General features: G+C 36.8%; 1 protein-coding gene across 5 annotated transcripts; it reads right to left on the bottom strand.

Annotated features, from left to right (window-relative positions):
- Positions 1–490: 490 nt before the first annotated feature.
- On the bottom strand, positions 491–74,898 carry Stk38l (serine/threonine kinase 38 like). Of its 5 annotated transcripts, XM_078015023.1 has the most exons (16): positions 74,751–74,870; positions 73,439–73,538; positions 46,485–46,554; positions 26,859–27,003; positions 22,760–22,811; positions 18,553–18,675; positions 18,056–18,139; positions 12,794–12,917; positions 10,694–10,848; positions 10,192–10,294; positions 9,940–10,001; positions 7,101–7,218; positions 6,560–6,683; positions 5,635–5,730; positions 4,298–4,389; positions 491–4,199 (listed from the first exon to the last, which is right to left on the bottom strand). In XM_078015023.1, exons 4-16 carry the CDS (start codon positions 26,990–26,992, stop codon positions 4,072–4,074), a joined length of 1,395 nt encoding a protein of 464 aa, XP_077871149.1. In that variant the 5' UTR covers positions 26,993–27,003; positions 46,485–46,554; positions 73,439–73,538; positions 74,751–74,870; the 3' UTR covers positions 491–4,071. The 5 variants fall into 5 exon arrangements, with proteins under 5 accessions (XP_077871149.1, XP_021584468.1, XP_077871150.1 ...); XM_021728793.3 differs by lacking the exon at positions 46,485–46,554; XM_078015024.1 differs by lacking the exon at positions 73,439–73,538 and having other exon boundaries at positions 74,751–74,848.
- Between the last annotated feature and the right edge of the window lie 69,281 nt (positions 74,899–144,179).

The following is a 144,179-nucleotide window of genomic DNA, read 5'->3' on the forward strand; positions in this document are numbered from 1 at the left end:
CAGTAGAACAGATCATGATTGACTGTCTGTCAGTGTCTTCCACAGGACAGAATGTAGTGGTATCTGAGCCACTTATATCTTTCTCCTCCATGTTATTTTGAGACATTTTCAATATACTGCTTGCTAATTGGTTTTGATTTAGTGGGGTATATAAACTATATGCCCAGCAAGTGCCTAAAAGTAGAATTTATAATTTGTGCAGTTATGTTTTTAGCTACAGATTTGAACAATTTCAAACATGAACTTGTCTGATTTTGTTGTTCTTGTTGTTTGTGAAGCAGGTAAGTGCTCTACTGCTGAGCTACACTTGGAACTCTCTTGACAGTTTAAATGGAATATAAATGAAACTTCAAATGTTTGTTTTGTTCTTGATGTGATCCTTAAGTATAGTAGTTGTTCTGCAATTTACATTCACAAAACAGTCTTTCCTGAGTTTTGGATAATATCTCAAAACTCAAAAATAAAACCAAAAACACCTCACCAACAGAAATTTTGTAAACATAGTTTTTATTTTTGTCTTACCTTCAGTGAAAAAGCCCTCATGCCACCAAAACATTTTTTTTTTGAAACACTGAACTCAATAGCCTGATGACTATTTTTCTAGACAATTGCTGGATTGTATTGCTTTTAAAAAAATAACTAAGATATATTTTTTATTACTTTATTCCTTTTTAAAGCAGCAATATCCCCTCACATTGTCATAAAAATCTAAAATATCTCTAATAGTCCCAAATGTCTTGTTTTTATATTTGTTTTAAGTGTTTGTTTCATTAAGATTTTTCAGAAATAAGTGCACTTCTAAAGAGAAAATAAATTTTAAATAAAGAAAACAGGAAATAATCATGGATGCAGCAAAACAGTCATTTTGAATGTTCTGAATTTTTACAATTCAAAGAATGTTTCTAGTAGCTCAGGATCTTTACTGATTAAAACCTCAATTAATTTATTTGCAGACCATCAAAAGATATTTGTTTCTCCTACAGTTGAGACTAATTGTCTAAAGCTTTTCTACACTAAAACATCAAAAATAAATGTACTTAAAATATTTTAAAACTTCGATTTACATAAAGATATGCAGGTGTTTTCAAAAAAAAACACAAAACACTGAAGTATGATGCTATTATGGAAATAAGTGAAACCCCATCTGAAGCCTTAGCGAAGAACATTTTATATAGTCCACATTTGGTACTTTCCATTAAGCTAACTAGCTTCTTAGATCAATTATATATTCCATTTTAGAAGTGGCTGATTTGAAAGTGGATTCCTTATTTTCAGACAACACAATGCTTTAATACAGTTAAAGAATTAAAGCCATGTTAATATAATAAATTTGTAAAAGAAAAATATCATAATTTGATTTAATACAAAGGTTTAATAAAAAAGTCAATGTCTACATTAAATCAGGAAACCAAAAAATCTGAATTATACAAGCTTTCTATATACTTAAAAAACCAAAAGCACACAATTTATAATAAAATTATTTTAATTCAAAATAGAGTCTAATTTAAAGAAAATGTCATTATGCGCAGTTGATTAGATAGGGTTCTGTTATTTAAATTAAATGATTCACCTGAAGTTTGGGAAATGTATAATAGAGAAAATTCAATCTCAAGGGTACTTTGCAAATTATCTAGCTAATTTGCATCATGAATCAAATTCATAGCTTCCAGAGGGCAGACACAATCTTTAATTGCTTTGAGAGAGGCACTTATGAAACGCTTCTGATGAGGAGAAATCCCTAAAGATGTGAACCACTCTATTAACTCCAGCAAAGAATGAGGCTCTAAACAAAGCAAACTTTCCAAAATGTCCCTTCTAATGCCAAGAAATTGTAACTATTTCTAAGTTGTTTCTGATAATAATGAAGGAAATAAAACTAAAATGCTCTGTTCTTATATGCTCCTTATATTGATTGTAGTCTCTCAGTCAACTTGAATTAGTGGTATTCTTTCTGTTCTAGCATAGTTATGATACTTAAACTACAGACTATTGCAGTTTCTTTGTGTCTTAACTATTCATTAGCACACTAGCAAAACAGTCCTTTTTAAAAAGAAAATGTGAAATTTAAATAAAGAAAACAGGAAATAATCATGGTTGCAGCAAATTGTCACTGTAAATGTTCTAAATTTTAACAATTCAGAGAGAGAATATGTCAAGTAGCTAGGGATCTTTGCTGATTAAAATCCCTTTTAAAAGGGAGTGTGTTGGAGAGAGAAAATCTCACGAACCCCAGCAAGAGTTAAAGAATTTGTTTTCTTTTTTAAATTAAAGGCAGTTAGAAAAATCAGTTAAATTGAGATAACTCCAGAGTTTTCACAATTTTCTCTCCTAAATATTCAGTCACATGATCTAACTAGAAAAATGGAGATGAACTACTAGATGAACACATAAAAAGTACACAACAAATGCTTAAAGATAGAGAAACAAACCAAAGGAGGGGGACACATCAGGATGGCCTTACTGAAACATTGGGAGTTACTTAGCAACAGTCATCAGTTTTTGTAGATTTGTATAATGCTCCTATGTAATTCTTTCCCTTTAGGAAAGACATCCTACAAATAAATCATCACTTTAGATTTTGATCACAGATCATTCATTTATAATTCTAAAAGTTATGATAAACATTAGGCCATTCTTTAATAAAGTATTATCTTCAACTAGTACATATGAAACCAAAACCTTGGGATAGTCATTTTAGAACTAAAATGTTGAGCAAGAAAAGATTATTTAATTCTTAGAGAAATACCCAAAGAATTTGATGCTGACATTTGCTCCCTTCCTCTAATAACAATCTCTTGGCCTGCATTTACTTCCTTATTTCTATTGGTATTAACCAGAGTGGTGCAGCTCAACCCAAATAGTGCTGCCCTCAAATAAGCTGACCTCCATCAGAGAGAGATCTTTCATGTCTGAATACAGCATTCCCATAGGAAAGTAAAATTCTATTCCGCTGTGAGCATCCACTCTGTTTAGGATCTTTGGTACATTTGGAGCATAAGAAAATAATGGCACAATAATACAAGTACTATCAAAGGAAAAAATTTGATCAAAAGAAATAAAAGGTAACTAGCCATGATATGTAACAACTTTCTATAAAACCAAAGTAAATTGCTCTTTGTTCTTTATAAGTCCATTTACATAATCAGAAGTCTGACATTTAAAAAAATAGTTTAATAAAAATACGCTAGGTTCTACAAGCAGCCTTTACAGTCATTTCTGAAATTCAACTCACCATAATCAAATTAAAATAATGCCATGTCTTCTTGTTAAAAAAAGAAGTCCTCTTGTCACAAAAAAAGCAACTTTACATTTTGTATAATACAGTACATCTCCCTATGAATATACAGACTACGTATATAAAGGTCATCAGTATTTCTGACCACAAAGTAAATATCTTAGTGGAGTTCTTGAGTGAAAGTATTAAAACTTCCTTTTCCTTATTAGAAACTTGTCACTCCCTACAGTGGAGTTTGTGTAATAACTTGATGATAAAATTCTATTTTTAAAGAACCAGTGTATCTGTTTTTAAATTTCTTAAAACCATTATAGAAATTGTCTTCATATATATTCTACAGATGTCCAAACCAATAGGGCAAATGTTCTAACTATGGAAGATGGCTTTTACTGATTTTCTAGACCCATAAGATTTGCAGTGAGTCAGCAATACTGCAGTGTTACCTACAGGTTAGCCTATGCTGCTTTAAATGATATGTATTTCTCCTGAATTGATTAGAGGTGTTACAGTTCAAAGCCAAAGCACACACAGGCAGAATGGACCTTAATACGCACGTAGGCAGTGCAGTTAGAAAGGGATGTACGTTCCTTTTATTCCAGTACCTTCGTATAATAAAGTTAACAAAATCAATAAAATATTAAAAAAAAAAAAAGCCAGCTGGCACTGCCAACCAATTCCTGTAGTAGTCTTAGAAATCCTAATCCTGTAGAATTTCCTCTTGTAGTCAATAAGCACCACCGTCTTCAGGGTATTTCAGTGTCTTGTTACCTATGCCAAGCAAGCCTGGTGATGCAGCTACCTGAGTTCTCTTGGTTATGGGTGACTGTGATCTTCATTCATAATTTCCCAGCTTTCATGTAGGTGGGGATAGAGCCACGCTGAGTCAACCCTTCAAACCTTTTGTAGGTATAATTGAGAAAGACCCAGTCTTTGGATTTATAGTCTGGTTCTGTGGTATTTGGCACTAAAAAGATAGAAAAATTAACCAAGAATATAGAAATTGCATTAGTAAAATGTCATCTTCATAGACTTTTAATAGCATGAGTTATAAGATTATCTTACCTGGTTGTAAGATATCAGATTCAGGGAAGTCATCAAAATTTGAAGTGTCATCAATGCTCTTGATTTCTATAGGGATTGCTGCTGGCCTTTCCCTGTAAAATAAGGTACTGAGTAATCATGGGAAATTTTCCTGAATTCTTTATTTTCCAACAAATAATTCTTACAAATCTTGTGTGTTATTTTCTAATTAAAAAGGTCAATGACATTTATTGTGGATATGAGAATACTTCAGTGGATTTCAAAATAGTTGAGTATAAATTTTTACAAAAATGTTTTCATTTACTTAGAATTTTAAAATTCTTGTACCAAGCCTTTTTCATGCTATTTTTAAGTAGAAAAAGAGTGAGTGATTTTACAGTTATATAAAATAGGATATTGTGAGGACTGGATCCTACTTAAGTAATTAAGGACTAGAATTCTTCTAGTAGAAGATCCAAAAATTCAAAGTTATTTGTGAAAACAAGGTACTACATATTTGTGATGAAATGTGAATGCAAATACTTCTTAGTTGTATGAATTTCAAGAGAATCAAGAATATTAGGTTTTTTTAAAAAAAATAGTCTTGAATATGCCTTTCTTTTTTTGCCTTCTTTTTTTTAAAATATTTTTTTTTAGTCGTAGATGGACATATATCTTTATTTATGTATGTATGTATGTATTTATTTATTTATTTGGTAGCCGAGGCTTGAACCCAATGCCTTACACATGTAAGGCAAGTGCTCAACCACTGAGCTACAACCCCAGACCCTGAAAGTGTCTTCTTATCATGTTAAAAATATTTGGCTATAAAAATCATTAAAAGAAACTATCAGTTTTTATTGTATATTTTTTAGAAGTTGGGATACTGTGGATTGACCTCAGGAGCCACATCCCCATGCCTGTTTTGTATTTTATTTAGAGACAGGGTCTCACTGAGTTGGTCAGCACCTCATTTTTGTGGAGGCTGGCTTTGAATTCAAGATCCTCCTACCTCCCAAGCCGCTCGTATTACCGGTGTATGCCACCACACCTGGCTTACATTAAGGAATTTTCAACAATATTTTAATGAATACATTGGGTGTTAAGTTTACCAGATTATGTAAAAGGTACTAAGATATTAAGTAGAAGGTTCTAAAAAGCAAAATGTGTTTTTTTCCTTTACAGTGGACATTAGCCTATGATAAGTCATTTAGCTATATAGCCAGTATAGTCTCACTTATATAACCCAGAAAACATTGACTTGATAACATTATGGTACTTCTTCTGCTAGGGGTAATCTAGCAGAATTGAAGGTAAATTAATCACCAAATCTAGAAACTCATAGTACTCAGACTTCTCCCCAAAGTCCAGCAACATACCTTATATGCCCCCAGTCTACGCCTTCAAAAAAGGGGTGACTTTTTATTTCTTCTACTCCACTATTCCCAATTCTATTTTCAGAATCAGTACAAAATCTATAACAGAAAACAAATTATATTCAAATTATATCTAAAGTACTCAGTGTTATTTTTTAATTTTTTTTAAAGCATTACAAAATTTTTTTTGAAGTTTACTATGTTTATTGTGGAAAATGTGGGAGAAAATAAAAATCACCCATAATTGTAGTATTTAGGGATAACTATTATAAATTACAATGTATGTAGCCAGTCTGCTGTTGTTGAACATTTAGATGGTTTCCAATTTTTCATGACTAAAACAATATCAAGATAAACATACTTAAATGTTTATATACATCAAATTATTTGCATAAACAAAACTCTAAAAGCAGAGTCGCTAGGTCTAAGGTCATATATAGTTTAAAGATTTTTTAATGACAGGCTGTTCTCACAGGTTGTTCCATTTATAATCCTTTCAGCTCTTCACAGCAGTACCAAAATACATCTTAGTTGTAGAACAGAATAGAATCTTTTGCTTAGATGATTTCATATAAAGACTTTCATAAAAAGGAGTTCCTACCACTAACAAATTTCCTTTCCCTCTTCTCTTTAATAGGATTAGGTCACTGCATTCTAACAGGAGTGACATATTGCTTTTAATGTGTATCAGTCTCTGAAACAATACAAGACTCTTCTTGACTCCTACTTTTTTCCATTGCAAACTTCCTTTTAAGAGTTTACATTTAAAAAAAAAAACAAAAAAACCCCAAAACCCTTTTCTGTATTGACTTCTTTGGCTATGTAGATTAGTGGTATCCTCTCTTGACACACAAAAGTAAAACAGATCTTTTGGGTACCTGTAAAGTGTTAAGACACCCTGAACTCCTCTAGGGGTTTAAACACTAACCTGAGAATTAAATCCTTGGCTTTCTCAGAGATAGGTACTTCTGGAGGAAATACTAGAGTTTCTTTCCAATTCATCACTTTTCTGTATGTTTCTTGAGGCGTTTCGGAGCAGAAAGGTGGATAGCCTACATGTCACAAAGAAAAACAAAAGCTTTGTCAGCTTTTGTGATTAATTAAATTGTACCTACTAAATATGTGCCACAAGAAACAATGCTGAATGCTGTATCTAATTTAAAAAATACCACTATTCATCAATTTACAATAATATTGCCAATAGAGTCAATAAAGGATTTAAAGTACCCCTCTTCCTTATTTTACCTGAAAAGTCATGCAGATACATGAATGTCCAGGTAAATACCTGCCTTCCTTCAATAGGATCCCTAAAGAGTCCTTTGGTATTTGGTAGTATTTAACATTGCAGAAGGTTAGAAATAGGTTTAAAGTAGTTAAACTACTTTAGCCCATGATATCTGTAACATGTTCAAACAATAGCACTCAAGGTAATGCACATATCACGTATATAAGTTAATGACAGAACATACCTATTAACATTTCATACATAATCACTCCCAAAGACCACCAGTCACACAACTTGTTGTAACCAGTCTGCATGAAGACTTCTGGAGCAATGTAATCTGGTGTCCCAACTGTGGAATATGCCTGCAAAGGAGCAGCTTATCAAACCAACATTCAGAACATTTAAAAAACAAAAAACAATAAAACAAAAAAAAATCCCAACCACCTGAGTATGATTTACTACTGAAAAAAGTAAAGTTTAAAGAAGTTAATTTTCCCTTTAATAACTCATTCCATATGTTTATCATATGCAAGGTGAGTCAGATTCTATGTTACAGAATACATGATTTCTGCTTCCTAAGATGCTCAACTAAGTCATTATATGTGTAGCCCTAAGTCCATCTCAAAACAGAATGAAAAGGTTGAACCCTGGCTGCCCTGTCACTACAATTGTGTTCTTGGGCAAGTTATTTAAGCTCTCAGAGCCTCAGCTTCTGCTTACAAAAATCTGTGGTAATAAAACCTGCCACAACAGAATTGATAAAACAAGAAAAGGAATGTACTTTGTAAACTAAAAACTACTATAAGCATCTGGTATTTTTATTGTAATTCCACAATGTTCTTATCCATTCAGGAGGCTATGTAGTTTTACCACTGAGCCTCACCCCCAAGTCCATTTTATTTTTTATTTTGAGATAGGGTCTTGCTAAGTTGCTTAGGGTCTCGATTAATTGCTGAGGCTGGCTTTGAACTTTTGATCCTCCTGCCTCCATCTCTGGGATTACAGGCATGCTTCACTGCACCTGGCTTCATTCTAGTAAATTGTTTTTAAGGAGTAGCTCTCAATGAGAGCTAGGTGCTATTTCTGATGTAACAAGCAGATTTTGTCATCTCAACAATCTAGGAGGGGCTGGGGATGTGGCTCAAGCAGTAGCGCGCTCGCCTGGCATGCGTGCGGACCGGGTTCGATCCTCAGCACCACATACCAACAAAGATGTTGTGTCCACCGAAAACTAAAAAATAAATGTTGAAAATTCTCTCTCTCTCTCTCCTCTCTCACTCTCTCTTTAAAAAAAAAAACAAAAAAACAATCTAGGAGAAGACATGATTGGCAGTTAGTGGGCAGAGGAAATTTCCTGTCCTAAATAGTAATAAAGTACTTTTTCACTTCTTCCTTGGGAAACCCTGATACAACACAGGATAACTATTGGCCATGAGAACATTAACCTATGATTGATTACCTTTGAAAACTCTGTAAATAGGAGGTAAAGAATTCTCCTATGATATTTTTAGCCAGTATTCATTATTTTCCTTTAAAAGTAGGCAATACTGCAATTCTTTTCTCAGCTGTAAAATATGACCTAAAAGTGACACATTGAAAAGCAGAATGGAGTTTTCCTCAATGCATAGCTCAATACATTTAAAAAACACTGAACTGTTTTTACAAGAGTTTTCAATTACTTGGTCTAATAAGAGAATAAGTTAAATCATGCAAAGGTTGTTTATTTGGTTTTAGAGGGTGTCAAACTATTATTTTTCAGTCTATTTACTTCCCTAAAGGAATGGTGAGTTAGAATCCCCATTCATTACTTGGTTGAAGTGAACAAATATTTATAGAGTATCTACATGTATGAGAAGGTGGACAAACAAAGTCAAAAGGCACATTCTTCATCTTACGAATGTTCATGGTTCTGGATAAAGGGAAAGAGGAAAAGGGGGAAACAATTCTTATAAATTTTCTAAGTAACAGAGGAGAAATAGTATGGGGTTAAAAGTAGTGTAATTCCACATTAATGGAATAATGAAGTTTACCTATGGCAAATTTTTTTGGGGGGTGGGAGGGTTGGTTACTGGGGATATAATCCAGGGGCATTTTATCGCTGAGCTACATCCCAAGCCCTTTTTTACTTCTTCTTCTTCTTCTTTTTTTTTGTACTGGGGATTGATACTCAACTACTGAGCCACATCCCCAGCCCTATTTTGTATTTTATTTAGAGACAGGGTCTCACTGAGTTAGTCAGCACCTCACTTTTGCAGAGGCTGGCTTTGAGCTCAAGATCTTCCTACCTCAGCCTCCTGAGCTGCTGGGATTACAGGTATGAACCACTTTTTACTTTTTTTTTTTTTTTAAAAACAAAGGTGGTGTTATTTTATTTGGACCTTTATTTTGTACATTTATATGCAATGCTGAGAATCAAACCCAGTGCCTCACACATGCTAGACAAAGTGTTCTACCACTGAGCCACAACCCCAGCCCATTACATTTTATTTTGAGAAAAGATCTCACTAAGTTGCTGAGAGTCTCAATAAATTTTGGAGGCTGGCCTCAAACCTGTGATCCTGCTGTTGAAGCCTCTCAAGATGCTGGGATTACAGGCATGCACCACCATACCCAGCTTGAGGCAGTTTTGTATCTATTCTATCATAACACTGTTGAAATCCCAAATTTCCTATTTACTTGATCTCTAAAGAAGTTCATAGAAAAGGGCAACCACTTTTTTACAATTGTTATTTGCTATATCAGGATTTATATCACAGCACAGAAAACGAGGAAATGGAAATCCCATGCCATTCACACACTCAGTATGTTTTATTTACAGTGCTAATTACTATTAAACAGATGAATTACTTATTCATATTAATTCTCAATAAAGTACTCTAAAATTAAATCATAAAGTAGATTTTTCTAGTTTGCTTTATAGGCAAGGAAATCATAAAAAGAAACAGAAAACTATGTGAGCCCAGAACAAGCACCATCATTGAAGGGAGTACTAATCACTGTGAAGACAAAACAATTAAGTAGAAAACAGATGAGATTTTAGGACCAGCACACAGAATTCTCTCTTGAAAATGTGGTTAACTCACCAGTTGTCTCCTGTTTTTCTTCCATGTTTCCGCTTTCCTCTTTGAGTTCATGTTCTGAAATGCTAATTTCAACAAGACAGAATTATAATCATGAGGGGAAAACTGTTAGCAAAAGACAAATCACATATAAACATCTAAAACACAAGGTAAATTCAGTTGAGTGGGGAGAGGAAGGGAGAAAATTATCATTTCTTAACAGTACTGTATTTAACCAGCTATAATATCTTAATCAAAATAAAAAAGCAAACTTACAGAAGTCACTTGGTGGGTTGTGTGTAAGATTCCTGTAGAATTCAGTCCTGTGAGCTTTCTTTAACCCCGTGCACAAACCAAAATCAGATAATTTTACATGTCCCTAAAAAAAATTTCAGTAAAACCAGATTATATCAACTTTGAAAAAAAGGCCTTATTATACACTCCTCTTTTAAATGCAATTATTATTAAAATCTTTGGCTTAAAATTCATACAGATAAAAATGTAAACTTAGAAATATTGGAGGAGGATGATTTTTTTAAAGCATAAAATGGAAGGAGATTAAAAAAAAAAACATGGATTTATCCCCAGTACTGCAAAAAAAAAAAAAAAATCATATCCCCATGATACATTCCACTCCAGAGGCCTCTCCTATTGTGCTGTTCTGAAATAATGTATTTTAGTAATAATTCAAATTACAGTTGTATATTTTTAATCATAAAACCAGCTTTCCTCTATAAACTAATCAGCAACCTCATAATTCACCAGTTTATGCACATGCCTTGGCATCCAATAAAAGGTTGTCTGGCTTGATATCCCGATGGATGAAGCCCAACTGGTGGATTGCATCTATTGCCAGAACAGTCTCTGAAATGTAGAACTGTGTTTCCTCTTCTGTCAAGGTATCCTTCTTCATTAACAATGTCATCATGTCACCTAAGAAAAGGGAAGCATCATGTTACTGAAAATGCTTCAAAATGGGAGGAAATACCCTACAAAAGCTTTCTTTGTATTTTTACAATGTATGTCTGATTTGGCATTTTGTGATCCACCCAGTACACCTCTAACCATCTCTGGAGCTAAACAAAAGTCACGTTGCATAAGCAAATTTTGATGACATGCAATGGTTTTAGAGTAGAGAGTTTTTTGAAACCAAATCAGAACACAGCTGATAGAAGCTGATGAAGAAATATAACTCCATTCAGAATAAGTTGCTGAAGAAAATAAGTCAAACTGCAAAAAGAATCAGAATAAACACAGCAGGAAAACAGACATACTCTTTAAAGTTTCAAAAATAGCCTGAGGGCTGGGGATGTGGCCTGGCATGCGTGCGGCCTGGGTTCGATCCTCAGCACCACATACCAACAAAGATGTTGTGTCCGCCGAGAACTAAAAAATAAATATTAAAAATTCTCTCTCTCTCTCTCTCCTCTCTCACTCTCTCTTAAAAAAAAAAAATAGCCTGAGCTCCTTAGTCCAAAGAAAATAGAACATTAGCTCACTTTAAGAAATCACTTCTAGGCAGTCTTTTATTTTCAAGAAAAATTTTCCTTTTAAAAAGGGCAAATAATAAGTAGTTTTTAGTACTGTAAGAACTAGTGCATTTGCAACACAGAATTGATAACTGATAATATTTTCTCATATCTGCTTTGAGTCTTTTTTAAAAAAGACTATATAGAAGTATTCTTTGTCCTCCACTCCCATTCTATTTCCCATTCCATCTTAGCTGAGTAACAATGGATAGATTTGGTTTGGTGTGTATCCTTACGGCTTATTTATAAAATATGGTTTCACATATGTATGTATTAATGTAGAAATTTATAGTTTTGGGTTTTTAAAATTTTACCCAAATGCTATCAAATTATGTGTAATTTCACAGCTTATTTTTATTTCATTCCACTGTTTCTGAATTTTACTGTGGAATCAGATAGAGTTTATGACTTTTAATTACAGTTAAAAAATTTCCATCACATAATTTGGACAGATTTTATTGTTCTATATTTCTAATGACAGGCATTTGTCTTGAATGTAGTTTTTCACTATTATGCTGATGCTGCCATAAGCATTCTTTTGCATATTTCTTGTGCACATGTAGGGAGAATCTCCAGGGAGAACAGCTGGTTGTGAAAGTACTGGATCATAGGCCACATGCATTTTCAGATTCACTGAAGATCTCTAAATTGCTCTCCATCAAAGTTAGAGATCTACTTACAGGAGGAGGTCAGTATCTTCTACAGTCTTATTAATATTCATTATTATCAGACTTGAAGGCTTTTGATAATCTGATGAGTGTGAAATGATATATATTCCTATTTACATTGCATTTCACTGGGGCTGGGGATATAGCTCAGTTGGTAGAGTGTTTACCTTGTATGCACAAGACCCTGGGTTCAATCCCCAGCAACACACATACACTCACACACACAAAAAAAAAAAAAAAAAAAAGAAAGAAAGAAAAAGAAAAAAAGAAAGAAAGAAAAAAAAATAGCATTTCCCTGAATATAGGTAAAGGTGAACATTTTCCTATATAAAGCAGCCAGAGTTTCTTTTCTGTACACTGTCAGTCATTTTCCTGCTGGTTATTTGTGTTTTTATTTTATTGGCTTTTTGTTTTAACTCTACACTTATAACAATCTAAGGGTTGCAGTGAACCCAGAATGGTAGTATTTAAAATGTACCAATCTAATCATTCCTTCAAAATTTGATTTGATTTGACCTGATTTGTGGTCAAAATGAATATTATTAAACAAGGAAATTCTGAAAAACTGTGAGTATATAAGCCCCATAACTAGAACTATAAAAGTAAACCTAATCAACAAAGTTATTATTACATATAAAGATATGCTTGGTCAGCTTGTCATTGCTATAATGTTTTCTTTACCTCCAGGAAGAAATTCCATGATGAGATAAAGGTTCCTCTTATCCTGAAAACTATAAAACATCTTCACCACCCAGGCACCATCTGCTTCCACCAAAATATCTCTTTCTGCTCGGATATGTGCCACCTAGAGGAATATATTTTAAAAGAATAATTGTAACACATTACACATTTTTCAAGTTTCCCTCTTAAAATTATGCATCCATAATTGTCATGAAGGAAAACTGGAATTTGAAAAAAGATTTCAAACATAATGCATGTTCAAATTCTCATTAAATACGGAGACTCTCATGAAATAGTTTGTTTTAGCTAATATCTTTAGGGTTGAAAAGATGAGATCAAAAGGTATATTATAGAAAGCTGAGGCCTTTGAGATAGGGTAATGACTAGTCCACAATCTTCCCAACTAAAACCTCTCAACCAGGGCAAGAATCCTGGCTTTGTTATATAAATTCAGGACATTAGTTTGATTTTGTTAAAAGTAGTAAACAATGTCATGTAGATTAGTATCACAAAGCCAAGGTTTACTAAGACTACTTTTAGCCATAAAAAAAAGGGCCCAGTTTGATCTTTATTTGTTAGTTTTTATACGGAGGAACATTTGTAATAATTTTATATTATATTAAGTTATTGTTAGAAAAATCTCTAATCATTAGTTACAGCAAATTAGTATAAGTTTTTGAGGTTTTCCTACTGATTTGTCAGACACATAATTACCTGGGATACCATTATGTAAAAAAATTTTATAGACTAGAAATTTCATAAACTGAATAATTTATGAGGTTGGTATAACTTCAGTTTCCAGATGCTTTTGCATTAGTATGTTTACATGTTCTTTGTTCAAGGATTTATCAACAAGATTTGATTTTATACTTTTGATATTTTCACTGTGTACCACTAAGAAATCTGGTCCAAAGCACACTGAAAGCACATATTTGAAAGCCTTTTAAGGATAATAAAATCTGATCGGCTTAAGAAGTCATTTTGGGAATTACTGTTATTGCCTGGTTCAATAAATGCTGAGAGCATAGCACAAGAGTAAAGAACAAAGAACCTGCTTTCTGGCATCAAAAAACTATTTTCTCTCTGGATTTGGCTCAATAAGGAAAAAAATGATAATAAAAATCTGTACCAATTTCTTTTTACAAAGCATTTTAAGGCAGTAAAGGAAAAGCCCTGAACTTTTGGAGCTACATGTGATGTTGTCAGGAAAAAGAACTCTATCATAAACTTGGCTTGATTATTTTAAAATATCTTACAGCTAGATTCCATGGTATGTTTCCCAAATGGGACCAGAAGATTTGAAAGGATGATGTACGGTGATGTGGCAGCACAAGGCCTGCGATTTGATTTTGGGGGTGTTTAGCACTACAGTATCTGTGACAAACCTTGAAATACAGAGTAGAATTGGAAAACTTTCCTAAAATGAAATTCAGAAGGGAGGGAAGAGGAGGGATGTGGGGATAGGGAGGACAGTAGAATGAGACATTATTACTTTATGTATATACGTGACTGTAAAATAAATGTGATTCTCAATATGTATACTCAGAAAAATGAGAAATCAGATCCCGTCTATGTATAATATATCAAAGTATATAAATGCATTCTACTGTCACATATAACTAATTAAAACAAATTAAAAAAATAAAAAATAAAATGAAATTCAGTGGTAAAAGAATGCAGATTAATTTATGAGGTAGGAAGTGGGGGACAATTCCAAAATGCAAAAAACTGACTGTATGCAAAGCTGGTAAGACTTCCTCTGTAAAGAATAATAATTCTTCTTCTGTAAAGAAAGAATAATAGTCCAGAGGCTCCTCAACTTCTAGCAAAATATTTGAGACCATGCTGTCCAATACAAATATAACATAAGCCACACATGTAATTTTAAATTTTCCAGTAGCTACATTAAAGCAAAAAAAAAAAAAAAAGAAAAAAGCTAGGTGAAATTAATTTTAGTAATAGTTTGTATAATCTGATATTCCTAAATTAAATATTTAATTGATATAAAATTGTTGAGATATTTTATATTTTCGACCCTGAGTCTTCATTTAGTGTGCAGTTTACATTTATAGTACATCTCAATTCAGAGTGGCTACATTTCTAGTGCTCAGTAGCCACATGACTGGCAGCTTGACTATAGCTTCAATTAATTGCTACCTTTTGTCCTTCCTCTAAAACTATATCTAGGATTTATCCTATTATGGCTAAGTTAGATTCCTATGTACTTCTTAGTCTCTGAAGCTATCATCTTTACCCAAACTTACATTCCAATCATTATCTATAATTCTCTGCTCTAGCTTGACAGCTCCATCTTTCTTGCCTTCCAAACCTCTTCCCTCTGGAATCATAGATTGTCATCAACAAAGTCCCCTAAAACCTCTCCTCTGGATGGTTCCTTTCACCCTGTCACTTCAGCTGAAACTAGGGTGAAAAGCACCCAACTACTAACTGGTTTCACCATAAATTCATGAATACAAATCTCAGTGGGCATTTGCCATAGCAAGTATCCTTTCCCACACTTCCAGATAACTATTTTGCACTTTTCTTTCTTTTGACTTCCAACAAGCTGCACCTCCTTTACTCCAAGCCAGTGACTGCTTCTTTGTACTCAGGCAGAAACCTGGAACTTCCCAATGCCAGAACAACCACTCTATCTTCCCATTTCTCTGCTTTTCTTCTGTTTTACTAGATGGGTTTCTGGTCCTGTCCTCCAGCATACTGCTGCAGTTATCTCTCCTTTCTTTCCTGCATCTTCAATTTTTTCCTTTCTAATGAATTCTTCCAACTATGACATTTCTTGTCCTAAAACAAAAACAAAAAAATCCCTTTCAGCCCTAACTCTCACTTTACTAATCTATTCATTAATCTGCTTCACATGAAGAATTTACCACTACTCACTTCTCCACTTTTTGCTTCCCATTCTCTTTTCTGCTATTCCAGTTAGACTTCTCCTTGCCAAGATACTCCGTCTCCTTTGTGGTTTCCTCCTCTGTGTGGTGCTGGGATCCAGGCCCTCTTCTCTATCTACACTCGTTCCCTAGGCAATTTCATCTTGTCCCATTACTTTGTCCTTCTTTCTTCCCTTCCTCTCACAATTCTGCCCATCCTCTCATTCTGCAATAATCCATCAGAGCAAAATCTGCTAACTCTTCCTGCAAACACACACACACTTAATCTATTTTAATTTTTATTCAACTTTACTATTGTAACCAAAGTGTAAGCCACAACTACATCCTGGATGGAAATGATATACTCTCCCAGGTGGTCTCTGTGCTTCAAATCATGCTTTGCCTATAAGCAAGCAAAAAGATGAATTCATTGTTGTTAAAAAAAAAAAAACCACACTACTGCCCAGCTTAAACAGGGGGAAAAAATAAAACAAACAATATCATCCCATTGTACTCAGAATAAAACCCAAATTCTAGATTATGGCTTTCAAAGTCCCATATGATCTGGCTACTGCCTACCTTTTCCACTTCATTTCTAATCACTTTTCCCTCACTTAATTCTAGTCACATGGTTTCCTTCTCTCTGAGCAGACTAAAGTTATTCCTGCCTCAGGTCTCTGGATTTGCTCCCGAGACCTTTATTCTAATGATGTCATTCTTTCTCATCATTCAGTCTCTCACCAAATATTCCTTCCTAAGAGAAACTTCCCCTGACTGAATTCTTCCTCTTTAATCCAGATCATATATATCACTGATCCTTTTAAAGAAATTTTCGCATAATATTTATCAATCATGACAATTTGATATAGCTGTCTGTGCGGTCTCTCCACTGTTTCAAAAGAACAAGGATCAGATTTGTTAACTATTGTATCCCAGGGTGGGGTGGTAGCTCAGGAGTAAAGCACATGCCTAGCATTCAGAAGGCCCTCACCACTGCTGAATACACACACACACACACACACACACACACACACACACAGTATTCCTGAACCTACAATGAATGGTATTTGGTATACTGTAGATACTCAATAACTGAATAAATGCTATGGAAGAAAGAACAATGCAGTGAAAATCCAAGTGTGTCATAGTGAAATAAAAATCAATATTTTACTGCTGCAATGACAAAGTAAGAATGGGGGGGGGACAAACAAACAAAATCTAAGAGGCCATCTCTCCTTATGCTCCTATTGTTGAGTCATTCACCAGAATATGTATTCAATTTAGAGTTTTACAGGGTGTCCATCCAAGCTGGGAATACAGAACACCTATGAAATGGAAACATATCAGTGTTTTCAGACATTATGGCCACCTCACAGAACTGCATTAAGTCCCAGGAAACAGAGTGAACCAAGGAATAGAAAAAGAGCAGTGAACAGGTATTGGAAATAGGTAAAACCAGTAAATTCTCAGGAAACTAGTTCTGCTAATTTGATGTGCAACAGGATTAAGAGTGTTGGGAACTATTCTTTGTTTCCACCAAAATCAGAAAAGGGGGTATTTCAGAAGGAATTCTGTTATGAACTGAATGAATCACCCAAAATTGTAATAGTAAAGTCCTAACACCCCAGTGTGACTATATTTGGAGATAGGACCTCTAGGCCCTCTAAAAAAGGTTTAATGAGGATGAAGGGTGAAGTTAGTGTCCTTATAAGAAGAGTTCTCATGTGAGTATTTGTGTTCATTCTCCGAGGCCCTCCACCACCCATCTTCCCTTCATTCACCAAGGAAAGGCCATGTGAATACTTAGTGAAAAGTAGCCTTCTGCAAGTCAGGAGAAGCGGCCCCACCAGAAACTAAATACTATAAGAACTTTGATCTTGGGACATTCAGCATCCAGAACTACAGGAAAATAAGCCCCCCAGCTTGTAGTGTTTTTGCCATAGCAGCTCAAGAAAACTAATACATAGATAATTATAAACTTGAAGACATTTTAAATATTAGAATTGAGCTGGGCATGGTAGTGTGTACCTATAATCCCAGCAACTCAGGAGGTTGAGGCAGTAGGATCTTAAGTTCAAGGTCAGTCTCAAAAACTTGGCAAAATACTCAGTAATTTAGTAAGACCCTGTTTCCAAAGAGAACAAATAAAAAGTATTGAAAATGTATCTCAGTGGTAGAGTCCCCTGGGTTTTAGCCCCAATACCACCAAAATATAAATAAATAAATAAATAATTGGAAAACACTATAACAGGCTATCAAAAATTAATCAATTATATATTAAGACAGATTTATTTTAAAAACTCCAATATAAACACTACCCTACCATCTTAGACATGGATATTTCTTTGCAATGCATGTATGAAAGAATCCATACCTGTTCTTTTTCAAGCATATCAGCCTTTCTCAATATCTTCATTGCATAGATATGTCCTGTATCTTTTTTTTGGACCAGCCGTACCTATAATATAAAAATACATATTATAGCCAAACATGTTGATGCATGCCTGTAATCCCAGTTACTCAGAAGGCTGAGGCAGGAGGATTATAAGTTGAGGCCAGTCTGGGCAACTTATTTTGAGATCCTGTCTCAAAATAAAAAATAACAAGGGCTGGGAATGTGGTTCCATGGTAGAGTGTTCCTAGATTCAATCCTCAGTAAAAATAAATACACACACACACACACACACACACACACACACGCACACGCACACACACGTCACTACTTTTAATTCAAGAGTGAAGAGCAGGTTCTTTTGAAGAAAGCTGATATTTGCCATTGGTGGTAATTTAGGAATAATATGTTTGATTAAATATTTTAAACTATCTTAGGACATATATTTCATCAGTGGTGGCTTCAATAGAGCAGCTCACCTCTCCAAAAGCTCCTCTTCCTATAACTTTCAGAGACTCAAAGTCATCCAAGCCAAGCCTGGTCCTCTTGAGCCGTAAAAACTCTGTTTCCTTGCGAGCATGTTGTGATCGGCGTAATTTTTTCTATTGAAAAAAGATAATTTAAAAGGATAATTTATAATCAGGTTGTTTCAAAGGTGCTTACAATATTAAAAGATGATAAACATAAAAACAGGGATAAGGTATCACTCATCTTTAACTGAACCCTGCCTAGTTTTTAGTCGTTCAGCTAAGAAGGAAAGACAGATCAAAATGACCAGAAATATTACTCCTAAATAAAAAAAACTACTGAAGTATCTCTTCCTGATCCTGTATATATGTTTTAAAGAACTAGGTTAACAATTAATTAGAAATATGTAAATGTGTATCATCAATATAATGGAATTCTGATACCTCTTAAAGTTAAGATAAACAGATGAGGGGGTTGGGGAGATAGCTCAGTGGTAAAGCACCTGCCTAGCATGCATGAGGCCCTGAGTTCAATCCCCATCACCACATAAAAAATAAACAACAACAATAAAAAATGATATTAAAAAAGATAAGTAGAAGAGATTATGTCTTCAATCCAGACAGCTGAATGAAGTTACCCAGACACAACAATGTAGAAATTATGACACTGTGAAAATAAGTCAAATGTAAAAATTGAAAAGCTTTTCTTAGTGTCCTTTTTCACATCAAATACTTATTACAAAATCCAGTGATACTATGGAAAATAAGTAGGCAACAATGAAGGAGAATTTTTTCTTTCGATAAGAAGTCATAATATAAGAGAAATTAAATTACTAACACAAAGATACAATAATCATTCTTTGTTTACCAAAAAGGTATCCAAACCTAGTACCTATGTATTAATTTGAATTAATCATGCAGGGTGATTTTAATCTTTTAGAAGTCAGTTTAATGCATCTTAAAATGACATTTATATAATTGTGAAAACACAAGTGGATCCTAGAGCAACAGTGAAGACTATTTTTGCTTCCTTTTACATGCAATGTCAGTAACCTTTTTTGAATATAGTAGGTGTTCAAAAATACCTTTTGAATAATTTTAAAAGCCTGAATTACTGGTAAAAGACAACTCTTCAAATTAGCTTGTTTTAAATTTTAAGACTATAGCTTTTTAAAGGCCACTTGGTGGCACTATAGCATTATGTCCTTAAAAGTAATAAGGCGAGTTTAAAAAAATTTTAGTCGCATAAATGAATACCTCTTAAGAATTCTGAAAGATAATCCTGAATCTTTCCCTTTATACCTCATGAAACAGGGTACATTTAGGCATAGTTACAGAAACTTGTCTAATCTGAATGCAGAAGATGACCTGATTGTACCATTTCATTAAAAGTGCCTATAGACTAGTTAAAAAAAAAAAAATTCACTGAATATCTAATAGGTTAAATTGTATTTGACATACAGATGTATTTAATTTGGATGGCAAGTTGTTTTAAAACATTCTAATATTTGCCAAAAAATTTTAAAAGTAGAGGTGATTTTACATAAAAATCCAAATGTCTAGTTCTTTTTGAAAAACAGGAAATTGGCCACACTCTAATGACAATCCTCTTTAGCTGGACAATAATTCCCTAATTTGTCACAGTTTCTACCACTGATGACAGTCACCAGGGGAGAAGTCTACTTGGACTGGAGCTCTTAGTTTCTCATACAGTAAAGTAAAGAGTGATAGGTAAGTCTTTATTAACAGACAAACTAGAAGATTATTTAGAAAGAGGGAAAAAAAGAATCTCTTTGTGGAACTAAACAAAAAATGTCCTTATGAGATGGACATGCAAACAAAGTATGTCTAGATGCCCAGCACTGCAAAAATAATAAATAAGGAAAGATAAGCTGGGTCTTATTTGTTTCTCTCTGGATTGGAATATAAACTTAAATTATTACCATTCTCACTAAAATTAAAAGAGCATAAATGATATGAGCTTTTAAAATATTTATCACAGTAATTTTATATACATAATAATTTAAAATGTAAAAATATTTGAGTTTTCTAGATGGAATCAAGTGATTAACAAAGTAACCATCTTTTGTATAAATCAAGATATTACACACAGAGGGAAAGGTGCAGGTAAGATTAGATAATGAGTTGATTTCAAATCATCATTTGGTAGTTTACTCTTTAAATATAGAGACACTTTTCTGATTATCAACTGCTAATTAATCTAAGTTATGATTCATTCCCTACCACCCAGGAAATAAAGTATACCTTTCTTAGTAAACTATTCTAAACCTTACTTTCCACTGGTGCTGTCAACTTAGCTTGCTATTTTCTTCATGCACCCTTTAGAGTGCAAATGTTCTTACTCATTATTCTGCATACATATTCATTATTTTGTATATACCTCGTCTGAAGAGTAAATTCTATTTTTCTTTCTTTATTTATTTTAATTAGGTATATATGACAGTTGAATGCATTTTGATTCATTGTACACAATTGCAGCACAACTTTTCATTTCTCTGGTTGTACAAGATATAGCATCACACCATATGTGCAGTCATACATGTACCTAGGGTAATGATGTCCATCTTGTTCCATCATCTTTCCTGCCCCCATACTCCCTCTCCTCTTCTCTCCCCTTTGCCTAATCACAGTTCCTCCATTTTTCCCACCCACCCCCATATGGATCAGCATCAACTTATGAGAGAGAACATTCAGCCTTTGGTTTTTTGAGATTGGCTTACTTCGCTTAGCATGACATTCTCCAACTCCATCCATTTACCTGCAAATGCTATGATTTTATTTTCTTTTAATGTTGAGTAATATTCTATTGTATATATATACTACAGTTTCTTTATCCATTCATCTATTGAGGGGCATCTAGGTTGGTTACACAGTTTGGCTATTGTGAAAAATAAAGAGACCCAGAATAGCCAAAATTCTACTCATTCTTTAAGCTTCAAAACTTCTCTGGCCCCCTAACTAGGAGAAAGAAGTCGTCTCTGTATTTTCAAAGTGTATCTATTTTTCTTTTCTTTTTTTTTGGCAGAATTGGAGATCCAATTTAGGGCCTCATGCATGCTAGGCATGTGCTCTACTACTGAGGTACACCTCTGGCTCTATAATGTACACATATTTTGAATATATACACAAACACATACATAATCTCTCCTGATGTGAAAACTCCTTGAAGGCAAGACCCATTGTTCATTTATTTTCTCAAATACTTACTGTAGCCCTGCCAGCTCTGAAGGCATAATGCTAAATAAGACATTATAGAGTCTTTGCTCTCTGGAAAGATAGTATTTTGAGGGTACCACAACAACAGAAATAGTGCTGTGACAGAAGGTAGGATGATGCCTTGTAGAAGTGATGCATAAAGTGAGACCTAAAAACTCCTTGAAGGGTAAAGGGAGTTGTGGAGGAATAACCAAGAGTTCCAAGTGGCAGAAATAGTAAGTGACAAGGACCAAGATGAGAGAGGGAAAATTATAATGATTCAATGATGGTTGGTATGGGGGTAGGGAGGCAGGCATGAGGCTAGAGAAGGGGCAGAAGCCAACTTGTAAAGTCTTATACACCAACGTTACAGAGTTTTCCCAAGAGTGCAATGAAGAGTATTAGGCAAAACAGTGATATAATCAAATCTATTTTCAAACAAATCACTCTGGATACAGTGTGCAGAAACACTGCAAGTAGGAGGTACTGAAACCACTTCAAGACAGGTATTACTGAGGTGAAACATACAGTAGCTTAAATTACGAGTAGCAGTGTTAGGCTAGAGAAGTAAATGGTTTTTAAAAAATTTAGAGGATTGGGATTGTGACTTAGTGGTAAGAGTGCTCGCCTAGCACATATGAGGTACTGGTTTTGATCCTCAGCACCACATACAAATAAATAAAATAAAATAATTGTGTCTATCTACAACTAAAAAAAATTATTAAAAACTTTTTTAAAAATTTAGAAAAAACATTGAGTCAAGCAATTAAGTGACTCCTCTTTGAGAACTGACTTCCTCATTTCATACATCTAGAATATTATAGATAAAGTATGTTTTTGGAATTTTTAAAAAGAGCTGCCTCTTTCTAAAGACAGCTGAGATTGCAACAAAGAAAGTTTATATTCAAATGATGAAACCTAAAAATCAACTAATATTGATAAAAGAGAAAAAAATCAATGGGGTTACTTTTATATAGTAATTACAGGTAATAAAATACATTACCTCTTCATCTGCTAATCCTTCTTCTTCCATGGCCACTTCTAATTTCTTCTGCCTTTTCAAAAGAAAAAAATAATTAGAATTTTAAGTATGTTCCTAACTATAAGAAAAGCATTTACTTATTCAAGTTAACTGCTTCAGATTGCCATGCTAAGAAAATCTTTCAAGTTGGATCAAAATAATCACTAAGAATAATTTTCTTTCTCAAAATATTAATTTAGATTTAGCTTCTTATATTGGACAAAGTATTACTTCTTTTTTTCAGTGCTGGGGACTGAACCTCATGCATGATAGGCAAGTGCTACCACCGAGTCACATTCCCCAGCTGTAAACTCTACTTTTATAGTTTACTTCACTTTCCTGCCTAAATGACTGTTGGCAAAGGTGATTATTGTACTATTGAAACACTCTGTTATCTAATGTACAATGTACCTAAATCAGTAATATTTCTCAGTGTTTATAATAAAAGAATAAAAAGGCAACAATGCTAAAAAGTATAAAAATTTAAGATGGATATCTCTGTGTTTGAATCCTGGTTCTAACACTTTTCAGCAAAATGAGCTTGTTAGTCCCTCATTTTAAACTCAATTTTCCTAATCAAGAAGAGATGTCCAAAAGTATGATGTGCATACGTATGGAAATGTACATATGTATGGAAATGTTGAAGTGAAATTCATTAATCTATACAATTAGTATGAGTTAATAGTTACAACAAAAAGATGTTCAGTACAACTGTATATCTTATTCTATTAAAATTCTTTGGAAACTGGAAAGCCATATGTATATATGTAATGATCTACTTTCAGAATATTTTCTTCTCTAGAAATTGCCAGTTCAGTTACTCATTTTTTTAAAAACGGCACCCCTAAAGTCAGTTAAGACAAGCATTTGTGATGTGGGAAAATATGTGGATAAAGTAACTAGAGAGATGATTATCGGATACATCTTGCAATTCATTTCCAAGTAAACAATTTCATTTCTATTGTATTGGTTTTTCCTAAATATAAATCTGGGAAGACTTGTCCTAATAAGTTTTGGAGTATTCCTAAATAAGACTAACGTTTCAGAATTTGCTCAAATGAATCTAAGAGTTGATTGAAAACTATCAGAAACATTTTTCTTATTTTTGGTATTTATTATTCATGATAATATATTCAAAAGTAAACACTTTCTTAAACCATCATTAAAATAAATTCTTTTTACCTATGGAAAATTTATAACAGAAGTACCTAAAGCCTGTTGGTAAATCACAGATGAGAAGATGAGACCTAACAACATATTCTCCACTTACATGCTTTCCCCAACTTGCCATAGGCACCTACTGAAGTGCCCATTACAATGATTTTTTTCCCCAGGGCCCATTCCTTAGAACGGACTAAGCCCCTAACATCAAATTCTGTGCCTGCCATTAAGCAAGGCACTTCAGAGTTGCTTGGTGAATGATTTTCAGTTTTCTCTATAGAAAAGAGTAATAGAACCATTATTCTGGGAAAGACTATCAATATACAAGCAACTTTATTCTAAGTCAAATCACCACTACCTCACTTCCCCTAGATTCCGGCCAAGACTTACATTTCATGAAATCCTTCCTTATTCTAGGAAGAGATAACAGTAACTTATCCATTTCCACCATATCTAAACAGAAAGCCATGACCTCTCTGGTACCTCTTTTAAAATAACTTTCCTTCTAAAACACTCTTATACTTTGCTCTGATAAATAATTTATTAGACTTATGCATTTATCCAATTAGGTCTCAAAAATACATCACATGTTTTCTTAAAATATATGCTTTTAAAAACATGAGCTGACTAGCTAATTTGTCTTCCATAGCATGAAGTTAAACCTACTTTTTTTTTTTTTTAAATAAAGCATATTTTGGTCTCTCTCTCCTATAGATGGCCTTTGTCAGCTCTGACAAATAAACTCTCATGTGTATCTCTGAAAACAAACAAACAAATAAATAAAGCATATATTTTTATTCTTTCCTTTGGGAATAGAATCACTTTAAGTTTTCAGCAAAAAAAAAAAAAAAGACAATGACCTTTTAAAATTATGAAGAATAACCTTAAGTGTCTGTTTTTTAAAAATACATAGGTCTTTCTTTTCTTGTATCCTTTTTACTTTATTCACTCTCCCATGATGACCCAATCACTTCTAGCAATTTTAATTACATTTACTGATATATTTGGATTTCCTAACCTATTATGTCCTTTCTGTTTTGGCATTTCAGGGGTTTTTGTTTGTTTGTTTGTTTTTAGTAATTCAGTTTTTTGAGTCCTTTTGAATTGATGTTTTATCTCATGTCATTTTTTTCCTTCTACTAGTTTGGAAACTACAAACTATTTTTATTCATTTAGTGGTTACCCAAGAAATTCCAACATACCTACTTAATTTGTCAAAGTTTGAAGTTAATCTTTATTCCCTTTCTACAAAGATCTTTAATTTCAATTATTTCTCTTTGACTTATATTCTGTCACTAGAAAATATTTTAATTATTAAACACAGAAGACATTATTGTCATTTTTTGTGGTTTTATATAGTTGCTTTCGAGTTTTGATATAGCTACATCTCAATAAACCCTTCATAAGTTGAAAATATCATCAGCTAAAAATGCATTTAATGCACTTGCATACTGAACATCATGGCAACATAGTACACTACAGAGTACTGGTTGTTTTACCTTGTGATAGTGTGGATGACTATAGCTGTACCCAGCATCAAGAAGGAGTATTGGAAAAGATCAAAATACAAAATCCAGAGTCTAATTTCTATTGAATGTATGTCACTTTCACACAATCATAAAGCTGAAAAATCATAAGTCAAACCATCACTAAGTAGGGAAGCATCTGTACAATAGTTGTTGAGATTTATCCAGGCATTAGCCATTTAGATGTTCTATTTGTAATCACTTTCCTTCTGACTAAACGGAATCTTTTGCAATTTCTACTAGTAGTGAACTCTACAAAAACTTCTATTAGTGGTGAAGTTTGTGCTTGTGTCTGCTCCAATCTTGTTCCTCTCTTCCTTTAGGAACTTTAGAAATATGTCAGCTCTTCTCACTATGTTTCATGTTTCTTAATTCTCTTTCAAATATCCTTACTTTGTCTCTCTAAAATCAACTTCTGAATGCTTATACTTTATTTCCCTTTATCATCTAATTCACTAATTCTTTCCTTACCTGTGTCTAATCCACAGTTAAATCTGTCCAAAATCTGACTCTTCTCTAGTTCTGTTCCACAAAATTGTACCCTCTCAGTTTGCATAGGCATTAATATCTGGGCCAGCATTGACTTATTTCCCTCACACTTTGTATTTGAATAGTTACTATTTTCTATTAATCTTTCACATGTCAGTTCTTCTCTATTGTTGTCAATTTTCCATTTGTTGGAACTACATCATAGCCTTTCCTGTTTCTAATTTCCCACCTCAGTCCATCCACTCTGTGTATCACAGTTAAAATTCTCTTTTAAAGAAACATTTGTGGTCACTGCTCAAAAATCTTCAAGGCTTTACACCCTCAAGAGAACAGCTACATTGACAAAGCATCTGAAGCTCCCAGGATGTTGAAATCTAGCACATCCTGTGCCTGAGCTATATTGGACACTGCCTGACCTGACAGTGATTTGTTCTATCTCTAATATCCTTCCTCCTGTCTCTTGTACCTCCTTCTCCTTCCTTTTACATATGTATAAATAGTATTCTTCCTTTAGAGCCTTGTTTAAATGCCACTACCATTTATGAAGTATTTCCAGTTATCTTAGTCAAAAGTAATCTTTCTTTCTCTCTTTTTTTCTTCTTTTAGTACTGGGGACTGACAGAAGCATGTTACCACTGAGCTACATCCCTAGCCCTTGATATACCATAATTTTGTAGCTTAAAACATTGATTATGGGAATTTGAGTGCACAAGACTTCGAATACCCCAGAAAATTGTTCTGTGAAAATAAAACAAATAACCAGATGCACTGTTAGTGCAGAAAACATAAAAACAGCACAAAGGGATCTGTAATACTCAGATTATTGATGAAAAACATGATTACAGTCCACTCACAGCACAATAGTTCATTTAACTGAACAAAATTTTGACCAGCCTTTACTATACCTGGTTTCTCTTTCTTCATGCTGTAAAATTAGATTGCTGTAAAAATTTTCCAATGTGAGCTTGGCTACAGTCACTCTTTCCCGGGTATGGTTGCTCATAGGAAAGGTTGTTGTAGTCCCTGCCGTCATTGCCATAGTAACAGAAACTGGAACGACATGTTAAAAACAAATTGTTTGGTAGGAAAAAAACTCTATTCCTTATAACAAACTCTGAAAATATTTAATTCTAAGAAAAATTCTACCCTAACAGTTAACATACCCAAATTTTTCATATTACAAATAATACAAAGTTAAAAAGGAAAAGAAGCACTATTCTCAAAGCAAGAGAAATTAATTTTGCATTGGCAAAGCCAGGGATGAATTATAGTGAAGCAGTCCCAGCAGCAGTCCTAACATAATAAAGGCACATACAAAAAATCATATTCAGCAACATCCAAAACAACAAAACTTCAGTCCATTTGTTGATTTATTGATGACCAATTAAAATTTATAAGATTTTGCTAATAGTTACAGTTGCACCCCTGATAAATGTAAGTCTCCTATGAATTAATGTAATTTAAATAGTAAGAAGTAACTTACTTTTTACTATATGCCACATAAATTCTATGAAACATGAATGTTACATTAAATATGCATGCAAGCATCAGTTTAAAGCCATTCATATAGGCATATGCTAATTTAGGAGAAAATTGCTAAAAATCGGTCTCTTTGGATGGGATCATAACTGTCCCCTTTCACTCTTAATTCTATGTCCTTCCAGATGGTGCTACAAGAAGGTGCAGCATACTTCTCCAGACTAGATGAGGTCCATTTCCTTTTCAAATGAAATGAATGCTTGTAGGAACAGGCAGGAAACACAAACATATGAATCAAGCCAGGTAACAATAGGAAGTTAACTGGCCAGTTTATGTTGTCTTAAAGACATTCAAGTGCCAACTTTTAGAAACTGCTAGACCAACCAAAGTACTGATTTGAAGAAGATAATGTGAATAAGTGAAGAATATAGCAAAATGGCTGTTTTACAGGGGACAGACTGAACTCTCATGTTTGCTGTAGGTGGGCACTGACCCCAAGACACTTACCTACCTCAGGCCATGTCTGGACCACAAAGATTAGAACAGTTCATTATTAAAGAGGCTTTTACATTCCTGACCTACCACAGGCCATGTCTAGACCAAAACTAGAATAGTTCACATATTAAAGAGGCTTTTGTATACTTGGATGTGGCTCATAACAAACCATACCCAAGAAGATTCAGCTTGCCAAGACAGATAATCTAAAACTGCACTCTTATTCTGCACTCTTAGCGGAAAAGTTTTCCCCTAAATCTGCCACCTACCCTTCAATACCTACCATGCCTCAATTACATGAAGATATAGGCTCCTGGATGTGAACCTGAATTGAATAAGATTCCAGGGATGATAGAATGAACCTAAAGATCTTTCATGTTCCTTAATGTCTAGCAAGTCAGGTGTAGATTCAAAGTAAATAATTTAAACATGGAAAACTCCAGGTTCCATTTTGTCTTATGGGTTTATACTTAATGCACTGCTTGAGCTTTTCACTGTCTGAAATTAAATCCATTGATGTTATAAATTTGTTCCTCTGAAGACTATTTTAATTCTTTTTATAGCAAAAAGATGATTGTGTCTTTCATGGCACCTCATTGACTATAGCAAGTCAAATCAGCTTAATTAGCTTAACATGAAAAAAAGCCAGTATATCAGAAACTTTATGGTATTTTATTCATTGACTTCCCCATTTTCTCTCCTGAGGACTTACAGTGGCACTTCTCATTCTGTCCTTATAACAGCCCTCTAAGTAGGAAACTGAAGCTTGGAAAAAGTCTCAAAGGTAGTAGGCTACCTAGAAGCACCTCTGGGCAAGAACTTTCCCTGAAGCATTTTTGAATAGTCCTTACCATACCATTGTATCTGACATACCATGGACATTAATGACTGAATAAGACAAATGAGGAATGAGGGAAAAATTATAGAGTTAGCAAAAAGTAATGCACTCTATGAAGTATGGCTAATAAGCAACTGTGGAAAAAGAAATTACTGAACCTTGGAGTCAGAAATTCAGAGATCTAATTGCAGCCTTCCTGTTAATTTATCATAAGGCCTTATTCATAGCACCAGAACACTTCGAATTCAAGTCCCTTTCCCCTCAGTCAGGGACTATAACATTTGCTCTACCTAGTTCACAGACTAGTGTAAGGCCCTCCAAGATAATATACAGGAAATACATAGGAAAGCCATAATGGCTAATATAAATTCAAAATAGATTACCTTTTAAAAAATTTGTTAAATTCTTTAACAATGATGAGTATTATTTTTAAAGCAATAAAAAAATTGAACTCAGGAATTATCATGGCCAAGTGATTTTAAGGACTAAGCTGTTCTCACTGAATGCTCTGTAAGACAATGCTGCAAGACTGTTTTCAGATATCTCAGAATCATTAGGCTTACATTCTCTGTTTCAAGATCAGATGTAGAAAAGTCAAAAGAAGGAAAAGAGGAACAGGAATGTTACATAGCAAGCATCTTCCAAATTATGTTTGTTGTTGGGATTTGGGGATGAGAGGAGGAAAATAGACTGGAAATATAGGAATTAAAGTAAATTTAAGAAACAGATTATACAAAATTAAACAAGTTGCTTATTATAAGACTTCCCAGCATCTTTAATATGCTAACATGAACCCTAAATCCTCAAAAGAGGGATAGGTATATAATTTGCAGTAGTATTCCAGAGAACTTTGAACATATAAAATGTAGGTTCATAGACACTGCTCTTCACACACTCTAATAAACAAGTTCTACTACTTTTCTCAACAAACTAAGAGCAATACCTAAAAGATCTGCTTTCTGATTTGCTCTGCCTCTTCTAGTAGGCAGGTACTTATGAACAGGGAAATCTCCAGAAGATGGACCTCTGGTAAGAGAATTGTCAAAGTGGTTTGCCTATTCCTAGAAGGAAAAAACAGTCAAGATCCAACTATAATTGTTCAAAGCTTATGTATTCCTTTCAAAAAGTTAACAGTAAAAAATAAACAAAATCTTTTATAATGCTTCTTGAAGAAATATAAAGAAATAACACATCAGTTACAGAATTATATGATTCAGAAGTAATGCTTATGGAACTCAGAAAAAAAGATGTATGGTGAACTCAAGATATAGCCTTGGAGGGAGTTGGCTGGCTGGCTGGCTGCCAAAGGGCCTTGTAGAACAGGCTGCCCTGCTCAGTCTGCCAAGGTGCAAGGTCTAATCTTCAGTTGACAGTGTCTCACATCAAACTAACTCTGGCAGCTACTTTATCCTAACCAAGTTCACAAAAGGTGGATATATAAGACAGACCAGCAATTTACTGTTTTATACAATAAGAAATCAAGTAACATTCAGGAACATCTTGTTGCAAATGCACTCTATTCTCTAGGCAAGCTAGATGTAAAGCCTGCATTATGATATGAAGATTGCTTTCAGAAGATAGCTTGGTGAGCATGGCATCCAAACAAAGGGAACTGTTGTTCAATTTAAATATTTAATGGCATCAGGATATGGTGGAATATTAAAAAAAAAAAATAGACTGGTTACTGTCTTGCCCAGGGCCCCTAACCACTGGAGGAAACGGGCATTATTAACCTGGGTTTCCCAAAATATAGCAGAAATGTGTAGATCAGAGGCTGGCCGGAATATGACTGAGCAAAACTGACGTAGGATAGAAAAGAAATAAAAGATAGCTAGAAAGGAGACAAAAGGAGGACAAGGAAATATAACTTTAATCTTCAAGTCTTATGATAAAGTTCCACATACCTTCACTCCCAAGCCAGTGCTCTCTCCCAGGCCTGGAACTCCCAAATTTCTGAGAAATCTATAAATCTTCACTCACAATCTTACAGTTACTGGAAGTTCACCCACTTATGAAAATTGCTCTGCACACTGTAAATGAGCTCACTAATGTGTGCATTTTTAAAACAGATTAAACAAAATCTACAATAAAGAGTACTTTCTCCAAAACCTATGATATAGCATACTTTCCTAATGTTATCTATTGATCACAACAGAGAAGATGTCAACCTAGGGATCTTGAGAATAGCCAGATCACCATGAACTATCTGATGATCAACCGATGGAGGTCATCCCCATACTCTCCTATGCCCACCCTTTAAGAAGAGCCTAAAAACCCCAAAGGCATCTCATTCTTGAAATAAAACATATTCTCCCTTAAATATGTCTCTGCTTTCCTAAATAAATCTATTTGCCTCTGAGCTGTCCTTAAATTCATTTCTATGATGTATCCCACCAATCCTGACTTGAGGTTTCCTGTCTCAGGAATTCCTCAGACTTGTCCACTTGTCCCTTACAAAGCCTTTATAGACATTTTTATGGAATTCCCTAATACTTTTTAATGTTTCAAACAACAGGACTTGTCTGCATTAACAGTACAGAAATAAATGAGACCATTTTAGATAAATATTTATAAACCTGATGTCTTTATAAAAGAAAACAGAAGATGGGGTTTCTTGCATCCTAAGACTCCAAAATCCAGAAGTAGATGTCAAGCCATGAAACAGTACTTTAAGACACTAATTGAATCATGATTAATATGTTCCTTCCATTTTTGTTACATATACATGAAAGCAATTATCAGAGCAAAATCTATATCTATTCATCTTTGTAATGAAAGCATATAGGGAACATACTGAGCACCCAGTAAGCATTCTGTAAATGACGTAATTCAACAAATTTTAAATTATATATGTATCTTATACATAGTAATCTCACTTGGGTCAAACCCTATAGAATCATTTGATATTGTGTTATAACATTATAACATCAGAAACAAGCAGATTTGCAGAAAAAGCCAGTGTTTCATCCTTAGTTTTGATTACTCAGTATCTTTTTGGAGATTAGCTTTAAAAAATAAGAAAAAAAATTTTCTTTTTAACCAAAACCAAATAGGCTTTTATTTTTTAAATCCGACAAAACTGTGTAGTATCACATTATTTCTTACTATGACTGCACTTGTTATATTGCAAATTCATTCCTCTAATGGATTTAACACTGTTCTTTGTCTTTTATTAAAGCCCTTTCTTTAGCTAGAAAAAGAACAGGATGCAATTTGCAAGTCTAGAATTCCTGGATGATAAAAACAACACTAGGTGCCCTTAAATTTCCTGTCCACATGTTTTCTCCAGACTCCCCTATTCATTAAGGGAGACACTACCAATAGTTTAGCCCAACATTCCTTAGTTTATCAAGCCTGGGGAAAGGAGATAACAAATCTGGCACTCAGGCCACCTATAAATAGATGTGGTCTCTCCAACCATTTACCATCAAACTTCTAAAAGGGGAAAACAACTGCCTTACCTGACTGGTAAAAGGTAATTTTCACATACTGCCTTTCAAAAGAGAGTATGCTTAATGCTACTACCTTATTGCCTTGCAGTATAAAAATCTTCCTAAAATTCATAACTTGCAATCATCATGCCTGAAGGATATGGACAGTAGGCCCCAGGGAACCCAGGGAAAGTCCTTCTCTGTAACTGTTCCCCCACCCGCCCTCTGGCTGTGTGTGTGGGGAGATGTCTGTGGTAAATTGGAGCTATTGTCATTGTAGTGGGATAAAATAGAAGCCCAGGCCTCCGACAGAGAAAAGGCAGGAAGGGAAAATGGGGAGAGCAGACAGACAGGACAGAAAGATTTGGCCCTTACCAACAGCTGAACTGGCTTTCCCCAGTACCACAGGCCCCAGGAAGCTTCCCTTATATACAATTCCCCTATCAGCCCTCCTGCCCCGCCCTAAATGAGACCACCACCAGCAGCAGACAAAATTCCTCCTATGACCCGGCCCAGCTAAACCCTACAAAACCCAGACCTTTGCAGCCCAGCGCCATTTTTCCCTTTCAAAAATGTGCCCTTCTGTTGCTTAATTAAACACCGCTGATCCATTGAGGTCTAAAAGCAAAAAATAACCGAAATGGGGACAGATCTCGATGGATCAGCGATGCCTTTGAGAGAAAATGGCAACTGATTACAACGGGGGTCAGATTTTTATAGGGTTTAAGTGAGACTTGAATCATAGCAGAATGGTCAGTTGGGCAGTCAGGGAGGGCAGTTGTGAAAGTCCAAAGCCCATTGTTTTCCTTCTCTCCCCAGACCTATTGTCCCCCTTTCTCCCTGGGGGTGGTTGTTCCCCTTTTTCTGAGTGTGTTGTTGTTTTCCAAATCCTTCAAGGTCAGACTCCATTCCTTTTTCTTTTTGTATTCTCTTTCATTTGCTTTCAATGCCCAAGGCTACCAATCCTTAGACTGGACACTGTATATGCTGGGTTCCCTAATGACCGAGCAGCCAGAGCCTCTTTTTTCTTTGAGGAGGAGCTTGAAGAACAAGAAATTCACAGTCTTGTATTATTATAATAATAACTTACTTGTATTATTCCAACCAATGTTCATTGCAGATCTATCCTAAGTGCTAGCACTGTGCAAAGTAGTGAGAGTATGAGATAGAGAAAACATAGTTCCCGCCCTTAAGGAATTCACAATCTTTTTGGGACACAAAGCAGAAAGAAATCAGCTCTTTACGGGAAAGTATAGGCAAAGTTTTAATAATAGAAGAAGATGCTTAAACTCAATCTTGTGGGGGAGGGGACTGTAGAAAGAGTTGACTAGTCAGATGGACTCTGCAGAGGAGGTGCTGGACACACATTTGCATGTACAGAACAGACTGAGTATATTTGTTTGAAATGGCAGAAGATCAAGGTAGAATTGCAGATAAGGGTATGATAAAGTATTTTTTGGCCATGTTAAAATATTACCCTAAGCATAAGTGGGAGTTACTCAAGACTTTTAATTAAATGAAAAAAGCCAATTAAGCAGTTACAGTGTTTACCCAAGTATCAAGAACTTTTCTGAGAAGGTCTCCAGTTTTAATGTAATAGTTCCAACCAGTCTTAAGATCTTATCTAATTTGCCCTCTGGATGGATTATGCTAGGAGAGTAAGAATGGCAAAAAGGCTAGGAATAGACTAGAGGAGTGTAAACAGGGTTAAGAGTCCTCAATAATGAGAGTTGTCAGGGCTTACAAACAGGTTGTTCACAGTCTTTTTTTGTTTGGCTTATGCTGTGATTTAGAAATTGAAAGATTTCATATAAAAATTTTTCCTCTTGAAAAATCAGAACTGTCAACAATAAGCTAACTCACTGTTGACAGTTCTGATTTTTACATCTATACAACTATAAAGATACCTGAACTCATAAACAGTGGGCATCTTTAAAATACCACATCCCACCAGGGTGGGACTTGCTCCTTCATGTTTCCTTCACTCATTTTAGTACCTGCCTGCTGCTAATCAGCATTTCAGAATGCAACCCTTGGTTTAGTACAGGCCAGTGAGGGCCTACATAAAGCAGTAGAGAAAAGCTATGTTGAGGGGTGAGGGAAACCAGAGTGAGTATCTCAATGTTGCTTGTAAAGGAGGAATTACTCAAAGGTAAAACAACACAACAGTGGGAAAAGCATCAATTTATAAGGCACAAATGTAATTTAAGACATCTTTATTTTATTCATATGTACAATTTTTATATCTAAAAATGTATAGAATTTATAGACATGAATTTACTAGCCTAAGGAAAGTTTTGGAGAGCATGAGTGTAACAGAGAAAAAGATAGTGATGTTCTAGAGAATTCTACAATACCAGAGTTAACCTATGGCTCTGAACTGAAGAGTTTGGATGAATGAGACGAACAAAGACGATATCTAATGCAACCCAAAGAACTATCCTTCCCTTTGCCTTGTCAGCAAAGCCATGCTTCCCTGGGCTTCCAATATCCCAACACTGTGAAATTTCCTCTAAATTTTTCATTTGTTTTAAATAATATGGCCAATGGAAATTAAGACTAATTATTTTTTTAAATAAAGAGTAAAATTAAACTGAGTGAATACAAAGCACATGCTTGTATTCCCAGTGACCTGAGAATTAAGGCAAGAGCAAGTTCAAAGCCAACCTCAGCAACTTGGCAAAACCCTGTCTCAAAATAAAAAGTAAGGGATATAGCTCAGTGGTAAAGTATCCCTGGGTTCAATCCCCAGTACTACCCAAAAGAAGTTGAATTTAAAATTTATGCTTGAAAATGTTAATTTTAAAGATGACATTTAGAAAGGGAGAAATAACCCTATTCACAAAAGTAGCAAGGAGGAAGAGATGGAAAACAACACCTTAACTATGTTCAGAATAACCTTGGCAGACAGACGCCTGTAATCCCAGCAGGCTGAGAGGCTAAGGCAGTGGTAGTAAGTTCAAGATCAGCCTCAGCAACTTAGAGAGGTCCTAAGCAACTCAGCAAGACCCTGTCTCTAAATAAAATATAAAAAAGGCCGAAAGATGTGACTCAGTGGTTAAGTGTCCCTGGGTTAAATCCCTGATACCAAAAAAACACAAAAAACAAAAAAAGAATAATATTGATGTCATGTATAACTAAGAAGAACAAAAACAAAAATCCCAGAAAACAAGAATAACCTTGATTTTTGAGAGTGTTGATCCTTTATGAGGAAAACTAACCATAGATTGTGGAAGAAAGAGAAGAATTATTCAAAGAATGGTATTAAAACAACTGGGCATCTATTTGGAAAGGAAAAAAAAAATCAAGACAGATATTCAGATGTTAATTTCACTCTAAAAGGCAAAATAAATTTCAAGTGGTTCAAAAGGTGAACATAAAGATAAACGGGTAGATGGAAGGAAAGGAAGGAGAAAAGGCGGGAGGAAATAAAAGAAATTAAATGTCAAAAAATTATAAGAAAATATAGGTGAAAAAATATTGGATATCTGAAAGTGAAAGAACTTTTTAAAAAGGAAGTCATCACAATGAAAAATAGAGTTAGTATCCTTACACAAAAATTTGGAATATACTATACTTATCAAACAAGATGCAAAGACAGTAATTTTGGGGAAAACACTAAAATAACAGTGTATTTTACATAAACATACTAGTTAGTATACATTCAAAAAACAAATTTCTTATTATGTATAAAGTTCATACAGAGATTTTTAAAAAATCAAAGCTGTAAAGAGACAACAAAGACCAAATAATAAGTGGGAAAATATCTGATCAACAATAAATAAATAAAAATAGCTTAAGAATATATGAAAAATGTTCAATATTACTAATAAATTAAAGACAAAGAAACTTTAAAAGAATGCAGTATGTTCCCTATATCAAAGTAGCCATAACTCGCTCTCCAGGTGGGGTGCCATGTCATTAGACACTTTTCTGGTGCATCATCTGTGCTTGTGTTAAATGGTAGAATGTAACCTTTTCTGTCAACAAGCAAAATGACATGTTTTATCTTTTGACATAATAATTCTATCTTTAGGACTTTATCTTAAGGAAATAATCAAAATTGCAACAAAGATTTGTATAAGGTTATCTCTTCTAAATTAAAGCAGCATTTAAAATAATAAACCACCAAACCACTTAAAACAAAGTTGTTTGAAATTAGTTAAAATGATTGATAGAATTAAGACAACATAGTAAGAACTACTGAAGAAAATCACCCACCCCCAAAATTAACAACATGACAATTACTGTTAGGTTAATAAGCAGGATTCCCGATGTACTATCCTTAGAGACAAAATAATCTCAACTGCCTAAAAGGGGGTAGCGTTTATAGAGTGAAATTATGAACAGTTTAAATTTTGTCCTCATGATTTTTTCAATTTTCTCACATTCTCATATCATAATAAGCAAACAACCATTTTTACAATCAGAAAAAAAAAAACTAAGAATGTTGGAATGAGGGTGCTGGAGATGGGATGGTAAAAAGAATCAATTTGTACTCTTCAGCACACAGAAGTAGGTTTACAGTATACTTGAATTTTTTCCTGTGAACCAAATTCTTAGAGGTGGTTTAGTGAAGGATTATAAAGAGTTAGATGTCATGGAAAAACTAAAGACAAACAAGACTAATAAGGGAAATTTTGAAAAAAGTTTTTCAATCATAGCTTAGACTCATTTTAGGAAACAGTTTCATAATGGCTTGCATCTGTGCATATATATATAATGGCTGTCTATTCTCCTGATGATTTGAAAGGCCCATATCAAAAACAAAAAGTAAGGTAACACAAATCTTAACTAAATCACCTTCAAATATTATTTAGGCAAGAGAAATCCTCCTCTAAAATATGTGAAGAGGGAAAAAATTGAACACTAAATTTTAAAAAGTCACCCAACCCTCTGACTCCCTCTGCCAACACTAGTTCAGCCCAAAATGCAGACTTTGTGCTAAAAGATGAAGGCTGGTGTGACCAGAAAACAACCAATGAATGGACAAGGCAGGAAAATGAAGAGTGGTGAGAGGTGGTGTGACATCCTGGTAAAGGGAAGGGAGGAGCAAGCTTGGGAAGCAGCCGGGAGGGATGAATCACCCAGTGGTCAGACTATAAAAAGCTTGGTCATCTTTAACATTTGCTTTTCATTCTCTTAAAAGTAAACTTCTAATACAATGACATGTTTGCATAAAAGTAAGGATGTAAAACATATACTTCTCAAGTAAACACATGATATTAATTTCAAACATAAAGTCATATTTTAATTTCCCATTCATTCAAAGCTTCTACATCACTGAATAACTTTGGAAGATACTTGTGCGCACTTCTCAGTTGTACCAACTTCTTAACTTTATTAAAATTATTCTATCGTTGTTTTGCTCTTCCTTTTAAATGAAAACTTCTCCCTGAAAGAGATCAAACTAAGTTAAAAACTTAAGAGCCAGAAGCAGCAGTTCTTTGGGGAGGGGGAGCAAAAATTAGACAAGACTAAAATTAGAACATGATATCATCAAGTTTATAGTTCTAAGACCTAAGTAGCTATGGGTTACTTTTAGTTATTTTGAATCATTTAAACTCTCCCAAGAGACTTTTTTGACCATCACAAGTGACCAAAGAAATTGCTTCCAACTAAAAGCAGACAAACCATCAGTCTCAGATATTGTGTTAAGCATTCAGATCACTTGACTTCTGCAACCCTGAGAAAATCCAGAAGGTATCCACTTCATTAAGGCAGCAGAACATAAAAAACTTCCAGAAAGAAAAAACAACAACAAAAAATCCTTTTAACTACTCATGACCTTTGTCATTAATAACAGAAAAACTTAAAACTTAAAAAACCTAAGCATTGAACAGGACCATGTCACTTTGGTGGCTTGTGATCCTTAGAACACAATTCTGGATTATTTAGAAAACAAATATAGGAAGAAAAAAATACCTAAAATGGAATAAAAAATAAATTGTATAGCTGGTTGTCACAAGGATATCCTGTCATTCAACAAAGTATTTTGGCAAACCCTCCCATAAATCACTTTATGCGTTCAATTCTGTTTTGTATTTTTCTAGACTCAACTACAGGTCTAAGACGGCAAACTCAGTTTACCATGGGGCAAAACTGTGAGCATCATGGAACTTGAAAATCAACTGTGATTGCAGAAATTGGTCATCTTTAAGTGAAATAGAAACTAATTTAACTGTCATTAAGTGACAGAGACTATGCTATGTAGTCCATCTCCCTCAATTTATAGAGATGAAACCCACAAACACTTGGATATTTAATGGAAAAGACTGGACTAGAATAGGTCACTTGACCTTCCAGTGAAGCTTCCACTTTGGCTGGAGAGAGTACAATGTGGTGGTGACCCTTAAGATACTGTACTAACCCTGCCCGCAGAGAGGCTATATCTCAGACCACTACCATCCAGGGTTGTCCCAGGTTCCAGTATTTATTAGCTCTAACAGATGTTCAAGTCTAACACCAAGTCACTACTTCCTATCTTACATTTACAGATCTGTGGATCAAATAACTGCTTTCTGTATCCTTGTTCAGAAAACTGAAGAACGACATTTTTACCTCAAACTTTCTGGAAATTAAAATATGACTATAGATTTCTGGAAAGCTATTTTGAATACAGAAGCTGGTCATATTAAATGATGTGGATTTAGCTTGAGATCCTACCTCTGTCTATAATTACCTCCTTAAAAAAGGGTACTCCAAGGTGGGGTTCTCAAAATCTTATGCACTATATGGGGAACATGGGCACTCTTTGACCAGAACATCCAAGCATAAGGGTAAAACTAAGTGTATGTATACTCAGACCTCTGGAACTGCCATACTTATTTGGGAAAAAAGAGATTTCTAAAATGTAAAAGTAAAATGTTTCATGTGAAAACATCCAGACATTTATACATTGCAAAGTGAAAGTGACCTCGTGATCCTATCTCCCATAATATCCGGTTTTAACTAAGTGAGAGACTGGAGTTAGACTGCCTTGATTTAAATTCTGGTTCTGTCACTTCCCAACTGTGAGAACTTTCAGGGTCTCATGTCCTTATCTACAAAACAGAGATAATGATAGCATGTGAAATTAATAACTATTGTTTACTGAGCACTTTATAAAACATAGGTATTGTTCCAAGCACTTGAAATACATTAGTTAATTTTAATAAAATGACTGATGTTTTTTAAGTACTCAGAATCATGCCTCAGACTCAGTCAAATGCTCATTAAACATTAACTATTGCTATGCCTTATAAAACTAATGCATAGATCAACACACACAACAGTTTTATTAATGAGCTCAAATAAATTATTCTGTAATTTGCTTTTTCCCTTGTGATCTTGTAGATAACCTTTGATATTAATCTATATTAATACATATAGATTCATTCTTGTTAGGTGGCACATAGTAATAATATTTTCTAACATATAATGACTCATTTTGTGCTAGACTCTGGGCTTTACATATTATCATTTCACTTAACCCTCATACTAGCCCTAAAAAAAAGTATGCCATTTATTATTCCCATTCAAAGAGGAAAGTGAGACTTGGCTGTATTAAGTTACCTGTGTAAGATCATACAGTTAGATGAAGTGGCAGGATTTGAACTTAGGGTCCTCTGAAATTAAGCCACATTGGCATACTGCAGCTTCCATAAGTTTTATACCAATGTCCACTAACAGATGTTCAGATGGTTTCCATTTTGGGGGGTATTTATAGCAATGCTTCACCCCCCTCTTTTAAATTTCCTTATACTCTTCCAGATGTACAATTACTGAATCAAAAGACATTCACATTTAAAAATTTGATATACACTGCCAAAATCCTTTCCAGAGAAAGTACCAATTGACCATATATAGTTATATGACAGAAACAATCCTGGACACTGCCTGTCCTTTTAAACTTTGCCAGTCTGATAGGTTAAAAAGAATATCTTTGCCTCCATGCTTAAGGTCCTGGATTTAGTTCCCAGCACCACCAAAAAAAAAAAAAAAAAAAATACACCAAAAATAAAACAGAACACCTTACTTTTGCTTATACATTTCTTTGATTAAATGAGTTAAACATACTTTGATGATTTTAAATAGTTATTTATTCTCTTATAAGCCTGCCTGATTTAACTCTTTATTTTTAAGAGTCAGACCATATTTCAACAATAGAGCTCACAGTTCTTTTTAAATAACTGAAATCATACCATAATGCCAATATTTAAGTCATTTCAATTTATATAGCATAAATAAAAAGAGTATGTTTCAGCTCATGCAGGAACTATAGTTATTACTATTATTAGAAGAGGTGCTTTCCTATAAATCAATACTACTGTCCTACAATTCAAAGGTTGAGAATGTAAGTAGAAATAGTTTCCAAACTGAGATTTTCTGTTATTCAGATGTGATGTGAAAACTTCACTGTTTATTTATTGGACCAGGATATATAAATCCTTTGTTAAAACAATAACAATTTTCTTTTCAACAGAAAATGTCCCAGCTTTGATCATGCTTCTCTGGAAATCAAATAAGCACTGTTCTTAATCATTCTTGGGACTGGGGATATAAAAGAAAGAAGGAAAAAAAGGAAGAAAGGAAGAATGATGAACATTAATTAATGACTACCATTTATTAAGTACCTTGTCCATGCTCAACAGTGTATTATCTCAATCTTCATGACCACATGAGGTAGGTACTACTTCTCCAGAGGCCTCTCAACTAGAAAGTGGCAGATAGCTGGGATTTGAACCTTTCTTGATTCTGAAGCTATGATAACCACTAGGCATACTAATATATAACCATACTCACTCAGTTAAACAAAGCTAAGGCCAAAAATAAACCTGTAATTTCCTAAAGGCAACTCCAGAGAATCGCCTTATTTATTCATCTCTCCTAACACAGTAATTCAGAGTTGTGTTACTACTCCTTCCACTCAATCTGTCCTCTTGCACAAACAGCTCTAAAAACTTCATAAAGAACTTTGATAAACAGGAATCTCTGCAATTATTTCAGATTTTTAAAATATATATTTGTGCATGATGTCCTCATTGACTTACCTAGGAAAGAGGCAAAAAGTATCAGAATGCTTCCTACATGAGCAGGAAGATTAACCAAGCAGAATCCTGGCAAAGATGCCATCAGCTGGGAGTTAGGGGTGAAGACCAGGACTGAGGCTGCATCTATATAGGTTCCCAGGCTCCGGAAATAGCTTCAGAAGGCCAAAAAGGGAAAGTTCCTCTGGTACTGTCTACTAGTGGCAACAAAAGAGTCTCTCTTATCTATGTGGCAACTTGTAGTTAGAAAGTTCCTAAATCTAATTCTCTCCCACTGAAATTCAAACTCATTGATTTTTCTCATATTCTCCATAAAAATGAAAATCTTTACTGCAGCAAGTAACTTGCTCAAGTTCTCCCAGCAAGTAAGACAAAGGTAGCTGAAACCTGTACCTTCTTCAAGATAGCTTTCTTTGATTCTCTCTCATCACACTGCCAAAAGTTCTTAAATTTGCATTTTTCTAAGTTCTTTATAATAAACCTTATTTTTCTTTTTTTCCATTATAAAATTTGAGGAAAAACTACAACCCCAAGGTTTCATAAAACTCCCGGGCAATACGGTACATGCATGCGTGTAATCCCAGAATCTGGAGGTGGGGAGTGGGGGCAGGAGGATTGTGAGTTCAAAGCCAGCCTCAGCAAAAGCAAGGCACTAAGCAACTCAGTGAGATCCTGTCTCTAACAAAAAAGGGCTGGGGCTGGGGATCAGTAGTTGAGTGCCCCGAGTTCAATCCCTGGTACCACCCCCACCCCCTAAAAAAGAATATTGCAAACATTTTTAAAAAAATATTTTTAACACAATACCTTTATTTTTATGTGGTGCTGAGGATCGAACCCGGACCCCACCTGTGTTAGGCAAGCGCTCTACGGCTGAGCCACAATCCCAGCCCAACATTTTTAAACTAAGAGGAAAAAAAAAAAAAAAGCTATCCTAAGACTTAGAAGTGTAAGTATGAGCAATTAGACCTTTTTCATTTCAAATAATCCATTTTGAGACTATTGTGTGCTCCATTAATATTATCCATTTATCATCACAGTTAAACCAAACTATTTTCATAGTTATATTTTGACATCTGGTTGTGAAGACTCTCCTTCTAGCCCCTCTTAAAATTTATATGAATTTTAGAACCTGCTTATAAATTAAGTTTTTAAATATTCTTGGGATTTTTATTTGGTGTCATTTTTTTTTCTTTCTTTCTTTTTCTGGGTAAACTGGGAATTGGACCCAGGAGCATTCTACCACTGAGCCACATTCCCAGACCTTTTTATTTTCTGAGACAGGGTCTAAGTTGCCCTGGTTGGCCTTGAATATGTGATCTTACTGTCTCAGTCTCCTGAGTAGCTGGGATTACAAGCATGTGCCACAAAGCTCAGAGCTGGTATCATCTTTTGAAAAGAGAAAAAGCATGGTTTAAACCATCCCATTCTAGTTTTAGTCTTAGGCTGATGTGCAAAAATATTCTGCCACCAGGAGGATAAATATCCAATTTGAAGAGTTAAATTCCATTTAAAAAGTTGCATCCAAACTGATAATATCTTATTATTGATTACAGAAAATAAGATATTAAAAATCCCATGAGACTGTATTTACAGGACATTTAGGCTTTCTGGATGACCAGAGATAGGTAAGTTAGAGAAACTAGTTAAGCTAATAGTTCCCCTGGCTTTAGGCAAGGCTGACCAAATAATTACACCATGGTATCTGTCATGTACTGCACACTATGTTAGTAGAATGGGACCTGGATAATAAAATATGAGCACTCTAAGAGATCATCATATTGTTGAAATAAAGTAAGACTTGTCCATACAATTAGTACAAAAATAATCAGCAGGGTAGGCCTTTCTGATATAAGCAGGGCTTTAGAACTGAAATATCAGGGAGGACTACAGTGCTCCAAAAAAACTAATAAAATCAGGTAAATCAGCCCTAGCTTAACTAAATGCTAGAGGTTACTAGAAATTTAGTGTTAGCTCTTTATAAAACCTGTTTTATAAAGCAAAGCTGGGGTATACTAATGCATTCTAATCAAATCACAGAGATCTTATAAGCAGATCTTGCAGCAGCTGGGTATGCTTGATCATACCCATAAACTGTGCCCATCACTATTAATTACATTAATATTTTGTGGCTCATAGCCTATTCCATACTGCAACCTGATCCTGCTCTCCAAACATGACCTGAAAAGTCCCTACTCCTTAGAACTTACATCCACAGAAACTGCACCCAGTTTCCTGACATCATGGAAATTTACTGATCTACTCAGGAGACCTAGTATGTGGGCCCATTTATTTGTGGAAAGAGGTAGTTCTTTCCAAAATTACTGACTCAGAAATTTTTACAGGCATTGGGTCTGTTTTTTAAAAAAAGGGAAAAAAAATTTTTAAGTTGAATAAACAGGATGTGCACTATATCTCTTTCCAAGGAGCAAAAACTAATGCTAAACATAGCTGGGGAAATTGCTCAGAAGGAACTAGGGTGGAAACCTGCTTTTAAAATTTAAAATTTTTTTTATATGCAAACTACAGTTTTTAAAAATGTAGTCTTTTAATTGACATATAAAATTGTACATATTCATGAGATACCATGTGAATGTTTTGACACATGTATATATTGTGTAATGTTCAAATCAGGATAGTCATTTACTTTTTAAAGCATTACTAGATAAATGCAAAGCAGGCATCTCCATTACTTCTCTGCCAGTGTGACACTGCAGAAAACATGACTCAGAAGGACAGAAAGCTCTTACTTCTTCAGATACTTTCTTTGCAAATGGACAGAATTCTTACCTATGAGTTGGTTTTAAAGTCAGTTTCATTAAAACCAGGAAATAAAGACTATTTAACCCTCTGAGGTTCCTTCCTGTCTTCCTTCTTTGTTTAAACTTTTTAAAGGTTGTTATTGATGCTTTAAACAGAGAACATAGCAAGTGTTCAAGTTTCATACACATTTCAGGACTCTTCTAATGAAATACACTGTAAATAATTTAAAAACACTATACTTCAAAGCCTATAGCTTTGTATTAAGTGAAACAGAATATGGTGGGTTGGGGTATTTTTAGAAGTCAGATAAATACTCTGTTATATAGTTCCCTAAATAATTTCAAAAGTTATGAAGATAAAATGAAGGGTAAAACTGCTTTATAAAAGAAAAGGCACTATTCAACATAAGGATATACCTGCATTTAAACAATAAAAATTCTACATTCAGGATACTAACTATTTCTGTGGAGGAAGGGGGGAAAAGAAAGGATTACCAAAGCATCACAAGTCTACCTGTAATCTTCTGTTACTTAAATAAAATCCAAGTCAAAGAAGTTAAAACAAGTCTACCTGTAATCTTCTGTTACTTAAATAAAATCCAAGTCAAAGAAGTTAAAATATCAATACTTGACAAAGTTGCACAGTGGACATACATGAATGTTCCTTATATTTTAGTCTATGTACATGTGCAATTCATAATTAAAATTTTAACCATAAACTTATAATGTTATTTAAAGAAATTAAAAATAACAAAGATTCCAAGGAATTTTTAAGTTTTTTTCCTAGATTTTTATTTACTGTGGTGCTAGATTGAACCCAGGGTCTCATCCACTGATCTACATTCCCAGCCTTTTTAAAATTTTGAGACAAGGTCTCACTAAATTGTCCTGGCCTTAAATTTGCTATCCTCCTACCTCACCCTCCTGAGTACCTGAGATTACAGGTCTGTATCATGGAGCGTAGCTGGGTAAATATTTTTGAAAGCTACTCAACATTATATATAGAAGTATTATGACTACCCAGAATGCCAGAGGGATTCATATTTGGATGACTAATAACACATCCTATACATACTAAAATATTTCCAGATGAAATACTATAACATCAAGATTTGCCATAAAACAACACAAGATATACAAGTCCCCTTTTAGCTATAATATGATTGTTGGGTTTATAAAACTGATCTATAGATATTGTATAGTACACTTGAGAAATGGGTTACTAATCATACACTGTGAACACAAGGGAATATCTTTAATCCCTATCTATCTATCTATCTATCTATCTATCTATCTATCTATCTATTAATTTATTTGACAAACATTTAGAGAATGCACACTATATGCCAGGGAGTGTAACATGTGGGTAGAATATAAAGTTAAATGACAAATGACGCTGAATCTCCGTCTTCAAGATCCAGTCTAATCATGGAAGACAAATGTATAAACAAATGAGAATATAAGTATGATGATAGAAACGATGGAGTTGAAAATACCAAAAGGACTTCATAATGCATGAAAGCAGGGAACTATAAATAATTTTATATGCAGAAGGGAGAGAAAAAGTGGCAGTAGATGGGACTAGATAGGAAAGTTGGGATCAGTTTAATAACATGAATGTGATGCAAGGAATTTGAATAGATCTAAAAAAGTGATAAAGGCGGCATTTTATAGAATTTAAGTCTGGAAATGATGTGATCCATTTACATTTTAGATGATTTGCTGATGGAGAAAAATAGATTTGTTGGTGCTGTCAGTGTCTGAAGAACAGAGAAAGTGGAGGAAGAAGGGAAAGGAGTTTACCTAGTAGTTAAGAGATAAACTAAATTGGCCCAGCAGGCTATGATGAGGGAGAAACAGTGGAGATTTCTGAGCTCCTTTTACAGCATTTTCTTGGGTTTGGGAAAAGATTGTTAACTGAGTATTTAACTATTAATACACAATAAAGGTAATAAACTCCTTCAAAATAATAAAGAAAATATTTTAGAAATGCAGATTTTAGGTAGTCTACTATAATTACTGTCCCCACCCATTCAGGGTAACACTGAAATCCTAGCATTATCCAGGGATTATTTCAAGATTATTTCTTATTTCAAGAACAACACCTAACATACAGTCAGTGCTTAATGAATGAGGGTCATATGCTGAATGTGACAAATTCATAAATACACGAAACAGGACGTGTTCTCTCTGGTCACTGTCACATGGTATAGGTGGTGGTAAATTCCCTTTTTCTGGCCTATCAGTAGTGACCAAAAGCACAAGCAAGGAAAAAAGCAGAATTTTTTTGTATATTTCTATAATCTTTGCAGTCTCAGCAATGATTTTGACCATTATTTCTTAAAACAATGTGGAAAATTAATTTCTTGATTAGATTTATAATACTCCTCACATATATACCATAAAAGATGATACATTTTTTTCCTTACCAATTACATAGTATCTTTTATTTGAGTCTTAAAAAAGACTTCTTAAGGAAATATAAGAAAGAACCACTCACTCAGTTCTAGGTGCCATGAACTTCATGAACTTTTGTTTCAATTTTTATAAAATGACAGCAATAATTTTTCCTGAAAAAAAACATTATCTTTATTTGAATTAGATACAAAGTTAAACACAGAAAGGCAGATCATTTAGACAATGTCCCTGGTATTAATGACAATTTATAAAACTAGAAAACTGCGTGGGGTGGTCAATGGTGGAGTCCTTGCCTATCATGTGTGAGGCACTGGAATTGATTCTCAGCATCACAGACAGATAGATAGATAAATAGATAGATAGGTAGATAGATAGATAGATAGATAGATAGATAGATAGATAGATAGATAGATAGATAAAGGTATTGTGTCCATTTACAGCTAAAATTTTTTTCTAAAAAGAAAACTGTCTAGGGACTGGGATCGTGACTCAGTGGTAGAACGCTCACCTAGTATGTGTGAGGCCCTGGGTTTGATCCTCAGCTAATAAATGTGTGTGTGTATATGTGTATGTGTGTGTGTGTGTGTGTGTGTGTGTGTGTGTATTTTCTTTATATATATATAAAGAAAACTGTCTTTCTTTAACTTCTTATATTTCTAGGTTTTCTCAGCAGTAAAGTTGTGGTATACCAAACATCAAAACCTGGAAATCGGATCATTCTATTCCATAACTTCATTAAAATTTAATAGCATTCCAAATGTTATTGACAATAATAACATATAATTAATAACAATTAACCAAACATTAATTATGTGCCAGCTAATATACTTAATACTTTATATACATAATCTCATTTGATTTTTTTTTGGTACGGGGATTGATCTCAGGGGCGCTTAACCATTGACCCACATCTCCAGCCTCCCCCCCAACTTTTTTTAATTGATTTTAAAAAAATATATGACTGTGGAATAAATTACACTTCATATTACATATATAGAGCACAATTTTTCATATCTCTGGTTGTATACAAAGTATATTCACACCAATTTGTGTCTTCATACATGTATTTTGGATAATAATGTCCATCACTGCTAACCCCCTGCCCTGTCCCTTCCCCTCCCACCCTGTCTAGAGTTTGTCTATTCCTCCCATGTTTCCCCTTCCTACCCCACTATGAATCAGTCTCCTTATATCAGAGAAAACATTTGGCATTTGGTTTTTTGTTACTGGCTAACTTCACTTAGCATTATCTTCTCCAACTCCATCCATTTACCTGCAAGTGCCATAATTTTATTCTCTTTTATTGCTGAGAAATATTCCATTGTGTATATATGCCACATTTTTTTAATCCATTCATCTACTAAAGGGCATCTAGGTTGGTTCCACAGTTTAGCTGTTGTGAATTGTGCTGCTATAAACATTGATGTGACTGTGTCCCTGTAGTATGCTGTTTTTAAGTCCTTTGGGTGTAGACCAAGGAGAGGGACACCTGGGTCATATGGTGGTTCATTCCCAGTTTTTGAAGGACTCTCCATACTGTTTTCCGTATTGGCTGCACCAATTTGCAGTCCCACCAGTAATGTATGAGTGTACCTTTTTCTCCCACATCCTGGTCAACACTTAAAGTTGTTTGTCTTTGTAATAGCTGCCATTCTGACAGGAGTGAGATGAAATCTTAAAGTAGTTTTGATTTGCATTTCTCTAATTGCTAGAGATGATGAACCTTTTTTCATATATTTGTTGATTGATTGTACATCCTCTTCTGAGAGGTGTCTGTTAGGTTCCTTGGCCCATTTATTGATTGGGTTATTTTTTTAATTTATTTATTTATTTTTGGTGCTTAGCTTTTTGAGTTCTTTATATACCCTAGAGAGTAGTGCTCTATCTGATGTGTGAGGGGTAAAGATTTGCTCCCAAGATGTAGGTTCTCTATTCACCTCACAAGATTGTGTTTTTTTTTTTTTTTTGAGAAGAAACTTTTTAGTTTGAATCCATCCCATTTACCCCATTTATTGATTCTTGATTTTAATTCTTGTGCTAGAGGAGTCATTATTTTTTCAATATTTTTTAGTTGTAGTTGGACACAATACCTTTATTTTATTTATTTATTTTTATGTGGTGCTAGGATCAAACTCAGGACCTCGCGTGCCCTAGGTGAGGGCTCTACCGCTGAGCTACAACCCCAGCCCTCTCCAGCCCTTTTCTGCGTTTTATTTAGAGACAGGGTTTTACTGAGTTGTTAGAGTGTCACTAAGTATCTGAGGCTAGTTTTGAACTGGTGACCCTCCTGTCTCAGCCTCCCAAGCTGCTGGGATTACAGGCACGCCATCTCATTTGATTTTGATCCTCAGATTAGCCCTAAGAGGTGTACATAATGTTACTACCATGCTGCAATAGAAAACGCTGGTACTCAAGGGAGATTTGTATCTTATCCAACTTATACAACCAAAGACTCAATAGCTGAGGACTCTTTCCCACCATTCAGTACCTACTCCTCCCAAACTATGTAAGATAGGTAGACAGGCATTATCATCACTATTTTAAAGTTTAAAATCTGAGGCTCAGAAAGCTAACAAAATTTGCCTAAGGTAACACATTTAGAAATCGAGCTACCAGAAGACTCCTAATCCAGGACCCCTTCCTCTCAACTTCTAAGCTTGGATTTGCTCCATGAAACAAATCAAAATTGATCCACAGGGATCATCAGAATAGAAAATCTTCAACCTTGTTTAAAAGAAAAAAAGATAAATACACACAATAAAGAAAACAGTAAAACACAAATAGCTTTGTCAACACAGCATAAAAGTCATGAAGGGATTTTTTTGTTTTTTTGTTTGTTTTAATTAAGTTTCTTTTTGACACATCAAGATCACCTTTAACTCAAATCCTAAAGGTAGCTAGTGAAATCATGCTAATGTAATCACACATTTCAGCTTTCTAATCTGTTGAGTTTATTTTTCCTTTCCTAATATTTCTAGATATATATCTTTTAAGTCAACAATGAGCTTCCGAAATTTTCAGCATATATCAGAGACTTGGGAAAAGTTAAAGAGCAGTTTTCTGCCACCAACCCACAAGAGAAACAATATCTACAATGAATTGTCACAGAATCTCTTGCTGAGGAGCACACAGATGCAACATTTCTCTGCTGCCCTGGGATGTACTGGGAGTGAACAGGCTGTGAACAAGGCATCAAAACAAACTATACTTAGGGGGCTAATTTCTCCCTAGTGACTTCCATCTCTTAAGGCATTTGGCTGTTGACAAGATGATCCCACCCTTGAATACACGGAAGTTGCACCCAGTCCCACAAAGCACAGATTCAGTCAGCACAACAGAAGCCTGAATTTCCTTCCAAGACAAATATGGAATTTAATCTGTAATGAAGCTTTGAATACAATTAATTAATTTTTAATCCTTTATTATGACCATACAAAGGGGGGAAAAGAACTACTTTCTCAGTCCTTCCTTGAGGGGGAAGCGATAGAGGAAAAAGTGTAATATTTAAAGCCCACAGCAAAATTTAGAAATTTTTCCATTAATATACACACCCTAGCTGAGTCATCGAGCCTAACAGCCCACAGTGGATCACCTCAGTACCATCTTTCCTATACATGGCCATCCACTCTGCTAATTCTCCTTGAAATGGAATGGATAAGAAGCAAAAACATGTTTCATTCTTTTTTGCTTATTCATTAAATCCTACAGTTTTTAGAGTAAATACACTGATCTTTATCCACCCAACACTTAATCTATAACTAAATAAACAAACCCCAGCAGAGTGAAACTACCTAAAAATAGCCAATAACAAAAGTAGTAACGGCAACCTAAAGAAAATTGCTTTGTGAACCGATTAGAATGTATACATCCAAAATGGGAACTGGGAGGAAGAAATTGGGTTGTGTGTCTCATGATGTACTCCATACTGATACTTGTGGGCTTAAGTGAACCTCCTGCCTCAGTTTCCCAAGTAGCTAGAATCACAGGCATGTGCCATGGTGCTTGACTGGTATACTTTTAACCTAAAACTGAGTAGATACTTTTCAAATGTTTAGCTACTTCCCAAACAGTTGTATATACAAGAGTTTCTAAGTTGCAGTCTTTTAGGATGGCTTTATCTCAACTGGAGAGTAACTATCCAAGGCTCAGCAGTAGAGTGCTCACCTACCACATTCAAGGACTTGGGTTCAAATCTCAGCACCTCATAAAAATAAATAAAGGTACTGTGTCCAACTGCAACTAAAAATTAAATATTTTAAAAAAAACTGGTTGGACTCCTCTGCCATAATTTTTAAACTACTGTCCACTGACTGTACTCCAGATATTTAAATATGGTATATAGAAGACTGAACTACAGGCTATGAATTCCCTGAAATCTTTCATAGGTCGTGGTCCACTAACAAAGATCCAAAGCTGTCCACATGGAAGCCTGACCTACCATACATTTCCATCAGACAACCCCCACTCCAAGCTTTGCTCCTATCTTAAAAGTTCATGATCCCATGTACCATGATGCAAATGTGCTTTCCCATTCTCTCACCATCACATTTTAAAAATAGAGCAAAACTAAAAATGAATAAATGTTCCTTCAAGCTGATTAGTCTACTTCTATGACTTTGCAACTAGACTGCCTAGTTTGAATTTCTGATTCCATTTTTTGCTTGCTGTGTGATCTCAAGCAAGTTACTTCATCTGTATGAACCTTGGTTTTCTCATCAATCAAAAGGACTGCTTTGAGTCTATACATGTCAAGCACTTAGGACAGTCCTGGACATGTGGCAAATGTAAGAAACTATTATTATTATGACTGCTGTCATCACTGACAGCAAATTACCTTGTTAACATGTCCCTTTTATCAACCTTTCAGTAAGCGAAAAAGCCCATTAAAAGATAAAGTGAGGGGCTTGGTTTCAAGTCAGCGATGTAGCTCTTGCCTTGCTCATGTAAGGTACTGGGTTTGATCCTCAGTAACTCATAAAAGTAATAAATAAAATAAAGGTATTGTGTCCATCTATAACTAAAACTGTTTTTTTTTAAAAAAAAAAAAAAAGATAATGTGAATCTCTTAACTATTTGCACTAAAAGAAATAATACACTGACTGGTCAGCAAGTTACATATTCCAAAGAAATTAGGTCTTTGATCTAACATCAGAAGGCCCCAAGTAAAATAACAGTTTAAGATTCATTTGTATCTCTTATGAGCAACTATTACAGAGTTCAAGCAGTTCTTGTATCAAATATTAAACTTTTGAACAAATCATAGGATCAAAAATGTTTTGTCTAAAATAATCATAAAGTATTTGGAGAGACAGATAATACCTATAATTAGCCTACAACAAGGAAGATAAAAATATAGCAGTTTGAACAGAGAATTAAATGGGGTTAATTTTTTTTCTTGGAGAAGGAAGGAGAGAATGGGTGAGGGGTGGAGGGAAAAGAGCAGAAGTAAATGGTACTGAAGATTGAAAGTTATGTGTTATGAAACACAACATATATACCACAAATATGTCATAGTTATAAATACGTAGATATTCAAGATTGTGTATAAAATTTAATTCTATATAATAAAATCCTAAGTTTAAAAAAAGCATCACATAATAAAAAAATAAACCACAAACTAGCAGAAGATATTTGCAACATATAAAAAAAAGTATTAAATACAACAGTAATATAAGCTATTCTTTTATAATTCTGTGTTTTAGGCACTAAACAATATACTGTCTAAAATACATTAAGAATTTCTATGAATCAATAGGAAAATACAAACAACAAATTTTAAATGGAAAAAAAACACAGGAATTTCACAGAAGAGAAAAAAAATAAACATAATGAAAAATGTTCAACTAAGATTCTAATCAGAAAAATGAACATTAAAACCTCAACAAGGTATCATTTCATACTTGACAATCATTTTCCAGACTAGAAAAACTTAAAAAGTTTTTTTGTCAATACCTAGTTTCACTGAAGAAGAACAACAGTAGAAATCCTTATCCCTTGCAAATGATAGTATAAATTAGTACCACTGCCTTGGAGAACAGTCTGATCCTGCTCATGGAGCTGAACAAGCATGTGATCTATGACCAAACAATTCCACTCTTGGGTATATACTGTTAAAATACTCCTGCGTATATGAAAAGGGAGACAGTGAGCAGCAATGTTTCAGTGAGCACTGTTTCTACGGATAAAAAAATAGGAAACAACACAAATGACCATCAACAGAATAAAAAAAAAAAAAGAACATTGTGGTACATTCATATAACTGAAAACTATAGAGCATAAAAATGAACAAAGTAACTCAACAGGGATGAATTTCAGAAACATGAAGAAATAAGAAGCAAGTCATAGAAGAATACACACTGTATGTTTCTTCTATAAGGTTCAAAAACACACAAACCTAAAAAATAATAATGATTTTGTGAGACATATCATTTAGTGATGAAACTACAAATAAGAGCAAAGAAATGTTTATTGCAAAATTAAAGACAGTAGCTGCTTTGTAGAAAAAATACATGGGGATACTGGTCAAGTTTTCTTTTTTAAAAGAATTAGTGCATAGTAATTCACAGAACTATGGGTTTCATTGTGTCATGTTTGTTACATTTCTTCTTCAACTCCATGGTAGATACTTCCAGGTAGATTTCATTATTTTTCTTCAAATGTACAGATACATTTTACATTCTCCTATGTGTCACACTTCAAAAAATTTAAAAAGCAACTTAGTACTTATTTCCTTTAGATGAACCCTAGGCAAGTCTACATGATAAGTTCATCTTTGAAATAATGTATACATTTCAAACTAGCAAAGCAACTATTTTAGGATAAACTATATAAGAAAAACTCAAAAACTGCAACAGAAAAAAAATTCTAAAACTCCTAAAATTGAGTCAAAATAATTCATAAGCAGAAAAACCAGAAAGTAATAATTAAAAGTATAATTTGTTCAAGTGTGTTCTACAAAACACAATTTTATTAAATATGTCTGAGAAAGATGAGTTCTAAGAGTAAAACGAATTTGGAAAATACTAGGCTAAATGAGTGAATCTCCTAAAGAAGAAATAGAATTCCCAAATCCTTGAAATTTTAGTAACTAAAATGAATGATTATTTTCTAAGTATGAAAAATGGATAGAGCTTTTCTGTGATTCCTCTGGGAGCTTGCCCGCCTCACAAAAAAAAAAAAAAAAAAAAAAAAGTGCAGACATGAAATACAACAGAAAAGATCCAGGTAGAAAATCAGAATTTCAACATTTAGGGTATGATAGACTAAAAGAAGGTCTTTTTGATATAGATTGAATTTAACAGAGGCTTCCAGCACAAGATTTTTTTTCCAAATCAAATCCCTCAGTTAAAAAGTTTTTTCACTAATTTTCTCTAATAAAATTAGTAATTCTCTAATTTTCTACTAAAAACTTCCCTAGGAATGTGTGAATTGGATCTAAAAATTCTTCATAATATGCTTTTATTACCATAGGAAAATAAAATAACACCCTTTGAAAGAAAAGACATAAATATTGTACATTTATTCTTAATTTTTAAGACCATCATACAAACCCACTTAATTCCTCTTAGAAACTAACTTCTTAGTGGCAATGAAATATATTTTTAAGAAAAAAGTTGTCAATTATGATGTCTTTTCCATCCCAAAATATGTTAAAATATGACACAAGTCAAACCTCTGTCATTTCAGGGTACCATGGGGATTTGAACTGGAAAACAAGGTACTGCCAGAAGATTCTGCCCAGTGAAGGCTAGCAGACTGTCTTGTTCAAAGGGCTCTTGGCAGAGTGGCAATCACTTACCTTGGTTATTTCCCACAACCCAAGCCATTCCTTAACATTACATTTTCAGAAACTGGATTTTATCAGTATCAATAGATAGCTCCATCTTTTAGAAGCAAAAAAAATTAACAAGGTTCAACAGAAATCAGAACACAAATTTATTTATGATAAATATAACTGTGACAGCCAGGCACAGCGGCACATACCTATAATCCCAGGGCTAGAAGACTGAGGCGGAAAAAGCCAGTCTCAGCAACTTAGTGAGGCCCTAATCAACTTAGTAAGACCCTGTCTCAAAATAAAAACTTTCAAAAAGGGCTGGAGATGTAGCTCAGTGGTTAAGCACCCTAGACTCAATTCCTGGTTTAAAAGACTTTGTGTGTGTGTGTATCTGACCAATACTTCCATTACAGCCAGACTTATACAGATAGCCAAGTCATAATCAAAAGTTCCTGGGTATACAGAGAATCAGAATAAAGGAAATAAAAGGAACTTAACATTTAATGTTCATTCCATTAATTTTTTAAATTAAACAACTACTATGTCCAGGTAGTCATCTAGGTGTGGGTATACAGAGATCTGTGCTTTCAGGAGTTCATATCTAAGTAGTAGGTGAAGATTGTTCTTTCACGAGCTGATTATATTATTAGTCAGAGCAAAAGAGTTCAAAAGCAATCTGAATGTTCAACAATAGAGCTGTAATTAAGTAATAATAAATCTAAAAAATAAGGGAAAATAGAGCCCTTTGAGAATAGTATCTTCAAGTAGTAATTCAGGGGCTGGGGATGTGGCTCAAGCGGTAGCGCGCTCGCCTGGCATGCGTGCGGCCCGGGTTCGATCCTCAGCACAACATACAAACAAAGATGTTGTGTCCGCCGAAAACTAAAAAATAAATATTAAAATTCCCTGTCTCTCTCTCTTTAAAAAAAAAAGTAGTAATTCATAACAAAGGACAATTAGTATGATATAATGTTAAATTTTTTTTAAATTACAAAAGGATAGCCCATGATTCTATACACAACACGTTTGTACATATTTCATATCCCTTCATATGCGTAAGAAAAGGGTGAAAAGTAACTAAGTACTATAAATTATTATCTTCTTTTCTTATACCTTTTTGCATTTTCCAATTTTCTAAATAGTTTTTATCATAAGGAGAAGAATTACTACTGAAGTAATTTGAGCCGACATGAATATGAAGAACTCTTCAGATTTATCCACTAGAAATTATGCATGAATGCCAGTCCTTGAGCCTCTGGCTTTGAATTCTGAGATAGCTCATCCTTCCCTATGGCTTTAAGCAACACTCAACAAGGCTAGGAAACACCTGAATTTTCTATCTTTTCTTCCATCAGCCAGTTTCATATTTCTACTATTTGCTAAACATTTCAATGCCATTCTCTCCATTTCTAAATCACTGTTCCTTAAATAGAACTATGATGATGCCACTCCTTGGCTCCAAGGAGTCTAAAGTCACTCCAATTCAAACTCTTGTGCCTGACTTCTATTGAACCCCATAATTTGGCCCACCCTAACTATTTAGTTTTATTTTCTGCTATTCACCAGTTTCCTCTCTCATCAACCTACATGACATGCCATAATCAATCTCACCACCAAGCCTTGGAATATCTAAATTTAAAAATGTTCCTTTCTTAGGACTAGAATCCCAATTACCATTCTCTATCTAGTGGCAGACCATGTATTTCATTGGATTTGATTCCTTGCATAGATAGATAGATAGACAGATAGATAGATAGATAGATAGACAGACAGACAGACAGAGCTTCCTTTTAGACAGAAAGATAGAGCTTCCTTTTCTCTCTATTCATATTTAAAGAAACTAGTGAATGTTTCCTCTGAAAAGTTTTTCATGATTCCTCCAACTTTATTTGACTTCACTTTTCAGAACTTGTCTAGTACTTATTATGAATCTCACAATTGGGCATTTAATTATATACTCTCATGTAGATAGATTTATAGGTGTAATCTTCAATCAAACTCCATACTCCCTGAGGCAGGGAGCAATAGCTTATTGCATCACCTGAAATATTTAGGAGGAAGCAGAGCACACAAAATGCTCATCTCTTGTTGACTGACCCAGCAAGGAATGATCAACTGCAGCTCCAGACTTTATTTAACATGTACATTACAATTTGGGCAGGTCAAGCACCATCCCAAGAGAAAATAGAAGACTCTTTAAACACATTATTATGGAGGCCCTTTAGGTATAACAAGGGGAGAAATGACAAAGGGTCTCTAAGCCCTTTACCAGGGACAACAGAAACAGAGTTCTTTGAGAATGGCAATTGGGGTTCTCCAAATATCTTCCAAGAGAACAGCAATGGCAGATCTCAAATGCCTCCTAATCTCCATGGGAATAGGAACTGGGTCTTTTGAAAGCAAGCTTTGACTGGTGTGAATGTCAAAGAGAATCACATAATGAAACAAATGACCTGAATCAAATCAGCTTATTCACAAGATGCTACTACATAAATCACCAAATCTCACTGAGCCTTAATTTAACTCAAGAGGTACCATCCTGCTATGAGTTAAGAGATGGTTAACTGTCAACTAAAAAGCAATATTTCAGTATCCTACTAAACAGAGTCCATATACAACCATTTGATTTATTTGGAGTGTACTTTAAATATGCTAAGTTATATTATCCTAAAATTAAGATCCGCTTCAAAAATTGACAACTCAATGATTTTCGGTTTTATTCCATAGAAAAATGTAATGTTTTAGAACACCTTGGAAATTTTCCATAGTGCTTTCTCCCTTTCTTAAGAGCTATTTTAATCTCTCCATTTGTATTGAATCAATTAAAATATATGGAATTTAGTAAATATAAATTATAAAAACTAATATTAAAATTTCCATTCTTTAAAAGTTAAAATTTTATTTTAAATTTAAAAACATAATTTGAATTTGGTTTAAATGTATAATGGCTATGTTCTTGATAAAATAATTATAATTGTCTGGGCCCCCAAACCTAAAATATATATTTTTTTTTGAAAGAAGGAACTAATGTGAGGTTTCTTCTAGGAAGAGGAAAGCATTAAAGAATGGTATGAATGGTACATGAATGTCTGGCTCATACCTAATATCAGATGTGTTTCTGCTGCTGGTAATAAAAATTAATATTTTCTAAAACAAACAAAAAAACAAAAAGCACATTTACTGACACCTGTGTTCCATATTTGTTGGGCCAACCACATGCTAATAAACACACTGCACACCATATACACTGTGTGTTAATATGAGGCTTTTAAAGCAATGCCTGGCAAGTAGTAAACCCTACATCAAAGTTTATCATCATCATCTGTATATCATTTAATTCTTGAAATGAAGATTAATGTTTTATGAATCCTGCAGGCTTTATTTTAAATTAATTTGTAAATTACTTGTGGCAGAAAACAAATAGGAAGTATGTCAGCAACATGTGGTACTAGGTCCCTGCAAACCCATGCCCAGAATAGTAGTCAATTGTTTTACAAATGAAAAAATAAATTTAGAGGTTTTAAGTAACTTAATTTGTTTCAGAATACACAGTTAAAATGGGGTTAGAAATGATGGTGGAATGTGATGGTCATTATTATCCAAAGTACGTGTATGAAAACACAGATTGGTGTGAATATACTTTGTATACAACCAGAGATATGAAAAATTGTGCTCTATATGTGTAATAAGAAATATAATGCATTCCACTGTCATATAAATAAACAAACAAATAAATAAATAAAATAGCAGATCCTGAGCTTTTTTTAAAAAGCACTATGTAATTTTGGTTCATTGATTACGCAAACTTGAAAATCATAAGCTGAAAAAAATGAAAGAGGTAGAAAAAATTCAGATACTTCTGTAACTGTAAAAAGAAAATTACAATAATGGGAATGGCTAAGTAAATTATTTTTTACAGAGAAAGAGACAGTAAAGGAGTCAGCAACAATGGGGTCTTAGATCCCTGAAAACCCATGCTCAGGATACGGGTATTATACAAAGAAAGACATTTTAGAAATAAGTTGATATGATATTATGAAGCATCACTGAGATCTGATGGGATGGGCCTCTGAACTGGCATAGTACAATGGTGGAAAAGTAGAAACATAAAGAACTTTCCATTTCTAGATAGACAAAAGGTAATACAAAAATGAGTTGTGATAGAAACTTCAACTATAGAATTCTACATCTAAAATCAACACAAATAAATACCATGCTAACCCTTCCATTATGTCTCAAATAGGGAAAGAAGTATTCTGGACATGAATGTGACCACTGAAGGAAATTTGCTGACAAAAGAAGTAGTGGGAAACTGGAGAGTAATTAATCAGGGAATTCTGAAGTTTCTTGCCATCCCTGGGAATAAGAATGAAGGCGACAGTCAGGCACACACACACCTATAACCACAGTGGCTCTGGAGGCTGAGGCAGGAGGATCATGAGTTCAAAGCCAGCCTCAGCAAAAGCAAGGTGCTAAGCAACTGAGGAGACCCTGTCTCTAAATAAAATTCAAAGAAGGGCTGGGTATGTGGCTTAGTGGTCAAGTGCCCCTTAGTTCAATCCCTGGTACAAAAAAAAAAAAAAAGAGGGCCGCAATTAGGGAATACAAATTACAAAATGTTCAGAGAAAATAAAAGCAAATCCTTCCTGAGACTCTTTAAAGAAAGATGAGTCATATGTTTTAGGAAGCCCTCAAGAACAGAATTCTATCTAAATTAGCTTTGATTAATTAATTAATTGAACAAATACTTACTGAATGTCACTCTATGCCAGGTATGCTCTCGACACAGGTGATATTGCACTTTCTGAAGCTTACATTCTAAGGGAGAAAGGCTGTGAGTGACATTAAAATTTTAAATAAGGTCATCAGGAAAGGTTTCATTAGGAAGTTAGTTTGAATGAGATGAAAAATCGTAATTCAGAAACTTCAGGGTAGGGGACCATTCAGGGTATACTATGAGCAAAGATCCTGAATAGGAGTAAATCTTGAAGAAATAGTAGAATTTAGTATGGTAAGGATAAAATGAGTGACTGAGACTGGTAAGAAAAGAGTTTAGAAAAGTAACAGGTGACAGGATGTGTAAGATCTTGTGGAGATGTAAGGACCTTAGATTATTCATGAATTAAAAGAATTCACACTAATTAGGCACTGTTAATACTAAATTTATCTGTGAAATATCTACATTTTACTAAGCATTGTGAGGAAAATACAAAGGAAGTAGAAAACATAATTACTGCCCTGAAGACAATATCCATTTTAAACTGTAGAAATTATAGAACAAAAATGAACTTAAAAAAATAAGAAGGGAAATGTTCTATATCTATGCATCATTTGATTAAAATGACAGATTTAAATTTCTGGTTCTAGAATAAATAATCCCTAAAGTTATATCACCAAAAGAATATAGAAAAGGATGACAGAGAGTATAAAAGAAAGAAAATGAGTCAAAAAAATGTTTTTGGGGAAAGTATAACCTATTCATTCCAGCCACAAAGAGATTAAAACTTGGAATGGTTTGGTCTGTGAAATAGCATTCTGGCTGTAAACTGAAAAAAATATTAATGACAGAAAAAGGGAAGAGTCTAAAAAGACGGGCAGTTCACTGGAGAGCTCGTCAATGAAAACTTAAGATTTTTAAAGACAGAAAAAACAGGAGAGACATTTAACTTAGATGGCTATAAAAGAAACAGTGCTTTCAGGAAGTAAAATGTCCACAATGAGCTCACCTTAAGAAATCTTCCAAGGACTACAAAAGGGGCTTCTAAATTTATGTCTGGAAATGAAAATTTCCAAAAGGCCGGATTATGTCAGTTAAGGTAAATGGTATAGTTGATGCATGACAGGAAAAAAGAAAAGGAAAAAGCTCCATTTCAATCTTGCTTTTAAAAAAATCTTACACTTGAATACCACCTTTCATATATTTCTATTTTACAACCACCTTAATAGGTGGGATCACACCTCTTATACTCTCAGTCCTAGAAGCATCCCACCACCCACTCTGCGTTCTCTTCTCAGCCCAGGAGATTTCAACCCAAACTGGAGTGTTGGCAGGGAACACCTGAAGACCAAGATGGGTGAGGCCACAAAGAGCTGCCCTCAATGCACTGCAAATCTTCCAACTGTGCCAGCTACATACTGAGAACCTGTATGTGAATTTTGCTAGATGCTGTAAATACTCTTGGAACTTAAGCCTAGAGAGCTTTGCTAAAAGACAGGAGGCCACGTACTGATCTTTAAAAGTGAGGAAAGAACATGCACATTGCAGAAGAATATGGACAAAATCAAAAACTCTTGAATCTTCTATCCTGAGGAAATTCTAGAATTTTTCTTTTTTTTTTTAAGAGAGAGAGAGAGAGAGAGAGAGAGAGAGAGAGAGAGAAATTTTTTAATATTTATTGTTTAGTTTTCAGCGGACACAACATCTTTATTTGTATGTGGTGCTGAGGATCGAATCCAGCATCACGAGCATGCCAGGTGAGCACGATACCGCTTGAGCTACATCCCCAGCCCTCTAGAATTTTGATTATAAAAAAAAAAGTCTTTCAACAGACAAAAATGACTGATCATTGAGAATCAGCATAGACTCAGGATAAACAAGTCTTGCCACATATTTTCTGTAGTTAGCAAATATATAGGAGCAATCCATATGACACCCTGAAAGATATTTAATAAGCTCCACTTCATACTTCTTTTAGGCTAAATAATGAATGTATTTATAACTGCCTGAAACAAAACTCAGAATGCTTATAAATAAGTTCTCCAAAACTCAATGGACTTAGACAACATAAATTACCAATGATCTGGAAAATACTTTTTGTGTGTGAGTGGGGGGGGGTGGTACTGGGGATCGAACCCAGGGATGCATAACCACTGAGCTACATTCCCAGTTCTTTTTTATATTTTATTTAGAGACAGGGTCTTGCTGAGCTGCTTAGGGTCTCACTAAATTGCTGAGGCTGGCTTTGAACACGCCATCCTCCTGCCTCAGCCTCCCAAGCCACAGGGTCTCACTAATTTGCTTATGGCCTCACTAAATTGCTGAGGCTGGCTTTGAACTTGCCATCCTCCTGCCTCATCCTTGGAAGCTGCTGGGATTATAGGCATGTGCCACAGATCCTGGCTTGGAAAAAACTTTTGACAACATACTTATCAAAATGTAGGGAAGGGGCTGAGGTTGTGGATCAGCGGTAGAGTGCTTGCCTAGCATGTGTGAGGCCCTGGGTTCAATCTTCAGCACCACATAAAAATAAAATAAATAAAAATAAAAAGTATTGTGTCTAATTACAACTAAAAAGTAAATATTAAAAAAAATGTAGAGAAGACCTGAACCTGAAGAGAATAATCAAAAGTGGAGCAACAGAGTCAGAATCCAAAACAATTTTAACATATTACTTTTAATAAATGAAATTCAATTCAGAAAATATACAGAATTATGTTTGGGTTTTAAAAAATCAAATACTAAGTGACAAACTCATAAATAGAAAGAACAAGAGTTTCAATGAATAAAAGCTTTACATACACTAAAAGAATAAAGTAACCACCCCCAAATTTAAGCAATCTTAATCTTAGACCAACCAAGTCAATAAACGTATAAATTCAAGAATAAAGAAAGTGAACTGTACTGGTTGGCTTGCACTTGGAGAAGTTTTTAACAACTGGCAAGGCCCAGCAGTCATATCAAGGGACATTGCAAAAGCCCTCATAATTTAAATTACCCTCCGGAAGTAATACCAGCACAAATCAAAAGGAATGGTAGAAATTATCCATCGACATAAGTAATTACAAGAAAATTTGTAAAGGAGAAGATCTGGAGCACTCAAGCCCAATCAAAATTGAGTAGGGTATCATTTCTGGGAGGAAGGAGTGGAATGTGAACTAAGAAAGGTGAATCTTTTTGATTGTGTTCTTTTTCTGGCTGAAGTAAAGACCATGCTATCAGAAGAGGACTGCTAGTCTGGAATGGGGTAGGCAGGAGTTGTAACAAGCAATACTTTGCCTGTGTGCCCTCAACACTGTCTGAGGTCAAAGTACACTGACTACACTCAGAACAGTGCTGAGCAGTTGCATCCTTATAAAGAGGATCCATCAGGTTATCCTACTTAGTGACATTCACCATTAAGATTACCCATTTGATTGGAATGACTGGCTTCCCATGTAGGTTCTCCTGTAGGGGTAAGAAAGTGTGACCAAATGTTGCAAACTTCCATTCTACTCACAGTTATATTAACGAATTCACTAATTAGCATTCTTGTTTTTATGTGAGTATTTCAATCACTTGTTAAATATAAATAAATTTGGGACACTGAGGCAGGAGGATTGCAAATTCGAGCCCAGCCTAGGCAACTTAGTAAGATCCTATCTCAAATAAAAAATAAAAAGGGCTAGGGTAAAGCTCAATAGTAGAGTGACTCTGGGTTCAACTTCCATTATGCCCTCCCCCCAAAAATATATATGTTTATTTATTAAAAGATATAAAAATATGTTTTATATATGTATATAATATACATATATTCTCCCACATAATTCTGATGACTTCTGGACTCAAAGAAAAAAATTCACAGGTATAAACCTAAAAAAGTTAGGTTTATACCTTAAATATGACCATCCATATCCAGGTTCCAAACATCTATGAAGCTCTGCCTTTCTTTCTTTATGACAACTCTATTTTATCTAAAATCAAAACACACATTTTAAGAGAGAAAACTAACAAATTAAAACAGACAGAGGGTTTTGACCAAGAAAGTAAAAAGTCTGGGAATCTATGATATTTGAATGAATTAAATGAAGATGCTTGGGTTAAATCCTAAGCACATAAATAAATAAATAAAAGCTAAAAAATACATGAATATAGTTACCTTGGAACAAAGAGGATATACAATAGGCATCTACAAGTGATACTTGTAACATACTTTAATTATCTTTAATTCTATGATAAGAACCAGTTGAAAGTTACATAAGGAAGAACTTTCCAATTAACACTGTCCTGTGCCTGGAACACAATAAATGCTCAACAAATTATCTATTATCTGCTTTAGGATATCTATCTGCTTTAGGATATAAAAAGTCATGAAAGACACATGTAAAAGACACTGACAGTAGCTGAGAAGTCAAGGAAGGCTTCCTTTAAAGAAAGAATGTAACTGAAGAGGTGAGTAGGAGTTATGAAAGATAAGGGAGAAAACTAAAAAAGCCCTATATCATAAAGGAACCCTCAGACTCTATGCCATCCTAAGAAGTCTGGCAGAAGGTGATGGGAGTCATTGGAAATTTTAAGTGTGGGAGTTATATAATCAGATTAATGTTTTGGAAGAATCCTGTGGCAGCCAACAGGAAAATGGATTGGAAGAGGGCATGACTGTTCTAGTAATTTGATACCTAAATGAAGATACTGGCACTGGAGAAGCAACAAAGATAGAGTTGAAGGGGTAGCAAGGTGAATTTAATAATTGACAGTGTGAGTAATAAATGAAAAGTCAAAGATGATTTCCAGGATTTCACTAGGTAAAGAAAAATGCCTTGTACTGGGAAAGGCAAGAAAAGCTCTGGGAAGGGAGAACATAAAGTCAACTCTGGACAAACTGAAGCCAACACCAAGGAACGTCAAGTTCAAGAGAGAGATGTGAGGTAGATATATCAGTTTCAAAGTTACCATCACAGAGGGGCCATTGAAGGTATCATAATATAAGAGATCACTCACACCCCCAGAGTGGAGTGAGAAGAAGAGGACTGAGGCAGAAGGCTGGAGAACACCAATCACTTAAGGGAATTCAAATTAGCTACTTTGTGACTTGACAGAATTTAGATATTCAGGCAAAGATTAGACATTTACTAGTTAGCAGAGAATTATACAAGATGACCTCTACAGCATCTTTCAACCCTGAAAATGAATCAAAAGCTTCAATATTTCTGAGAAATAACTTTTTACTACTATTACAGAAAAACTAACATCATGGGTAGTTTTATACTTTGGCTTTTTAGTCAATAATAAAAAACAATAACAACAAAAAATAAATTCTAATGGAGAAATGTTTGGTTGTTTTCATAAAGTTGTTTTCTGAAAGAGACATTGTAGTAATTGGTTTACTTGGACAAGGGAATATAAGTACCAGATTTAATTTCTACTCTATTTTTCCTTCTGTGGGTTCAATTATATTCTTGGTCAGCTTGAAAAATGCAATTTTACTAGAATCAAAAACTCAAAAACACACATTTCTATTTATTCTTACTTTTACTTTCAGCCACTTTCTGCCCAACTAGGGCTGTACATACTCTATGGATTGAGATCTTAAATCTTTTACTTTTTTACTACATTTCAGAAATGTACCTATAGTTTCCACTAATATTTAAAGCATACTGGTTTCTTTTTCTCCTTCTGCTCAGTTCTTAAAAACAAAATTTTTAAAATTAAATCTATATTGATTGAAACAAACTTTTTTTTTTTTTTTTTTTTTTTTTGCCAAAACAATATGCCCAATGTATTTTGAGACAGGACTGCTGGCAGTTCAACTTAATCCGAAATATGGCACTGGTCCCACAAAGTAGCACCTGGAATAGGTATTAGAGGTACTTAAGCTCTTTTAAACATGTACTTTTCTTCCTGTCCCACCCAATGCCTCCTCCACAACTCTGCAAGCCTTCTTTTTCTTCTGTTCTTGTCTTTCACTTTCCTCCTGACAGTGCCCATAGTCCATAAACTTTTACTATTACCAGTAATAACACTAAAGTTAACACAGCTGCCAACCCTGGCCTTGAAATATAATGGATATAATTCTAACTGGAGTATACCATTAACTTTTTGGTTGTCCTTAGAAAACTACCATATTCTGTTTCAGTGGCTTAATCCACAGGATAGAAAAACTAACCACTCTAGAAAGTAAATTTATGTAAAAGACCTCTAATGCTTTTTAGCTCCAGAAATAAAATATAGCTCAGAATCATGGTTTACATATGCAAGTCTCTGTATGACAAAAAAGGGGGAAGGAAGGGTGAAGGTAGAGACAATGTTTGACATCATTTGAAGTTTAAAGTCATGCAATGTTATTAAATTGTGTTATTTTAAAATAAAATAAGGGTCAGGGAAGATTAAGAAAAAAATCAAGGCTAGAAATACAATGAAAGGACTTCGGGTATTACAGTATTATAGTCCTGGGAAATCTCAGGGTTCTATAAAACCCTATGGGAAAGGGAAATAATTATGTTCCTACCATAATCCCCTCCCTCAAGTCAAGTACTCTTAAAACTATGCTTTGATGCAGCATTCTCTTTATACAACAACCCTGGTGGCTCTAGGGATTCATTCAAGAAAAGGAGCTTTTATAGATTTATTCTTCCCTTTATCTCTTCAGCTGATAGTATCATTACTTTTGGTCTTATTTCACAAAATGGAAGCAAGAGAAAATTTCTCACTGGCACTTTACTTGCAGACTAGGAATGAAAAACAGCAGAGATGCTTTCAGTACGCCTAAGAGGCAACAGAAAAGCTTCCTTTCAAAATGTCAGAGTACTCAAGCTGGATAAAATAAACATCAAAAAAGCACAGCGAATAAAAGGTTCATTTATCCTCTCCAGCCTCATGCCCAACACTAAAACAATCCAGGTTCTTGTGGCTCCCTAAATGTGCTTTAGTCTCTTACATCATGATGTGATAACATCTTCCTGTGGTTTGTTGGCCTGAAAAACTCCTCCTTGCTCTTCAAGTCTAAGCTCAAATACTATCACCTCCTGAGGAAGCTTTTCTCACTTTCCCAATAGGTGCTCCCTTTCCTTAGATGTTCCTCTCAGTGCTCCTTCATTATAGCAGCTGTGCTCTACTCCGACTGCTTCTCTAGCTGTGAATGCAACTCAGCAGTCACCTTCCTCCTTTCTGAAGGAGTACCAAGTCTTTCCATCCCCATGTCACCTGGGGCACTCATAGGTAATTTGTGAGTAAAAAAAAAATTCCCTAAGTCTAAATTGAAGTTGCAACTCATATTCATTCCAGTCTCTCCTTTCCAATATCATCTAGTTCAGAACTTCATTACCTCCTAGATTATTTAAGTTAGTCCCTTCACGGTCTTCCCATTTCTTTTCTCTCTTCCTTTGAATGCATTCCATATGCACTACTACCTCTGTAATATTACTAAAGTACAACTCTATTTGAATGTACCAGGCTGAGCAGTTGGTGATATAGAGAATAAAAAGCTGAAAAACACCTTTCCTCTAGGCTCAATGGGCTCAAATCCAATAGGACAGAGAGAAAAGTAAACAATATATAATTTACCAAGTACTACAGAGAAACACCCAATTTACGCTAATCCCTCCACCTGGCATGTCCTTCATTCTGAAATGATTATTTCATATAAGAAGCTTTCCTAACCTGTCTTGCCAAGAGTAATCTCTCCTACCCCTACTTCCACAGTACCGCATCGTACTGGGTTCACTTGATGTTTTGACTATGTCCCTATGGTTTTGAAAATCACGTTTTTTTTTCTTTTTCCCAACATTCTCCTCCCTGATCTTCTCCTCCCTCATCTCTCCTCCCAAATCTCATTTTCTATGAATCATCTCTATAAAAGCCCCTGTTCCTGCTGATGGGCAGAATCACAGCCTTTGAGACAGGAGTCCCCAGTGTTTCTCCTTTGCTAGCAGAGCAAGAAACTGTCTTTCTCCTTTTTCTCAAAACTGTGTCCTCATTATTGGATTGACTTTGGAGACAAAGACCAAGCTTTCGGCAACACTGTTACCTATTTATCACTTTTTGTTTGAATTACAATTATTTGTACCCATACATTATACCTCTTGCAGTACTGAACCTTCTAAATGGAGGAACAATACATTTTAGTAGTCTTTGTTTTGTCAGGTAACTAACACAGTGCCCTGCAAACATTGATAAATGTTGAATTATGATGATTAACCACACTAAAACATTATGAGTCTGTGATTCCTTTAGGACTTGCCAGTATTAAGAGTATCAATGGGGCAAGTACATGCAATTCAGTACTAAAATTTTTCCACTCTAGCCATAAAAATAGAAATTCTGTTTGGCTAGATAATAGTGGACATATGGAGAATATCCTCAACCAGATTGGAAAGATGTGTCCAAATGAAATGGATTTCTATTACAAAAACACAACAAAGGGCAACTCCCTTGTGCTATAAAACTAGGCAACCAATCCCTGCTGACAAACACAGAAAAATCATGAAGGGAAAACAATGTGTGGAGTTTCCACAATGGGGGCAAGTCCATGAGCAAAAATCACTCAAAGTAAAAATGTCCACAGCTATTAAAATTTAAATTTAATAAAACAAGATACTGGCATGATAGTTCAAAACTGGATCATTAAATAAGTTCTCAGTCTCTGAAAGAATATAACTTTCCAAAAGTAAATTCTTTGGGCTTATCTATGCTTTGAATTTCATATTGCAATTTCCTACAACAGGGCTACTACAAGGTATCTTATCAATACTTTGTTGGAATCCTCAATTTTATTTTTCAGGTAGGAAGGAATTAATTTATTTTAATTTTTAATGTTTATATCTGTCTTTCCTTCATCCCATTTTTTCATCATAATTGTTTGTAAGGAAGCAAGCAGTTGAGTACAGGATAAGGTAGACAGCAACTTAACTAAGAACTGAGGACGTTACATTTCATGATTTAAAATGCAGAGATAAAACTCCAGCCTCATGATTTTGACAAAAGCAAAAACACAAAGTCAAGGCTCAAAAATATAACACCTTTTTTTTTTTTTTTTAGAGGAGAGAGAGAGAGAGAGAGAGAGAGAGAGAGAATTTTTTTAATATTTATTTTAGTTCTCGGTGGACACAATATCTTTGTTGGTATGTGGTGCTGAGGATCGAACCCGGGTCGCACACTTGCCAGGCGAGCGCGCTACCGCTTGAGCCACATCCCCAGCCCAAAAAATATAACACCTTTTAAGAAAAACACTAAGCTATAATGATATTCATCCACTCCTAGCTGGCTTAAATGAAGTCAGAACATTTGATTATATCATTTATTTCAGTATGAAAACTGCTGAGGACAAGAAACATGTCTCTTTTGTATAGTCATCAGTAAACATTTTGCCTATAGTGGTTTTTAATCTACTAGGAAGACTACTATGTCAAATATAGTGTTTATGTTCGTCAAAAGACCCAAGTTTAAATTCAGGTTTTGTTTTTTATTTTGGGATCTCAGGCAAGTCACTTAGGAGTTCCTTTCTACCTGTAAATAAATGTGACAGCCATATCCTCACTGTGTCTACATCACATGACTGCTATGAGGATTAATTTTTAAAAGTGTGTAAGTGCTTCATAAAACTATCAAGCATAATACAAAGATAAGATGCTACTAGTTTTATTCTTAAAATAAGCTCTAAGAGCAGGTCCTCTTCTAAATGAAATTTAATATACAGCTGAATTATTTCTGTATCCTTTTCCCAAGAAAATGTGTTTGACAAGCAAAACTATAAACAATCCCTAAAGAAAAAATTACCAAAAAAGGAGGGAAGAGAGGGAAGAAATAAAAGTCATGTGGGTAAATAAATGGCAAAGGATAAATTTTTGTAACAAAATAAGAATACTAGAGAAACCAAACCTGGATCTTAGGATATATTTCCAACTCTAGCTTTTACTATCTATTCCTGGGACACTAGCCAAGTCACCTCCCCTCTCTAAGGTCCAGTTTCCTCATTTGTAAGAAGAGAGAATTCAGCCAGGCATGGTGGTGCATACCTGTAATCCCAGCAACTTTGGAGGCTGAGGCAGGATGATCACAAGTTCAAGGCCAGCCTCAGCATCTAAGCAAGGTCCTAAGCAACTTAGCAAGACCCTGTTTCAAAATAAAAAATTTTTAAAAGGGCTGGGGATGTGGTATAGTGGATAAGCACCCTTGGGTTCAGTCTCTAGTACCTGTCCCCCCACCATAAAGAGATAAAAATTCAAAGGATTCCCACAGATGGATGGATTTATACATTTTTTAATATTTACATTTATTTATATATAAACTTACATAGAGATAGTACTTAACATTATATCTGCTACACAGTAAGTAGTAAGCACATAGTTACTGTTGTTTATAAAATTATTTGATATGGACCCTGATGGGTGACCTTCAGGAAGAAAAAGGAACCAAAAATATGTAAGAGGGGATGATGATACTTAGCTAAATCTATGTACTATGGAAGACAAATTTGAGAAATAAAGATTACATAAGTCATATTTCATATTAAGTATAAAAATTACTGTGTCTACAGGATTACTGAGGAATCCAGAGAAATATAGTAAAAATCTCCAACTCATAAAAGCAGAACAGTAATAAAGAAATAGACCAAAACAGTAAACAACACCCCCCAAAAGTGTTCATTAATGTGTATAAAAGTTTGTCTGCCCCAACCTTTCATTTGTCTAAACTTTCATAGACCGAATGAAAGCTAGGTTCCGTAGCAAAGATGCAGCAATCCTGCTTGGCAAAAATAGATGGTATTAGCAACTATGCACAGTCATTTTAGTTGCTGCCATCTTGTGCTTTATTGGAAGGAAGTGTGTTGTGTCCATGGTTTATCTGAGGTGTTAAATAGTATTAACTCCATCCTATTCAAGAATTGAAAAAGCAGTTTAATTGTTCCAGAAATAAGAAGGAATAAATTCCCCTTCTGAATCAGATGTAAAGATAGCAAATCACTAAAAAAAAAAAAAAAAAAAAAGAAAGAAAGGTTTTTTGTGCAAATGGGATTAGATATTTACATATTATTATATGTTGAAAGTGTATGCCTGTAGAATTAGTAAGAATCAGCAAAAGATAAGGAAAACAAGAAACCTCTTTATGCATGTGGCCAAAGAATCAACATCAGTTTGGGTTGCCAAATGGTCTAGTGTTAATTCAGGGGAAGGCAAAGAGATTGTTCAAGAATTTAAAAGCTAAGCATGTTTTACCATTATCACAGGCCAGAGATAATTAACAAGGCTAAGGGATGTTTAAATTTATACATCAATATGAATGGTCAGGTCACTAAATGACCTGTAACAGCTAAGCTAGTCTTCCCTAAGAGCGGTGCAGAGATCATCTAACAGGGACGCTAACTGCCCAAGTGGGTTTGCATTGTAGACAAAACTTTTATTGTGGGAAAAGATGCCCCCCCAGATTTCTATCCACAAGGAGGCGAGAGTATGTCTAGTTTTCCTTTGATTGGCAAACTCATTCTCCTTTTTACTAAGAACAACCTTTCAAAACCAACCTGTACATACAGAAAGCTATAAATTTTTTAAAACAAAGAAAAGCTGTTATAAGCATCTCCATAAAATTACAGGCTAATGTTCTAGAAGATTTTGTCAACTGAGGACGATAAATAGAAACAGTATACTATCACTACTAATTTAGGTGTGTTAAAACACACACACACACAAGCTTTCTGTTTTGCCATCTTTGTCTTATTTTAATATTACAAATATGTGGGCTTCAAATCCTGGCATAGTTCTGCTACTTTTCTCACTGGGTTTAAGCGTATCAGCCATAAATTATCCTACTATAGGGGTTTTCTATCACCTACCCCACTCAGTCAAAAGAAGAATACAACTCTATTCCTTCGAAGAGAATGTCCTCCAGAACCCCGAGTATGGTCAATCAGGGAACCAAAGGAGCTGAAGAGACTGGATCTTACTAGACAGGTAAGGGGAGGCAGCAGCCTTACCACCATTCACCCCCATACTCATTAACTGTTTTCCAATTTTTAGACAACCAATAACAAATATGGACTATTCCTGCAACTTCAAAAGTAACATCTGGACCATTCTTTCAACAACCATTTACTGAGAGGTCTCTATGAGAAGCACACATTCTATAGCACCAGTTACCTTACAACCCCAAAGAATTTTCAAAGCTTCCCCAACATAAAGTTTCAGTAACTGAACTTCTCTCATTTTATATATTTAAAACACTCTATTCAAACCCTATTTCAGCCATTGTAAGTACAGCTATTTGTGGAAATAAAAATTGAAAGGGCTGAGATGATCATTCAATCATTAACTAAATTTCAACTTCATAATTCATCACAAAACACAGTGCCAAATGTTTTTAAAAATTACAAGATAATATATACAATGATTATACTTCTTTCAAGGAGTTATAACTTCTTATTTCCGAATCTTTATGAGTACTGACAGGTAGTAAGCATTATCAAAAGTCCTACTCAATGGTTACATTTAATTGGTACCAAAAGAGACTTTTTTTTAAAAAAATTTTTAGTTTAGTTGCACACAATACCTTTATTTATATGTGGTGCTGACGATCGAACCCAGGGTCTCGGACATGCTAGGCAAGCACTCTACCACTGAGCCACAGCCCCAGTCCCCAAAAGCAACTTTTGAAAATGGGTTAAAATACTTAACATGCTGAAAATATATTGTGTTTACCTAAATTTTCATTACTTTGAGTTGTTTCTAGAAAACTGATCCCAGAATTTAGATGATAGAGGAATGCATTTTCCCAATAAACCCTTTGAAACTATAGACCTGAGAAGAAGAATGAAAATAGGATAGCAAATGAGCTATAGATACAGATACAAGCCAGAACACCTGGGTTGGAATCCTGATTTACTTACTAGCTCTCTGATCTTCGTACCTCAGTTATTCCATCAACAAAATGGGAATAATAAAACACTTACTTCATACAGTTTAAAGAATTAAACCCAAGTAAATAAGTAATTTAAGGAAAGAATTTAGCAGCAAGCAGCATTATATAATGTTCCCTACTGACATTATCAACAAACCATCTACATAAATGCCTTTTCCTACTTAAAGCCTTCCTTACTTGCTCTGGTAGAATTTAATCCCTCCCTGCTTGGCTTCCTCATAAAGTGCATTTTGTATTATACTTATTTGGGTGGGCCCATTTTCCTCCCATTAGGGCAAAGGACAAACCTTGAGGACAGAGAACACAGATCATTTACATGTACCAGGCAGCAAACACTGCCCACTGTTGCTTCTCACCTCCCTCTAAAGGCTGTAAACAATAATACACTGTCAATTAGCAAACCTTTACCTGGAGACAGAAGGCTTATATAATCAGTACATAGAAGGAATGGTCAGACCTTTTCTAAATATTCCCTTAAGATTTGAACAAGAATGTTCAAAGGGAGAAAGGAAAAGAAGCCTCACTAACCAATGATATCATTTTAATTTTAAAATTTTTCTTATGCCTTAATTTGTTTTCATTATCTCACTTAAAAAGCCCATGATGATTTTTTTTAAAAAAATATTTTAGTTGTTGATGGACTTTTATTCGTTTATTTACATGTGGTACTGAGAATTGAACCCAGTTCCCCACACATGCAAGGCAAGTGCTCTACCACTGAGCCACAACCCCAGCCCCAATGATGCTTTTAATATAAAAAATATAGTAGCATACTTTCTGCATATGGCAAGTCTAACCTAATCATAACTTGTCCATCTGCCTGATTTTAAAGTAATCCTAGGAATGCTAGGTGACAATGTTTGCTTAATTCACCCACACTTATTTGTGTAAAATAAAATTATTTTAACATTACAATGAGATGCAAATCTTTCTGGTTTTGATATGCACCCTGTTACTCCCTCTTGAAAAAGTGCCACCAAAAGAAAAGATAAGAAAAGAAATAGTCTCCAACTACTCCCAGATCACTGGTAAAGTAATTTCTAAAGTACCATCCAACTTTTCTAGGACAACAATACTCACCTTCCTCTGAGAGAACAAACCTTTTCTGAAAACAAATGGCCAAACTGAATTCATTGCTTTATCATTTTCTAGAAAGTAGAGTTTTTCCTTTGTTTTTGTCATATCCTACCTCTCAAAATTAAATTTTCAGCATAAAAAACTTCTGAGAACTCCTACTTATTTCCACAAATAATCTTAGTCTCTATTCTTTTATTCATTTTTAAACAAACTCAAGAACAAAGTGCTACAGAAGAACTGTATTCATTTAATGTAGTTTTTTTCTAATTCTAATTTGTTAATTCCCCAATAGCAGGACTTTTTAAAAGAATACAAAAACTACACAAAACTGCTTCTCATTTTGAACACATTCCAACAAAATGGGAAACATTATCAGCCATCTTAACAAGAACACAAGCTAAGTGAGGTCAAACAAAAAAGAGATTTTTATCTATTGCATCTCTTCTGAGATTAGGATTTTTCAGATAAGTACTATAATACTGAATATGAACAAATATGTTAAAAAAGTTAACATTATATTTTGGACTAATTACTTTATCCCCAAATAGTCACAAGAGTAAATAATCACATACAATACCTCCAAGACAATGCAGAGTATAATAATCTTAATTGTTTTATATATCCTGAGGCAAAGAGACAAAGGCCAAATTCAAAGCAGTTTCCAGTATCTTATATATCTAGGATAAAACAAATCAAAATTGGGGTTAAGAACAAGAGACCCTCCTTTAAAATAGGGAGACCTGTTCAAATTTAAGCCCCCACATCAAAAAAAAAAAAAAAAAAAAAGACAAGGTCTCACTCACTAATCCCTGTCTTAAAACCAAAAGGCATAATTTAAGCCACTCAAGTTGTTTCCTCGGATTTTAGTAGCAATAAAGCTAATCCTCAGACCACTTCCAAGTAAGTGGCTTCTATCAAAACTTATCACAAGTTAGGTGAAACAGGCAAGAGCGTTGGTTCTGCATTTCAACAACTGAGCAACAACAAACAGTACCACACTTTTGGACAAGCTACTACTTTCAGCACCACCCCCACCCCCACCCCCATCTCCCATTTCTTTTTATATCATTTCTCCCAATTCAGAACCCGAAAAAGCGATCTTATAAAACAAAAGTAGCATCAGAAAACGGTAGTCCACTGATTTTGATAACAAAAGTTTGTTCTTTTGCTGTCAACCTGCCAACTTTTAAAGGTGAAACGTCTGTCTACTCAATCAGGTATAATCTTTCCTATTCCCAGGCTAAACAACCAATCGATTGTTATCAACACTACAGGTAAAAATCGGGGGGGGGGGGGGGGTTTGAGAAAAAGATGCTGAAAAGAAGGGTCTACGTTCCAATGGTAGGGACTGATTTCGAGACCAGTTTTGAACATTCTGTAGCTGCTGGCAGCTGGGCGGCTTTACAGTGTCTGAGAATGTTTAGCAATCTGACGCATCAGTTTTTAGGAATGGTACACAAACAGCCCCCACAACTCAAGAGCCATGCCCAGAATCCGTCCTCTCGGTGACATGGGCTGGAGGGCACGGGACGGGAGACAGGGGCGACCAGGAGGGCATCCGCGACATTTGTTATTGTTTGTGAAACCCAGGCAGCGACCTGAAGTGGGGTGCTTGGGGGCCGAGGAGTGAAAGAAGAAAGGAACAGGGAAGGACAAAAATTCCTCCCCGGGCTCGAGGCCACCTCTTCGGACACACGGGCCGGTATCACCCCGGGGAACAAGAGGGCCAAGGCCGTCGCCAGAGCTTCCCGGGAGACATTTCCAGCCCCGAAATTAGCTCAGCTTTCCCTGGACACCCAAAGACACAGAAGATCTCCTCCAGCTCTCACTCGCAGAGTTGGGGCGGGCGCGGCAGCCCGGCCCCCAGAGCGCTGCATCCGCGCACTCACCTGCCTCCAGTCGCGCCCGCGGCCGGCTCAGCCTCCGCACGGACCGCAGCCGGCCGGGCGCCCCTCCGCTCCTGCTGCCCGCTCCGCCCTCGCCCCGCCCCCGAGAGGCGGGACCTGCGGTCGTGCCGGAATCTCGGGGCGGCCGCCCTGAACTCTCGCGAGCCCTCCCTCCTCGGCTTCTCGGTGGCTGGGCTGGTCCAGCTCTCTCTGACGTCATACGCACCCCAGCCGGAAGCAGCCTTCTGTCGTCAAAGCGGGTCCCCGGCCCCGCCCACCTCCTTCTATTGGAACTTAGACTGGGAGATTAGCACTTCCTTTTCTTATCAGCCTCATCTCACTCGAAACTCGCTTGAGAGCGGCTCATTTTGTTGTAACATAACATGTCCTAAATGTCGTCAGAGTTTTTCCTCAGTACTTTACAGTTCTCTATTAGAAATAGAGAAGGATTTAGAAATCACAAATCCACACCATTAGGAAATTGTACTCAACAAAGATGGATTGGCTGACCAACTGCCCAGTGGGTGGCTGTGGGGACTAGAAGCCACCCAAGTTCCATAACTCTTCCATTTCATCATGACTGAACTCTAGAGTCTTGAGAGAAATTAGGATTTGGAAAGGACGCAAAAAGGGCTGGGGATATGGCTCAAGTAGTAGTGCGCTCGCCTTGCGTGCTTGAGGCACTGGGTTCCATCCTCAGCGCCACATAAAAATAAAATAAAGATATTGTGTCCACCTAAATCTTAAAGAATAAATATAAGAAAGAATAGGCCCCAAGTAAACGGAAGCATGCGTAGAAAACTTGCTTGAGTTATCTCAGAAAATCTGAACTATACTAAATGATAGTCTTTAGTGTTGAGCTACATCATTTGAACCTGAGAATTACACTGGGCGTAGTGGCACAGTGCCTCAGGAGGCTGAGGCAGGAGGATGCAGAGTTCTAAACGCCAGCCTCAGCAACTCAGTGAGACCCTGTCTCTAAATAAAAAGTACCAAATCGGGCTGAGGATATGGCTCAGTGGTCGAGTGCCTCTGAGTTAATCCCCAGTACCAAAAAAAAAAAAAAAAAAAGAAGAAGAAGAAGAAGAAAGAAAGAAATTAACAACTTACCATAGATCTTAGCAACCTCATTTTATGATTTTTTTTTCATTCACTCCTAAGTTAAAATTTTTCAACTTTTTCCTTAAGAGAAGTAGTGCTAGCTTTTTTGAAATCTCAAATTGCCAAAGTTGCTACTCTTGCATTTTGGGGGCTATTAAGTAAAATAAGGGTTACTTGAAGACTAGTATTTGATGACAAGTGATACCTTAACAGTTAATTTGATAACTGAGCGAGCTACTCATTAATGGGCAGGCAGCATATACCATGCAGAAACCCTGGACAAAGGAAGGATTCATTTTTGGAATGAGATAGAGTGGATTGGTACAAGATTTTATGACGTCACTCAGAATGGGATGCAGTTTTAAATTCATGAATGGTTTATTTCTGGAATTTTCCAGTTAATATTTTTGGACCATGATGCTGGCAACTGAAACATGGGAAAAGAAAACTGTGGATGAAGGGGTATGGGTCTATTATATTTAGAAAACAACTTTCTTGTAGGATGACTCATGGAAATGATTTGGGGAAAATGATGCAGTTTGCATTTGGGGACAAAACTGGCCTTTGGGCAAGCCATTTAAAAGAGAATCACTTCCAATGATTGTTGACAAATGTATCCCTAAGAATATTGAAAGTTTTATATTAAAAAGTTTTATATTGAAAGTTTTATAAAATACCCTTAGTTTTTAGACTAGTAAGACAATATATTAAGCTAGCATAGTGCTTGTAGAAAATATAATTTTAAAATACCAATCATTATCTTTAGGTTTTCCAAGAGTTGATTACACATACCTAAGTATTAGGAAAAAATCATAACATCATTTCTTTCTCTTTTCTTACACTTTATGCTTTTTCATACATAGCTTGGGGAAAGCTCCAGTCTGGTAATAAGAGTAGTCTTCAGGATATCAATTCCACTTATGTGATCATTTTGAGACTCAAATGACAATTGTCATATGCAAGTGTAGGTGGTTTAACTGATAAAAAAGACTTGACAGAGACCTATATGCTTCTTTCCTCATACTGCATACATACACATTCAATTTAAGTAGGTAAGATGGAGAAGTTTATAGTTTGTTTTATAGCAAATTTGGGTTTTAGAATGTGCCGTGCATTTTTCACAACACTGGGATAATATAAACTATTCTATATTATCAGACTAGATTAAAGAAAAAGCTTTGACCACTAGTTTATTAATTGAGACTATTCTGAACAAATTAGCTCAGGAGGTTGTTGAAGTTACCTGAACTGAAACAAATTAAGAGATATGTATCCTTTGGCAAGTTTGGTGAAGCCTATGGATCCCTTTACAAAATATATTCTGAAATGAGTAAAATAAACTGCATAAGCCTACAAGACAAATTGATTATATTAATATTAAATTAGCAAAATACTAAAAAGTGAATTTGTGATATAGTTATATAGCAGGTAGTTCTTAAGATGGCTCCCAATGATCCTTACCTTCTGATATTCTTGTGCAATTCCTTCTCTTGAGTGTGGGCTGGACTTGTAACTTGGAGAAGAGAATACAGTAAATGTGATGGGATTTCATTTTCATAATTAGGTTACCAAAGACTCTGGCTTTCATCTCGCTCACTCTCTTGGTCTCACCTGCTCACTCTGATGGAAGCCAGCTGCTCTGTTGGGACCTGCCTTATGGAGAGGTCCACATTGTAAGGAACTGTGAGAGATCTCAAGTAAAAAAATTACCAAGAAGTTAAAGCTGTCCAATAACCCATAAGGAACTAAAGTCTGCCAATAACCATCTGAATGAACTTGAAAGCAGATTCTTTCCCAGGTGAGCCTTGTGATGACTATAACCCTGCCTAACCCCTGCACTGAGAAACCAGATGATGAGCCAGCAGAGCCAGCTAAGCCAAGCCCAGATTCCTGGCCCACAGATCCTCTGAGATAATAAACATTTGCTGTTGTTGTTATTGTTGTTGTACCAGAGATTGAACACAGAGATGCTTAACCACTGAGCTACATCTGAGCCCTTTTTATTTTTTATTTTGAGAAAGGGTATCACTAAGTTGCTTAGGGCCTTGTTATGTTGCTAAGGCTGGCTTTGAATTTAGAATCTTCCTGCCTCAGTCTCCCAAGCTTCTGGTATTACACACGTGCCCTACCCTGCCCAGCTAAACATTTGTTGTTTAAGGCAAAAACTTTTGAGGCAATTTGATGCACAGTCATAGATAACTAAAAGAGTTGTATTTTTTTTAAGAGTTGTATATTTGCTTCTTTATTAATGCATTAAATAACAAGATCAAGACCCACAGCAGTTTTGCAGTAGTGATATACAAAAAGAATATTTTGAGATATCTGTAGCCATCTTTAATGTGGTAGAAAAAAATAAAGTCACAGTTATTGCTAATATTTCTGTGGTTTCCTGCCTACATTCATAATGGAAGAAATATTAATTTTTGGTAAGGATTGAGTGAAAAAATATAAATATACACAAAATACATGTTAAATAGATGAATTCTATACATACTTTTTATATTTATTTTTTTTCATCAGTAGGCCAAAATTCTTGACTACATAATAAATCATTCATAGGAACATTTAAAATTATTTTCACCAACTTTCTCAGACATTAGAATTAAAGTTCAGATAATTATTTACAGGTATCAGGTATGTATCATGACCATTGCTAATCTTGTTACCCTATGGTTTAATATGAATTCTTATTCTTTTCCTCCATTTATTCCCTTTTCTCCAAGTCTATGCTAAATATATATAGACTAGCTAAAATTGTAGGCTGGAAAGAGAAAAATCATGGTGAAAGCCTTTCTGGTACTCAATTCATCTGATTTTTTTTTTAAGCACATGAAATATTTAGCTCCTTTGCCATAGGAACTCATGAGTATTTGGCCTTCCTAGGTCTACCACATAGTAAATAGCCAATGAATGGCAAATAGCAGTAGTAAATAACAGAAGGAAAAGTGTTAATAAAACACTTCCACCAAGTACATGAAGCTGCTATTCTTTGTACAATTTTGTAATTCTGGAATATGGACAAAGCAAGAGTTAGAAGATAATGTTTCACTTTAAATGCAATTAACTTGAAAAAATGAAAAATAAATGAACCAAGCTTTCAATTCAGGAAATCGGAAAGAAAAAACAAAATTAATCCAAAGAAAGTAGACAGATATAAAACTTAGAAAAGAAGTCTTTCCCAAGGTTCATGGTCCGTATGTTTACCAGGTAATGTAAAGCTAATAATCATTCTCATATAAACTACTTATTTGTAAATGGATATAAATTATGTTGCGATTAACTATTTGAAACACAATTTCAAAAGATTAAGGCAGAAATTAATTGAAGTTTAAAAAAACTGACTAATAGCACAAAAGATTATTCTTTGAAAAGTCAAGAAAACAGGAAAATCCTTGTAGGACTAATCCTGGGGGAAAAAGGAAAAGACATAAATTGTAGGAATAATAATAAAGATGTAACTAAACTACAGATATGGAGATTTTAAAAAGCACAAAAGATTATGGTGTACAGCGTTATACAAATAGATTTGAAAAGGAGGAGATAGATAGAAAATGTGCTTTTCAGTTCTCCTGGAATGCTGTCCTAATGGAAATCCATTAATTTTTTTTTACTGAGGATAAAAATGGCAATTTGATGGGATAAAAGAAAAAAACCGAATATGCCTTTCAGGTTTGACACTAAGAGTACCTGACTCCTGCTTCCTGTTCTCATCACTGAGTTTCAAAGGCACTCTAGTCCATACCAGACAGCTAAGTGCTGTTGAGTTTGTTTAAAAATAAAGGTCCTAGTCAATAAGCTGCAGGGGACTTTCACTGGATTATTTAATAATACACATGATAATCCATTAAGACCAGACTATATTCTGCAAATCACTTTATAAATCAGGAAACCACAAATTTTCATTGATACCTGCTCTAATTTTTAACTGAGTTTGTGAGTTAGCTTTGCATCACTGTAACAAAATACATGGGAGAGACAAGCTAAGAAGGAAAGGTTTATATTGGCTCACAGTATGGGAGGTTTAAGCCCCTGGTCACTTAGCCTCTTGCTTTTGGACCTGTGGTGAGGCAGTACATCACAGTGGGAGTATGTGGCAGAGTATGTGGCACCCGGGAAGTGAAAGAGAGAAAGAGAGGAGGAGCTCGGACTTCAGTATCCCCTTCAAAGATATGCCCCCAATGACCTAAGTTCTTCCCACAAAATCCCATCTTCTAAAGAAATCACATGATGAGAGAGGAAGAAAGAGAGAAGTAAGTCTTTTGGAGAATTTTCTTTTCCTTACATGAAAAAATGAAATTTCTCTCTCAAAGACTCATCCAGTCACACACCAGACCTAAGCCACTCCTATGAGATGGCCATTAATTTTTTCCAAGGGTAATTCTTCCATAATCACCTTCCACTAGGTTTTACCTCTAAATACTGTCACATTGGGGATCACACTTCCAGCACATAAACATTTGGGGGACAATTAAACCATATCCAAACCATAACACTCACCTAGAATTTATTTATTTTTATTTATTTTTGGTACTGAGGAATGCACCCACAGGTGCTCAACCACTGAGCCACATCGCTAGCCCTTTTTAATATTTTATTTAGAGACATGGTCTCACTGAGTTGCCTAAGGCCTCACTAAATTGCTGAAGCTGGCTTTGAACGTGTGATCCTTCTGCTTCGGTAATTACAGGCATGGGATTACAGGCGTGAACCACAGTGCTCAGCTCTTCACCTAGAATTTAACACTCCCAAGGTTTAAATTATTTCTCCTTAAAGATGAATGCACTGGTAAATTGGAAGCCTGAAGGAAAGCATTAGGAAAAGTGGAAAATATATTGTCTAAATATTTCTTTGCATTATGTTTATTGCTCTGCAAATGTAACAAAGAATCACACAAGGCTTGTATTCCAAGGACCTGGTTGTCACTAGTTGTATAACCCTCATCTGTAAAATGGGAAAATAGCATCATACTTGCTGCAAAAATGAAATATTGTTTTATATATTAAAAGCACTTTGCATGGGTGCAGTGGCACACCCCTGTAATTTCAGCGGCTCAGGAGGCTGAGGCAGGAGTATTGCAAGTTCAAAGCCAGTCTCAGCAATGGTAAGGTGCTAAGCAACTCAGTGAGACCCTGTCTCTAAATAATAAACACAAAAAATAGGGCTGGGGTTGTGGCTGAGTGGTCAAGTGCCCCTGAGTTCAATCCCCAGTACAAAAAAAAAAAAAAAAAAAAAAAAAAAGCACTTTTCAAACTATAAAACACTACTGCCATATAGAAAAAATATTTATTAGAAGAAAGACCTCACTTTAAATAATAACTGCCTTTTAGGATCTCAGTGAGGATTAAGTGAAATTAAATGTGATAATATAAATTAAGCACCTAGTAGGGGACCCACACATATTGACATTCAATGCAAGCTATTTTTATTACCATTCATAATAATAATTATTTATATAACAAACACCTGTGTCAGAATGGATCTTTTTTTTTCTTTTGTTATATACAAATTGAATGGATTCTTTCCCTTTAATGACTTTTTTAAAAAACAATATTTAAATCAACGAAAAGAGAAAAACTCACTGTCAGAATCTTTCTTGCTGTAATTCTCATCTACTATCTATTAATTTTTACAAATTCCCAATACTTACAGAGACACAGATACAACTGAGTTTCCATCTATATAATAGGAAACATAATGCATAAGTTGAAACATACTAAGTGATGCTTCAGTAACAGAATTTTAGTGGTTTAAAATGGCAAGGATTTATTTTTTGCTTATGTTCTATGTCCTTCACAGGCTAGTAATGCTTTGCTTTTCAGAATCACTCAGGGGCTCAGGACAAGGGAGCAGGTATTATTGTGAATATTGCTAATCACAATGGAAAGGAAAAAAGACAAGATTGGAGGGTCTCAAATGAGACTTCTATTCATAACCCATTGGCTGGAAGTAGTCAATACAACCTCATAAAAGCTTTGCAGAAGACTCTGGTAATTTAAAAAAGGAAGCTAGGGGGTACAGTCTTTTCACCATTCCAGGAAGGGGAGAAAACCAGAAATATCTGGCAATTGTACAAATGACTGCCATGTACTGTGTGTATGAAAAAACTGTCCAAATGCTAGATATTCTGATTCTCCTACGTCTTAAGGAATATCTGACAGTGAAGCTCTGTAAAAAATCAAAACGCAAGATACTATAATATTTTGTGATAGTAGATGCTATATTAGGTATGGTTTAAAACTTTTGAATCTCAAAAGAGAAAAAAAAATTCCGTTTGGTGTCATAATTTTCCTAAAAATTACCCATAAATTTCCTAAAAATTAATGTCCTTTGACATTAGCATTATAATTAAATTTCCTTTTTCTTTTTAAAATCTCACAGTCCTCATTCCTAATTTCAGGGTTCAGTTCAAATTTTTCATTTCTCAATTAAGAGAAAGAAAACTTCCCTAAATTATGTTTTGATTATAATAGTAAAATATGACTTATGAAAACTTATTCATGTTTAATGTAAAAAGCCCAAGAAAATATAAATAAATTAATTCATCCTAGGAAACTATTATAGTCACCTTTTGAATTTATTCATATCCTGCGATTTCAGCACTTAAAATTATCGTGTGTTTAAAAAGCAGTTGCTTTTTCATTTTCAAAGGAATTTTAAGGTCTGGGAGTATAGCTCAGAGGCAGAGTGCTTGCCTAGCATGTGTGAGGCCTTGGGTTCAATCCCCAGAATCACACACACACAAAAAAAAATTAATGATATCACTCATATTTTTAACCAGAAGTCATCTGCATATATAGTATGGTTTCGAGATCTGTAATCGGTATTTGGTTCTTCCTCTACCATTTATTTACCTATTTAATATGGAATATGTAAAATAGTTAATTTTTAAAATAAGTCATTATGACTTTGCTTCAAAGTCTAGTTGTTAAAATTAACTCTTTAGAGTTAATTTTAGAGTTGGTGTTATGTCTTAGAAAAATCTATAAACTTAATGAGACTTGAGGGGAGTTTCCTTTTTATATCTCCCTTCTTTGAGGGTAGGGATTTCTTTCCTTTTCTTACAGCCACCCCATTCAGAGACCCTAATTGCAAGTTCTACTGCTTCAGTCATCTGCTTTACCTGTTAATTTTTATTTTTCAGATGTTGGAACACTTGGTATTAGGCAGATAATCCAGACGAAGAATGTCTCTAACTGACACCTCAGGAGTGGCCTGTGTGTGTGCAGAGTTTCCACTGTGTTCTGAGCCTGGAAGAAAGGTCAGATTTCTGAGGTCCCTGCTTAGAGATGGAGTACAGGACAGGTCAATGGGGCAATAGGGTCAAAAGTCCTTAATGAGTCACATTGAATAATGGAAGGATAATCACATTTGGGATCCACATTTGGACTAAGGGCTGGATCCTTGATCTTAGGCACGTTGCTTAAACTCTCTAAACCTGAGTTTACTCATCTGTAATGGGAATAATTTAGATTTTTATATCAGATGATAACTGTTGCCAGAAAATTATATGCATATTGGAAGGAGGGTTAGTATTTTATAGTAAGTGTGAAAAGAATGATGGTTTGGGGGGAGATTTATATTGAAAAATAAAACTTAAAATTATTAAGATAAATTTGCTTTTTAAAATTTAGGTTACATTGTAGCCATGCAAGCCACAAATTTGTATCCTGGAGAAAAAAGAGAAAGGCTGAATCACATTAGAGATTTTTTAACATAATTTTATGATATTATGGATGGATAATCCACAGTTCACTTTAGATATTATATTACAATCATGTAGAAGGTCAGTCTTGAAAGAATATCTATTTCTCTGAGATCTTGGTGATATTCATAGTTTTCTATTTTAAACTATTATTTGCAACAACCTCTAATATATTAACTTCCTTCTTGGTTCTCTCCTCCCAACAGAGAATGTAAAGTTTAGGGCAAATCCCTATGAGTGACTCAAAAGCAATCCACATTTTACATTTCTGAACCTACTAACAAACTACAGTCTAGAGTTGCACTTATTTCCGTGTTACCAGCAAGCAGTAAAGAAAATTTCCATTTTCAGGCATGCTTGGTCACACTAGGTTTTGTCCCTATTTTTAATCTTTCCATAAAGAAAGAGTGTAAGACCTTGGCATGAGAGTCAGGGATGAGTCCTAACATTAAACAGGAGTTAAGTTTGTGTGGGGACTCATCTTAATAGGTCAATTGGTTAGTGATTATTTTCATGTTTTGATGACCTTTTTTTAAACATTTATTTTTTAGTTGGACATAATATCTTTATTTTATTTATTTATTTTTATATGGTGCTGAGGATTGAACCCAGAGCCTCGCACTTGCTAGGTGAGTGCTCTGCTGCTGAGCCAGCCTCTGTTTTGATGACTTTTGCTTTTGGCACAATCTTGTAACAATTAGGGATTCAAATAATAAATACCTAAATAAAAAGGAACTTCTCTCACCATTTGATAGCGTTATCATGAGAGCTTAAAGAGATGAGGTAAAATGACAGTCACCTCATAGCATGCAATCTAAGTTCCTCTTTGGTTTCAGCTCTGGGGCTAAGGTTGAGGACAAGACTATGAAGGGAAGTAAGTCACAAACCCTGTAGTGTGTTTAAATATAAAAAAAAAAAAATTCTAGAAACATCTAAGGCAGGCAAAATCATTCCTAGAGTAGGTCGTTAATTTTTATAAAAGGAGAGCTAGGGATTATACAAGAGAAGTAACTAGATCTGCCTATCATTCTGCCACACTTTCCACCCTCTCCAGGAGTGGGGTTGCTGCTTTCAGGTTAGTCTTATGCATTCTGTGCTGATTTGGTTTCCTGAAGGAAGTAACCTAAATGGGGCTTTCAAAGAATTGTATTTTTTTTGTTTTGTTTTGGGTTTTTTTTTTTTCCTGATTAAACCACACTGGACCTTGCAGATAAGGTTAAGAATTTATCTTCACGTAAACAATAGCAATGGGCAGATCTTCTAAGGATTTAGTCAAAAGGATGATATGGTAAATTTGCATTTAAAAAAATACTCTGACACTTAGTTTGGAGAACTGCTCTGAGGGAGACAGAATGTATATTGACGTACTATTAGGAGGTTGAATTATTTATTTATTTATTACTGGGGGTTAAGCCCAGGGGTGCTCTATCTTGAGCTACATCCCCAGTCCTTTTTATTTTTTTTGTTTTGAGATGGTGTCTCTGTTGCTCAGCCTGACCTCAAATTTCCAATACCTCAGTCTTCAGAGTAACTGGAATTATAGGCATGTGCTGCTGGCCCTGGCAATAGGCTGACTTTTGTAACTTTTAAATTGTATATTATAAAATGTCTGGGGCAAGAATACCTTAGTAGGCAGAAATTAATATCTAGCCTACTTGTAGTGCAGAAGTTATCAGATCATGGTAAATTAGATAAATTAAAATTAGACAAACCTCTTAAGTAAATTTCTGATGTGACTTCCCATGTACATATCTTTATGGGGTAAGAGTGTACTCATTAGCCAATAAAAATTTTTGTTTGCTTGCAAATTATAGTTCAAATTCTAAATTGCCAGCCTCAATATAAATAGCCACCTGTTCTTTTCTTGGCTAGATTACTTTTACTCTGTGTTGGTTTCTCTGAGTTTGGTCACCTCTGACAAAGTTAAACTTCTGGACACACAAAGCTAAGCATCAAGCCCTGACTACCTTTAACAGGCTAGACCCAATTCTTGTTGACATCTTTGTGTTCTTGGTCTCTGACTACAATAGTCTCCATGGTCGAATAACAATGTAGTAAAATTCTTATAACAGGATTAATATGCATGCTGTATATATTTTAAATGTTTATAAATAGACTTGTTTTAATGTTTGGATGGCTTATAAAAAGACTCACTCACATCTGTAAAACTGACTGTACTCGTTAGTTTTCCTTGGGGGAAGACCCTGGAACTCTCGGGTTAAATGCAGAGATTTATTAGGGAAGTAGTCTCTGGAACAACTCAGGTGAGAGAGAGAAGGCGTGGGATTAGGCAGAGGGAGCAGCTAAACTGTGAAGTAGTTCCAGTGGAGGCCTCAGCCTCTCCCACAGGGAGCTCTGGAGTTGGGATAGCCCTGCAGAGTTGTTCCAGATGAAGCACCATATAAAAAATAAATAAAATTTTGTCCATCTACAACTAAAAAAGCTATTAAAAACTAACTAAAAGCAAGATTTAATCCTTAATTAGATCCTGGGCTGGAATTTTACTCTCATTAATTTGCTATAAAAGACATCATTGGGACAACTGGCAAAATATGATTAAGATCTATAAGTTAGATAATACTAATGTAAATTCTCTGGTTGTAATAATTGTTCTGTGGTTTTGTAAGAGGATATCATTGTTCTTAAGACAAACATGCCACCATATTTAAGTATAAAAAGACAAGAATATTCAATTTAAACAGTACTATCTAATTTTATCACAAAGAGTTCCAAATTTGCCCTGGGAAAAGCTTAAATATCTCTCAATGGAGAACATGACATTTTCAGTAACTAGTAATTACAGCTCATGGGAAAACATGTTTACATAGATACCTACAAGGTAAATAGATACAATTTTCTAAAAGGCTCCTTTCTTATTGTTTTCTACATTAAAGAGAAAAAAAGAAGAAAAGTAAATAGAAAAAGTGATCCTGGAGAAAAGAGCTAATGTGAGGAATAGAACTTTTTTTTTTAAGATTTATTTTTTTTGGTTAGACACAATATCTTTATTTTATTTATTTATTTTTATGTGGTGCTGAGAATCGAACCTGGGTCCCGCCCCTGCTAGGGGAGCCCTTTCCCTCTGAGACACAATCCCAGCTCGAGAAGATGAGTTTTGATGGTTTAAGCCACCTAGTCTGTGGTATTTTGTTCTGGAAGCCCTCATAGAATAATGCACATTGTATTCCTAAAACACAAGCAGGCTGTTATGGAAAAGAACAAGCCAGAGAACAAACCTGATTCGTGGAATTTCAACATAACAACTGCCAAAAAAAATATTCAAAATCTTGGAGGATAAAACAAGGTCATCTTGTAAAATATAGAAGACATTAAAGTGAGAAACAGGGAAGTTAAGAAGTAAGGGATCATTCCAGCAAGTCCAAACTGAGTAAAGAGCATTTCAGAAAGAACAAAATAAAAGTTAAATGAAGAAATAAGCTGTCTTTAAATTGAAAAAGTCTGTTGTTGCAAAGCAGAACAAGGGAAGAAAAAAATAAGAAGAAAGAAAAAAGGGGCTGAGGATGTGGCTCAGTGGTAGCGCCCTCGCCTGGCGTGCGTGCGGCCTGGGTTCGATCCTCAGCACCACATACAAATAAAGAGGTTGTGTCCACAGAAAACTAAAAAATAAATAAATAAATAAATAAATAAAAAAAGAAGAAAGAAAAAAAATCTAGGAAATTCATCACTAGGAATTGCATAAAGATAAGACCCTAAAAGCTTCTGGAAATCAAGTTTGCACACACAGACAGACATATACACACACATCACTGTCTAAGTGTCATAAGAGTCAGATATGCCTCAGAATTCTCAACAGTGGCAAGGCCATCAAAATTCAAAGAGAAAATGAGTTTCAATCTTGAACCCTATACCTAGATTAGCTATCAATTAGGTTAAAGGCCAACTACAAATGTTTTCAAATATGCAAGAATTTGGAAACTTCAGTCCTGATGCATCTCTTCTCAAAAAAGTTACTTAAATATATTCTCCCAAAAAAGAGGGGAGAAATATAAGACTATGGTCTGATTAAGAAAAGCAATGAGTTGCTGGGGTTGTGGCTCAGCGGTAGAGTGCTCGCCTAGCATGTGAGAGGCCCTGGGTTGGATCCTCAACACCACATAAAAATTGATAAATGAAGGTATTGTGTCCAATTACAACTAAAAATTAAATGTTTTTTTTTTTTTTTTAAAGAAAAGCAATGAAAGGAAATGCAGAACAGGATCTATTTAGCAAGTTTAAAAGAGAAACTCCATTCATCTGCATATGTTTATTGTGCACTTACTATATGCCAGGTGCTATTCTAGGTGTTGGGGGTACAATGATGGACAAGAAAGAAAGACATCACCATGCCTAATTCCAATGAGGTAGATAAAAAAACAGAAATCTGTGCATAACTAATTGTGGGCAGTAATAAATGCTCTGATGGAGAATGATGCAAGGAAAGGAGAGGTGTGCTAGCTCAGGTGGGTGGACAAGAGGAGCCTCTTTGATGAGGTTGAAGTAAGAACCAGGACAAGCATCTAGTGTAGATAGATGATCCCATTGGTGTGTTGGGAAGATGGGGTTGGTTCCCAAGGAAAGGTAATAAAATGCTAATATCTTCAGGACACTCTCTCTCCTCCACACCTGTTGCCAAGGTTACCTGCCTCCAGGGAACTGTTTCTCCCAACAAGAAATTGTTAAAGACATATCACCTTCTGGGTGGTTCCCTTCCTGCCCTTTTGGGCAGACACAGGGAGGCACCCCGGAAGCCTTCAAGGAGGGAGCTTGAGAAGAAAGGATAAAAGGGGCAGGATACCTCTTCCCACTGACACCAGCTCTGGATCCCCTTCCTCCTGGAAGAAGTCTGTCTCTGTCCTATCCTTTAAATAAAACTTCTTTCTGTGTTTGCCTCAGTGTTTCTTGGGTGTTCAATCTTAGACACTGGGGCAAAGGGGCTTGGATCTGATTCACAACACTGATGTTAGGGTAACATTTGAATTGAGGCCTACAGGAAAGGAAAAACTAGGCCATAAACAGCAAGTGCAAAGGCCCAGCAGTAGAAACTGAGAAACTGATGTGACTCCATTTTTGAGAAACCAGCTTCTACCTCAAGGCCTGTCCAGAGGGAGGGGGCGTGACCCTTGTCTTTGGAAAAACCCACAGAACACTACTAGACACAAACCCACCCTGCTGAGTTGTTTAACAGAAGAGATCTGCGGTGCCAGGTGTCCCTGACTCAGTTATGCTAGGTAAGGACCCATAGCATCCCCCTAGCAACCATCAATCAGCATGAGACAGGGAAAATATTTAAGATGCCAGGTGACCCTCTTAGTTTCCTGTGATTGATAACATGATTAGGCAACCCTGCAGTTTAGCTCGTACACCCCTCGTGGCTTAAACCAATCAGTTCAAATGTATCCACCACTTGAAGTTACCAATCACCCCTTCCCAACTTGTTCCTGCCAGTGAATGTGCTAATCAATGTTAAGAGTTGTTGTTTGATTCTTCCAAGGTATGAAATGATTTGCTGTGTGAGGCTGTGACGCATAGAGTATCCCCGAAAACCTATAAATCCTCACTGAACTAAGGGTTGGGACTCACTCCTCAGGACCACCGTGTCAAAACAGTTGTGGGTCCAGGCTGGAGCTTGCAATAAAGACTCTTGTGTGATTGCATCAGATTCGGCTCCTGGAGGTCTATTGGGGTCTCACGAATCTGGCATTACAAAACCAGCTTGAGATGTCTGAAGAGTGGGAAGAAAGCAACTATGGCAACAATGGGGCATCTCTCCTGCCAAATCAGCTGTGATGAGACATTGCTGGAGGATTTTTGAGCAAGAAAATGAAGTCGAAAAATGGAGGAATGTGGAGGAAATGAGGACCTCCTGCACTAGAAGATGTGCATGAAATGCTTGAAAATAATTTTTATCGACTCAAATTTTCAGGATCAAACTATAATAAAAACAAGATAGATCTCCTCATGAATGCAGAAGGAGGAAGGAGAAGCATAAGGTACACCAGAGTACTGAGCTGGGAGAGCTTCACTATAATGACAATGAAGTGAAAAATGTTAATTTAAAAATTCAAAAGTAAGAACTAAAAACATTTAGTTAAATAAAAGGAAAGAAGAGTGTAGTTGATAGAAGGAAACTAAGTGCTCAACAATCACAGCAGGAAGTCAGTAAATGATGTCTAAAGTTGATCCATCAACCAAAAGTATCGGCATATTATTAGAGCTTCATGATAACCATTAGAATTATAAGTTCTATCGCTGAAAAGGGGGACAGAGACATAAAGAAAGAGGCAGAGGAATATTAATTATTCTTACAAGTCCTTGGATCTTTCCTTCTTTTAAAAATAGAACATTTATCAGTTTAACTTTAAAAGCAATTAATTTAAATTTAGATCTACCAAATCTATTTTTTTTTAACCTTTCTTTTTCTTATGTGGTGCTAAGTATTGAACCCAGTGCCTGACACATGCTAGGTAAGCACTCTACCACTGAGGTACAACCCCAGCCCACACAAAACATACTTCTGTTTGTCCACAAGAAGTCAAAGATTTTCAATAGACCTCCAGGAGCCGATTCCGATGCAATCACACAACAGTCTTTATTGCAAGCTTGAGCCTGGACTCAATAGGTCCAAGTGAAATACAATCACCTACTTCCAAAAATCCATCCAGGAAATGTCTAGGTATGATGTAGGAAGATTTAAATTGGAGGAAGCACTAAACAGAGCTAGCAGAATAGTACAGCGATTCTAAAAAATAACTCCTGGGATCAGACTGACTGCATTTGAATCCCCCTTTGGCGTTCATTAACTGTGATTTTAGGAAATTTACTTAACCATTTTGTTCTTTAGTTTCTTTACCTGTAAAATCAGAAATTAAATGTACTTAGCTCATGTAAGAAATAAATAAGTTAATATTTATAATATATAAGACAGAACAATGACCTTACATGGTTGGCCCATGTTTCTTTTGATTATAAAGCATGATATAATTAGAAGGCAATTAAAAAAAAAAGTGTTTCATACAAATTTCTCTCTCCTACAGATATGAAAATCTATTACTAGAGATTTTGTTGGAACCTTTTGAAATCTGGTCCCTGTCTGAACACAAAGGCAGCTGAGATAGGCAGCTGAGATAGGGGGAGGGGCTGATTTGCCAGTAGATAAGAAAGCATCCAAGGGAGGAGAGAACCAAGTAGAACTCCAAGACAGACAAGCTCACAGTTTGGCCCAAACTAGATTTCAACAAATGGAGTCCTGGCTCCTGTTTCCTCATGGCGATTCCTGTCTATCTCACACTCACATTTAAACTGGGGTAGACCAGGGACTGTGTTCCAGGCCTGGCACAGGCTCAGGTTATTTATTGCTCAACTAAAAAAAGTCATGTTGTTCCTGGGGCTGCCATGGAGTCAGACCCCAGGGACTACTTTTTTCACATTTATTTTTATCCAAGGCCGGCTGGGCCACTGCAATGGACTTAAATGCCAAAGGGTGGTCCCTGAACCAGTTCATCTTCCAGGGCTTGGGAGGGGCTGTTTGTTCAGGCTGGAGACAGCTACAGAAACTCAGCCCACTTTGGGAAGTGGTTGCCTTGGGAGACCTTTCAGTCTGCTCTGAATGAGGCCTCTGGCTGGCTAAACTCTTTCCACAAGAAAGCATCTGCATTTGAGTAGAAAGACTTGCATAAGTCAGGACTTGCCTGATTTCAGGATGAGAATTTTTTATACCTAGACAGTCTGCATTGGGAGTTGATGTAACTTGAAGTGTGGTCTTTTTTTTTTTTTAATGTTTATTTTTTTAGTTGGACATAACAGCTTTATTTTATTTATTTTTATGTGGTGCTGAGGATTGAACCCAGGGCCTCGCATGTATTAGGTGAGTGCTCTGCCAGAGCCACAACCCCAGGCCGAAGTGTGGCCTTTTATAGAAAGCTTTTTCTGGCTTTTGGCTTCCACTTTGGGGGTAATATGACACAGGAGGATATGAGGCTCCCTTAAACACTCACCATTTGTATTTGCGCTTAACATACAGAAATCATAATCATATGGGTAAGAAAGCAAAGATCTGAAGAAGTTACTTAATGTGAATAACCTCACACACTCACCATGGAGTAACTGAGATTCCATTCAGGTGTGCTGACTTCCAGGCAGTAATTCAGTTTATCATATACCACTTGTAATCTGGAAGACATTTGGAAGAGACCGTATGAGTCTTGGTGAAAACATATTTCTTTGTATGATATCATTATTATCTACAAATACAAAAATAATTTCATCTAGGCATGGGGTGCACATTTGTAATCCCAGTGACTCAGGAGGCTGACGCAGAAGGATCAAAAGTTTGGGGTCAGCCTGGGCAAATTGATGAGACCCTGTCTCAAAATGAAACTTTAAAGAAAGGTTGGAAATGTAGCTCAGTGATAGAGTACTTGCTTAGCATGTGTGAAGCCTCAGGTTCAATCCCTGGTACAGGAAGAAAAAAATTCCAAACACTGTAAAGTTTTTTATTGGTTTAAAAGTTTTGTTATTGTTTTTGTACTGGATATTGAACCCAGAGGCACTTAACCACTGAGCCACATCCCCATGACTTTTTTTGTATTTTATTTAGAGATAAGGTCTCACTGAGTTGCTTGGGGCCTCGCTAAATTGCTGAGGCTGGCTTTGAACTTCTGCCTCAGCCTACAGAGCTTCTGGTATTACAGACGTGCCCCATGTCGCCTGGCTAAGTCTGTAAAAATTTAAAGTTATCTACATCTCATAGATACCTGTAACCTATGACATGTCCATGGAGAAATCCTACAGAAGCAGCACATTGCAGGAGTTAGTCAAGCTCTATGAAATGGAATGTAACTGATGGGAAGAGAAGATTTTTCCTTGCCCCTTTCTTGCCAAAAAGACAAGGCTTAGATTTTGGGGAGTCGGGGAAAGCAAAAGAAATTCAGAGGCTTGAGACTGGCAATGTCCAGTCTAGCCCAGAATGTCTATTACCCTGTGGGTCTAAGAGTTCTAGAGCCAGAGCACTGGAAGTTTGGGAGAGAAAGGAAGGAGGAGCTGGGATGGGGAAGTGTGAGAGCAAACAGATGGAGCCACACATAGGATTGTGCTCAGCTAGGGATGAGCCCATCTCTCTGTGACTATCTCAGCATGGACTGTCTGTGGTCTAAGTTGTGAAATGTATCTAAACAAAAATGTGGAAATATTAACATCAGATCAAATGAGCACATGGAGAAAAGCAAAGTGGTTACAAGAGTGTAAGTAGGATGCCCTGGGACCCTGGGAATGAAAGATGCCTTAATAGGACAACATTGCTGAAAACCAGCCTGTTTCTCAGTACTTTTTTTTTTTATCCCTCTCTCACTGACTCATCACAGAATTTTCTTAAGTTAATACATTTTTAATAATTTTTATTTTTAAGAGCAGTTTAGGTTTACAACAAAATTGAGTAGAATGGGGCTGGGGTTGTAGCTCAGTGGTAGAACGCTTGCCTAGCATGTGTGAGGCACTGGATTTGATTTTCAGCACCACATACAAGTAAATAAATAAAATAAAAAGTCCATTGACAACTAAAATAATATTTTTTAAAAAATTGAACAGAATGTGCAGAGAATTCCCATTATCCCTTGCCTCCACACTAGCACAAGTCCCCTACTATCCACTTCTAGCCCCTAAGTGACACATTTGCTACCATTGATGAACTTACATTGACATATAATTATCACCCAAAGCCCATAGTTTACATGAGGGTTCACTCTTGGTGCTGTACATTCTATAAATTTTCAAAGATGCATGATAGCCTGAGCTGACTATTATAGTATCATAAAAATTAGTTTCACTGCCCTAAAAATCTCCTGTGCTCTGTCTAGTCAGTACTACCTCCTCCCTAACCCTTAACCACTAACCTTTTTTCTGCCTTCATAATTTTTACCTTCCCAGACATATAGTTGGAATACAGTACACAGGCTTTCATATTTGCTATTTCACTTAGTGTGTTAGTCAGCTTTTGTTGCTATGACAAAATACCTGAGGAAATTAACTTATAAGGAAAAAAATATTTTGGTTTCATTTCAGAAGTTTCCATCCTTGATCATTTGGCCCCATGGCTTTGGGCCTGTGGCAGCACAGTACATCATGGTGGGAGCATGTGGCAGAGCAGTGGCACACACCTGTGATTTCAATGGCTCGAAAGGCTGAGACAAAAGGATTGCAAGTTTAAAGTCAGCCTCAGCAACTTAGCAAGGCACTAAGTAACTCAATGACACTGTCTCTAAATAAAATATATATTAAAAAAAAAAGGTTAGGGAATATGGCTCAGTGATTAAATGCCCCTGGTTTTAATCCTCAGTATCAAAATCAAAAACAAAAGCCTGTGGTGGAGAAGGTTTGTTCATCTCATGACAGTCAGGAAGCAGAGAGACAGGAAGGGGTTGGGGTCTTTATATCCCCTCCAAGGGCACACCCACAATGACCTAACTTCCTTCTACTAGACCCCACCTGGTTCCACTCCCTCCCAATAGCACCACAGGCTGGAGCCCAAACCTTCAACACAAGAAACTTTAGGAGTGCACATTACTACAGCATTTGGTAAGGTTCTTCCATGTCTTTCCATATCTAGATAACTCATTTCTTTTAACACTGAATAATCTTCCATTCTCTGGAGGTACTGTAGTTCATTTATCCATTCACTACTGAAGGGCATCTTGGTAACTTCCAGGTTTTGGCAATTATGAATAAAAGTGCTATAAACATCCATGTACGAGTTTTTGTGTGGATATAATTTTTCAACTCATTTAGGTAAATACCAAGCAGCACAATTGTTGGATCATATATTAAGAATATATTTCCAAAGTGGCTGTACCACTTGGCATTCCCACTGACAACGAGTGAGAGCTCCTGTCTGTCCACATCCTCACCAGCATTTGTCATTACCAGTATTTTGGATTTTAAATTTTCAAATATGTATGTAATTGTATCTTATTATTTTAAATTGTAATTCCCTAAAGACAAATGATATTGAGCATCTTTTCATGTGCTTATTTGCCATCTTTATATCTTTTTATGGGGTGTCTGTTAAGGTCTTTTGCCCATTTTCAATGAGATTGTTCATCTTCTGATTGCTGAATTTTAAGAGTTCTTTGTATAATTGGGTAATGTCTTTTGCAAATATTTTCTTCCATCTGTGACTTGTCTTATTCTCTTGCAGTGCAGAAGTTTTTAATTTTAATGAAGTCTAACTTCTCAACTATTTATTTCATAGATCATGCCTTTGATGTTGTATTTTCAAAAGCCATTGCCATCCAAGATCATCTAGAGTTTGTCCTGTGTTATCTTCTAGGAATTTATGGACTTTTAAAATCCTACATTAAGGTCTAACATCCCTTTTGAAGTAGTCTTTGTGAAGGGTAGAAGGATTGTGTCTAGATGAATTTTTCTGTGTGAATGTCCAGTTGTAGTAGCATTACTTCTTGAAAAGATTCTATTGTCCCTTCTATTATTTTTGCTCCTTTGTCAATGATCAGTTGATTTATGTGAATTATTTCTGGGATCTCTTTTCTGTTCCATTCATCTGTTTGCCTATTCTTTAGTATCACATTGTCTTAACCACTGTGGCTTTAGAGTAAGCCTTGAAGTCAGATAGTGTGAATTTTCCAACTTGGTTCTTTTCCTACAATATTGTCCTAGCTATTCTGGATCATTTTTTTTTCTACCAACTTTAGAATCAATTTGTAAATATTTACAAGATATATTGCTAGGATTTTGATAGAGATTATATTGAAAAAATAGATTAGGCTGGGAAGGCTGTTATCTTGACCATATTACAACTTCCTATTTAGGAACATGGACTATTTCTCCATTCATTTAGTTCTTTTTTATTTCTTCCATCAGAGTTTTGTAGGTTTTCTTTATATATATATTATGCATACATTGTGAGATTTACATCTAAGGATTTCATTTCTGGGGCTGCTAATGTAAATGTTCTTTTTTTTTTTAATTTGAAATTCTATGCATACATTGCTGGTACTTAAGAAAGTGATTGGCTTTATATTTTTATCCTGCACTAGTTCCAGAAGGTTTTTTTGTTTGTTCTTCTGCTGTTGTTATTATTGATTCATTCAGATTTTTAAATAGACCATTTTAAATATTTTATTACACTTGTGGTTTTGTTTGAATTATTGTCATTGGAGCAGCAGAGTTTGAGGGAAAGGAAAGGGATAATTTTCCTTCTCATCCCCCAGACTGAATTAGAATTCAATTCAGAAGTAGAATTCAGATCAAGTCTGTGTTTGGGACAAGGCACTTGGAAGGGTGGGAGTGAAAGGGAGACAGAATGGTGAAAAGTCAATTACTTGACCAATTTTCCAGATGTTGGGACTACATCTTGTCCGTCTTCTGACCCACCTCCATTAGCTACCTACTGCTTGCTTTGCCCAAACAGCCATAGATGGTTGGAAATGTCTTTTTATTCTCAGGGGTCTGGACAATGCCTCCAAAATTTTTAATGCAGAACTAGCTTGTCCTTGAGTGTGCTCTTTTGCAAACCCTGGCTACTTAGCTGGTCTATAGAGAGACATTTTTTCAATGAAGCAATCTAGGAGGAAAACAGATATCATTGCAGCCATATCCAACCTTCTAGCAGGCCTGGACCAAGCCAAACTGCCCCTACAACTGAATATCCTACAAATAGTGTATTCAACATTGATTTGATTGAGATATGGAGAAATACTTTCCTTTCTTCTGTTCTGGAATTGAAACTCAGGGTCTCTCATATGCTAGACAAAGCATTTTACCATTGAGCTACATCTCCAGCCCATTTTTTTTTTAAAAAAAAAAAAAGAAAGTTTATTTCAAGACAGGTTCTTTTTAAATTGTTGAGGCTGGCCATGCACTTATGATCCTCCTGCCTCAGCCTCCTGGGATATAGGCATGTACCACCATGCCTGGCTGAGAAACTTTTTTAAAAAAATCAATAACAAATGTAAGTAGAGCCAGGTATGCTGTGGGCACACCTGTAGCCTAGCTTGGAACACTGAAGCAAGAGTATCAGAAGTTCAAGGCCAGACTAAGCAGCTTAGCAAAACCTGTCTCAAAAATTTCTTACAAAAATCTGGTGGTGTATCTTAGTTGTTCAGCATTTGCCTAACATGTGCAAAGCCCTGGGTTCAATCTCCAGTAAAACACACACACACAGACACACACACACACACACACACACGAAAAAGAAAGAAGAAAGCAACAGACTTTTTTTTTAATTAATTGACTTCCACCAGCTGAAGAACAAAAAATATTCTTTCAAAAGATTAATGATTGGTTCCCATTTTTCTGAAGTGCATCTTCTCTTTTAATTTTGTTCATTTGTAATTTTATGAACCAGAAAAATTTGAGAGAGATATGCGAAAGGGTGAGTGAAACAAACCACTCATTCTCAGGAACCATCACTGGGCCACCCACTGGTTGACTTAGAAGTCTCTGAAGGAGTGGTGCACATGTGTGTCATGAAACCATCCACCCTAGATGAGCTGCTGCTAGTAAAGGGTGTTCTTTCCATTTCCTTTTGAGGGCTGTCCAAAAACAAAACTGCACCGAATTCAGTTAAGTGATCTCATTGGCTTTTATTTGTGATTCCTGAGTTAGGACAGCACGTCTAAAAATTTAGAAAAGGTATTCAGATGAGTTGAGCAGAGTAGACAAGCTTTAAAAGCAAAAGGCAGTTGAAGAAAGCAAAAAATAAGGAATAAAAAATAATTGGTTGTCAGGCGTGGTGGCACACGCTTGTAATCCTAGCAGCTCTGGAGGCTGAGGCAGGAGGATCATGAGTTCAAAGCCAGCCTCAGCAACAGCAAGCTGCTAAGAAACACAGTGAGATCTTGTCTCTAAATAAAATACAAAATAGGACTAGGGATGAGGTCGAGTGCCCCTGAGTTCAATCCTGGTACCCCCCCCCAAAAAAAAATGTTGATTGGTCATTTCAAAGTTACTTTCCTTATAGAGTTAAAAGAGACCTCCTTATCATGCTGGCTAAAACTGACTTGTTTCAGGATTAGGCTGTTATCTCTCTCTTGATGTTTTGAAAATTCAGATAAACAAGTAAATTTCTGTTTGGCAACGTACATGGAACTCTACCATAAGTGACTCCATTTTGGTTTGGTCTGTGGGACTAATGTAGGCGCTCAGTCTGAATTGATGGCCTCTTATAAATCTTATTTAACAGGACAATGTCTACCTCAGTGAGGCTGGAATCAATTTTAATTTCCACGGCCACATAGGAATTGATAGGGACACTAGAGTAATGGACACCTTTTTCCAGCTTCTTCCAATGGTGGGTTGGAGTTTACCCCAGTGTTATTTTGGTCTTACCCGCCTACCTCCCACAGTTTCTCCCTAGTCTACCTCTTTAATCTGGCTTAGAAACTTTGGTTCCCACCTAGTATAGTCACATACTTTCTTTCTGAAACGCTCTGCTTGATTTGAAATTGAAAACTTACTTTTTAATAATTTAACTCCCTTCTTGGAACTAGCCCCCTTCAGGTTTAGATTTACATCTGAGGGTGGGAAGAAAGAAAAAGTGATATTAGAGGCCCACTATGTAATTGCTATAGAGTACAAGTTGACGTTTTCTTGTTCCTCCATGACACCAGGGCTTTACTCACCTGAGCCTGGGCTTCCTAGTCATCACAATCCCCACCTTCTGACCTGAGTGTGATGATTTGATGGGAATGTTTTACTGTGGTCAGGATGGGGTGGAGTAGGAAAAGAAGAAAGATGATTGAGTCATACTGTAATTCTACACGGATCCATGGCAGCAATATTGTTAATTCAAGTTAAAATTTTCACATTTCAGAAGTATATTTGGCAATATTATTTCTGGAGGTTATTTGAGAACATGTATGAAAACCTTAAGAATATCTATACTAATCAAGAACCTTGGTATCAAATACAGAAAGCCAGCTCAAATTAATTTAAGTAAAAAGAAAGATTTATAAGGTCAAATAATTGAATGAGTTTAAGGGAACATATTGATTCTGGCATTGCTGAAATCAGGAACCCAAATGCTGTCATCAGGAATTTCCTTCTTGCTCCATTGCTTGGCTCTGCTTTCTTATGTGTTGTATGAAAATGGTGCTCATTGGTCCCAATCTTAACTAGTCTTTGGTGCCACTTAGGAATTTCAGAAGGAAAGAGATGGGATTTTTTGAGTTTTTTGTTGTTTTTTGGTACCAGGGATTGAACCAGGGGCACTTAACCACTGAGCCACATCCCCAGCCCTTTTTATTTTATATTTTGAGACAGGGTCTTGCTAAGTTGCTTAGGGCCCCACTAAGTTGCTGAGGCTGGCTTTGAACTATTGATCCTACTGCCTCAGCCTCCCAAACTGCTTAGATTATAGGCATCACCACTTCATCTGGCCACGGAAGAGATGTTTTGATCCTGGCATTAATATCAGACTTAGAAAAAGTCTCTCTTATTGGCACTACTTGTCATACTCTTGCACCAGTCACTGTGTCTAGGGCAAAGGGAGGCAGGACACGTTTCCTAAAAGGAAATGGGTGAGTGGGGTAGGAGGTCAGTTCTATCATCTAGTACAAGGGAAGGAATTCTGAGCAGGTAGAGGCCAGGAATATTCAAATACAATATTCATATAATAATCAAACTCCAGAAAGAATTTAAGTGTCCAATAGTAACAAATTACTTGAATAAGTTGATATATAGATCCATTTGAATAGCATGCAGGTTTGAAAAGTATGTTATATAGAAAAGCTTACTGGCATGAAAAAAATTTTAAGGTATCACATTAGGCATAACAACAGTGTGCAGAGCACAGTCCCAATTAATTGTGTGTGTGTACACACATGTCTACGTACAAACACATTTTTATAAACATTTTACATATATTATCCATATTTTATCTATATAAAACACAAAGTATAAACGTTATGAAAGATTGAAAAAAATATATATTATAATGTTGATTACTTTTGGTGAAATTAGAGGTAATTTTAATCATTCTGGCACTTTTCTCTATTTTCTACAGTAAATGCATCTTATTTAAAATTAAAAGCATTATTGGAAAACCTTTGATTCCTCACAGCCAATTTAAAACTGCTTGTGCTTTTTCTTTCAGTGAGAGGAGCTGAAATGGAGGTCCTAATTACTGATAAATAACAAACTTTGGTTACTTTAAGGAAACTAATTAGGAGAATAAATTATTCACCAATTTTCTAAGATTAGCTAAGACCTAAATGTATTCTCCATTATGTCATATTTTCATATTTTGAGACTTTATTTGCATGCACATCACTAACTTTCAGAATTAATCAACCAGCCAGCTCCATGTTCAGAGCACAGATGCAGATACCCAGATGAGATGACAATCTCCTCTCCCGGCGCTGACAGGGAAAGACTCAGGGTATCCTTCCTAAACTTCATAATTACTCCCGAATCTATCTGTTGAAAGTCAAATATATTTCCTGCTGCTACAGACAGGGAATTGTTCTCCATGGCATCAGAAATATTCAGATTGGAGGAAACCACTTCAGCAAAATAAAAAGCAATAAATATCCTAACTGAACAAACTATAGCTCCTAATCACTTACTCTACTTGTTTCCTTTTTCTCTGGAGAATTCCCTTTTAGGATGATCTTTGCATCATCCAAAAGAGCCTTGCATTATCCAGCCTCATGAGACAGACTGAATAATTGGCTTCTCCCTAGTTTAGCCACCAAATATCAATGAGCCAGATCTTTATAAGCCCAAAGGGAAAAACTTAATTACGCTGGTGACTTCTAGAAAAGCACAAAGTATAAAAGGAAAACCAAAAAGCAGCACTCATGTTTATTTCTTTCTGTCATTACCCATGTCCATCATTTCAGTTGTAAGCTAGATCCATTTCTTTCTGAATTACCCAACAGGAGGCAACCTGAAGCCTTGAGAAGATGGACCACCAAGGTGCTTGCCAGTGAAGATGATATTTCTGTTTCTTGATTTCCTTCCACCATGGCACACACAAATAGAACAACTGCAAGATTGTTCCTGTCTCCCAAGCAGGGATCTTAACAAAGGTTGACAGATATGACAGTGGCCTATACATCATCCTTTCTTCTTCCTCACTAACAGAACTCCAAATTTTTTCATGGCAATGAGCCCAACTTAAAAACTCTATTTCCCAGGGTAGCATACATAGAAATGTGCCATTCAGATGCCCTTGTTTCAGAAGGGACTTGCTGCCCACTGCAAGGAATATGATTGACTGACAACCTCCCATTACTAACTTCTGGAACCTTTCAAGTTGAGATCATGCTCTTCTGGGACAATCCTCAGCCAAAGACGATAGTAAAAGGGCTGACCATGTCCAGCCTACTAGGGCTCTGCAATGGGTAATCTTTGCTTTGGAGCTGTACATGGAGCTGGTAGAGACTGTCATGTTTGCATCAGGGAATGATGGCTCCACCTGCCTGATTTTGCTTCCTGCTTCTTTCCCAAGTATTACTCCCCATTAAACTTTTTTAATGCCTAACTACATCTGAGTAACTGCTTTTTGAGAAATAGAACGGTGATACCCAGCTTCTCTTGTAGCTTTAGGCAGCCACTCAACACAGTTCTGGCCAGTGACATGTAAGCAGAAACGGTTGAGTAGAATTCTAGGAAAATTATTTTATCAGAGGCAGTTTCAGCAAAGGCACCTTTGCTCTTGGTATCCCCCCCCCCTTTTTTTTTTACCTAGTATACAGATGTGTTAAAAGGGGCAGCGAGAGCAACCACTTTTTGCCAGTAAAAACAAGCACAGTGGCTGGGGTTGTGGCTCAGCAGTAGAGGGCTTGCCTAACACATGCGAAGCTCTGGGATCGATCCTCAGCACTACATAAAAATAAGTAAATAAATAAAATAAGGGTATTGTGTCAACTACAACTAAAAAAAAAATTAAAAAAAAGTAACAAGCACAAAATCTAAAACCACATGCTGAGTATGGCAGAGAAGAAACCTGGGTCCTGGAAGGCATTGTGAAGCACTGGCTATGTACCTCTGGATTTCTTATTTTATGGGACAAATAACCCCCTTGGTTGGTTAAACCACAATATGCCCAATTTGACAATGGGAGGCAAACCTAACTAATTCATAGGAAAACATACATGCTGTGTTGTTAAGCAAAAACAGCAGGTTACAGAGTAGAGTGAGGAGCATGGTCTCAGTGATATATGTGTGCATACATCTGTATATATCTTCTGTCTACACTCTTACACATATTAAACACACTTTATCTACATAAATATAAAAGGTATAGTTAAAAAGAAAAGGGCTATGGTGATATCTACTCATCTAGTCAAATGAGCTAAAGCAACCTCTTACAGTAAGAAGACAGAAAATGACATCCAGTTCATTTTCTTCTCCTCCCCTAATGGTTTAATTTGGAAGAAATAAAATAATCAGCATGGGAAATATGTGAGAAGGCAAAGGATTATCAATTATGTAATGCATGTACTGATTTGTCCAGGAAACTGCAAAACCAAATACTGTATATAATTCAAGCCAAGAGATTCTTTTCCTAGGAGAGTAGGAGAATTGCAGAGTTCTACTTTATCATCAGCTGGGAATTCCTGATGAGAAGGTAAGACACCAAATTTTTAGATTAATTTTTTACTAAATAAGGGAAATCAGGTAGCTGCCCATGTGTGCAATAGTAGAAAAGGATTTAAACTAGAAATCAGAACATCTGAATTATAGATCTACTGTTCTGAAGAACTTCTGTAAAGGAGGTAATATGACTTGTCCTACTTTTTCTTTCATGGGCTGTTGTAAAAAAAAAACAGAAAAAATCATAGAAGATAATTACTGTATTATGCTTCACAAAGGTAAATTAACAACAATAAGGTATTATATGCCAAGCACTGTTTTACACTTTTTTTAGACTTTTAACTCATTCAACCTCCTCAACAAGCCAATGAGATTATGACTTTGAGGTCAATTCTCTCCATGTATGCATTTTAGGGGGTGATCATATTTATGTTTAACAGATTGCTTCCTCAGCATTTTCACTTTTTTCCCTTCTGTGGTACTAGGGATTGGACCCAAGGCTCTGTGCATGTGAGGCAAGCTCTCTATCAACTGAGCTATATCCCCAGCCAGCATTTTCACATGTTAATGATTAACAGGTATAATACTTAATCATGATCCTGTTGAACATGAGCCACTTCTTTGTCTTGTGCTTTTAAGAAAAGAAGGAAGGAAGAAGACAGATGGGTACGGACAACCACTGAAGATAGAAGAATCCTATCTACCCTTTCCTCGTGGGTTTGCCTTAGCCCAAAAAGGAGGGAACCTCTGTTGTACTTCTGCTAGCTCGATTTGCCCCTTTTCTATCCCCCACTAGGAGTACCTGCATGATTATTTAAAGTGGGACATTCACTGAACCAGTTTCACTGGTGGGCTAGACCTCTGCTGAAGGTAGGCCCATGCTCATGGCTGCCATGTCCTCCTATTCCATTCTGAGCCCAGATCCACAGACTCCACTTCACTTCCTGTAGGAGTGGCAGGTAGCCATGGGCAGGCCTGGGCACCATGATTTAAGAGGAGGCTAAGGTCCTGGCCTTTCGTCCTCTGTTGGGTCAGCATACTCGCATCTGTTCTGAAGGTCCTGCCTATGTCTTGCTAGCAGCATACTTGAGTCTGTAGGTGCTGAGATTCATGGGAGCAAAAAGTAATGAGGGAGAGGACACAGGAGGCAGAAAGGAGGTATGCAGGACAACGCAAGAGTGGTTGAGACTCAAAGTTCAGGTTTGAAGGTCACTTTCACATCCCTTCATCACAAACAGCACTATGAAATCAATTATTTGACCTTATCCAAACCTACAACAATGCTGTACTGTTTAAATTCACCAAACAGAACATATCAAAAACAAAGAAGAAAAGAAATCCCCATCTTGATAATGGTCAACATGTTAGAAAATGACCCCATCGCTCTAAGGGTCAGCATATCCTGTTACCGGCACACAGGAGAACTAAAAACACCCTCCTAGTTTATGTCTCTATACTATAGATCTTACATGTATAAACATGCCTAGCTAACATACAGCTAGTATCTTCCTTTCTAACACCTGCACTCTACCCACCTCTCAGAGAAAGTACTTCTTTATTTCTTTCTTTCAGTAAATTCAATTTGTGCCCTACTTTCACCTGTTCTTAACTTCTTTTCTGTGACAACATCAAGAACTCTCATGGCCTAAGTTGAGGTCCATCTCCCTTTTGGGGGACTTTAGAACCCCTGTCTTGGTGACAGTAAGAAACCCCACTGTGGCCCCAGCCTCTAATCCCACAGTTTACCATGGCCTTCCATTGAGAACGGTGTATGGCTACTGCCTGCATGGTGACCCCATCTTTTTATTTGCCTAGTGTTGTTTTCCTTTAATGTTCCTGGAAGAGAGTTATGGACACTTCATTCTCTAAAAGGAATCCAAGCAATAACTTTTGGAACATTATCTTTTCTGCTAGGATAGAATCATGCATTCTTCTTTGACCCAAAGTCTTAAAAAAATGCTCATTGGATGAAAAAAATTAATAAAATATGTAATTGATGTATATATTTTCAAAGTAGAGTTTAAGAAGAAATTTGGAAAGGAGAACAGGCTTACAGGAAGATGAGAAAGTAAACTTTGCTTGGTTTGAGCAAAGAAGGATAGAGACTTTCACAGAGGCAAGCCAGAAAAGCTGAACTGGAAAAACTACTAGACTTGGGAGTTAACAGAAGTATCCAAACTGAAGGGCAAGAGTCCAAACAGAAAGGAGAAAGCTGTCAGGCAGGCAGAAATAAAAATTAGCTGTTGGTAGGTGGGCTACTGTACCACACACTTCCCCACAGGTAGGTCTTTCCTGGCAGTTTAGACATTATCTTCAAAAGTTCATTCAAGATCTGTCAGTGTCATGGATTTGACATATCAAAGGGGCACACACTAGCATGTGATAACTTAAAGTTCTTAGAACATAGGTAAAAAGGGTAGATAGTCACCTGCTTTTCAAAAATATTATTGTCTCATGAGTTAATTGAATTTTTATAGAAATAACATATGTATGGTTAATAGTGAAAAAAGGATTATAAAGAAAACCAGCAATTCCTGCCTCACCATTCACCAATCCCCAAAACATGCTAGGCATCAACTCTTTCATTTTTTTTTCCTATTTCTTTTGGCATATTTCTAAATAATATGCTTATATTTTACTTCTAGATTTATCAAATTTAGAAATCTATTGACTTCATTTCATGGGGGAAAAAGGTCTAATTCTACATCCCAATTTCATTCACTCAATAAAGTTAGGTAACAATTTGGGGATAAATCAATAGTATTACTATAACTATGTAATTATTATTCACTATTGAAATAAATAATGTTTCATGATCATGGAATTTCTGTTTCTTTCTTTGTTTTACATCCTTTTTTTCCCCTGAAGTTAACTGCTGCCTTATTTTTTTAATTTGTTTTATTTATTTGGGTCCTGGGGATTGAACTCAGGGGCACTCGACCACTGAGCCACATGCCCAGCCCTATTTTGTATTTTATTTAGATACAGGGTCTCACTGAGTTGGTCAGCACCTCGCTTTTGCTGAGGCTGGCTTTAAACTTGCCATCCTCCTGCCTCAGTCTCCGGAGCTGCTGGGATTACAGGCATGCATCACTGCACCTGGCTCATTTGTTTTATTTTAAGTATTCATAATTCTTAATTTTTTCTTCTAGCAATAGCAATTTTCCAAATGCCAGCCACATCAGTTAATCAAATTCATTTTCTCCCTGAAGTCTCCCCGTTCTGGATCCTCCTAATCATGCTCAAACCTTGACTGCTCTATAGGTGCATGCTGACAACCAGGAATTTTCACCCTGTCATTTTCTCCATCTCCTCCTCCATCTCCCCCTCTCCCTCACCACTCCTTCTCCTCCTTCATCATTGTCTTCTTTCTCTTCTTCCTTTCCTCCTCTTCCTTCTCTTTCTCCTTCTTCATTTTTTGGTACTGGGGATTGAACCCAGGGGTGGTCTTCCACTGAGACACATCCCCAGTCCTTTGTATCTTGATACAGAGTCTTGCTAAATTGTCAAGGCTGCTATCAAATTTGCAATCTCCTTCCTCAGCCTCCAAAATAGCTGGGATTACAGATGTGTACCACTGTGCCCAACTTAGACCAACATCTTAAAGATATTTTCTTTTTGACATTGCAGACATAAACTTTCTGCAAATTTAAATTGTATACTTTGTTTCTTCTTGTTAACTCATGCCTTCCTCCTCTTCAACCCCAAACAAAATTTCATTTCACAATAACGTTAGTGATTCAAGTAGGTTTTTTCCCTAAAAAACAAAAAAAGAAACAGAAGAAGAAAGATGGAAGGAAGGAAATTAATTAGTCATCTAGTTCTCTCTTCCTTCAAAATCTATTTTTGGGGCCAGGTGCTGGTGGTACACACCTATAATCCCAGCAGCTCCAGAGGCTGAAGCGTGAGGATGGCAAGTTCAAAGCCAGCCTCAACAAAAACCAACTCAGTATGATCCTGTATCTAAATAAACTACAAAATGGGGCTGGGGATGTGACTCAGTGGTCGAGTGACCCTGAGTTCAATCCCCAGTACAAAAAAAAAAAAAAAAATCTGTTTTTGGCCTTCAAACGATTTTTTCCCTTCTGCTTCAAGCCTTCCTGACAGCTACCTCTGCCTTCTCAGACTTCTCTCCTCTTCCTGTCTAAATTTTCTCTATGCCAAACTCTTCAGCTCTGCTCCAGCCTCTGGTTCCAAACATACACAACAACCCTTCATTACCACTTATGCCAGTATACCAAAGGCCCTTAAGACTGGTGCTCTGGTTGATTAGGATTCTTTTACCTTGGAAGTCAGTGAAGGATAATTAACAATAAATTCTCCTCTTCTGTGTTCAAATCCAAAATAATGGACACTAATGTAAGACACTAATGTAAGAGTTGGACTAATTTCAATTTCTCCACTTACGCGATGAGGAATCTAGGTTCACCAGCTCCAAATTTCCAGACTTTTTTCAGATATATTTTGTGCCACTTATGCCTGGGTAGCTGCCTGACTAATCCAACAAAGAATGGATGAGTTGAAAGTAGAACAAGTTTTAATCAAGGACCACATGGAGTCCTCCAGAGAAAGGCAAGTTAAAATATAGGCCAACTAGGGATGGAGTTTGGAAGTAGGAGGCAGAATAGAATTCAGTACTTGACTTTCTGGACTACAAAGAAAGGCTGGATTTTCAGGCTGAAGAATTATGCAGAAATTAGATTTGGAGAGTCTTGGAGCCAAACTGAAGTGCTTTTGGTTTTTATCAATAAAGCAATAACAATGGATTCTAGTGGGAAGTATAAGACTTATTGTCGTATGTTGAAAATGTGGAGAGGAAGGAGAAGAAGAGAAAACAAAGGAAAAAATAAATACAAGAATCTTAAGAGTGGGAAGAAATCTTGGCAATTATTTATTTAGCTCCACCTTTTACTCAGTGCCAGCATCTTTTCCTCAGATCCTTCAAATGCAGGTCCAATATCCCAGGGTTATCTAGACATTTTTCTTTATCTTATTTCATTATAAACTTGTGAAATTTTGCAACTCAAGTTTGTGAGCTAGCTGTTGGCAGCTAAGCAACAGCATGGCACATTTCAAAAGCCAGGCCTGGTCTCCGGTAGGAACAACAGAAGTCAGGACGTCACTCCAGATTGTCTTTCCTCCATCTTGACCTATGATCTTTCATCTTTCCTTCATCTTGATTTATGATCTGACTTCATGACCACATTCTTCTAAAAGGAAGCCTTTGCCTTCACCCAATTTCCCACAAGGGTTAGGTTTTCAATCTTTTTGACCAGGTCTTTGATGCCTGTTTCTAGACCTCTCTGCTTCCAGTTACCTGTCCATATGGGTCTTTGCAAATTATCTGCAACACTATCCTCTGCTGATATCTTATTCTATACTGCTTGGATAGCCGTGGTTGAATTTGACACTGGACCTGACTTTTTCGCTGCTGTGACTAAAAGACCTGACAAGAACAATTTTAAGGAGGAAAAGTTTATTTGGGGGTTCACAGTTTCAGAGGTTTCAGTCCATAGACAGTGTGCTCCATTCCTTGGGGCTGGAGGTGAGGCAGAACATCACGAAGGAAGGGTTTGGCAGAGGGGAGCAACTCAGAACAGGACTTCAGGAATCAGAGAGAGAGAGAGAGAGAGAGAGAGAGAGAAAGAGAGAGAGAGACTCCACCCATTAGATACAAACTCCACCCATCAGATACAAAGACACGCCCCCAATGACCCACCTTTTCCAGCCACACCCTCCCTGACTTCAGTTACCACTCAGTTAATCTCTATCTGGGGATTAATTCACTGATTGGTTAAGGCTTTCATAACCCAATTATTACACTTCTAAGCCTTCTTTCATTGTCTCACACATGAGCTTTTGGAGGATACCTCACATCCAAACCATAACTTGGCGCATGAACATGGACTGTTTGGATTGAGACTGAGTTCAAATACTTAAAATAGAAAACTAGCTTCCACAAGTTAGAAATCTGTCTTTTGTCACAAAGATAAATCTGAGTTGTAGAGTTGTTCTGTGGTGTCCTCGATGTTCACCAGTCTCCTTTCTCTGTCTGCAGTCCTGTCCATGTTGGTGGGTTCTATTGTCAAAGTTGTCCATGGTCACCAGAGAGTTGCTCACATTAGCATTCTTGGCAGGAAGAAGAAGGAAGAGGAAAGGATAAATGGGTGCTGCTTGGTAAATCCCCTTTTAGAACTTTCCTAGATGCTCCACCCAATGGCTTATCTGGCATCTCTTTGATTACTCCTATCTGCAAGGGAGGTTGGTAAATATACTTACATGGATGCCAGATAAAATATTGCATGGGTCATACTTATACTGAAAGTATTAATTGTTTCATTGTTTATCTGAAATACATATTTAAATGAGAGTACTATGGTTTTATTTGCTAAGGTAGGAAACAATACTTTTTTAAAAAAATATTTTTAGTTATAATGGACAATAACTTTATTTTTATTTGTTTTTTTAAAATTTTAAAATTTTTATTAATGTGGTGCTAAGGATCAAACCCAGTGCCTCACATGCGCTAGGCAAGCGTGCTACCTGAGCCACAACCTAGCCCTAGAACCATAGTACTTTTATTTGACTGGACACTTCTCCACATCCAACAACATGGAGACTCTATTTGGAAGTTGAGCAGAAAGCTGGAAATCTCTACAATGTGGAGCTTTCAGTTTTTAATCTGTTGCTTGGTTTTCTACTTTTTAAGCCAAGTTTCCTTTCCCCATCCCTAGAGTAATTAGTCAGTTTTAGATTTACTAAATTTACTAATTTCATTTTTTTCTTTTTTTGTACTGGGAATTGAACCTAGGGACACTTAACCAATAAGCCACACCCCCAGCCCTTTTTTATATTTTATTTAGAGACAGGATCTTACTAAATTGCTGAGGCTGGCTTTGAATTTGAAATCCTCCTGCCTTAGCCTCCTGAGCAACTCACCTCACTTCTAATATTAAAATGTTTTTATTTTTAGCAGCATAATAAACTCCATTGTGTGTTTGAAGTTTCCCTTGAGACTTGAACCAAGAATGGCATTTTGTTCAAACAGGTTGTTACAGGCAACTGAATTCTATGATTTCTCACAATAACTTTATTGTCTAAATCTTTGAGTTCTCTTCTTTACATAAAATGTCTCCTATCTGACAGATATTTAGCATTTAGCATGTGTTTTAATAGTTAAGTTTAAGGTAACCAGTATGGGAACAAAAAATGGTGATGTAATTATATTAAAAGGAAAACATAGGGGAATTTAGGGAAGGTGTGGAAAACAAACTATTTCATCATCCACTATAGGCAAGTCAATATACAACAACATCCAGTACTAGAGTTTCTATATCCCAGAATACATGTCTTATATAAGTCATAAGTAATCAAATATGCATGTCATGGGCTGGGGTTGTGGCTCAGAGGCAGAGTGCTCGCCTAGCATTTTTGTGGGCACTGGGTTCGATCCTCAGCTCCACATAAAAATAAAATAAAGATATTGTGTCTACCTATAACTAAAAAATAAATATTTAAAAAATTGTGCATGTCGTATTAAAAGTTTCCTTGAATTTTGGTGGAGTGAAACAGGAAACTTGCTTTTTTGTTATTCATTCATTAATTAGTCATTTTATTTTGTAGTACTGGAGATTGAACCCAGGGATGCTCTATCACTGGGCTATATTCCTAGCCTTTTTTTTTTTTTTTTTTGGTCCCAGGGACTGAACCTAGGGGCACTTAACCACTAAATTACGTTCCCAGCCATTTTTTATTTTGAGACAGGTTCTTGATAACTCACCTAGAGCCTTGCTAAGTTGCTAAGGCTCACTTTAAACTTACAATCCTCCTGCCTCAGCCGAATTTCTGGGATTATAGCCGTGTGCCACCATGCCCGGCTATCCCTGCCTTAGTTATTTTTAATTTTGACATAGGATTTCACTAAATTGTTAAGGCCAGCCTTGAACTTGAGATCCTTCTGAGTTGCATAACACCTGGAAAAACAATGCTTTTCAATATAGATCATTTTGTAGTATTTGATTTTTTTACAACACTGTGATTGAATTAATTCATTGAATATTAAAATGTAAAGGGGAGACTACTGACCATACATGGGATTTACCTTCTTGGAACAGCAGGACAATGTACCAAGAGAGGAATTGTAACTTATCAGTAATTATGACCTACAGAGTAGCCTCTAATAGTCAATGAGCAAGGCAAAGGCTGTACTTAGTTTTCAAAACCTTCTTATCTGGGATCAGAAATCCATTTGCCTAGCTGTAAATTACTAATAAAGTTTTAAGTGCTGCTTTTTCATGATTTTTTTTTTTAACGTAAAAAGTAGGAAACTTTAATGTCAAGGAACAAAACTGTGGGTAGAACTCTCCATCTCAGTTTTCAGAGAAATTCTCTGGGATAGTAGGTTTCCTAGTGTTGTCATGCTAAGGCAGGAGTGAGGCAGGTTTTACTTCTTGGTAATGTAGTAGGGAACAGACCAGGTAGGACACCAAATAGGAAACAGGAAGCAGGTTTATTTGGCTGCAGCTAGGTTCAGAGAGTATAGCTTTCACTATACTCAATTAATTCCTCTGAACCCCGAGTTCAGACAGTTTCAGAACTTTATAAGCAGCATGTAAGGGGAGGGGCTCAGAAGTTCACAGTCTGTAGAACAGCTTTTCTTTCACTGATCTGGGCAAGTTAATCCTTCAAGGACAGTGCCCAAGAAGGGGAGAGCTTGTTCTCCCCTTTTTTTCCCTCCCCCTGGCAGCTGTTACCTTGGAGCCCAATTAGTAACATCTTGTCTTATCTTTGAAATGTAAACATCTCTGTGAAGCCAGAGGCTTAGTTAAAAGAATCTGTTTTTCTTATCACACTTTGCATTTGCAGACACACTTCCCTTGAAAACCTTTACAAATTATTAAATACACACACATACACACACACACACACACACTCACACACTCACACACACACACTAGATAGTTCATAAATGTTTGAGAAAAAAACTCGTAAAGAGGTGTTCAGCACCTAGAGTACTGATCTCTTTTAGGCCTGTGGCTAAGTAAGACAGAGCAACAGGAAATAGGAAATTTAACTACATTGAACTCCTCTGTAGAGACTCTTTTGCTGATAGTCTCAAGATCAATTATGGTGAAGATTTCTGGAGAAGCTTAATTAAGATTTTCTGTGGAGGAAGTGGTGCCACTACAGTAAGTCCTTGTCAATGAGTCACACTAGGAATCGTTTGTTTGCTCTCGAATTGATTGATATCATTATTATAAGGAATTAAGATTACTTCTCTACTTTTATTTGACTTTAAAAAGAGTCTAAAATAATCCTGGGCAGAAAGAATAAACCTCTAATTCAGAGCCTATTTTGAATCTGGCCATTGTAACACAATTGGAGTTTCACAAGGGGGCTGCTCTGAAATAGATCACTTTGTGATAATTATAAGGTTTGTTATCTTCTCTGCTTTCAAAAGAATTGTTCTAACTTCAAATACTGCACTACAGTATAGACAGGATGTAATGTAATTTTAAAATCTTTTCGTGTTGGTAGAGTAGAAGAAATATTCCTAGTATGTGGCAGGGGTGATTTCCAAGGCGAGGTCATGAAAGGTAATAAGGCCTCTACCTTTTTAGTTCTATAGACTTTAACACTGATGTAATTTTATATTGTTTTTTCTCTTTCCAAAATAATATGTGTTCACTGTCAAAATTAAAACAAGGCAGCTGGGGGCAATGGCACACACCTGTAATCCCAGCTACGTGGGAGGCTGAGACAGGCAGAGTGAAAGTTCAAAGCCAGCCCTAAACAACTTAGTGAGACCCTGGATCAAAACAAACAAACAAAAAATTAAAAAGAACTGGGGATGTGACCCAGTGGTCAAGCACCCCTAGGTTAATCCCTGGTACCAAAAAGAAAAAAGAACAAAAAATTTAATGCAAATATACTCCAGTAGATGGTATTTTCCAAAGAAGGATACACCAATATGTATCTCATTCCACATATTCTTCTTAGGATGAGATGTCGACACTCCTCCATCTGGGTGCTGGGATGTTGTCCGTGTTCCCTCTCCTCAAACTTAGGAAAACCTGGAAACTGCCTTTGCCTGATAAGATTGTGGCAGGAGTGATTTCCAAGGCGAGGTCATAGAAGGCAACATGGCCTCTACCTGGTTTTCTCCTTCTGGGTATGTGTCTTTGAAGCCCTAAGTTGCCATGCAAGAAATCCCACTGCTCTGAAGCCTCTATGTTGGAGACATCACATACGGATAGAGAGAGATCCCCAGAAGTCCCAGCATTTCAAGTCTTCTGTTCTGGTTTAGCTACATGGTGTTCCCCCAAAGTGTATGTGTGAGACAAAGCCAGAAGGTTTTGAGGTTTTGAGAGCCTTAATCCAAGCCATGAATTAATCCTTATCCTGATGAGGATAACCGAGTGGTAACAGTAGGCAGGTAGGCTATGGCTGAGGGGAGCTCTCTCTCTGCCTGGCGTAATGTCCTGAGCCACTTTCCTCCACCACACTCCTCTGCCATGATGTTTTGTCTCACATCAATCACCGAGAAATAAAGCTGACTTTCTATGGACTGAGACCTCTGAAATCATGAACCCCCAAATGAACTTTCCTCCTCTAAAATTGCTCTTGTCAGGTCTTTGGGTCACAGCAGCAAAAAACACACACAAAAAAACAAAACTGACTAAAACACCTTCCCAGTATGGACACCAGATCTGTGAATGAACAAGCTTTGAGATAGCCCCAACCCCAGACTGTAATAAACTCATGCAAACCCCTGAGTCAGAACTACCCAGCCGAGCAGCTCCAAGTTCCTGATCCACATAAACAGGGAGAGTTTATAAATGAATATTGTTGCTTTAAGCAGCCACATTTTAAGGTGAGCTGTTACACGACATTGGATTGCAGAATTCCTTCATTTGTTACCCAAGGTGTAATCACAGTTGTTAGTTGAAGTACATCTATAACACTTTTATTTTATTTTATTTTTGACACCAGGGATAGAACCCAGGGGCTTTAAACCACTGAGCCAAATTCCCAGTACCCTCTTTTTTTTAATATTTAATTTTGAGACAGGGTATCACTAAGTTCCTTTGGACCTTGCTAAGTTGCTGAGACTGGCTTTGAACTTGTGATCTTCCTGTCTCAGCCTCCTGAGCTGCTGGGATTACAGGCATACGGCACCATGCCTGGCCTTGTAAAGACTTTTAATACATATATAAACTATTATAAAAATACAAATGAGGGGCTGGGGTTGTGGCTCAGTGGTAGAGTGCTCGCTTGGCATGTGTGAGGCACTGGGTTTGATCCACAGCACCACATAAAAATAAATAGATAAATAAAACAAAGGTATTGTGTCCATCTACAACTTAAAAATACTTGAAAATAAAGAAATTGACCCAAATTAAAAAATATATATAAATGAACTTATATTACTACATTACTTTCTTTTTCACTTAATGATGTATCATGGACATCTTTGCACATCAGCATATAGAGAAACCTCATTCTTTAATAGCCACATAATTCTCCACTGTGTGGATGGGCCACAATTTATTTTACAATTAGTAGTGAAATACAATCTCTTTTGTCTTTTAAAAATAAAATTTAAAATATATTAAAAGACATACAATAAAATGATAAATTCTACTATCACTGGTTTTTTTTGTACATTATTTTAGCATTTAACATATTGTACTTCCTATGCTATTAGTTTTTAAAATATTGACTTTATTGGTGAAATTATACGTATCATCCAAGTGTACTATAATTCATGTAAATGAGTCTATTGGTGGAAATTTATGTTGTCCTCTATTAAAAAGCACTACAGTTTATATCATCAAACTATATATTAAGTTTTAGCCATTCTTTAGAATAAATTTATAGCAATAAAAATGTTGAACCAAAACAAATTTTGTACAAACTATAAAATGCATCTGAGAACAGTTGTTCCAGTGAAAGCTCTCATCAATAGGAAACAAGAACATGCATTCCAAATATCTTTATTAACTCTGATCATTTATAAAATCATCATGGTAACTTCAATGATTAAAATGGTTTCCCTTTTGTTTTCATTTACATTTATTTGATCACTTTATAAGATAGAGCTGACCTTAGTTTTGGTACAGAAGGCCCTTTGAGAAGATTTTTGGAATAAGAACTTTGAGTACCACAGGGAACCCTTCCTGGAGAATCAAAGCCCTTCTGCTCCTGGGCCACCTGTGGACTACGGCCTCTTGGACAGTGATGATCAGGTTTCTCACAGGCCTCTCTTGTCTTTACTAAGGGTAAAAGTCCTTATGAGGGGAAGGGTGCTTGTGAGATGTGGGTAACTTTGGGAGAATATCAATCAATGTTGAGTCTTTTCTCCATGGTGACTCTAGGTCAACAGGCATCTGGGTCTCCCTGGAGAACAGGTGTGAAATGGAGGAGCCACCTCATTATTTGAGTAGATCTTGCCAGACTGTATTTCAAAATGATCTCAACTGACAATTCCTAGTGACCTTCTTCAGGCTCTCAGGAGGAGAACACTGTTTTAGTTAAGAAGCTCAGAATTCAGGAAGAGGCAAAGACAGAAAACAAAATGAGGGTCGTAAACTGTGTTTCAAAGTTTCCTTCTGTCTTCATGCCCTCCTACGCTCTTTTGTCCTGGTCATTTGCTCACATAACTCTCCTTTCCTACAACCCCTACCCCTTTCTCCAGGTAAGTAGATCCCATGTTTTTTGGCTTTTCCAACTCAGAGGTTTGTGTTCCTCACTTAAGACATTTACCCTGTCTTGCCTTGTATTCTAGTTATTTGTTTACAGATTTCACCCATGGTACTGGACTTTGGAGTGTGTCTTTTGTATCTTTGTTTCTCTCCACAAAGCACAGCAAAGTGCTAGTAGGTTCTTTTATTCAATGTTCATAACCCCTCCCCTTTGTTTTTGGTCAGAGATTGGAAAACAACAGCCTGGGGGGCCAAATCTTGCCCTTTATCTGTTTTTATAAATAAAGTTTTATTGGAACACAGCCATGCTCATCATTTATGCATTGCCTGTGGCTCCTTTTGCATTTTAAGAGCATTGTTGAGCAGTTGCAACAGAGCCCTCACAGCCTGCAAAGCTGAAAATATTTACTATCTGGCCCTTTCCAGAAAAGGTTTGCCAACCTTTGTTCATTTTCAGTGAGAAGAGAAATTTGTCCCTTGGATTCTATCCATTAAAACACTTGCTGCCGTTTTTATTTCCTTACGAAATCTCTAAGCATTATAATCGTGTAGCATTTTGAGATATATTCATCATAAAATAGAATCTCAGTTCAGTAAGTGTTAGGCGTTGGCTCAAAGGTCCTATAGTAAGCTCTCATACAATCATAGAGGTGTCTAAACCTTTCTCAGAAATAGTTGTCATTAAAAAATAATAACCTGCCATTTTTAATTTGGAGATAATTTCTCTGAGCTTGGTTAATGTGAATCTGCCATGTAGAGAATCATTTATGCTTTTACCCCAGCTGCAGATAGTTGTTCCTCCACAAAAACTTTCAGAACACTTCATTCTTTCTGCGACAGCATCTATTTCAACTGGCCTTGTTAAGGTTTTTTTTTCAAAATGTACTTCCAGACAGGGTTATAAACATCCTGTGAACCTCTTTGGTCCAACTCCGTGGCTTCCATCGAATTATTTCAAAGTAGGTATCAACAAATGGTGACTGAAGGAATGTCATGAATGCAAACATAAAAAAATGGTTTATGATGACATTGATCTTGTGACACCATGGGAGAAACCTCAGTAGAGATTCTTTGTACTATTATTCACACACATCTATTTTTATTACTGGTTATTCTGCTTATATCATTTTCAAATTTGCTCGTTTATGTGTATAGAAAGGAAGTCGTTTCAAGAATGCCTGCTATACAGCAGTGCTCTGTGGTTTAAAAACAGAACAATTCTCTTGAAAAAGAAAATGCCTTGACTGGGGTCAAGCAAGTTTCTCAGGAAACCAGCGTTATTGTGAGCCAGACAACCCTTTGGGACTTATTTTCTTAACTATTCACTTTACTGTAAACCATCAGCAGTTAATGAATCCTATCTAGTCATCCAAGTGATAAGATCCAATGGACCTCAGCTTTTCACCTATGTGAAGTAATGTTTTTAGTCAGGCTTAGTGGAGTGTAACTATAAAAGCAAGGCATCCCAAGGGCACATTATTTGAATTATCCCAAAGAAAAGAGTTGGGGTAGAGGTTGCTATTCACAAAATCCAACAAGGAGGTGAGTAATCAAGGCTGGGGATGCAGCTGGGCCTCAGGAACAAGGGGAACCAACGATTGTAATGTTGCTGGAACTCTCCTCCATTTGGAAACTGCTTCTCTCCACCTGATGCGTTGGTCTTGTTCATTGTAGATCTACCTTCTCCACCAGGAAGGAAACTTATTTTATTCTTTTTTAAGAATAAAGAACAACTTATTTTATTCTTTTAAAAATCCTTACAGTTTTACTCCTGAAAGGGATAATCCCTCTCAATTTTAATTGGGGAAATTTGAGGTCCATGTTGGATCAAATCTAGTAGATGTGGTGATATATGAACATGAAAGCTTCTGACATAGCTTTAGCGGAAAGAAGAAGGGAGTGAGGATAGAGGAGACACAATCCTAGAGGGGGACTTGGGTGGAGAAGTCCATATATGTTCTCTGCCCCCCTTTTAAGGGTATTACTGTTGTATTTACAGATTCTGAAGCTTCTAGAAAGACAAAATAGAGGACAAATGAGAGGCATATACTACATCTCAGAGGACAGACCTTCATCACAGTAGCACAGGTTTCTCTGAGCAAGGGGAGGTAGAATATTCACCTTCATCTGACTGCAGTCAGTGACAACAGACTTCCCACTGGCGGGCATTGAGAGAAAGTCACATCAAGTTCATAAAATATGAACCCCCAAATTGGACACTCCCAGTAAATATCATGAAAGTCTGGTCTCCTAATGCAAAAGGCTAAAGCTCCAGGCTACCCTATGGCTTTCCTAAGTTTTGTCCCAAGCCTGCCACCAGCCCATACAGGGCCTCTGTGCAAATTAGAAACACACCTTCCTTCATGGAAGACCAGCGTCCTCTCACATGCCCAGCACCAAGCCAGGACTCCTGGGTCAAGTACTGAACCTTAGCCTCCACCTGTCCTTCAGCCGGACACCCTTGTGTTGGGCCCACACTGCACAAAAATCAGTGGTAGTGCTGGTCTACCCAGGGGGAGGGAGGGGAGGCAAACTGTCCCTTCCCCCAAAGCAAGAATGTCCAACTTGCTGAAGGCAAGGATTGAACGATATCTTGGGCTTGGTGATTTAAACTACAGCTGGAAGACCAACAGTGGCTGAATTTTAAGACTTCTAGAGAAGAACAGTCCAATTCTGAGAAACAGAACAATCTCTGGGAGTGAAGAGACCATTAGCCAATTTCATTGGCAGTGCAAGCGTGGAAGCACACTTAGCATGGCTGAGGTGTTTGGAAAGACCCAAAGAACAACAGTGTGGAGAGTCCATGCAAGAGCTCTTCCATTTAATTTTGTTGTTGTTGTTGTTCAAAAATTTACATAACAGAATGCCTTGAGAGATAAAACTTTGTTTCTTTCTTTTAACCCCAGATTCTTTTAACCTTTGAAACGCTAAAAATAATTGTCTTTTAAAGGATATGGTTGTATAAGGATTGAAGAACTATCCCTAGAAAAAGTAACAGGATTTAGGAATGTCATTTGTATAAGGTTGTATTCCTACTCATAGACCGGCCCCTCTTGAAAAAGAAGCCACACCTCCATTGTCCAAAAAAAGGGAGGAATTAGTCTATTTGGGGTGGGTACCTCTAAGAAAGGCAATGACAATCTGAAGCCAGAACAGAAGGAGGGAAAGCAATCAGGGGCAGGATCTGCGGTGGTACCACAATCTGGGTGTGTCTTCTGATTCCAGCTGGAGATCATTGTTCACCTGGGCAGATCCTGAAGACATGATGGAGGACTGGTCTGTTGTGAGTGGCCAACATACTAGCGCCTAAAGCAATGGCCGAAATAGAGGAGCTGCAGTCCTGAAGTCCAGGAAATACATGCCCAGACAGCCTGCCACTTTGCTGTTGGATCCCCATTTATTCTGGTGCTCTGAAGGAGCCGCCCATGAATGTTCCAGTAAGTGTGTGAGTCAGAGTCCTTTTCCCTGTGCTGCTGCAATGCCACATCTATTCCACCCTTTCCCCTACTTCCTGGACTCCAGCTGAGACCCTGTTTAATTCTCCTGGCTGCAGCAAGACTTAGGGCCTGGGCTGGGTCTCATCCTCTGACACTGGGCTACAGCCCCAGATGGCAAGGGATGGGGAGGGGGTGATGGGAGAGACCAGGGGCACTAGTTATGCAAGTATGTGACCAAAAGTGACATTCAAATCACTGAAGAAAAGGATGAACCTTTCAGAAATGTTCAATAGTAATTTTGGGAAAATATTAAATTTGTACCTCTAAATATTAGATTTTTGCCTCTAAATAAATTAATGACAAGCCAAAAATTTAAATGGCAAACACTTTAAATATAAAAGAATATAGAAAAAATAATGAAAAATAAATAATGTTGAATATAGTCAATTGAAAATTTCAAGGTGGGACCAGGGTGTTATTCAAGGGTATAGTACTTTCCTGGCATGAGCAAGGCCCTGGATTTGATCTTCAGCACTAAAAAAAAAAAAAAAAAAAAAAAAAAAAAAAGAAGAAGAAGAAGAAAAGAAAAGAAAATCAAGGCTGACACACTAAGGAACATATTAATAACCGTGCAACACTGTGTTAATACAATAATAGAGGAGTTTATATAAGTTTTTTTAAGTCTATTAGAAAAAAAATGGGTAAAAGTCACAAATAAGTAAATTAAAAATGTAAATGGGATTTAAACATGGAAAAGCTTCAATTCACTAATACTCAGAAAGACAAATTAAAACAATAATAAAATAATTTTCACCTTCCAGACTGGCAAAGATTTTTAAAAGTCGATCAAACTCCTGCATTGTCAAGAAAGAAATTCACTATCTGTACTTTTCTTGTGACTATGAAAAATGGCCCAACCTTTCTCCTCCGCAAAGGGCTATCTGACAATAAAGTAACACAGCAATATATATATATGTATATATATATATACATATATATATTGCTGTGTTACTTTATATATATATATATATATATTCTTTTTGGGGGGAGCAGGGTGGGGATGGTGCCAAGGATCTAATCCAGAGACTCTAACCACTGAGCTACATCCCCAATTCTCTCTTTTTTTTTTTTTTAAGATAGAGTGAGAGAGGGGAGAGAGAGAGAGAGAGAGAGAGAGAGAGAGAGAGAGAGAGAGAGAGAATTTTTCAATATTTATTTTTTAGTTTTTCAGCGGACACAACATCTTTGTTTGTATGTGGTGCTGAGGATTGAACCCGGGCCGCACACATGCCAGGCAAGCGCACTACTGCTTGAGCCACATCCCCAGTCCCCCCAATTCTCTTTATGTTCTATTTTGAGACAGGGTCTCACTAAATTGCTTAGGGCTCACTAAATTGCTGAGGCTGGCTTTGAACTAGTGATCCCCCTGCCTCAGCCTCCCAAGCTGCTGGGATTACAGGTATATGCCACCACACCCAACTATCATATATACATTCTTCAATGCAACAAATCTATGTGTAGGACTCTCTCCTAGTTCCAAGGAGATTAAACACAAATCTGAGAAGAGGTATTCATGCTCTCTTTATGTAGAAACAAACTTAATGTCCCTTGGTAGGGGTTAGCTAAGTAAATTGTGGTGTAAGCATCTGTGGAATGCTGTGCTGCCCTTCAGAAGAGTAATGAAAGTCTATATCAACACAGAAAGATGGGGTTTTGGTTATCAATTCTTTGAGGCCCATGTCACTCCATTCTACCAACTGTCACCCTTGCGCACCATCAGAGTTTCTGATAATTCTACCGCTGTTCATGATAGACTTTGGCACTTGGCTTATGGTCTTCCAAACTACAACATCCAAAGTGACTTAAGTAACTGTGTGAACAAACCATTTCATTTACAGTCTCAGACATTTTGAATTCTTTTATAAAGAAATATGGTAAAATTGATACTGGAGTATTCTCACAGCCATGCTATGCCCAAACTGCCCCATCTCTAAAATGATGAAATCAGGCATCCTTCTCTCTGATCACTTTTTCTTACCCACTCATTGGCCTGCTCAACTGTCCTAACACATTTGTTCTCCTTTGGCTTCAGGTCCTTTAGTCCACTCCTGGATGACAAGTCTGTTCAGACTAGACTTCATTGGTGGGTATAGCTCAGTGGTAGAGGACTTGCCTAGCATATACAAGGTTCTGGGTTCAATCCCCAGTACTGCAAGTTAGACTCCATGATTATTCTTCTTGATTATTTTCTTGGCAAGGTCTTAAACACTTTGCTTTATTATTCCCATTGCAAAATCCCATACCCACCTCTCTTTCTCATCAGGTTACCAAGCACTGCTAGGGTATCGTCACGACACAGCAGATGGGAACACTATAGTTGATACTCACTAATTTCAACTGTGTGTTTGTTGGGTTCATTTCCCACAAAGGCAGAGCCTGAGACAGGATATTAATGCAAATGGTTTGTTTGGATATAACCCCAAGTAGAGAAGTAAGAAAAAAGGAGAGAGGAAAGAGGGACACAAACATAAGGTGTATTAATGAGCAGATTATCACTGTGGCCAGCTGGAGCTCAGTGCCACAGGGGCCTGTGCAGCTGTGAATGTCCCACCCCTTTCCTCTCTGTCTTTGATTGAGGACTGCTCTCAGCAGCATTAACTTGCTTTCCTTCCCAGCTGCCTGGTGCCTAAGTCACACAGGCAGAGCTGTAGATGCTCACTGCCGAAAGCCATCAGCAGGTCCACTCCAAAACTGAGTGCCGAGGGGGTGGGGCTGGGTGGTCACCAAGTACATTGTGGCCAGTGTCTTCACCATGTTGCCTCAGTCACCTCCCTCTCCCCTCCCTACAACCCTTTCAACATTCCTCTGGTCACTCCAAACCTCTGATGCTCTTTATTGTCCCCATCTCTCAGTTAATGACCTGTTCTCCTAGTTCACAGAGAAGCACTAAAATCTCAGAGAGGAACCCACCAGCTTCCTGCCAACAATTCTAATACCCACTCACATCCATACCCATCACATCTCTTTCTCCTCTCTTGAACTGAAGAGGTGTCTCTCTTTCTAAGGCCAGACTGCCTTGCTGTTCTTAGTTGTCCCTTTTGTCTGCTTGGTGACTCTCCTTAGTTGAACACTTCCTCTCTAACAAGTCTTCAAACTCTGTCTCTCTTGCTTCTCTCCTTCATCTTAAAACCCACAGACCTCCCTGCAGCTCCCCTCCCATTCCATGCAAGGTCCTGTCCCTCTCGTCCTCTTCACACCACACTTATGGAAAGATTGCCCATCTACACAGCCTCCAGTCTCTCTCTTCTCATTCTTGCTATTTGGTAACTGCTCTTACCAGGGTCACAAATGACCTCTTATGGCAGAAGTCAGAGGACACCATTCTTTATCTCTTTTGCCCTCTCATCAGTATGACTACGAATTCCTTTCCTCCACACTCCTCCTTACTACAGCTTCCATGGTAGTTACTCTTGGTTCACTTCCTTTCCCTCCAGACAAACCCACTCTGCCTCTGCATTCATCTCTTCTCCACCAGGGGTCTCATCTGCTTCCACACCTGTGATTCCCATGCCAATGCTGATGGTTCCTGAATCTTTAGAAACAGCCTGGATTTTGCCCCTGAACTCCAGCCTTAAATAGTCATGTGCTTTATGCACACACTCAATTCTCTCGTTTTGACCTAGTCATTAAACTTCCCTTAACTTATGTTCCTGAGTATGAAATGGAAAGAGAGCATCTACCTCTTCCATTCTTAAAAAATTGGTTTATTTTAAAATAATTATGGAGTCAAAGAAAGTTGCAAAGATAGTACAGAGAGGTTCCCTGTACTCTTCACTCAGTCTTCCCAACAGTTACATTTTACATAACTATAGTACAATGTCAACACCAGGAAATTGACCTGGAAACTACACACATACACACATACACACACACACTTTTATGTCATTTTATCATGGTATAAAGTCATGGAACTACCACTGTAATCAAGAAACAAAAGTATTCCGTTATGACAAAGATTTCCCTTATTTGCATCTCTCTCTCTCTCTCTCTGTCTGTCTCTCTCTCTCTTGGTATTGGGATTGAACCCAGGAGCACTTAACCACTGATCCACATCCCCATCCCTTTTTTATATTTTATTTTGAGACAGTCTCACTAAGTTGCTTAGGTCCTTGCTAAGTTGTTGGAGACTGGCTTTGAACTTGTGATCTTCCTGCCTCAGCCTCCCATGTTTCTGGGATTATAGCTGTGCATCACGGTGCCCAGCTGATCTCTTTTTAAGTTTCTCTTGTATTATTATTTGCATCAGAATCTTGAGAGAAGGACATATGCATTAATTACCTTTGGTCTCAGTGTCTAACATGGTGCCTTGCTCTTAGAAGGCCCTGTTAAATGTCTGGAAAAGTAAAGAGGGAGAAAAACAAGGTGGATTCCATGGTAGAGGTCAGAGAACTCAGGCTGGAACCCATGACAGACCAGGATTATCACTGAGCCCCATGCCAGTAGCTGGGGGCTCCTCCCTGGATTCACTTCCTGTGGAATGAGATATTGGGAGCTGCAGGCTAGGAGTGGGGGTGGTGAGGCTTACCTTACACTGATTCCAATAATCACAGGCCCTGTCTGTAGTAGAGAGGAAAGACTTTCCCAGTTGAGTACCTTTTTTGGGAATCTGTCTCATCTTGCCACATGCCCAGTTACACGCTCCACCTATCTGATGTCTGCCCTGCTCTGCCTCACATCATTGGCACGTTCCTGTGCTCACTGGCAGCCTGACCTCAGCTTCTCTGCCACTTGCTAGTGTGTGTGTGGGGGAAAGCATGTGTCTCAATGATCAAGGAAATTGTTCAGACCTAGGGCATGAATGTTAAATTCTGTTTAATTGTAATTGTTTTTGTTAGGTAATATTTGCTCAATTACTATCCAAGTTGATATGAGAACTCTGAAACCAGAAAGAGAAGCAAACAAAAAAGAAAACAGCTAAAGAAACTGCTTCAACAACTACATGTGTGTTTGGGGCAATAAACCTCACATTGAACTTTGTAGTGGTGTGTGTGTGTGTGTTTGTGTGTGTGTGTGTGCGCGCGCACCACCAAATTATGATTACTTGGAAGGAGAACAAAGGGGTATTTATCCATCAGGGTTCTGTAATATTATGATAGGTTTTAATCAGAGCAAAAGTCAAATTTGTGTTTCCTTATATAGCACAGTTAGTCTCTGAAATGGGAAATCTTAGTTTGGAATCTTTGGGTCAGCAATGAGCAATTTGTATTGTCTAGTCTGCAAGTCTCAAAGAGCAATTACTTAATTTCCAAGGCTGAAACTCATTTATCATGTGTGGTTTATAAACTTTGTAATTTGTGAGGTGATGTCATGCTTCCAGCAGGGTGGTTTGGAAATGGTCCACATGGAGATTCATTTTTCACAGAGGAAGTGAGAGGCTTGGAATGAAGGCAATACCTGGGTGGGCCCCTTCATCTTGGGAAATTTGGAGATTTGAAAGTACACCATGTCTTGAGCATTGAGTAGAGGGCCCAACTACTCTCATATCAGAGGGCACTTGATTTTAAAACTCTATATTCCCGGAGAGCACACATAGAATGGATATGTTTAGAAGTTCAGGGATCCATCTGGGCATGGTGGCACATGCTTGTTATCTCAGTGGCTCAGGAGGGGGAGGCAGGAGAATTGCAAGTTCAAAGCCAACCTTAGCAACTTAGTGAGGCCCTAAGCAACTTAGTGAGACTCTGTATCAAAATAAAACATAAAGAGGGTTGGGTATGTGGCTCAGTGGTTAAACACCTCTGGGTTTAATTCCCTGTGGGGGAAAAACGGGTCCAGGGATCCTGGTTTTGTTCACTAATATTTCCTGAGTGCTCAGATAGTGGTGCATGGTGGGTTCTTAGGAAATTTTGTTGAAAAACTAGGCAGTACTCTACATTGTACAAAGGAGGAAAAGCTAATGTAAAAATTCAGCAGCTAACAAAGCCAGGGAATTTTGAATAACAACGTTACAACTCAGACTTATCCACAAAGCCTGGTGGGTCACAGCAAAATAAAAATGAGAGGAAGGAAAAACCAGAAGTCAGAAGAATGCCTGAAGCCAACCCTAGCAGCTTTGGAAACTCTCCATGGCCCCTGCATTTGTTCTGGCCAGGTTGATCTACTCTGGAGGGCAGCACACAACAGTGGGAGTTCTAATGGATGGCTAGGATCAAAGTCAGGTGGGTGCAGAGCAGTCCAGCCTGAGCAAAACTCAGTTTCTGAAGATCCAAGAGAAAGGGTATAGACTCAGAGGAGAAACCTGGCAAATATTGAGCAGGGTGAAAGGTTCAAATAACCAGCAAATAACTAGAGTGCAGGCCGATGGGATGGAGATCAATGCCAGGACTTACTGGAGGGCAGAGGAAGGCTGCATCTGGCACTCTACATGGATGCCCAGGGCTTTCTAGATCTGAATTGAAGGGCCACCTACAGGGCAAGGGCTGATGTTATACTAAGCCCTACAGGAAAGGCAATCAGATTGGTTTCCTCACTGTGGACTTCCATGGCGAAGACCACTCCAAGATACAGGTGGCCTTAGAGTCAACCCAAGAGATGCATTAACCAGGTATTCTTCCAGGGGACAGGATGCCATTTAGAGGCGACAGCACAGAGCAGAAGAGTCAGAGTATCAATTGGACTGAAATCTGTCTTAAGAACTTCCATAAACACAATATTCACTCTTGCATCATCTTAATTGGTCTGAAATCATGCTTTCTTTCTTTCTTTTTTTTTTTTTTTTGGTGGTGCTGGGGATTGAACCCAGGGACTTGTGCTCACTAAGCAAGCACTCTACCAACTGAGAAATGTCCTCAGCCTCCCATGGCATCCTTAATCATTTTGAGGTAAAAATCATCACACATGCAGTTACCTCAGGGACTGTTTTCTATGTTAACTGCCATTATACCCCAGTGCCAATAGCTGGCACGTGATAGGCAATAGTATGAATTAAAGAAAAGCAGCAAGTCCTCCCCATAGAAGAGGCCTGGGAAAGCAGAGATGAACTGTGTAACTTACATGCCAGTGGTATTTCCCACCTGCTGCAGTCTGGCTGGGCACAAAATCATGAGCCACTCAAGCAGGAACAAACTTTATTTTTGAAACTGCTGCCAATGCCCCATACGCTCCTGGGAAAAACTGCTGACGTTCTCCCGGACCCCAACAGGAAGTCCCTCCTCCGGAATTCCCTCCTATCGCACTTGCCCAACCAATGGGAACTCTCCAGGAGTTCTTTAGCAGGCCGAGGTAGACAGCAGGGGTCTAATATCCATAAGAATGCAGATCTTAACATAATCATATCATCTCAATGGCTTGCTGGCTTCACCTATCAACCAAAAATGCCATGCATCCTACTACTTGGCTGTGGCTCTTAGCACTCACCTCCTCTACCTCTTACCCCTTGCAATGGTCAGGACTAGAAGTAAGGGGAAGAAAGGCAAACCAAAGTCCTGACCTGCCCTGTTAAATTTTGTTCTGCAAATACCCCTGTGAGTAGTGTATTTTCATGCCAATACTTTCTCCTACATTCAAGAGAGCTAATAAGACAGCATGGGGCTGGGGGATGTATATCCATGATAGAATGCTTGCTTAGCATGTGTAAGGCCCTGGGTTCAGATCCCAGACCTGGGGCTGGGGCAGGTAGCTGGTAGGTGTTAGGGGAAATTGTATGGAGTTCAAAGAGAGGAAAGAGAGAAAGAAGATGAAGGAAAGCAAAAGATCTCATTATCTTTTGGCTAGGGACTAGGTTTGGTTGTTAATTGCCCAGCCTCCCAGTTCCTGCCCCACTCTGCACACCGCTGACTTCACCCCTTCTATGCCACAGCAGCTGCCCAGGAGAACCTCCCCAGGACAGAGAGGCCCTGCCACCACACGCTAGTTAGTGCAGCAGCCACTTTTGCTCTGACTTCCTGACTTCTGGATCATGTGCATTAAAGTTAAGCTCAGCTGTAGGTACTGATCTCCTGGGATTTTTTCTTGTAGTTTGAGCTTCCCAGTGAGATGGAGCTGAACAGTCTTATGCTCTAAAATGCCTCAGAGGCCAAAGCTAATAAACAACTGAAAGGGTTGTGGGAGAGAGAAACACTCTCTCTGTGTGTATATGTGTATTTTTAAATAGGAAAAACTCCACAAATAGAATTTCAGCAGCACAAAATCCTCTCCAACAGGAAATTATAAATGGTTCTAAGAAATACCAAAGAATGTAAACTGTTTGCAGAAAAACTAACAAATGACATAGTCACCTCTAAGAGGACTTTGGTGCTTAAAGAAGAAGGAGGAGGAGGAGGAGGAGGAGGAGGAGGAGAAGGAGAAGGATAAGAATAAGAATCTAAACTAAAAACTGACCCATAAAACACATAGCCGAAAGAAACGGTGGGAACAGATATGGAATGTGAAATTCTTTGACCCATACTTTTATATCAAATAAAAAAAATAAAGGCTTTCGAGTGTAATCCTAACAGGGTTGGGGAAAAAACAGACAAACCAAATGCTTAAGGAATTGCCAGAAGGAGAGGCTCTGGCATATTAGGGAAGGGAAAGAACATCTGTATCTCATTCTGGCGTATTTGTCCCTTGGAAAGAAGAGGATTTTGACTTTTCCTCCAAACACCTTTTTCTGGTGAAGTGAGTGCTCCCTGGCACTCAAGTTAGAAGCAAGCAGTTAGAGCTCCGAGTGAAGACCACTCCAAGATACAAATGGCCTTAGAGTCAAGCCAAGAGATGCATTAACCACGTTTTCTTCCAGGGAACAGGATGCCATTTAGAGGCAACGGCACAGAGCAGAAGAGACAAGGTGTCAATGGACTGAAATCTGTTTTAAGAACTTCCATAAACACAATATTCACTCTTATGGCATGCTTAACTGGTCTCAGACCTTGCTTTCTTTTTGAATGATAAAGTTATCCGGTACAGAAATATCTAACTATTCTGCTAAGGGGTTATTAACACACACCCCACTGGAGCCACACAGTATACAGTTTATAGAGAAAGCTTACAACTACAGATGTAGCAGAATTCACATAGCCCCCCTAAGTGATCTTCCCCAGGAAAGGTGGGACCAGACAGATACATGCACAAGAGGACACCCTCCATGATGCTCTGCATACTTCAGAGAAAGAGGATTGTACAGCAATAGGAGCTCCTGTTGATTAGAAGGGGAGTTGTCCTTCATCTCTGAAAGAAAGATGGCAAGAGTTCCTACTTCATAAAGCTATTAAGATAATTAATACTTACATGGAGAACACTGACTAATGCACAGAAAACAATTTTTATTAAAAAGGATTTTTTGGGTGGGAGGCGGTTCTGGGGAATAGACCCAGAAGTTCTTTACCACGGCACTATACCCTCAGTCCTTTTTATTTTGTTTTTATTTTGAGACAGAGTCCCACCAAGTTGCTGAGGCAGGCTTTGAACTTGGGATCCTCCTGTCACAGCCTCTTGAGTTGCCGCAATTACAGGTGTGTGTCAGGCAAAGCCAGTAGATGATAGCAATGAGATTCATAACAGTGATCCATGAACCAAAATACTGACAGCCTCTTCTCAAAACAGGGCTAAGGGCCTGTGTGGGGAATGAAGCAGGACACCAGCCAGCACTAGGTTAGTTGGCAGGTACTGTGGTATCAAGGCGTTGGTTCCCTTCCAGAGCACTGAAGGAACAGTGCCGGCCCAGGGGTCCACAGGCCCTCCTGGGATGGCGTGGAGGACTGTGGGAACGAGGTGGCATGGCATCCCCAGAGCAGACAGGAAGGGATTCCTCAGTGGGATCCAAATAGTTTCAGTGTCTCCTGTGGGATTTTGTCCTTTCTATAACTCCTGAGGGCAAGGGGGTGAGACAAAGATAAATCACTCCATGTTTCCAAGCTCTTATCTTGGTATGTGAAGAAGGAAGACACCCTAATCACAGAGCTAATCACTCTCCAAGATTTCTTTTTTCTGTATATCACACACTGTCCTAATCACTTTACAAGCCTTGTCTCATTTAGCCTTCCCAATGACTCTGGGAGATAGATGTTATCTTATTGATGAGGAAATAGATTAGAGAGGTCAAGTGACATTCCCAGGGTCACATACCATTTAAGTGGTTAAGGAGGTGAGACCAGGACTGAAATCCAGACCATCTGATTCTTGAACCTACTCTGCTATACTTCTTTGAGTTCTTAGGTCTTATTCCAGGATGGAAATTGCACCTCACACGTGGGCTGACATTTTACAAAACACTCTTGAGAGCACTGGCATATTTATTTCAGGGTGCCTGAAGGCAGTCACCACTGGCCATGTGGTGTTGCAGGCTACATGATTCCCCAAACTGACCATGAAAATTCAGAAGTCCACCTCCTAAGCTCTGGAAACTGATTATTACATTTATGGTGAAAACAGAGTTTGTACATGTAATTGAGTTGGAGTCTTGAGATGAGGAGATTTTCTTGAATTATCCAAATGGGTCTGAGACCCATTTTAATGATTTAGTATTTTGTAATTATTTAATTATTATTGTTTCATTTTCTATTGAAAAGTCCAAACCCTCCTTTGGCCTCCTCTTCTATCTCTGCTACCATCTCCCTCTTCCTTCATCCATCTAAACCTTGCAAGTGAGTGGTCATCTAAGAGAGAAGGCAGTGTGAAGATGGTTGGAGAGAGACGGAACTTTGAGGGTAATGTTACGCTGCTGGATTTGGAGATCTATATATCAAGATGGAGATAAATACTTTCTTAGTCTAAATTTCTAAATAAGTCCTGAAAAATAAAATAAGCCCTGAAGAAAATTCTACCCAAGCTTAAAAGGGTGAAAGAGAATAATCAGATATAAGGAGTGGCTCTGTTTTAAGGAAATCCCTGCCATTTTCCAGACACCAGGGCTCAGGACAACTCCACCCACAGAGGAGGAAATGTCAACACTGGCAATGACAGTTACCATGCACATGATTTATCACTGTCTCTGGGGCAAACATATGCTACAGTAATCTAATTTTTTTTTGTAATTTACTTTTAATCAGCCGTTGATTAATTGAGGTACCCATACTCTACCATTCTTTTTTTAAATGCTTTTTTAAAATACATTTTTTGTTGTAGGTGAACACAATACTTTTATTTTTATGGGTGCTGAGGATCGAACCCAGTGCCTCACGTGTGCTAGGCGAGCACTCTACACTGAGCCACAACCTCAGCCCTCTACCATTCTTAAATAGGACAATCTAAATTTTCTAAGATCGGCCCCTGAGAAGACAGCATGCTGAAGCACTGGCCTATTGGCTTCCAAGGAGAGAGTTGTTCACAGAATGACATTCAGCACTTCAGACTCCACAGATCCATAGAGAGCTTCGAATATACTTGGTTTGAGTGACATTGAGTCCAAACTTAATGGGTTTTGGCCTGCAGTCAGCAGGATTTACTAGTCAGACACCATATTCGATGTCATTTGGGTTAACTTTATTTTTTTCTGGTGACAAATACTGTGCAAGTCATTGTAGAAAATTTAGGAATGCAGGGTCTGGGGTTGTAGATCAGTGGTAGATCACTTGCCTAGTATGTGTGAGGCACTGGGTTCAATCCTCAGCACCACATATGAGTAAATAAAAAATAAAGGTATTGTATCCACCTACAATTAAAAAAATATTTTAAAAATAAATAAAGTAAGAGTATTGTGTTCATCTACAACTAAAAAAATTATTTTAAAAAACTGTAAATCACCAATAATAAAACTACTTGGATCCAAGCAATGGAAGGAGGGGAGCCCAACCAGGACACAGAATTGTTTCCTATATTCTTAAGTACATTTTATTAGGTATGTTTATTATTAAGTATATTTAATTTCCATATATATATGTGTGTGTGTGTGTGTGTGTGTGTGTGTGTGTGTGTCAATGTGCATATATGTGTTTTCTTTATGAAATTCAGATCACATTAAAAAAATACAAGCTGAATTTCTACTTAATCACAACTTCTCTCCCTGGTCATTAAATTTTCTTGAAAAATCTGACTTCACTGAATCCATCACATGAATTTGCCCTAATGTCTTAATAATTCACCTTATTAGTATTTTCCAAGACTCAATTCATATTCTTGTACTTAAATGCTTGTGAAAACATGTAATTATTTCTCTAGCTAAATTCTTAGAGTTAGAATTACTGAATTACTGGATAGTAATTTTAAAGGTTCTGATACAGAAAGATTGTAAGAGTTTATATTTCTACCACTTATACCAGCTCTGAGTATTATCTTGCTTATATTAAAAACTAATGGAGGAAAAAGAGGAAATCTTGTATACTATTGGTGAGAATGTAGATTGCTTTTTTAAAATTAATTGATTAATTAACTTTGGCACCAGGGATTGAACCTAGGGGTACTTAACCACTGAACCACATCCCCAGATCTTTTTATTTTTTTTATTTTGAGTCAGGATCTTGTTAAGTTGCTCAGGGCCTTATTAAATTGCTGAGGTGGCTTTGAACTTATAATCCTCCTGCCTCAGCCTCTTGAGCCACTTAGATTACATATATGCACCACCATACCTGGCTGGGAAAGTAGATAGTTATAGCCATTATGGAAAACAGAATAGAAGTTTCTAAACAGATTACAAATAGAACTACCATATGACCTAGCAATCACTCTTTTGGGTGTATATGCAAAGGAGGTGAAATCACTACCTCATAATGATATCTACATTTCAGTGTTCACTGCAGCATTATTCACAACAGCCAAGATTTGAAAACAACCTATGTGTCTGTTGCCCGGACGTCAGTGTATACCACACTCAGATGATTATCTTTTTTTCATGTGTGTGTGGTGCTGGGTATCAAACCCAGGGCCTTGTTTATGTGCTCTACCACTGAGCTGTATCCTAGTCCCTTGGCTGACTATCTTAGTGACTTTTTCCTATGGGGTTTGGGATGTGTGCTAGGGTCACCTGGGCAAAAAGACAGTTATAAATAAGATGGCGGTAGTCATGTCAAGCTGGATTCCTATAATTCTGAATAAATATATCTAGAACTCAAGAGTGTTTAGTTTTCTTACATGTCAAACAGGACCCAACAAAAGGCATAAGTTTCATTTTTGTTTGGTTAGTTTAGTTTACCAAGAAGATTTTTACAGAAAGGAGAGCAACACATCTGCATAATTATAAAGTCACTGCCTTTGACAGTACTGTTCCATTTTATCTGCTCAAAATGAGAGGGAAATCACATTTTTCTATTAAAAAAGTGTTGAATACTCTAAACCTTCCTTTGACCCTATGCCCTCTTCTGTCTCTGCGACCATCTCTTTTTATTCCTCCATCCATCTAGATTTTGAAAGCAAACAATACCTGCTGGTGGTCTTTCCTGCTTCACCTCCCATTGGGTTCAAATTGCAAACTGGCTTTGTCCCAACCATTCCACTAAAACATGGCTTGCAAGAAGAGTTCCCAGTGATCTTTTACTGAGCAATCCTGCCATTATATTTTGTCTTTATATGAGTGAATCTTTCTGCTGAATGTAATATTTTGGACCATGGCTTCCTTCTTGAAATTCTCAAACCATAGCTTTGGTGACACCATACTTTTCTGATGCTCCTTCAATCTTTCTGACCATCCTTCTTGGCCAAACCATGACTAATTTCTGTTCTCCCCTGTTTTGTCCCTAGCTATCTTCTCTTGTGCTTTATGTGTCCTCCCTGGCGGAATCACACACTTTTATAACTGAAACAGCTACTTGAATGCTGAGTTTCCCAAATCTGTACCTCCATCTGAGGCCTCAGACTTACAAATTTAATTGCCTGCTCAACATATCCACTGGAATTTGCCACCACAAACACTGCAAATTAATGTGGGCCACATTTCCTCCCTACTGGCAAGCTACTCCTCCTCCATTCTCTATTAGTGGCACTACTCAAGCACGCAAGCTAGAAACTTAAGAAACTGCCTTAATTGTGCTTACATATCCAGCTTGGAAATATAGGCTGCAAAATATCAAGCTACCCCTGGTTCAACCCAAACATACAATCATATTCTGGGAAATACTAGTCTGACAACACTAAGTAATTAGAAAGCAACTCGAATCCTTTCAGGGTGCTCCCAGAGGACAACAGTTCAGGAGATATCATACATAGCCAAAATTTCTTGAAATCTATTTTCCTATTCTCTTTACAGACCCACATATCTGATGGCTGACAGCTCCTGTCTATCCAGCCTCTTTGCTGTCTCCAAAGTCCCTCAGATTTCCCTGACAATGTTTCTGCTTGAAGACTCTTCCTCTTCTTTGCTGCCTTCTGACCATTTCTTTCTTGTGAAGATAAACCTCATTACTCTTGGAATCTTCACCATGTTTTTGCATTATCCCTACATACATATCTGACCCAGGCCTGACCCAGAAAATAAGGCGAGAAGGGAAAGATTATTTAAATGATTTATAATGTAATATCTTTCCTTTTTTCCTCTATGCCTTTCACATAACCAAATGATTCCACATATTCTAATCACATCAATTCCTAAATATCTCTAGAATCATCTTTTCCTCTCCAAACAATGCTCCTGAGTTTAGGTTAAGTCTATTGTCTGTCATCTGGACTCCCCCATCAATCCCAGCTTTTCTCCTTGTGTCCAGTATTATTTTCTCAAACCCACCCTGCATTGTTTGCCCAGTGCTCCATACAGCACTCTAACTTGGGGCCTTCTGTGCCCACACACAGACTTGAATTTGTTTTTGCATTTTCTACAGCTTATGTAGCAAAGCATTTTCATGAATAGCAAAATCAGAAACAAATCAATGATTGCTATTGTTTTAAGATGCCAAGATTTAAACTGGTTTCTTTTATAGCATTAGATAAAACCTCCCAGTTTTGTCTCCCAGTTTTACCTCCCAGTTTTGGAGGTAACTTTTACAGTCCTGTGTTAAGAGGATTACAAATATCTATCACTAGTAAGGGAAGAAGGAGGGGCAGCCTTTATTCTGTGTACTTATTTTTTTGTGATCCACAGAATAAAACCCAACTCTCCTGCCTTTTTTTTTTAATATCTTTATTTCATTTTTATGTGGTGCTGAGGATCAAACCCACTGCCTCATGCATGCCAGGCAAACGCACTACCCCTTGAGCCACATCTCCAGCCCCTTTTCTTTTTTTCCTTTTATACTGAGCTGCTTTGTCTTGTCCTGAACCATGCTGACTCTGGCATCTGCTTTTGTCAAGGAGCTATCCCTACATGAAACACACTTGTTTGCCACCCATCCTCTCTTCTCCTGGCTAATGTTATCTCATCATTTGAGATTCTAGCCAGCATGCACACCTGCTAGGAAATCCTCACTGACCCCTCTTTCCAGCCAAGGTCGGATGAAGTGTTTTTTCTCTGTGGTGCCTCAGAACTCCAAGCTTCCCTCATCCTGAGACTAATACATCATCTCTTAAGGAATCTGCCTCCCCCACTAGGGCGTCAACTACTAGAAAGTAGAAACTATTTCTGACTCAACTTTGAATGAATTCCTATGGGTATCCTAATACAATGCCTGGCAGAGAATTTATAGTTCCTTGAAAAAAAGTTGATTAATAAACAAATGAATGTTTAGAGTAAAAGTGACGGCAAATTCTTTGTCACTCTACACCCGACTCCACCCAAAACTCAAGGCAGGGTTTATCACCTGCCCCCTTTGAATCTGGATAGGCCTGGGACTGCTTTGGCCAACAGAACAAAGGGAAAATGATTTCATGTTAATTGTGGGCCTAATGTCTGAGAAGATAGGCAACTTCTAATTCTTCCCTCTTGGAACCCAGCTGCTAAGCTGTAAGGGAGCCTGAGCAACCGTGGAAGATTCCTGTGGAAGGCAGTCATCACCCTTGGCCAACAGCCCTAGCCTGCTCCAGCCAGCATTCAGTACCAACTTGCAGGCAGGTGAAGGAACCATCTTGAAAGTGGATGCTTGTGCTCCATTCTCCAGTAGCAACTGAGCCACCAGATGTCCCCAGATGGAGCAGAGCTGACCTGTGTCCCCCAAGTTCCTACCAAACAGCAGAGCACAAACAGATAAATTGTTGTTATTGTTTTAAGATGCAATGTTTTGAAATGATTTGTTTTATAGCATTAGACAAAACAAATGGTGTGATCCTGTTGGCTAAAACCATATTTCTCTGATTTGTCCTCCTTTGTGAATCATATTTATTCTCTTTCACTTCTTTATATTTCCATAGATGCTTTGTCTGATTTTTGGTTAATATGCCTGTTTAGTTAGGATGATTTCTCAACATTAGAAAAAGCTATGAAAAAAATACATGTATTTAATAGTTCATAGCAATAAGATAATCATTTTTCATCAGCAAGGTACATTTTTTCAAAGACTTGTCCAGAAATATAGCAGCTTCCCTTTGGAGCACTAAGCAGACGTTTATTCTAAGAAAACATAAGGGCATGTGACAGCTCATGGGCCTCTGACCACCATATAAGGTCAAGTGAAGATTGGCTCTATTTTCTAACTCAGTGAATGGACTTTATAAAAGGCAATCTGCCTAATGCATCCAGCCATATCAAAGCTAGGAGTGCCAGTCATCTTACTTCTGTTTTTTTGTATTGTTTTGGTTTTTTTTAAACACTCTAGTACAGACAGCTCTGAGAGCTGATAAGATATTCCATGCAGTAAGACACTCATGAGATAAAAATCTTCCCACTATTCAGAACTGCTTTTAAAATTCTGACTTAACAAAAGTATTGCATGATGGCTAACAAATTCTATGTCACATCATTTTAATTATTTGCATATATTTAGCAACATTCACATGTCTGCTACTTTACTGAACAATAAGACTTTGAACTAAGCAAATATGCCTATAGGTTAACTCTTCATTCCCGTGAGGAAGGAAATTATATATATATATATATATATATATATATATATATATATATATATATATATGTTATAGATGAACACAATACATTTATTTTATTTTTTAAAATTATTTTTGTAGTTGTAGATGAACAGCATGCCTTTATTTGTTTCATTTTTATGTGGTGCTATGGCTTGAATCCAGTGCCTCACACATGCTAGGCCAGCACTCTACCACTGAGCTACAATCACAGCCCCACAGGTGATGTGACAACTAGGACTACCTGGGTGTCCTTAGAAATCCCAGGAAGGGAGCTGGGGATGTGGCTCAAGCGGTAGCGCACTCGCCTGGCATGCGTGCGGCCTGGGTTCGATCCTCAGCACCACATACCAACAAAGATGTTGTGTCTGCTGAGAACTAAAAAATAAATATTAAAAATTCTCTCTCTCTCTCTCTCCTCTCTCACTCTCTCTTAAAAAAAAAAAAAAAAAAAAAGAAAAGAAAAAGAAATCCCAGGAAGGAGATTCTTTAGAATCAGCTCTGTTCATGTTTGTAGTAAGTCACTCTGACATCAAAATGGATTTTTTCCCCCTCACCCTAATCAATTCTCTAACTGTCCAGATAACAATAGTCTCACAATTCAATTCAATTCTGACGCCACCCAGAATTAGCTCAGACTCCACAGGTTAAGGGTTTAGTCCCACAAGTTTGTCCTCACCGCAGACACCAACTGCATATCCAAGCCACCCATACTTCGGAGCGACCAGCTCCAAAGTCCTGGATTTCTACCACCTCCTCCATGGGTTTGCTAATTTGCTAGAACAGCTCACAGCACTGAGGACAGCGCTTTACCTACTATTACCAGTTTAACACAAAGGATGCAATTCAGATGGAATAGCCAGATGGAAGAGATGCATGGGGTAAAGGCATGAAGGAGGTAGAGTTTCCATGCCCTCTTTGGGTCTTCTACCTTCCCAGAGCCTTGATGTGCTCACCATCCTGGAAATTCTCCAGATCCCGTTGTTTAGATCCATTTTTCTGGAGGCTTCGTTACATAGGGTTAAAAGTTCTAATGGTGTAATCACATAGTTGGTTCCTCTGGCAACCAGTCCCCAACCTGAAATTGCCTAGGGACCCACCAAGAGTCACGGAAATGGAAGGCGATCCTCAGGGTTATACAAAATGATATGTAAGAGGAAAGGAGGGGTAAGACAAGATAATATAAATGGAAGAAATGATTTACAGTAGAAGGGGTAGAGAGAGAAAAGGGAAGGGGAGGGGGGATAGTAGAGAATAGGACAGACAGCAGAATACATCAGACACTAGAAAGGCAATATGTCAATCAATGGAAGGGTAACTGATGTGATACAGCAATCTGTATACGGGGTAAAGTTGGGAGTTCATAACCCGCTTGAATCAAACTGTGAAATATGATGTATTAAGAACTATGTAATGTTTTGAACAACCAACAATAAAAAAAAAAGAGTCACTTTCTTAACATAAACTCAGATATAGTTGTGGGGAACTTGTTATGAGTAGCAAAGACACTCCAATATCCTGTCACCTGGGAGATTTTCAGGGTTTCAGAAGCTCTGAGTCAGGACCTACGAGATAGAAATCAAACATATATTCCTATTATCATACCATCTTTCTGAGTCTTCCTTCTCCATCCCTCGAACTGCTTCCCCTTTCCAGGAAGATGCAGAATTTATTTCTTTTGGGGGAGGAGGGGGTACCAGGGATTGAACTCGGGCACTCAACCACTGAGCTACATCCCCAGCCCTCTTTTGTATTTTTGTTTTTGTTTTTGTTTTTTAGAGATAGGGTCTCACCAAGTTGCTTAGTGCCTCACTTTTGCTGAGGCTGACTTTGAACTCGCAATCCTCCTGCCTCAGCCCCTGGAGCTGCTGGGATTATAGATGTGTGCCATGGCACCTGGTTCAGAATTTATTTCTTGAGTGAAGATCTCTGAATTACGTTGAGAATTCAAATTATTATGCCTTGGCAACAATAACTCATTCAGTCAGTCAGTGAGTAAATTTTTTTTTCAGCATTTACTATGTTTCAGGCACCATTATTGCCACTTCAAATATAGATGTGAATCCAAGACAAAGTCCGTTCTCATGGAGAGCTTAAATTTAGTGGGAGTGATCAGTCTATTTCGAAGGGAAAAAATGAACTAACAAGATGATTTCAGGTACTGCTATGAAAAATCTGTAACACAGTAATGTGTTAGCAAGTGTCTGGGGGTGACTTCAGATTTGGTGCCAAAGGGGAAGGCTCTTGGAGAGAGAGACCTACAGAGGTGAGCCACTGCTCCCACCCCAGGCTGACAGGAGAGACTGAGAAAAGCAGGCAGAACTTTGCGATGGAACTGGAATGTGACAAAGCCTTCTTCTTTACTTATTTTGTGGTGCCTGGGGTAGAACCCAGAGCCTTGTGCATGCTAGGCAGGAGCTCTACACACTGAGCCATCTCCCCAGCCACATGCTTGCTAAAATCCTTCTTCAAAGGCAAGAAAGAATGCAAAAATAATCTTAGGGAGATCTCTTTGTCTTTTTGATGTAAATAGAGTGCTCTCTCTCTTTCCAATTCTCCTGCAGGGGTGCCAAGAAAGGAGATGTCATGGCCTGGGATTTCAGGAAGTATATTTGTTTCCTAAGACTGCCACAACAAATTACCATAAACTAGGTAGCTTAAAGCTATAGAACTATATTATCTTGCAGTTCTGGAGTCTAGATGTCCAAAATCAGATGTTGGCAGTGCAGTGCTCTCTCTGAAGGCTCTAAGGAAGAATACTTTTTTGCTTCTTCATGGATTCTTGTGGTTGCTAGCAATTTTTTTTTTTTTTTTTTTTTTTTTTGCTGGTACAGGGATGAAACCCAGGACCTTGCATATGTTATGCAAGTGCCCTTCTACTGAGCTACATTCCCAGACCCTTTCCTCTTTTACCTCTTTTAAGAAGGACACTAATCACTGGATTTAGCATTCACCCTTTTCCAATATGACCTCATTTTAACTTGCTTACATCTGTAAATCCACATAATGGAACCCACATAATATAATACTCATATGTTCTGGTAGACATAAATTTAGACAGACCCTATTCAACCCAGGGTAGACTCGAAGTGTGGGAAGGTAAAGTCCTAGCAACTTGGTGCCATATGGGGGCTAAAGAGAAAGCAGAAATTTGTTCTTGGTGCTGTCAATCCCTTGTGTTATCTTCAACAGTTAAGTCAAATTTGTTAATCTCCTTAAGTCGCCTATGAAGTACGTCAGGAAAAAGAGAGAGTAGTTGGGTCCATGATTAAGCAAAGATGTTTGAAGAGATCACAGTAACCCAGAGAAATAATAGAAGGTTGATATGTAGTCCAGATCTGAGGTGATGTGAAATCTAGGACTACCTGGGTGTCCTTAGAAATCCTTGGAAACAGCAGGTTATGGTGGCACGTGCCTGTAATCCTAGCAGCTCAGGAGGCTTAGGCAGGTGGATTGCAAGTTCAAAGCCAGCCTCAAAACCTAGTGAGATCTAGTGTCAAAATAAAAAATAAAGAGGCCAGGGATGTGGCTCAGTGGTTAAACACCCTAGGGTTCAATTCCTAGTACTAGAAAAAAAAAAAAGAAAGAAAGAAATCTTTGGAGAGAGAATCTATCCTGACACAGCATTTGTTAACTCACCCAGCAAGCATTCACTTAAAGCCTTTCATAGGACATCTACCATTATCGGATGAAAATGAGCAAAAAGGAGGCTCTTCCCTCTTGAGAACTTCATTGTCAATCAAGCAGAATGAGAATTTGAAGGGTTAAGTTGTTGTTTAATTATAAAGGAAAATGTGATCCTAGAAAGCTGAGTTAAGGACACAAAACTTACATGAATTATAAGGTGATTGGCAGTACCAAAAAAAAAAAAAAAAGGTTGTTGACTGTCTCCTTCATGCCAGATCTGTTCTAGGTACCAGAATTCAAGGCAGTATTTCCCTTGCTTCCTCTTCTTTAGTGTACTTTAATTGCTTCATGGTCTATGTATGGCAGATCTATAAGACTTTGATGTCCCAAAGTTCTTCCCAAAATGATTTCTCTGATTGGTGTGCTTCATTGGGAAATAACCCCATAATAGTATCAAATATCACAAATATCATATACTCGATTTCTCAACCTGAAATACCCCAAGTTAATGCTTTAATGACTCTCTCACTAACTTCTATTAAAAACCCTATGTTGGTATACCAAAAACAAAACAAAACACACACACTCACACACATACCCACACAGACACACACACACACACACACACACACACACAATTCGTCAGCACAGTGTCTGAGATGAAGCAGACATCCATTCATTGATATTTATTGAGCAACTACTGTGTATCAGGTGATGAATTAGGCACTGACTAAATGTTAGTTTTCTTTCCTAAATAAATATTGCACACTTTCTTCTTGTTCATAGCAATGAGTTTAGTATAAAAGAAATAAAATTCTGATAAATGTTCTTATTATTTGTTAGACAAAGAAAGAACCACTGTAGTTTAACATTTCTGAAGAGGTATGATCTTATAAGAATCCATCTTCAGCTCTTTTGAAACTTGGAATTTCCCTTCAGGCATAGCTCCCATTGTATAATCCTCCTGTTTTCTTTATTTTCTTGCTTTCTTCTCTGATTTCTCATCAAAGATAAGGAGTCATTCAATATTCAGTTTGGTCAACCACATACATTTGGTAATATTTACCTCCAAAATAAAATTAGATGAGTAATTTACACCTAATAAGAGTTTCTAAACTAATGTCTTGTTCATCACTTGTGAACACACTGATAGGACTTGGTCTGCTTTTCTTTTGTTACAATGGGCACCGCGATAGTTTGAAGAAGAGAGAACAATGTGGTGAAAGATCATAGACTTTAGGATCAGGTCTGGGTTGAGTCTCTACTCTTCCATTTGCTGTCTAAGTGGACATAGGCAGGTTACTTTTTCAGCTGGAAACCATAGTCATATATAAAGGCAATAGTGAGAACTGGCCATATTCTATGAAAACTCTCTGGCAGACCCTGAGCACTAATTCATGGAAGCTATTACTATTATTCTAGCCATGCCCAGTAATCCACATAAGCTCTTAGGTCTATTTATGTTTGCTTCTCATATTTCCACTTTTGCCTTTAAAAATTTTATTAAGAATGTACTTGTAAATGTAATCCTAATGTCTTCCAAATGCAAAGAACAAAAGAGGACAATTAAGGTTACATTGCATAAAAATGAGCATGCTGAAATTCAAGCTGTGTGATATTAAACAGATTAACTACCATGGACTGCTAATGAAGTCACAGCCTAAAATAAATTGACAGACCTAAACCAGACGAATACAAACAGACTTCTGAACTGGCACGTTATACAAAAGGTAGTTCTCCTTATGCCCAAAGATAGATGTTGACTCATGCAGTCTGGGTTAAACATCTGAGGGACAAAATGATATCATCCAAGTGGGGAGGATGACATCATCCTGCAAATGTTTCTCGTCTGTCTGGTTTTGGGGATTAGACTTTTTTAGCTCCCATTTCTCATGATTTCCGTCAGTTGCTTTTAAATGCTATTCTCCTTGAGAGAGGCAACATTAGCTCCTATCTTAAAATTTCCTGTACATTATAAATATTTTTCCACGTCTTGACAGTATCTAGTTTCCACCCTACTCATTCTATTAAAACTGGTTTCTCAGAAAGAACCACTAGAAATGGTCTAGTTGCTCAATCCAATAGATTTTTTTTTTTTTTTAGTTTGCATCTGGAACTGTAGAGCTGTTGACAATATTGGTCACCTTGTCTTCTTGCCCCTCTCTCCTTTGTCCCTGTGTATTTGTCTCATGATTCTCTGAATTCTGAAGATAACTTCTTAGGAACACTCTTCTTTTCTTTTCTTTTCTTTTTTTTTAAATTTTTTTTCTAGTTGTTGATGGACCTTTATTTTATTTATTTATATATAGTGCTGAGACTCAAACCCAGTGCCTCACACTTGCTCGGCAAGTGCTCTACCACTGAGCCCCAGCCCCAGCCCTCTTCTTTTGTTTTCTTCCACAGTTCACCCTTACATGTTCTCCTGCATTACCTTCTATCTCTGCCCAGAAGCCCCTGGGTTAGCAGATCTTCAGCTTCTCCACTGCTACTTCAATGACCTTCCCTCAAACTAAGCCTTTTCAAGTCACTGCCTCAACCAAGAACCTTCAGTTTTCTCTGTTGGTTTCAGGATAACACTCAGTCAACATCAGAAGACTAATAAATGCTTCAGAACCTCATCCTAGCAAATCTCTTGGGCTTTATCCCCCACCATGGAGCATCCCTACCCCTGTTCATGCTGCTTCTTTTATCTCTCTACTCTCTGCCTCCTTCAAAAACCTTGCAGATCTTCCAAGATCCAATTCAAATGTCACTTCAGCAAAATCTTCCTTAGGATCCTCCTCCCTGCTGTATGGTGAAATCAGTGGCTTCCTAGTAGTTTCCATAACATCTTTTTCTATGCCACTAGTGTAGCGCTTTCCATATTTTATTACTGTTTTGCACTTATTTGTCTATTTCCTTAGATGGTGACTTGAGAGCAGTGACATTATCTTTTTTGTCCTGTTTTTCATACTGCCCAGTATAGTGCCTCACAGATAATTGTGTCCTAAAAAAAAAAAATGTTTCTCTCAATTGAATTGAGCCTGTTTTTTCAAAGATTAGTCCTCTAAACAGATTTGGTTGCTTTGCTAATTAAGACATGAGGAAGAGACAGACACAGAGAGTGAAAGACACAGAGAGATAGAGAGACACAGAGGCTGGGGATGTAGCTCAGTTAGTAGAGTGCTTGCCTTGCATGCACAAGGCACTGGGTTTGATCCCCAGCACCACACACAAAAAAGAGAGAAAGACACAGAGAGAAACATAATCTGTCATTAGGTTATTGTATCTTAGGCCATAATTAGGCTTTTGTAGCAACACTCTTTTCCGCTCTCTATACGTAATTAAATTGTTGTAGGCAAAAGGAGGTATTCCATACTTTTTTGTGCACAGTCAACTCCCAGGTCAGTTGATTCCAATGTAAGGATCAGAAAGCATCAGAATGTCTAACCTGGTCCATGAGAGTAAAGGACCCCCTCAGTTAAGTTGAGTAAGCTCTTCTATGACATGAGGGTATCATTTAGTAAACTTCTTCTCCTGGAAGATTAAATAGAGCCTGGATATATGTTATAATGGATGCATATAAGCTCTAATTTTGTTCAGCAAAATAAATGGTTACTTAAAAATAAGCCTGGATCAACTCACATGTCTAGCGGGGCCAAACCAGACAGAAATAGGCCTTGTTATAGTGCTTGTGAAGAGACTGTCTTCTACTTTCACCAACTCTGTGCATCGAAGAGCTTCTTCACCTATGAACTCTGAATAAGACTATAGAGCTTTTTAGCTCAAGATTTCATAAAGGCAATAGAAAAATCTATTGTAAGCAACTCCATTGTTTAATGAGGGTGCACACAATTTACAATAGTTATTTCTGGGAAAATGATGGATAACACATACTGAGCAATAACATGTTTGTCAAATGCTGGCTTTGTACGTCTTATGGATTATCTCATTTCCTCACAATAACCCCATGAGGTTGAAACTATTATCATCCGAACTTTGTAGATGAGGAAATCAAAGGTCAAGGAGCCAAGTAACTTCTTAATGTTACAGACATGTTGAGAAGTAAGGAATGAGCGAAAGGCTGACCACCCATAAGCAATGTGATTGAGAAAATGTACCCAGTCAGTTTTACTCTTTGCTTATTCCCTTCTTTCCAGCCCAGTTTTTTTCCCTTCTTATGGTACAGAGAATTGAACCCAGGGGTGTCTACCCCTGAGCTACATCTCTAGCTCTTTTTATTTTTTTATTTTGAGACAGGGTCTCACGAAGTGGCCCAGGCTGGCTTTGAAATTGCAATCCCCCTGTTTCAACCTCCTGGAGCCACTGGGATTACAAGAGTGTGCCACCATGCCTGGCTGGGCTCTATCTTAAGACTCTTAAACCCATAGGATTGAATCTCTATCAGTTGTATCAACTGAAGACTTTATTTCTTTCTGAAGTAGAAAAGGGAATGGGAAAGAGAGATGCTGAGAAAGTCAAAAAATATGAATGCACATTTTCTGCTCCTACCTCAGCTGATGGCTCTGTGTGGGTAAGTGGAAGCTGTGCTCAAAGCAATAGTAGGTCTGGCTGCATCTGGGCAGAAACAAGGCTTCCTGCGTCTCTCCCCACCTTCCCAGGGAGCTGTGTAGCATGGAGCCCAGGAGATAGTACAGATTTTCAAGCAGAGTTATACAAGTACTTTATTTTTACTCACATTTCTTACACATACTGATGTTTTTCTTTCACTTTTTTCAGTATCTTCTGGAAAAATGCTCCCATACTACTTTTGTGAGAGAGAATGAACCAAAATATTACTTACTTATCTAATCTATCCCATTCTGAGCAGAGTTCTTCAAAACAGTGCTGTGTCTTTCTACTTCCAATATAGGCCACCTGCAAATATCTCTTTTTAACTTTCAGTTCTTATTTTCTTAGCATGACCAGTCTGCTCCTGAGAAAGGTGGCTTCCTACATTGTATTTTAAAGAGTAAATGTTAACTTCTCTTATGCAAATCACTTACAGATTATTTTTAAATAGAATTTCAATAATTGCTAATTGAAAATGTTACACATCTTTTTTTAAAATAAAATTTCTTTTTTAATTGTAGATGGACACAATACCTTTATTTTGTTTGTTTATTTTTTTTAATGTGATGCTGAGGATCGAACCCAGTGCCTCACACATGCTAGGCGAGCACTCTACCACTGAGACACAACCCAGCCCCCAAACATTATGCATCTTATTAACTAAAATTGCATTTCAGAATCTTATTGGGTGATTAACAATCATTAAATAATGACATAGCAAAATGCAAAATATTTGATGTACATCATATTGCTGGGGTGTGTGGGAAAAAAGACATTCTCATATATTGCTGGCAGGAGTATCAACTGACAAAACTTCAGAGAGCAATTTGGCCATAGCTGTTGAAATTTCAAATGCGTTTATAGATGACTCATAAGTGATTCTTTGAAGACCGATTTCATAACA

The sequence above is a fragment of the Ictidomys tridecemlineatus genome, chromosome 6, assembly GCF_052094955.1.
Source record: "Ictidomys tridecemlineatus isolate mIctTri1 chromosome 6, mIctTri1.hap1, whole genome shotgun sequence".
NCBI lineage: Eukaryota > Metazoa > Chordata > Mammalia > Rodentia > Sciuridae > Ictidomys > Ictidomys tridecemlineatus.

Excerpts from the sequence above, each read along its gene's own strand:
- Stk38l (XM_005328876.5), bottom strand. The coding sequence starts at position 26,992 with ATGGCAATGACGGCAGGGACTACAACAACCTTTCCTATGAGCAACCAT. Across the intron at positions 10,849-12,793 it reads CATGGAATTTCTTCCTGGAG|GTGACATGATGACATTGTTA; the intron begins GTAAAGAAAACA and ends CCCTTTTCTTAG. Across the intron at positions 4,390-5,634 it reads GTAGACTGGGGGCATATAAG|GGAAAGGCCAGCAGCAATCC; the intron begins GTATGTTGCTGG and ends CTTATTTTACAG.